The following is a 144,179-nucleotide window of genomic DNA, read 5'->3' as shown; positions in this document are numbered from 1 at the left end:
TTCACATTGGTGATTTTACATTGGTGTCTTGTCTGAAGAAAAAATTTACACACACTAATCCTGGAAAGCTTAGACCTAAGCTCTTAATACAAATTACCAGAGTATATGTGAGGACAGAAAATACCAGGGAATTTTTCTGAAGTCTGCAGAATTATGAATGCAGCTCTGTATTATAATACAGGCTGTAACTCATAAAAATTAGGAAGGGTTGGACTAGGGCTGCAAGCCTGGGGGGAGGCCCTTATGACTGGTTCTGGAAGAAGTGGACAGCCATGAGAAGGAAGAGTTAACGTCAGTGGAAAGTATAGCTTAGTGTGGGAGGGCAGAGTATGGAGGAAAAGGCGATTTGGTTAGCTGCCACATCATAGTGATCCTGCATCTTATTGATCCTTCTTTGGAGTCCCCTTGTTTTTTTGGTGGCAGTTGAGGAGCTGCTTGCCCAGCTTCAGGCTGCAGTGGACCAGCATGGGCCATACTTGCTGAAGGCTCAGGGTCAAGGTCTGCTCTCGGTGTCGGGGAATGCTAGTGCCAAGGTTTCCCTACAACACCACTAGCCACAAGTGGTGAGGTGGCCGGAGAGCGTGCATGAAGCTTACAGGCACTGCAGGAACATGCCCACTGGCATGTCTGCCTGGTGGTGCATGGAAGGGCCCTCAAGTTGAGACCTTGATGCTGACCATCCAGTTCGGGCAGCAATCGGCTGTCCCTGCCCTTTTCCTCAGTGGTGCTCCTTGTAGGGCTCCCAACATGGCCCTTGCTGGGGAGTGGGTGGAGGATGAGTCCAGCAGTTGTGACGCCCATAGTTCAGTAGGCAGAGGAGTCCGGTATGCAGTAACCAAGGGCAGGCTGATGGATTCACAGCATTCATGCAGCCTGGTGAGTTGATCCAGGATTTTCCTTACATGTTCCTTTGTTCCCTGATCGTGCACCCGAATTGGGGAGGAGTCATCAGGGGTGACTGGCAGAGAAGTGTTAAATTTGTTGCTGAGCTTGTGGGACTTTGTGCAGGGTTTCACTGTTCGGGGGCTGGTTGTGGTGGATTGCCCAGTTTTAGTGTGGGGGCAGCAGAGATTGGCATCAGGCAGCAGAGGGTCGGTGCTGCAGGTGATGGTACCACCTGCTGTGGGCTCAGCATAGGGGCAGTCAGAGTTGAGCGAGTTCATCGGGGGCAAGGGGGCAGTTCAGTCATGGTTGGGAGATAAGAATGGGGAGAAAGAAAATAATGAGGAGGCATCATGTTTGGACAGCGTGGCCAAAAGTGATGTTTATGTTTGCTGTGAGGGGCTGTTGGCAGCCCATTTGAAATGGGGATAAAAGAAAAGATTTGGAAGGGAGAGTATGTGGACATTTTTCCCTGCTCCCCTTGGAGCATTTTAATCTTTATAGGGATTGGAAGGAGGATGAGAAAAAGGAAGATGAGGATAAGTTGTGGTATAGGTTGATACCTAGGCTTTTGGGATATTACTGGTTAGAAGACGCCAGTAAATTGTTCCACCCTTTTCTGTTATTTGGATTCTATTGGGGAGGTGTATCGGTTGTATGGGTGCTGAACCTGGCTTAGGTACGACAAATATTTTCATCAGGGTAAGAAATTTCGGCCCAGCATTCGCTGGGATCATAAGGGCGTTGGGTTGTGGCTGCCGGATACAGCCCCAGTCCGTGCAGGTCAATGCTTTACGCGTCAGTGCTGGGAGCTCGGGACAGTATGGGAACTTGGCAGCCTTACAAAAGGCTTTTTAATTAAGGGAATTGCAAACATGGGGCCAAGTGTAAATTTAAGCACAAGTGTTACTCGTGTGGGGGCAGTCACAGTACAAAGAAATATTTAAAGGGAAGAAAAAGTAGTGGAGAGGCAGCTGGAAAAGGGTCTGATGCTAGTATGTCACCCTTTTTAAGAGATGGCACCCTTTTTAAATAGATATCTTGATAGGGTGGCTGCTGAGTTATTGTTTGAGGCTGTTTGTGTTGATTTTCGTACCTTTCGTTCATTTCTGTAAAGGTTACATGGTTGGGGTGCAATTTTAATTTGGTGAGGACATTTCCTAAGGTCATGTGTGAAAAATTGAAGAATAAAGTGAAATTTGGTGGATGGTGTGCCAGCTTGTTGACCCCCTCCCTTGCATAACCTGTGAGCGTCTCTGTTAGGGTGCTGCCTAGGAACCCATCAAATTCCTGTTGATCCACATCTTTTCCCAAAGGGATGTCTGTTAACGATGGCATCGACCCAGAGTTGTGTTCCCTAGTTTACAACTCTTTTCATGTGGCGGTCAATTCTGACTGAAGTATGGGAAGAGGTTTTGTTGGTGAAGGAAGACAGTGAGGTGGTCCTCCACCTTTTGCCATTACACCCTGAAAATATGCATTTGTTAAATTGTTTTTGGGGATCAGGGTATTTTGTTGATCGTTACTTGCCCATGAGATGTTTGATATCATGCGCATAGTTTGAGACATTTAGCACTTATTTGCAGTGGGTAGTGCAGGATACTTCTTGGTTGAAATTCAATCATCCATTGTTTGGATGAGTTTTTGTATATAGGGCCAGTGTAATCAAATAGGTGCTCTGTGATCTTGCACTCTGGAGTTAGTGGTGAAGCTTTTTGGGGTTCCCTTGGCATGGAAAAAACTTAATGGCCAACAACTTTTCTCAGTTTTCTAGTCATTACCATGCAAACTTTATCGAATGTTGACTGCTACAGGATAAACCTAATATTTTTCTTTGGGAAATTGGGGCACAAGCCAGGTTAAAAATTGAATTGAATGAATTTCTAATTTTTTGTTGTCCATTCGATCATGCAATGGCAAGGATTCGGGCCGCACATCATTAGATTTGGTTACACAGTACAGTGGGAAGATCTTGTGGATATCAGACCTTCTTGATTATGAGTTGTTTACGGATGCAGCTGGGGAAATTGGTTTTAGGGCTTATTGTCAGGGTTACTGGTGCATGAGGACTTGGCAGGAGTGGTCCTAAAGACAGGAAAGGCGGGGAGGGGATTACATAACCTGGCTTTGCTCAAACTATTCCCCATCATGGTGGCAGTTACCATATGGGGATGGGTGCAGGGATCGGAAGGTGCATTTCCGCAATTTTGGGGTTGTGGAAGAGATTACTGGCCTTTTGGCTTTCTTTTACCTGAGGTATGTATTTTACAGCATCTTATCCTGTTATGTCTGTCTTTAAATACGAGAACAATGGAGGTTCCCATGCCTGGCATTTGTAACTCAATGGTCAATACTGTGTTTCGTTCACAGTGAAAGCATTTCTGAGGGGTGCTGGCACCAGGAGCTGACAAAAAGGAGTGGATAGCCCCATGGAGTTGTGATATCTGCCATTGGAGAGGATGGGAGGCTGCTCAGAGGTTCCCTATCCTCATGTATTTGGGGGCATATGAGTGACCCTGGTGTACCTGGGGTTGAGCCTTTGTTGGTTTATTAGTTCTTACCTGTCTCTCTGTCAGTTTGTGTCAGTTTTCAAACAGTGTTTAAGGGGCCAGGGATTAGATCCTTCACATTTTAGTGACCATTCCTTTATGATAGAGGCAACTACTGATGCTGCAAGGCATGGTTTGAGGGTGGAGTCTACACGATTTCTGTCATATGTCTGACCTGTTTTTTTAGGTTAATTTTATAGCCCCCCCCCCACACACACAATTTTTTCTTAATTATATTTTTTCTGTTGTCTTCATTTCTTTGTGATTCTGAATATCTAGTCTGGATCCTGGGGCATTCATTTGTTTTTGGGGAGCATTGTGGGCAGCGGTCAGGCAGGAGGAGAGGCATCTTGGTTTTCAGATTAGTGATGCGGTAATTCAGTGACTGGCGCTGAGGTATGTCTTGGAGCCGAGTATTGCCGGAGTTCCACCAAATTACTCAGTTAGACAGGCCCCTGGATATCCTTTTAGAGGCAATGATTTAGGGGTGAGTCTGTTTCAGAAGCTGGTGATTGATATTAAGTTTCCCCTTCTGCTCTTGTGGTCAATGTTTCCAGGTTTGGTGACAGTTTGGTCGAATGTTGTGCTGAGGAAGACTTAGAAGTAGGTGAAGTCAGTTGACAGGTTGAATAAGACCAGGATTAAGGTGAATAGGGAAGTGACCTTTTTTTTTTTTCTGACCTGAAATGGGGGTTTGCAGTTAGGCATGTAAAGTGAGGTGACAGAGATTTTTGGAGATCGGATGGTGTTCACTTAAATGCAGTAGACATTGATTTGTGGTGTTTGGCCTTGCAGGATGGGATTGAACTGGCGTTACAGAAGTGGAGGGTTGTAATAAGGTGAGGTGTCACTTCTTGCAATGGTGGCGATGGGGGGTCCTTGGAGTTGGTGGTAATTGTCAATTTGATGTTGTGGGACTTTGGACTTTCCAAGTGCAGAAATAGGTATGTGATCTGGCGGAGATCTCAACATGCATTGAGCTAGGGCCCATGGCTTGATCGTTCTGCCTCTGAGCAGGCATTCATTGGCTAGAGGTAACTTTTACATGGGGGTTGGGTAGAGCTCCATCAGATTTTGGTATTCCAAGAAGCCTCCCCCGTCTTAATTGTTACTCTGAGGGAATGTTAACTTATTTATATAATTAATGTTTGTTTTCTAATATATTTAATCCACTCACTTGTGTCTGGTCATTATTGGGTCCTGGGAAGGGACTGATTTAGGTGGAGGGAGATAGCTAGAATAGCGGAGAGGAAATAAGTTCACAATACCCTTAGTCATATTGTTACCCACGTTTTTTTTTTTTTGAAGATGTGCTTACTTATAAACCTTAAAATGCTGTTGAAAGACAACAGGATAGGGAATAATGGGGTCATTTATCAAACTAGTTTAAAGTAGAACTGGCTTAGTTGCCCATAGCAAGCAATCAGATTCCACCTTTCATTTTCCAAAGGAGCTGTAAAAAATGAAAGGTGGAGTCTGATTGGTTGCTATGGGCAACTAAGCCAGCTCTACTTTACCCCAGTTTGATAAATGACCCCATAAGTGTCTGATCAGCGGGGGTCTAACACCTTGGGCCCCTGCAGATCACAAGCACCCTTCAAGAACACCACTGACACGGTGACACAGATAGGGAACTAATATGGAAGTTTTTGTACTGCTGAATCCCGGCAGTCATATGAGAAACATGCCAGATCAATGGTGCCTGGCAATGCTCCAGCCATTTCTGGATATGCCATATGCGATCTTTTCCAGAACAGCCTGCTGGATGATTTTAAGGTATATGATTTTAAGCCTGTTGTGTGTTAGACATGTTGGTTTATTTATTAGGGGGGGGGGGGGGGAGGGGAGGGATATCTCTCATAACAACAAAAGGATCAAGCAAGTTGAAATTTAATATGACTTACCTTTCTTTGCTCTAACATCTACCATCAGGAAAAAGTGGAAACATGCCCGTACGTGTTAGATTGTCAGCAGTCCTGACAAAATTGGCCAACGTTCGTATAATGTGTAGAATTACCTCTTTCGTTCAGCAGTACTGATTACAGTACCAATATCTACAAGAAATGCAATTTTAATACCATTTGTGACACACTGCAAAAGGGCCGACTGAGACTCTTTCACCAAAGGCAATCAGATGGTAGTCAGCCGGCACTCTGTTCTAGAGGCGTGGTGCACGAGTCCGAGACAACGATCCCACTTGTATAGACAGAAAAGACCGGCACTCATTTTTTCTTCTGCTGATTAAATCTCTTTATTCGTTACATATAAGATATTCAGTGACGCGCGTTTCGGCTCCAAACAAGCCTTTCTCAAACAGATATAGCATACAAAATGACACAGTATACACAATTTAAATAGACCGCCTAAGCGGAAATGACATCAGGTAACCATAGTAATCAATCAAACAAAAATAAAGCAACAACAGAAACACGTGAGAAGCGACCCAACTGCAGCAGCATTAATCAAAGTAGTAGTATTTGAAGATCATACGGAATTCTTTCAATGATCATGGCGACTTCTAATTCAGATGATGCGGTTGGGGGTTCTTCACGTTTTCTGAAAAAATACATAAAAAGACAAATAAATAAATAAAAATTTGTATATACACACTATATAAAATGGAGCTTGGAGAATTACAGGAAGCTATTCAAATCATACTCCCGGTTTAACCCCATGGGTTCCAATATCTGTAATGTATGAATCCAATAGGATTCGCGTTTTTTTCAACATTTTAATCCGATTACCCCCGCTACGTCCAACCAACCACGAGGATGTCTGCCATATAGCAATTCGAAGGGCGAGAACCCAGTAGAGGCCTGGGGCACCTCTCACACTGCGAACATGAGATAGGGCAGAAGAAGGTCCCAATCCTTTCCATCTTTGCACACCACCCTTTTTAACATGGTTTTTAGAGTTTTGTTAAACCTTTCAACTAGTCCGACCGTTTGTGGATGGTACACAGACGTCCGTAGCTGTTTAATACGCAGTAACTTACAGAGTTCCCTCATGACCTTGGACATAAAAGGGGTCCTGGGCCTACTAGGTCCATAGCGATTCCCTCAAACGGTACCTCGATGATCAGAAGAGGCGCCAAGGTACTGCGAAAAAGGTGCTGGGGGCTAGTTACCTGGCAGGTCGGGCAAGACTTACAGAACTTGTCCACCTCCTTAAACACACTGGGCCAGTAAAACCGTTGTAGTATCCGGACCTGTGTTCTCTGCATTCCCAGATGGCCCCGAGAACATGCTGGTGGGCTAACTCTAACACGAGTTTGCAATAAGCCTGGGCCACCTTCAACTGTTCAATGGATTCACCTCGCAGCTGATTTACCCGATACAACATATCCTGATGAACCACAAAACGGGGGAACACCGACTCTGCCCCTGGTTGTTGTGGTTCACCATCTACTATTAATACATTTTCCAAGGTTCGGGATATGGTTGGGTCCCGATGCTGGGTGGTACCAAAATTATCCCTGGAGACATTGAGGTCTGCCAGCTCAGGACCCGGTAGCAAGTCCTCCATGTCTCCCACCATCACACTTAGCCGGGTTGTCTCCCCCTCTTCCACCGAAGTGGCGGTCACCCCTACTGCTGGCCCTTTGGACTCAGGTTCCCAGGGTTCTGGTCTCCCCCCTGAGCCGGGCCATTCTGCTAGGGTTACGCCTGTCTCATGGGTATCAGTCACTCTCGTAACCAGCCAAAGTGCCGGGAAGCCCAGGAGGTCTCTCCCTATTATAAGTTCATAGTGTAGGTTGGTTGTGACAGCCACCTTGTGGGTCCACCTGCTGGAAACCGTGAACAGAGACACCATAGCAGTAGGGTAGTCTTTTAAGTCCCCATGTATACACATGACTCCGACCTTACGGCCGGTGTACTCACCAAAGCGTACCAGGGAAGTCCTTACCAGGGTCACCAGACTCCCTGAGTCCAACAGAGCCTCTGCTGGAGTGTCTCCCACCTCCACCTGGCACAGGTGGTTCAGAGAGTCCGGAGCACCCACGGCACACAGTTTCCTGGCATATAATGATTGACGGAAGCCATAGTTCGTGTCCATTGATTCCCCCTGCTGTGGGCAGTCCGCTCGAACATGGCCAGGCTCCCGACACAGCCAGCAGACCATTGGAGCGGGGTCCACAGGGGCCACATCCCAGGGTGTAAATTCCGGGTAGCCTCAGAGCGCACCACCAGGTAAACCATCTCCAGCGCATTACCTGGAGAGACCTGGCTAATCCATTGCTGGAGAGGGGGTGGCAGAACCTGTCTGCTAGCAACCGGTCCAGCATAGCAGTGGGAATCAGCACGTCAGGTTGTAGCCACTTTTGAAACAGGTTGAGCAGGTTATAATACTGGGGTCTCACGGGCTCAGCCGGGTTGAACTTCCACTGATGCACCCGCTAGGCCCGGACCAGCACATTCACCCCTAGTCTTGCCAAAATCTCCCCCTTTACCTTTGGGTAGTTGGCCGCTTGATCGTCTGGCAAATCGAAATACACGTGCTGAGACTCTGATGCCAGGAAAGGAGCAACAACCTCAGCCCACTGGTCCGGGGGCAGCCTTTCCGTGGTGGCCACTTTCTCATACATCGCCAGGTATGTTTCGAAGTCATCTGTGGGTGTCATCTTAGGGGTCGCTGGACTGACTGCTTTCCGGGCTTGGGGTTGCTTCTGCTGTTTGCAAAGCCATCACGTGGTGTAGCAGCAACTGGTTGGTCTCTTGCTTCTGCTTATTAGCCTCATGTTGCTGCAGGTTGGTCTGTCACTGCTGAAGATTAGCCTCCATTAGGGCCTTCAAAACAGACTCCATTTTGTCACATGACACAGGTTTAAATCTAACAGGTTTGATAAACGACATACACCTGTATGCAAACCAAAAATGTGCTTGCCCGCTCCAAGCCACCAATTGTAGGAATTTGCTCTGGTAGGCAGGGTAAGTGGATGCAATACAGAGGCAAGACCATGGTTGAAAAAACAAAAGTCCAGTGTTTATTCACACTGAGAATGCAGAAAAGAAAAACAATGCTTTACAGTGTTTTGGTGTTAGTTCACACAGCAAGAGTTCCCAAAATACCATAAATCACCTGGCAGACCACAGCAGGCTTTAGGGCGCCTGACTCCCAGCAGGCGGCTCTCATGCAGCTCTCAGCCTTGCAGTATGGCGGATATCCTCAGCTCTCAAAAACACAGCGCTTCAGTGAGCACTAGTTTCCGCTGACATACAAAATTACCGGTTCTTATCTTCACCGAGGCCAGGAACCTCGGTGACACATACCTTCTGTTAATGACGGACCCTTGCGCCTTCCTACTATATATATATATATATATATATATATACACATATACATACATACAGTACAGACCAAAAGTTTGGACACACCTTCTCATTCAAAGAGTTTTCTTTATTTTCATGACTATGAAAATTGTAGATTCACACTGAAGGCATCAAAACTATGAATTCACACATGTGGAATTATATACATAACAAAAAAGTGTGAAACAACTGAAAATATGTCATATTCTAGGTTCTTCAAAGTAGCCACCTTTTCCTTTGATTACTGCTTTGCACACTCTTGGCATTCTCTTGATGAGCTTCAAGAGGTAGTCACTTGAAATGGTTTTCACTTCACAGGTGTGCCCTGTCAGGTTTAATAAGTGGGATTTATTGCCTTATAAATGGGGTTGGGACCACCAGTTGCAGTTGTGGAGAAGTCAGGTGGATACACAGCTGATAGTCCTACTGAATAGACTGTTAGAATTTGTATTATGGCAAGAAAAAAGCAGCTAAGTAAAGAAAAACGAGTGGCCATCATTACTTTAAGAAATGAAGGTCAGTCAGTCCGAAAAATTGGGAAAACTTTGAAAGTCTCCCCAAGTGCAGTCACAAAAACCATCAAGCGCTACAAAGAAACTGGCTCACATGCGGACCGCCCCAGGAAAGGAAGACCAAGAGTCACCTCTGCTGCGGAGGATAAGTTCATCCGAGTCACCAGCCTCAGAAATTGCAGGTTAACAGCAGCTCAGATTAGAGACCAGGTCAATGCCACACAGAGTTCTAGCAGCAGACACATCTCTAGAACAACTGTTAAGAGGTGACTGTGTGAATCAGGCCTTCATGGTAGAATATCTGCTAGGAAACCACTGCTAAGGACAGGCAACAAGCAGAAGAGACTTGTTTGGGCTAAAGAACACAAGGAATGGACATTAGACCAGTGGAAATCTGTGCTTTGGTCTGATGAGTCCAAACTTGAGATCTTTGGTTCCAACCACCGTGTCTTTGTGCGACGCAGAAAAGGTGAAGCATGGAGGAGGAGGTGTGATGGTGTGGGGGTGCTTTGCTGGTGACACTGTTGGGGATTTATTCAAAATTGAAGGCATACTGAACCAGCATGGCTACCACAGCATCTTGCAGCGGCATGCTATTCCATCCGGTTTGCGTTTAGTTGGACCATCATTTATTTTTCAACAGGACAATGACCCCAAACACACCTCCAGGCTGTGTAAGGGCTATTTGACCATGAAGGAGAGTGATGGGATGCTGCGCCAGCTGACCTGGCCTCCACAGTCACCGGACCTGAACCTAATCGAGGTGGTTTGGGGTGAGCTGGACCGCAGAGTGAAGGCAAAAGGGCCAACAAGTGCTAAGCATCTCTGGGAACTCCTTCAAGACTGTTGGAAGACCATTTCAGGTGACTACCTCTTGAAACTCATCAAGAGAATGCCAAGAGTGTGCAAAGCAGTAATCAAAGCAAAAGGTGGCTACTTTGAAGAACCTAGAATATGACATATTTTCAGTTGTTTCACACTTTTGTGTTATGTATATAATTCCACATGTGTTAATTCATAGTTTTGATGCCTTCAGTGTGAATCTACAATTTTCATAGTCATGAAAATAAAGAAAACTCTTTGAATGAGAAGGTGTGTCCAAACTTTTGGTCTGTACTGTATATATACACACACACATCTATATATTATATTTTTTTTTTTGGGAAGGGATTTGTACGGGCTGTCATGGTGGATTTAAGGGAATGGAATTACCGGTAAGACTAATTTCGGTTTTTCCATGTCATCCACCATGACGGCCACAATGAGAACTAACAAATATTAGTTAGGGTGGGATATGGCCTGTAGAACTTTCTGAACAAACTGTAATTCTGCAGAATCGGACAGACAAATGCGGTAGTGTCTGACAGGTATTAAGACTGGACCAAGTTGCAGCTTTGCAAATTTGATCCAATGAAACGCCTCCCTTCTCAGCCCAAGAGGAACCCGTGGCTCTAGTAGAGTGTGCCTTAATAATCACTGGGCATGCTTTCTTTTGAAGGGAGTAGCACAATATGATAGTGGATCTGATCCACCTGGCTATAGAGTATTTAGAAAGATTCTTTCCTTTATTTTTCCCTGAAAACTGGATCAATAGGTTATCGTCCTTCCTAAAGTCTTTGCAGGCCTGTAAGTACTGCAAGACAGAACATTTTACTTCTACGAGTCTCATCTTATCCTCAATCTCAAAAGTTGAGGATTGAGGGTAAGATAATCTCCTGATCACGATGAAAGTCTGAGACTACCTTAGGCAAAAATCCTGGATCTAATCTAAGTCTTATATGATCGTCAAGAATCTGGAGGTAAGGTTCTCTACAAGAAATTGCCTGGATCTCCCCTATACGTCTTGCGGAAGTGATGGCTATTAAAAAGGGTGTCTTGAAAGAAAGGTGTTTAAAGGGCTTCTGTCACTCCACTAAACTAATTTTTTTTTTCTTTGTCTCCTTAAAATCCTTATGCTGCGATTTCTCAATATATAGGGCTATTACTCCGTTTGGTTCAGTAGTTATATAAAAAAAACTGACTTTTATAATATGCAAATTACCTCTCTAGCAGCAGGTAGGGCGGCTACCTGCTGCTAGCAGCCGCATCCTCCATTCATAATGACGCCCTCTCCTCATGTTGATTGACAGGGCCAGCGGACGCGCTCGTTCTCTGACTGGCCCTGTCTGCGTTTTAAATCTCGCGCCGGTCTTCAGTTGGCGCAGGCACACTCAGTGGAGGACGCTCGCTCGGCCTCTCCATCCTCAGTGCGCCTGCGCCAATGACGTCACATGTACACCCAGCGCAGAGGTAATTTGCATATTATAAAAGTCTGTTTTTTTTATATAACTACTGAACCAAACAGAGTAATAGCCCTAAATATTGAAAAATCGCAGCATAAGGATTTTAAGGAGACAAAAAAAAAAAATGAGTTAAGTGGAGTGACAGAAGCCCTTTAATAGAAATTTCAGATAAGGGAACAAAAGGTGGTTTTGTTAGCCCCTCTAGTACTTTGTTTAGGTCCCACTGAGGAATTCTGGACCTCAACGTTGGTCTTAACCTAACGGCAGCTCTTATGAATCTCCATATCCACCTATGTTCCGCCAAACAAGTGTCGTAAAAGGTGCTTAAAGCTGTTATCTGTTCCCTAAGTGTACTAGGCCTTAAACCTAGCTCTAATCCACTCTGTAAAAAATCAAAGATCTTGTTTATTGAAGGAGAGGAAGTATCTGGATCTTCCTCTCCCAGCCAACTACAAAATCTCTTCCAGACTTTGAGATATATGGCCGATGTTACTCTTTTCCTGCTGGCTTTCAGGGTAAGAATAACTTTTTCTGATAGACCCTTTTTCCTGAGTGTCTCGTCTTCAGGATCCAAACAGCTAGTCTGAATATTTGAGGATCTGGATGTTGTATGGGACCCTGAATCAGCATGTCTTTCTGGAACGGAATATCCCAAGGTTCCTCCAACGCTAATTGTTTTAGAGTGCAAAAAAACCAATTTATTTTTGCCCAAAGTGGGGTCACTAAGATTACTGTTCTTTCCTCCTTTTTATCTTCTGTATGACGCGAGGAATTAGAGGAATCGGAGGGAATGCATAGACTAGAGTCCAATCCCAACTTATTGATAGGGCATCTACTGCCCATGGTCTGTCTTTTGGATTTAGTGAACAAAATAGATCCACCTGAGCATTTTCTCTTGATGAGAATAAATCTATTTCTGTCCGACCCCACCTTGATGTTATCTTTTGGATGATCTCCCGATTTAGGGACCATTCTCCCCCCTCTATCCTTCCCCAGCTTAGAAAATCTGCCTCTATATTTTCGGAACCCTTTAAGTGGACTGCTGATAATGAAAGAGTATTTTCTTCTGCCCAGGAGAAAAATGTTCTTGCACCTCCCCTAATAGGTTTGATCTTGTTCCTCCCTGGTGTTTCAGGTATGCTACCGTCGTGACGTTGTCGGAGAGTATTTTCAGGTGTCGGCCTTTTAAAAGATTCTCCCCTTCCAAGATAGTCCTGAGAACTGCATATAGTTCTCTGTAGTTTGAGGATTTTCTTCTTATACTGCTGGGCCAAATTCCCTGAAGAAACTGACCACCTATCTTTGCGCCCCAGCCGGCGGCACTGGCGTCGGTTATGATCTGTACCTCTGGATGTCTGAGACAGTCTGTACCCTGAAGAAGATTTCTCTTTAACTTGCACCATGTGAGATCTGTCTTTACTCTTAGTGGTATCTGGATCTTTTTGTCTAGAGTTGACTGTCTCCCATTCCATTCTTTTAGAATCCAGGTCTGTGTCACCCTTGTGAGAGCCTGACTCTAAGGAACTGAGATCAAACAGGAAGTTAGATTTCCTAATAGACACATAGCCTCCCTGATGGAAAATCTGTGAGCCTTCTGAAAGTGTGATATCTTCTCTTGGACGGCTTCTGCTTTGTCCCGGGGTAGATATGTCCTCTGAGATCTGGAATCTAACTCTACGCCTAGGAATCTTATTCTTGTAGATGGAGTTAGAGTAGACTTCTTTAGATTTACAACCCATCCTAGATCTGAAAGAGTGTCTCAAACCTTTTGGGTGGTCCACAAACTTTCTTCTTCTGATCTGCCAACTATTAAGAAGTCGTCTAGATAGGAGGTAATGATGAGTCCTTCTTTGCGTATGGATGCAACCATCTCTACTACTAACTTTGTGATTATTCTTGGTGCCGATGAGATGCCGAACGGGAGGGCTACATACTGGAATTGATGAAGGATTCCTTTTTGATCTTTTACCGCGAATCTTAGGAATTTCTGGGATACCTGGTGGATTGGAACATTGTAATAGGCGTCCTTCAAGTCTATTGATGTTATAAACGCCCCTTCTTGGATTAACGGTATTGTTAAGACAATCGACTCCATCTTGAATATTCTGTATGTAATTAATCTGTTTAAAGGTTTCAGATTTATTATCGTGCGGAAGGTTTTTTCGGGCTTTTTTACTAGAAAAAGGTTTGAGTAAAAACCTCCCCCATTCCCTGCATCTGAAACCTTCTGGACTACACCTGACCTGAGTAATTCCTGAACCCCTTGCCAGATTTTTGTTATAACTCTCCTGTTTTGCGTAGTGATTAGAAATCTTTCTGGAGGCATTGAAGAGAATTCTATCTTGTAGCCTTGAGCAATGATGTCTAGTGCCCAGGGGTTTGATGTGATCTGGCTCCACTGAAGAAGAAAACTCTGCAATCTGCCTCCCAGCCTGGCATCATTGCTTGTTCACTTGTCTATTCTGGGGATTAAGGATAAATCCTCTGCCTCTACCCCCTTTGGGATAGCTCCACCGGCCCGATTTCCCCTTTCCCCTATACGATCTTGGTTGAGATTGAAATTGACGAAAGGGCTTCTTCTTTATTTCTTTCTCCTCTGGGAATCGCTTTTTCTTATCGGCTGCTTTCTCTAGTATCTTATCTAAAGTAGGTCCAAACACAAATTCTCCTTTTTACGCCTTATCTCCTGACCAAGCCTTTATCCATAAAGCTCTGCGTTCTGTGTTAGAGGGGGCTGCATCCTTAGCAGAAAACCTGCCAGAAAAGCAGTTGCTGATCTGAGTAAAGGTATATAATTTATATCTTCTCTAGGCGTCTTATTTCTTAGATGATCCTCTAGCTCTGCTAACCAGATGTACATAGCTCTAGCAACCGAAGTCGCTGCTATGTTAGTTTTTACTCCAAACATAGCGGATTCCCAAGATCTTTTTAGTAAACCATCAGCTTTGCGATCCATAGGATCCCCTAGCTGGGAGGAATCTTCAAAGGGTAATGCTGTTCTTTTCACAACCTTGGCTACTTGTATATCTACTTTAGGAATATCATCCGCCGCACCATCCCCCCAGCCGGCTTCATAGAATCCGTAAGACGCTGCACTTCGCACGCGCGTCCCGTTCCGACACCCGGCTGCGGCTGACTGTTTCCAGCAGAGGAAAGAAGCCCGCCATATGGGAAGGACCACAGGCCCCAGCTTGAGCCAGGACGAGGGTCCTTGTTGCTCCCACTGTCCAGCCTTAGCCCCTGCCGCGGGAGAACAGCGGGAGATACCGGTAACTTTCTTATTCTTCAGCTCCCATCAGGGAGGACTCTCTCCATGTGTTAACCCCCATAGGGGCAGGAAAACACTGAGGGGTGAGTGGTGGGGGGAATATTTAAACTCTCTGTGTGTTCTTGCCCCTACAGAGGTCTAGGGTCATCTCTTATTGTGGCCGTCATGGTGGATGAAATGGAAAAATAATATTTTCCCAAAGTTCTCCATATATCAGGCATACATAATTGACTACAGACCCCCCCACTTTATCATAGATTCCAGTTCTAGATTTGACAGGTTACATGGTGTTACCATTTGTCTGTTGTTACAAACTTATTCCATACATGTTGATTGTCTTGGGTCTTTTAAAGGGGTTTTATGGCCTAGGCGCAACTCAGCCCCATTGAAGTGAATGGGGCTGAACTGCGATACCAGACACAGCCGCTGTGCACGGCACTGTGCTTGTTGAGCTGAGAAAAGTCTGCGGTGCCTTCTCAAAGAGCTAATTGGCAGGGGTCCTGGGTGTCGGACCTCCACCAATCAGATACTGATGATCTATCCAGAGGATAGGTAAGCAGTTAAAACAAATCTCAGAACACCCCTTTAATGTTAACCGTTTGACAATAGACATATTTATATCAGTAGTTCTTCACGCCACTTTAGATTTAACAAAACAAGTCACATTTCTATTTATGAAGGGAAGACTGAGTTTTAATGTTGCTTTAGGCTTGTGCAGAATTACTGGTTTATTTATTTATAACGTTGGCCTTTACCCATCCCTCATACATCATGCTTGCAGTTTGGCTGTAAAATAGGTTGTGAAATGTCTCATGGGACTATAAGATAAAGAGGCTAAGAACAGTGCACAAAGCTAAATACTTATTCAGTGTCGGACTGGGGTACTTAGGGCCCACCAGTGTAACTGATTCTGGGGGCCCACCTTAGGGCTCCTGCACACTAACCTATTTTTTCCCATGTCTATACTGTTTACTTCAATGGGGCCGCAAAAAAAATAAAAAATTACGTGTGCATTCCATGTCTGTATGTCCGCATGGCCGTTCTGCAAAATGATAGAACATCTCCTATTATTGTCCACATTACAGACAAGGATAGGACTGTTCTATTAGAGGCTGGCTGTTCTGTTCCGCATAATGTGGAATGCACACACCCGGTATCCATGTTTTGCGGATCTGCAAATTGCAGACTGCAAAACATCCAATGGTCGTGTTCATGAGCACTTACAGTGATAACAGAAATATTAAAGATGAAGTATGATGGCAGACATTCACAGCAAAATGCACAAACATTAGCCTCATAAAACAACTACTTCTACACTGCTTGTGAAAATCACAGGAGCCTCCTGCCTTTCTGTAAGTGTGAGTTATTCATCCTTATCAACTTTCTGAGCTTCCTAGAAGGAAACAAACATAGTATGAAGTAAGGTATGTAAGATCACTGCATACTGTATTGGCAGAAGGGAGACATCCCCTGCTTCTGAGAGAAATGCATCTAGCTGTGCTGCTAAAACAGGGAATAATATGGCTGAAAGACATTTTAGGGAAGCCCAAACATAACGGTTCCTTCATAGTTATGATTGTACAAAAAAGCACAACTATTATGCTTACGGTGTAAGGCTATGGTCACAGTTGTGTTGGAGCATTTCGTTGGGCATCCATCATTTTTGATGGAAAGATTAGTTCAGCAAGCAGTACTATGCCTGCCATCAAAACAAAGGAAACCGTGATGGAATTTAAACAGACCCTATTGTCAGTCAAATAGTGCCTTTTGGAAGCATCATATGCCAGATTTAGCACTGCTTTATGGCTTCACTATAAGGAAGGCTAACAGAATTGCCAGGTTTCATTTATAATCAACTACTGTACATACATTGACAATGTATCAAGATTATTTTAATCAACATTGTTCATATAGTTGGCAAATGTAAAAATCACCATCTTTGTCATATGTAATTATTACAATTTTTGGGGTTTTCACTAAATTTCATGTTTACTCTTTGCATATATATCAGCCTAGTTATGAGTCAACAATAGATGACTTACTCCTATTTATGAATATTAATTATTGATATTAATCCAATATATTAATAATTATTATTCCCTTTTACACACTGCATAATTTTTTTTCCTGTTGCTATCTGGAAACTATCAGTGGCCTGTTATTTTATCTTTATACTGTTCCTGAAAAGGCAACAGTAACTATTCTGCGTTTCGATGGCCATGGGACTTTAAGAGGTAGTCTAGCACAGTGCTCAGCTAATCTCTGTGTAGTGAGTGAATGAAATGGTGGTCACACATTTGCACTACTGCTCCCTACACACAGTGAATCCAAGAACCCCTGTTCTTGAATACCTAAATCAATGTGCACCTTGTGGATTTTGGGGTCTCCACTTTTATTGGACATTTTTCAGGCACCTTTTCAGTTTTGCAGAAGCCTTGGGGTACCAACAGATTTAAAAAAAATCTCCCAATAAAAATCACATTTTGGAAACTGCATCCCGCAAAGGAATTCATCTAGAGGTATGGTGAGCATTTTAACCTCAAAGGTGTTTAATAGACTTTAGTATAACTGGGTTGTTGTGAATATAATACATTTTTTCCTATAATATGTACTTTTAGCAATTTTTATTTTCAAAAGGGTTAGACAATTTCTCCTGAGTACAGCAATGCCCCAAATGTGGCCACAAACAGGTATTTGGGGACATGGCAGGACTTTTAGAGCATGGATTTTTCTGAAATGATTTTCTAAGAGCCATAACTTGTTTATTTCTTTGTGGATGGATCTGTGTGGTGGCTTGTTTGTTTGTGGGACGAGTTGTAGTTTTTTTGTGCCAGTTTGGGGTACATATGGTTTTTGATAACTTTTTATTCAATTTTTAGGAGGCAAGATTGTTAAATAATAGCAGCTCTGACAGTGTTTTTTTCTTTATTTTAATGGGGTTACTTGTATGGGGTAAATGACCTGATAACCTTATTCTGTGGGTTGATATGATTACAATGATACCAAATCGATATAGTTTTTGGTTCCAAGTGGTACCTTGGAACTGAACCAGAGTTCAGTAAAAGGTTTTTTATACAGTACAAATTAATTTCTGAAATTATTACCCGAAGTCCCGCGAGACTTTGCGAAGTAACAACTTCGCCTCATAGGAGCCAATACATTCTGATACTGTATGGAGCACTTGCTCATCCCTAATTAAATTGAATATCTCAGTGGCTATACTAAATTTTAATTACATGCAATTACAAAAATATTAAGATCCAGGGGATGGTTTGAAAAATGTAGAATATTTTTTGTGGGACAACTTTAATAAATGCATTAAAAAAATAATGCCTAATACTGACCCTTGTGGCAACCCACTGGTCACTGTCCCCAAATCTGAGTAGGATTACAGTGATACCACATTTATATTGTTTTTCTTGTCTTTTAATGCTTAAAAAAAATGTAAACTTTTTTATGTTTTTCATATTATATTCTGACCTCAATAACTTTTTATATTTATATCTACAGAGCTGTGTGAGGGCTCATTTTTGTAGATTGATATTTAGTCTTTATTTATACCATTTTGGAGTGTGTCTTTTTGATCACTTATTATTTAATTTTTGGGGGGGGTAAAGCGATGAAAAAATTAGGAACTGCCCATTTAGATTTTTTTTACCATTATGGTGTTAACTGTATGGGACAATTGCTTTTACGGTATATTTTAATAGTTGAGGCATTTTGGGGACGCAGGAATGCTTATGATTAGGGATGAGCGAACTCGAACTGTATAGTTCGGGTTCGTACCGAATTTTGGGGTGTCCGTGACACGGACCCGAACCCGGACATTTTCGTAAAAGTCCGGGTTCGGTGTTCGTCGCTTTCTTGGCGCTTTTTGAAAGGCTGCAAAGCAGCCAATCAACAAGCGTCATACTACTTGCCCCAAGAGGCCGTCACAGCCATGCCTACTATTGGCATGGCTGTGATTGGCCAGAGCACCATGTGACCCAGCCTCTATTTAAGCTGGAGTCACATAGCGCCGCCCGTCACTCTGCTCTGATTAGCGTAGGGAGAGGTTGCGGCTGCGACAGTAGGGCGAGATTAGGCAGATTAACTTCTCCAAAGGACTTGATTAATCGATCGATCTACAGCTGTGCATCATTGAGCTGCTGAAATTCAATTGCTCACTGTTTTTAGGCTGCCCAGACCGTTTGTCAGTCACTTTTTTCTGGGGTGATCGGCGGCCATTTTTTGTCTTGTGGTGCGCCAGCACAAGCTGCGACCAAGTGCATTTAACCCTCAATAGTGTGGTTGTTTTTTGGCTAAAGCCTACATCAGGGTGAAGCTGTCACACCAAGTGCATTTAACCAGCAATAGTCTGTTAATTTTTTGGCCATATACTAAATCAGGGGCAAGCTGCGCCCGTCACCAAGTGCATTTAACCAGCAATAGTCTGTTCATTTTTTGGCCATATACTACATCAGGGGCAAGCTGCGCCCGTCACCAAGTGCATTTAACCCTCAGTAGTGTGGTTGGTCAAGCTGTCACACCAAGTGCATTTAACCAGCAATAGTGTGGTTATTTTTTGGCCATATCCCAGTCTAATTCTGTCACTAAATCCATACCGGTCACCCAGCGCCTAAATACTAGGCCTCAAATTTATATCCCGCTAAATCTCTCGTTACCGCTGTACTGTTGTGGCTGGGCAAGTTATTTAGTGTCCGTTAAAGCACATTTTTTGTTCAGGGTTGAAATACAATTCCCAATTTAGCAATTTCATAATTTAGTGGTTTCTGCTATATCAGAGCTATTTGAAATCTATCCCTAAAAGGGTATATAATATTCAAGGTGCACATAGGGTCATTCAGAATAACTTCACACACACGCTACTGTGCATTTCCAAGTCTAATTCTGTCACTAAATCCATACCGGTCACCCAGCGCCTAAATACTAGGCCTCAAATTTATATCCCGCTAAATCTGTCGTTACCGCTGTCCTGTTGTGGATGGGCAAGTTATTTAGTGTCCGCCAAAGCACATTTTTTGTTCTGGGTTGATATACAATTCCCAATTTAGCAATTTCATAATTTAGTGGTTTCTGCTATATCAGAGCTATTTGAAATCTATCCCTAAAAGGGTATATAATATTCAAGGTGCACATAGGGTCATTCAGAATAACTTCACACACACGCTACTGTGCATTTCCAAGTCTAATTCTGTCACTAAATCCATACCGGTCACCCAGCGCCTAAATACTAGGCCTCAAATTTATATCCCGCTAAATCTGTCGTTACCGCTGTCCTGTTGTGGATGGGCAAGTTATTTAGTGTCCGCCAAAGCACATTTTTTGTTCTGGGTTGAAATACAATTCCCAATTTAGCAATTTCATAATTTAGTGGTTCCTGCTATATCAGAGCTATTTGAAATCTATCCCTAAAAGGGTATATAATATTCAAGGTGCACATAGGGTCATTCAGAATAACTTCACACACACGCTACTGTGCATTTCCAAGTCTAATTCTGTCACTAAATCCATACCGGTCACCCAGCGCCTAAATACTAGGCCTCAAATTTATATCCCGCTGAATTTGAATACAATACATTGGGCCAAATAATATTTTTGTTGTTGTGGTGAACCATAACAATGAGGAAAACATCTAGTAAGGGACGCGGACGTGGACATGGTCGTGGTGGTGTTAGTGGACCCTCTGGTGCTGGGAGAGGACGTGGCCGTTCTGCCACATCCACACATCCTAGTGTACCAACTACCTCAGGTCCCAGTAGCCGCCAGAATTTACAGCGATATATGGTGGGGCCCAATGCCGTTCTAAGGATGGTAAGGCCTGAGCAGGTACAGGCATTAGTCAATTGGGTGGCCGACAGTGGATCCAGCACGTTCACATTATCTCCCACCCAGTCTTCTGCAGAAAGCACACAGATGGCGCCTGAAAACCAACCCCATCAGTCTGTCACATCACCCCCATGCATACCAGGGAAACTGTCTCAGCCTCAAGTTATGCAGCAGTCTCTTATGCTGTTTGAAGACTCCGCTGGCAGGGTTTCCCAAGGGCATCCACCTAGCCCTTCCCCAGCGGTGGAAGACATAGACTGCACTGACGCACAACCACTTATGTTTCCTGATGATGAGGACATGGGAATACCACCTCAGCATGTCTCTGATGATGACGAAACACAGGTGCCAACTGCTGCGTCTTTCTGCAGTGTGCAGACTGAACAGGAGGTCAGGGATCAAGACTGGGTGGAAGACGATGCAGGGGACGATGAGGTCCTAGACCCCACATGGAATGAAGGTCGTGCCACTGACTTTCACAGTTCGGAGGAAGAGGCAGTGGTGAGACCGAGCCAACAGCGTAGCAAAAGAGGGAGCAGTGGGCAAAAGCAGAACACCCGCCGCCAAGAGACTCCGCCTGCTACTGACCGCCGCCATCTGGGACCGAGCACCCCAAAGGCAGCTTCAAGGAGTTCCCTGGCATGGCACTTCTTCAAACAATGTGCTGACGACAAGACCCGAGTGGTTTGCACGCTGTGCCATCAGAGCCTGAAGCGAGGCATTAACGTTCTGAACCTGAGCACAACCTGCATGACCAGGCACCTGCATGCAAAGCATGAACTGCAGTGGAGTAAACACCTTAAAACCAAGAAAGTCACTCAGGCTCCCCCTGCTACCTCTTCTGCTGCTGCCGCCTCGGCCTCTTCCTCTGCCTCTGGAGGAACGTTGGCACCTGCCGCCCAGCAAACAGGGGATGTACCACCAACACCACCACCACCTCCGTCACCAAGCGTCTCAACCATGTCACACGGCAGCGTTCAGCTCTCCATCTCACAAACATTTGAGAGAAAGCGTAAATTCCCACCTAGCCACCCTCGATCCCTGGCCCTGAATGCCAGCATTTCTAAACTACTGGCCTATGAAATGCTGTCATTTAGGCTGGTGGACACAGACAGCTTCAAACAGCTCATGTCGCTTGCTGTCCCACAGTATGTTGTTCCCAGCCGCCACTACTTCTCCAAGAGAGCCGTGCCTTCCCTGCACAACCAAGTATCCGATAAAATCAAGTGTGCACTGCGCAACGCCATCTGTAGCAAGGTCCACCTAACCACAGATACGTGGACCAGTAAGCACGGCCAGGGACGCTATATCTCCCTAACTGCACACTGGGTAAATGTAGTGGCAGCTGGGCCCCAGGCGGAGAGCTGTTTAGCGCACGTCCTTCCGCCGCCAAGGATCGCAGGGCAACATTCTTTGCCTCCTGTTGCCACCTCCACCTTCTCGGCTTCCTCCTCCTCTTCTTCCACCTGCTCATCCAGTCAGCCACACACCTTCACCAACAACTTCAGCACAGCCCGGGGTAAACGTCAGCAGGCCATTCTGAAACTCATATGTTTGGGGGACAGGCCCCACACCGCACAGGAGTTGTGGCGGGGTATAGAACAACAGACCAACGAGTGGTTGCTGCCGGTGAGCCTCAAGCCCGGCCTGGTGGTGTGTGATAATGGGCAAAATCTCGTTGCAGCTCTGGGACTAGCCAATTTGATGCACATCCCTTGCTTGGCGCATGTGCTGAATTTGGTGGTGCAGAAGTTCATTCACAACTACCCCGACATGTCAGAGCTGCTTCATAAAGTGCGGGCCGTCTGTTCGCGCTTCCGGCGTTCACATCCTGCTGCTGCTCGCCTGTCTGCGCTACAGCGTAACTTCGGCCTTCCCGCTCACCGCCTCATATGCGACGTGCCCACCAGGTGGAACTCCACCTTGCACATGCTGGACAGACTGTGCGAGCAGCAGCAGGCCATAGTGGAGTTTCAGCTGCAGCACGCACGGGTCAGTCGCACTACAGAACAGCACCACTTCACCACCAATGACTGGGCCTCCATGCGAGACCTGTGTGCCCTGTTGCGCTGTTTCGAGTACTCCACCAACATGGCCAGTGGCGATGACGCCGTTATCAGCGTTACAATACCACTTCTATGTCTCCTTGAGAAAACACTTAGGGCGATGATGGAAGAGGAGGTGGCCCAGGAGGAGGAGGAGGAGGAAGAGGGGTCATTTTTAGCACTTTCAGGACAGTTTTTGGCAACAGCAGAGGCCAGGTACAAATGTGGCCAGACAGGGCCCACTACTGGAGGACGAGGAGGACGAGGATGAGGAGGAGGTGGAGGAGGATGAGGATGAAGCATGGTCACAGCAGGGTGGCACCCAACGCAGCTCGGGTCCATCACTGGTGCGTGGCTGGGGGGAAAGGCAGGACAATGACGATACGCCTCCCACAGAGGACAGCTTGTCCTTACCCCTGGGCAGCCTGGCACACATGAGCGACTACATGCTGCAGTGCCTGCGCAACGACAGCAGAGTTGCCCACATTTTAACCTGTGCGGACTACTGGGTTGCCACCCTGCTGGATCCACGCTACAAAGACAATGTGCCCACCTTATACTTCCTGCACTGGAGCGTGATAGGAAGATGCGCGAGTACAAGCGCACGTTGGTAGACGCGCTACTGAGAACATTCCCAAATGTCACAGGGGAACAAGTGGAAGCCCAAGGCCAAGGCAGAGGAGGAGCAAGAGGTCGCCAAGGCAGCTGTGTCACGGCCAGCTCCTCTGAGGGCAGGGTTAGCATGGCAGAGATGTGGAAAACTTTTGTCAACACGCCACAGCTAACTGCACCACCACCTGATACGCAACATGTTAGCAGGAGGCAACATTTCACTAACATGGTGGAACAGTACGTGTGCACACCCCTCCACGTACTGACTGATGGTTCGGCCCCATTCAACTTCTGGGTCTCTAAATTGTCCACGTGGCCAGAGCTAGCCTTTTATGCCTTGGAGGTGCTGGCCTGCCCGGCGGCCAGCGTTTTGTCTGAACGTGTATTCAGCACGGCAGGGGGCGTCATTACAGACAAACGCAGCCGCCTGTCTGCAGCCAATGTGGACAAGCTGACGTTCATAAAAATGAACCAGGCATGGATCCCACAGGACCTGTCCGTCCCTTGTCCAGATTAGACATTAACTACCTCCCCTTAACCATATATTATTGTACTCCAGGGCACTTCCTCATTCAATCCTATTTTTATTTTCATTTTACCATTATATTGCGAGGCTACCCAAAGTTGAATGAACCTCTCCTCTGTCTGGGTGCCGGGGCCTAAATATATGCCAATGGACTGTTCCAATGTTGGGTGACGTGAAGCCTGATTCTCTGCTATGACATGCAGACTAATTCTCTGCTGACATGAAGCCAGATCCTCTGTTACGGGACCTCTCTCCTCTGCCTGTGTGCTGGGCCTAAATATATGCCAATGGACTGTTGCAGTGGTGGCTGACGTGAAGCCTCATTCTCTGCTATGACATGCAGACTAATTCTCTGCTGACATGAAGCCAGATTGTCTGTTACGGGACCTCTCTCCTCTGCCTGGGTGCTGGGCCTAAATTTATGAAAATGGACTGTTGCAGTGGTGGGTGACGTGAAGCCTGATTCTCTGCTATGATATGAAGACTGATTCTCTGCTGACATGAAGCCAGATCCTCTGTTACGGGACCTCTCTCCTCTGCCTGGGTGCTGGGCCTAAATATCTGACAATGGACTGTTGCATTGGTGGCGGACGTGAAGCCTGATTCTCTGCTATAACATGCAGACTAATTCTCTGCTGACATGAAGCCAGATTGTCTGTTACGGGACCTCTCTCCTCTGCCTGGGTGCTGGGCCTAAATTTATGAAAATGGACTGTTGCAGTGGTGGGTGACGTGAAGCCTGATTCTCTGCTATGACATGAAGACTGATTCTCTGCTGACATGAAGCCAGATTCTCTGTTACGGGACCTCTCTCCTCTGCCTGGGTGCCGGGGCCTAAATATCTGAGAGTGGACTGTTCCAGTGGTGGGTGACGGGAAGCCAGATTCTCTGCTATGGGACCTCTCTCCAATTGATTTTGGTTAATTTTTATTTATTTAATTTTTATTTTAATTCATTTCCCTATCCACATTTGTTTGCAGGGGATTTACCTACATGTTGCTGCCTTTTGCAGCCCTCTAGCCCTTTCCTGGGCTGTTTTACAGCCGTTTTAGTGCCGAAAAGTTCGGGTCCCCATTGACTTCAATGGGGTTCGGGTTCGGGACGAAGTTCGGATCGGGTTCGGATCCCGAACATTTTCGGGAAGTTCGGCCGAACTTCTCGAACCCGAACATCCAGGTGTTCGCTCAACTCTACTTATGATTAGAGATGAGCGAATTTATTGAAAATTCGATTTGGCTGCTTTGCCGAATTTTACAAAAAAAATTAACTTTGTGACAAATTACTTCGTCACGAAGCAAATTTTTTTGTAAGTAGCAGGTGCAATAAAAGGGAGATGCGATAGCGCCGCCCCCATCATTGTACCCCTCAGATGCCGCGTTCATACATGATTGCGGCATCTGAGTGGGAAATTAACAATAATTCAAACTTACAAAATCAAACTTACCTCCTCCATTTTCTCCCGTCTGGCGCGAGATGCCGGCTGGCGTGGTGACGTATGATGTCATCACGCCGTCCGGCATGCTGATGTAATTCCGGCATGATGATGTAATCTCGTGCCATACGGTATTTCGGCCGAGATCTTCAAGCAAGATGGAGGCTGGCGGCTCGTCGGGAGCAAATGGAGGAGGTAAGTTTAGAATTTTTTTGTTTTTTTAACTATTTCAGGTTAAATCGATTCGCTTACACGAAGCACAAGGAAATTCGGCTTCTGGGTGAATCAAATTTATCCTGAAATTCGGATCGAATTCCACTTCATGGGATTCGATTCGCTCATTTCTACTTATGATCTTAATTTTTTTATTGGTTATTTTTAATATGTGGAAAGGGGGTGATTTGTTCTGTAACTGTACAGTTACTGTGATTTTCATCCTTTGGAAGAGCAAAATGTACAGTATTGGACTAACCTTTATGCGCTGAATCGACAATACCTCTTAAGCAGGGGCGTAGCGGTCGCAGAGGGTGCGACTTCAACCGGGCCCTGCGGGGGGAGTGGGCCCGCTGCGCTCGCATGTAGCAGAGCCCAACACTGTCACTGTACATCATGCAGGGCCCCGGTCAGAGCACTCAACTCACCTGCATCACATGCAGTACAGCATCTATGAGGACCCAGCACTGCCCTACCAGAACTAGTCACAAATGAAATAGGTGGGCGGAGCCTGACTAACATTGGTTAGGCACCTCCCATCCGCTTAAATACATTACATGACGTTACATGTCAGTGAAGACTCGGGGCACTGATTACAGGGGCAGTGGGGGACACTACCGGGAGCAGTTGGGGACATTACCTGGGCACTAGGGGACATTACCGGCGGAAGTGGGGGACATTTATGGGGGCAGTGGAAGGACATTATAAGGATATTACTGCGGGCACTATAGGTATATTAGTGGGGGGATATTATTATTACCAGAGACCAGGGGTGTAATGATCTTGGACCAGGCACGGCTTGGGGGAGGGCCATAGAACTCTAGTTATGCCACTGCTCTTAAGCATAAAGTAGCATTTTGTGGTTGTCCTAAACAATATTAGATGTACATGCTGCATGGATACTCTGCAGTTTAATAATTTGCTTCTTTCTTAATCAGAAATCTAGCTTTATTGTAGCTGTCACTTCTTAGACTTCGGTTTCGATCGTGGCCTAGTATATAAGGGCTGTAACAGTCGAACCATAAAATTATAGTGCTTTACTGTGTAACTCAAGCATTTCTTTTAAGTAGTGCTGGCTGTACTGTAATAGTAAACAGTCAAGTGTAATATTGATGAGGATATCCCATTAACGTAACACAAAGTACAATTCAGTATAAGCAAAAGCTGGAGAAAGCAGAAGTACTCAGACATGGCCACCTGAATACAATGAATATAAATGTTTATATTAGTCTAACATTCCCCATGCCCCCCTCCTGAAGAGCTCATCTTCCAGGATGTATGATTGCCTTTATTTGGAGCTACACAAGACTCATTATTCATATTCCTTACAAACATTGTCACATTAGGATATGTCTATACCTTTACTATACTTCTCAACGTAAAAATTGCAACGCCAAGAAAGAAAACAAGTCGAGGGCTCCAATGAAGTAAAGTCAAATATAACATTTTCCATGCTTGTTAAAATGTGATACATCATGTCCAAGTGCAGAAACAGCAAACCAATCTGACGTGTTTCTGCGGCAAGTATGAATTCAACCATGAGCAGTATTTAAATGTGCCCATGAACCCACCCCCAATTATCAAGTGTAATTAATAAAATACAAAAAATACAAAAGGCAAGAGCAATATAAAATGAATCAGTAATTTAAAATAAGATCAGTTCTATGATTTGGCCCCTTTGGGAATGTCGTATCTAACCTTCCCTGTTTAATAAATACCTCTTTGTATCTCCTCCTCTTTTTGAAGTTTTTACTTTCTCTATACCTGAAAAAAATCAAGCTGGACACATCCCTAGCATGTGCCTGTCTGAAGTGCGTTGACACATTAGAAGGATTTTTTCCACCTTAATGTTGGTGGCACCATCCAAATGTTCCTGGACGAGTGGTGCAACCCACATAGGACAGGTTAGGCTACTTTCACAATTGCGTTTTCCCTTTCCGCTATTGAGATCAATCATAGGATCTCAATAGCGGTGGGAAAACGCTTCAGTTTCGTCCCCATTTATTGTCAATGGGGACAAAACTGAACGAAACAGAATGCATTCCGTCTCATTTGGTTGCGTTCCCATACTGGAGAGCAAACTGCAGCAAGCCGCGGTTTTCTTTCCATCATGGGATGCGGAGCAAAACGGATCCGGCATGACCCACAATGTAATTCAATGGGGAAGAATCCGTTTTCTCGGGCACAATAGAAAACTGATCCGTCCCCCATTGACTTTCAATGGAGTTCATGACGGATCCGTCTTGGCTATGTTAAAGATAATACAACCGGATCCGTTCATAATGGATGCAGATGGTTGTATTATCAGTAACGGAAGCGTTTTTGCTGAACCCTGCCAGATCCAACAAAAACGCTAGTGTGAATGTAGCCGAACATGCTATACAAGTTATCTAATATACGACAATGCTAGTATTGCAATTCATAAATTCAGCAATCTTGTGAGGCTTTCCAAGCATCATTGCTTGTATTTGTTTTGCATATGTGCATGATAGACATCGAAACTTGGGATGTGATGTGCGATTTCACCTTCAGTACAGAATGGATTACAAAAATGTTGGGGTGTATCAAAAGGGGCATAGATGCCCTTGATGAGAACATAGTCCTACCACTTTACAAATCACTAGTCAGACCACACATGTAGTACTGTGTACAGTTCTGGGCTCCTGTGAACAAGGCAGACATAGCAGAGCTGGAGAGGGTTCAGAGGAGGGCAACTAAAGTAATAACTGGTATGGGTGGACTACAGCACCCAGAAAGATTATCAAAATTAGGATTATTTACTTTAGAAAAAAGATGACTGAGGGGAGATCTAATTACTATGTATAAATATATCAGGGGTCAGTACAGAGATCTCTCCCATCATCTGTTTATCCCCAGGACTGTGACTGTGACGAGGGGACATCCTCTGCGTCTGGAGGAAAGAAGGTTTGTACACAAACATAGAAGAGGATTCTTTACGGTAAGAGCAGTGAGACTATGGAACTCTCTGCCTGAGGAGGTGGTGATGGTGAGTACAATAAAGGAATTCAAGAGGGGCCTGGATGTATTTCTGGAGTGTAATAATATTACAGGTTATAGTTACTAGATTTCTGGAGAAGGGTCGTTGATCCAGGGAGTTATTCTGATTGGATGATTGGAGTCAGGAAGCATTTTTTCCCCTAAAATGAGAAAAAATGGCTTTCACCTCACTGGGTTTTTTGCCTTCCTCTGAATCAACTTGCAGGATAACAGGCTAAACTGGATGGACAGATGTCTTTTTTCCGCCTTACAAACTATTGGGGTCATTTATTATCCAGAAATACACCAATATTAGGGCTCTTTCACACTTGCGTTCTTTTGTTCCGGCATAGAGTTCCGTCGTCGGGGCTCTATGCCGGAAGAATCCTGATCAGGATTATCCCCATGCATTCTGAATGGAGAGAAATCCGTTCAGGATGCATCAGGATTTCTTCAGTTCAGGACCGGAACGTTTTTTGGCCGGAGAAAATACCGCAGCATGTTGCGCTTTTTGCTCCGGCCAAAAACTCCTGAACACTTGCCGCAAGGCCGGATCCGGAATTAATGCCCATTGAAAGGCATTAATCCGGATCCGGCCTTAAGCTAAACGTCATTTCGGCGCATTGCCGGATCCAACGTTTAGATTTTTCTGAATGGTTACCATGGCTGCCAGGACGCTAAAGTCCTGGCAGCCATGGTAAAGTGTAGTGGGGAGCGGGGGAGCAGTATACTTACCGTCCGTGCGGCTCCCGGGGCGCTCCAGAGTGACGTCAGGGCGCCCCAACGCGCATGGATGACGTCATTCTGGAGCCCCCCGGGAGCCGCACAGACGGTAAGTATACTGCTCCCCACTACTACTATGGCAACCAGGACTTTAATAGTGTCCTGGCTGCCATAGTAACACTGAACGCATTTTGAAGACTGATCCGTCTTCAAATGCTTTCAGTTCAGTTGCGTTTTTCCGGATCCGGCGTGTAATTCCGGCAAATAGAGTACACGACGGATCCGGACAACGCAAGTGTGAAAGAAGCCTTAGGCATATTTGTGGTGTAGGTTGCAATCTGCAACTTTTCCCCACTCTCGCTAGGTCTAAAAAATAAGGGGGCGGGTAAGGGCTGGAATGCCCGTCTCATTCATCCTTTTTTATGTGCCGGTCTTTAAAATTTGACCCCCAATGTTACTATGTATGTTACTAGGTGCCATTTTTCTATTTAGACGATACATTCATGCAGAGATTCATCTCTGTGCCCCTTTTGCTGTCATTCCAGTTTGTTGTTGTTCTCCCAACCACCGGGACACGCAACATTGAACAATGCTTACATCTCAACAAAGGCCGAGAGTAATAAACCAAGGTCTCTCAGTTCAAGGATTCTGTACTTCTCAGTTTGCAACAAGTGGCTATAAATGGCATGTGGAAGAACAGGAGACATTGCACAATAATTCCAATCGACCTGGTCCGATTTTTTAAGTTTATGTGGCCAAAAAACGTTGCTTTCAATCTGGCTCCCACATGCCACAAATTGGAGCTAGGTGCTTGAAAATGCGATCATTAGCAGATCATATAAATATCTGCTATTTCCTCGATTTGCATAACCTTGTCCTTGTAATAACAAAAAATAAAAAATAAGTTGTTCCCATGAAAAAACTTCTCTAAATAGATTTGAGTTTATAGAAGAGAAATAATGGTTCACATTTGATAAGAAGTTTAGATATATAATGTCATGTGGAAGATCTTGTTGCAGAAATTTATGCGACTGAAAACATGTCTCCAGAAACTGACGGATCCTAAAAATGGTGTATAGGGGGTAAGGAAAGTTGCATACATATTCATTATATAAGTTATAACATGTCTGTTATCCATTGGGCTAGACTACAACTGCACTGCATTATTTAATATAAAAATGATGGAAGATGAAAAAATGACTTATTGCATTTTTGCTCCAAAGCCAAACTTCACAGCAATATATCACAGTGTCAGTATATGAAATTATTAAATGTTCTGTACTTGTAAAGCAGCTAACGTTATTCAATTCTGTCAGCTCCTCATTAACTAAACTGTCCCATCTAAATGCGCCATACAGAATGGGAAATAGCTTTGCTACTCACAGCTTTCCTGCCAGGCGCTCACCTGTCATATTTAATTTAGCAAATATGTAAAAAGGAATTTTTCTGCTTCACGGAACCATAGAATCAATTTACTGGGCACTCACCTTTCATATCTCTTTGATCATATTAGATTTGGAATAAATCATCTGTACATAAAGAAGATCATCCACTATAAAATATTATGCTTAACCAACAAAGCCTATCTTTACCTCATGTGCAACATCCCTCTACTACACTAGTGGTAAACTGCAAAAGGGTTAAAATGTGTTTTATTGTGATATATGTATTTATTGCATGTATGGGATGAAAAGAGTTAATAGAACTTAGCAACCCATCACAAGGTGGGGTTGTTGTCACTCTCTGTGGAGTGGTTAGAGCAAATAATTCAGTTTAGAGACAGTGATTGCCTCGACATTATAATGTGTTGAGGCAGCAAAAAGCTAGTCAGAAAGGTAAGCTTAAAAAGTAAATAAAGTGTAAGAAAAGAACAACAAATAGATCTGAGGAGCATTCCTGGGTTGAGAGGAGGTGCATGCAGAAACTCTGTGGAGATGAATCGCTTATAAGGGAAACTTACAGACTCCGCAGCTAACCTGTTCACTAGATTCAAGTCTTCTGGTCACTGGACAGACTTTTAAAAAGGCACAATCCGGATATGCCCACTATACTACATCACGCAGTGGAAATCTGTAGTAACAATACTGTGTGAGTGTGTGTACAGCAACCTGTGAAAAAGTTGCAGGTACTTGGTACCTTCTTATATTTTTACCTGATTGCATAGTGTCTGTACAGAGCAGTATCTTTGGAACTGTAAGCTTTATACCAGACACTGTAGAGAAAACTAAAATTTCTAGTAGTCAGTATAGCACTGATAATTTGATACCTCCCAACTTTCGAAAAGCCCAAGGAGGGACAACACCAATGGCCCATGGCAATTTTTTTTACACTAATCCACTCCTCTAAGAGTCCATTCACACGTCCGCAAAATGGGTCCACATCCATTCCGCAATTTTGCAAAACGAGTGCGGACCCATTTATTTTCAATGGGGCGGCAAAAGATGCAGACAGCACACTGTGCGATGCCACCTATTCATCAACATGCCAGTTATTGGCACTGAGAGGGACAGAATCCTTGAACTAAGACAACTTGGTTTATCACTCTGGCAGATCAGATCTGGCAAGTCGAGATGTCAGCACTGTTCAACACTGTGCATCCTGGTGGTTGGGATGACTACAGGGGGCATTAAAACTACTGAGGCACTACATGGGGGCAATATAACTACTGAGGCACTATAGGGGGACATTTTAACCAATGGGACACTATATAGGGGCATTTTAACTACTGGGGCACCATTGAGGTCATTAAAACTATTGGTGGCACTACAGGAAGCACTATAGCCATTGGGTAACTATAGAGGATATCTCAACTACTAGGGCACAATAAATAGTCGGGGCGCTAAAGAGGACATTTCTACTGCTAGGGTTATTTAGCGAATTTGGCACATATGCATTGGGGCTGGAGCCCTGGATCTTATGAGACCATAGGACTGACCCTGGTGGGGGAATTTATCACGCCCTGCAGTCCAGAATTCTGGCATCAGAAAGTCTATAGGATTTGCGACTTACTTAGGGCTTAATTGTAATTTGAAAAAATTTTACTTTTTGTGATCTGAAGCTGCTCCTGCCAATTTTGTAAAGTAGAGGTTGTTAGCTATGTCAATGAGATATATGCCAGATGTAGGCCTCTTGCACACGTGTGTCCCGCGTGATCGTATTGGGTCTGAAAATCCGGAGATGTTGTGTAAAACAGAACGGAACCACAGAATGAACTACAGAGTGCTTTCATGGGGTTCTGCTCCGCAAAAATATAGAACTTGTCCTATCTTTTTGCGGAACGGACGGATCGCGGACCCCATTTAAATTAGTAGGGTTGTGATCCGCATGCGGTCGGTGCCCGAGCATTGGGGACCGCAACTTGCGGTCCGCAGCATGGGCACGGTCAGCACATGTTCGTGTGCACGAGGCCTTAAAGGAAATCTGTCAGCACGTTTTCACTAACAGAAGTACCAGCAATGCCCAGCAATGTATGTGAACAGCAATGCAAACATTTATTCTTATTTTTCTTATTGAAAACGGCTGCCTAGTGCCCAGCTGGGTGGCATCTGCACAGTACATTCCCTTCTGTGGGCTATCACATCAGGGAATGTTCTGTTCTGCACAGGCATCTGGGGCGCAGCAGAGAGTGTCTGTGCGACAGTAGTAGAAACATCCCCGTGACATCATGGAGAGGGGAGGAAGCCTGCAAAGGACAGCTTAGGCACTTTGAAAAATCAGAATCCACCCAGCTGAGCACTTGACAGCCTTTTTTTAAATAGTTAATTTTCTGCACATCTACAAATAAATCAAGGACATACAGGTAGGGTTGAGCGAACCCGAACTGTAAAGTTCAAGTTCGTACCGAACTTTAGGATTTTGGGACCCCAGACCCGAACATTTCAGTAAAAGTTTGGGTTCGGTGCTCACCGCTTTTTGAAAGGCTGCACAGCAGCCAATCAACAAGCTACTTGCCCCAAGAGGCCATCACAGCCATGCCTACTAATGGCATGGCTGTGATTGGCCAGAGCAGCATGTGACCCAGGCTCTATATAAGCTGGAGTCACGTAGTGCTGCACGTCACTCTGCTGTTACTAGTGTAGGGAGAGGATGCTGCTGGACTTGTGATTTCAGAGGAGCATAGGAGAGAATCTAACTCAGTGATCTACAGACAAATAGTTGTGTGGGTGCAGGACACAATCGTTTTACCCTGTCCTGAGCTCATTAACCAAAAATACTAACTTTTAGAATTCTGTTAGTTAGGTGGGTGGCGGCGGCAGGCATTTTATGCATGCTCAGTGCACCAGCACTGCATCTGAGCTTTTGGGACATTGCAAATCACCATTTTTTGGGGGCAAACTACAACATCTGGATTAGTCAGTGTGCAATTTAAGGTATAAATACACCCATCATTTTCTGGGGTTTGAAAAACACACTTTTTTCTCTTTAAAAAACAGTATTTTCCAGATCTGCAAGTGTTCAATTCAAGTTTAATATATACAGCTTTCATATTCTGTTAACAAAAAAAGACTTTTTGGGCAATCTACAACATCTGTATTAGTCAGTGTGCAATTTAAGGTAGAAATACACCCATCATTTTCTGGGGTTTGAAAACCACACTCTTTTGACAAAAAACAGTATTTTCAGTCCTTGCAGCATCAGCACGTGTGAAATTACAGGCTTATATACTGCTGTCAAATTCAGTTTTTAAACAAACACTCATTTGGGCACAAAAAATTTAGTTGGCAGCCTTTGATGCAGATGTCATTGTGAGATACACCCTTAATACATTTGGGTTACATTCAGAGATTTTAAATACCGCCATTTGGTGCACCAATATTGAATTCAGGCCTACACTGGTTCAGGGTGTGTGTGATCCCCCCTATACATACAGGGGTTTGAATTAGGCATTTGAAATACAGCCTTTTTGTGCAAAGATATATTTACTGCAGGCCTACACTGGTTCAGGGCGTTTGTTCTCCCCCCCCCTTTACATACAGGGGTTTGAATTAGGCATTTGAAATACAGAGATTTAGGGCAAGATCCTAAATTCTAAAAATATGAGGAGAGCGTCAAATAAGGGACGTGGCCCAGGTCGTGGTGCTGCTGGTGGAGCTCCTGTTGCAGGGAGAGGACGTGGTCGATCTGTGCCAGCTACACGCACAAGTGAAACCCCTTCCTCAGGTGCGAGTAGGCGACAAAACCTGCAGCGGTATTTGGTCGGGCCTAATGCTGCTCTACGAATGGAGAGGCCTGAACAAGTACAGGCGATAGTAGATTGGGCTGCTGACAGTGGATCCAGTTCCTTCACATTGTCTCCCACCCAGTCTCCTGCTGAAAGACCACAGTTGGCACCTGCAGCCCATGTCCATCAGTCTTTCACCTCACCCCCTTTCAAATCAGCCAAGCAGTCTGAGCCCCAAGTCATGCAGCAGTCTCTTCCGCTTTTTGATGACTCTGTTAGCAGGGTTTCCCAGGGCAATCCACCTAGCCCTGCCCCAGAAGTGGAAGAGATTGAGTGTACCGATGCCCAACCACTTATTTTTCAAGATGAGTACATGGGAGGACCATCGCAGCGCGTCTCGGATGATGACGAAACACAGGTGCCAACTGCCAGCACTTTCGAAAGTGTGCAGACCGACAAGGAAGTCAGGGGTGAAGACTGGGTGGAAGATGATGTGGAGGACTATGAGGTCCTCGACCCCACATGGAATCAAGGTCATGCGAGTGACCAATGTAGTTGGGAGGAAGAGGCGGTGGTCGCACAGAGCCACCAGCACAGCAGAAGAGGGAACAGGGTGCAAAAGCAGAGCGGCCGTCCTCTAGACAGTATGCCTGCTACTGCCCACCGCAGCAAGGGACCGAGCACACCAAAGCCAGCTCCAAGGAGTTCCCTGCGTGGCAGTTCTTCAGACAATGTGCTGACGACACAAGTGGTTTGCACGCTGTGCAATCAGAGCCTGAAGTGAGGCATAAACGTTCTCAACCTGAGCATAACCTGCATGACCAGGCATTTAAGTGCAAAGCACGAGCTGCAGTAGAGTAGACACCTCAAAAACCAAGAAAGGTCTCTGGCTCCTCCTGCTTCCTCTTTTGCTGCAGTCGCGGCCTCTTCATCCACCTCTGGAGCGACAGTGCCACCTGGCACCCCACAAACAGAGGATCTGCCAGCAACACCAACACCTGGGTCACCAAGCATCTCCACAATGTCCCACGGAAGCGTTCAGCTCTCCATATCCCAAATGCTGGAGAGGAAGAGGAAGTACCCACCTACCCACCCGCAATCCCTAGCCCTGAATGCCAGCATTTCTAAATTACTTGCCTTTGAAATGCTGTAATTCCGTCTGGTGGAGATGGATAGTTTTAAAGGCCTTATGGCGGTGGCTGTCCCACAGTACGTTGTGCCCAGCCGCCACTACTTTCACAACCAAGTTGGGGACAAAATCAGGTGTGCACTGCTCAACACCATCTGTGGCAAGGTGCCCCTGACTACAGATACGTGGACCAGTAAGCCTGGTCAGGGCCGTTATATCTCCATAACAGCACACTGAGTAAATGCAGTGGCGGCTGGGCCTGAGGCGGATAGCAGTTTGGCGCATGTCCTTCCACCACCGAGGATTGCAGGGCGCTTCAGTTTGCCTCCTGTTGCTTCCTCCTCCTACTCTGCTTCCTCATCCTCTACCAGCTCCTCATCCGGTCAACTTAACACCTTCACCACCAACTTCAGCACAGCCAGGGGTAAACGACAGCAGACAGTTTTAAAACTTATCTGTTTGGGGGACAAACCCCACACTGCGCAGGAGCTGTGGACGGGCCTTGAACAACAGACTGATGAGTGGTTTGTGCCAGTCAACCTCAAGCCCGTCATGGTGGCGATAATGGGCGAAATTTCGTAGCAGCTCTGGGACTAGCCGGTTTGACGCACATCCCTTGTCTGGCGCATGTGCTGAATTTTTTGGTGCAGAGATTCCTTAAAAATTACCCAGACATGTTAGAGCTGCTGCATAAAGTTCGGGCCGTCTGTGTGCGCTTTTGGTGTTCTCACCATGGTGCTGCTCGCCTGTCAGAGCTGCAGCGTAACTTCGCCTTCCTGCTCACCGCCTCATATGCGACATGCCCACAAGGTGGAACTCCACCTTGCACATGCTGGCCAGGCTGCGCGAGCAGCAGCAGGTGATAGTGGAGTTTCAGCTGCAGCATGCACGGGTGAGTCGCTCGGCGGAACAGAACCACTTTACCACCTCCATGCGAGACCTGTGTTCCTTGTTGCACTGTTTTGAGTACTCCACCAACATGGCCAGTGCCGATAATGCCGTTCTCAGAGTTACTATCCCACTTCTATGCCTCCTTTAAAAAACGCTCATTGCGATGATGGACTAGGATGTGGCACAGGAGGAGGAGGAAGAGGGATCATTTCGTAGGGTTTCTGGCCAGTTATTCCCAAGTGGCTCCGAGGGTGGCTCCTGCACCCACAAACCCAAGGTACACAATTGTCCAGCCAGGGCACAGTTCTGGAGGATGAGTAGGAGGAGATGCAGGAGGAGGAACCATGTTCACAGCAGGGTGGCACCCAGACCAGCTCATGGCCATCACTGGTGCGTGGATGGGGGGATACAGAGGACACAGACGATACACCTCCCACAGAGGACAGCTTTTCGTTGCCTCTGGGCAGCCTGGCACACATGAAAGATTACATGCTGCAGTGTCTCCGCAACGACCGCAGAGTTGCCCACATTCTAACTTGTGCTGATTACTGGGTGGCCACGCTGCTGGATCCCCGTTACAAGGACAACGTACCGTCCTTAATTCCGTCACTGGAGCGTGATCGTAAGATGCGCGAGTACCAGCGCACGCTGGTAGACGCGCTGCTGGTGGCATTCCCACCTGACAGCAGGGGCACAGTGGAAGCACAAGGCAAAGGCAGAGGGCGAGGAAGAGGTTGCCAATGCAGCTGGGGCACCGCCAGTGTAACATCCCAGAGTTATGTTACTAAACACTTTTACCCCGCTACAACCTGTTAAGTGTATTTATCTTGTCATCTTGTATAATTTAACATCACATCCTCAATTATGTGCATTTTCTAAGCCTGTTATATATATATTTGCTGTAATTTCCATGTACACCAGCAGGTGGCAGTAATGTTAGCAGGGCCTTAGTGTCAGTTTAGTGTTTCTAAACTGGAATAGTTATTCCAGTTTAGCTCCCCCCTGTCACGAGGGTGTCAAGACCCACGCCTGACTCCGTTATACCCGGGGTCAGGAAGTCGCAGCGGTTGGCTGCGCGCTCTATGTAAGATACGGCTGTTTCCTTATGGTAGCTTTCTGGGGTTGCTTTGCAACCCTTTTTGGTTCACTCAGGGATCTGTAACTCCTTCTCCTCAGCTGTTCCTTGTCCAGCACTCCCAACCTCCTTATATTCCCCTCTCACACTTCTCTGGTTGCCAGATATAGAGCTTCCTGCCTGGACTTCTATACTGACCCACTGGAGCTGTGTTGCTTCGTTCTCTGGTTGTTGGTCCAGAACGTTTCCCTCCGGATCCCTGTTGGGCCTTTGGGGTCTGCTGTGGTTGCCCACCTGGGTTTATGTGTTTGTCTGTATTGTCTGTCCTCTCCCTGGTGTTTCCGTCTTAGTGTCAGTGGTGCGGACTAGCGATCCCACCGGCCCGTTCACTATCTAGGGCTCATTTTAGGGAAAGCCAGGTTTTAGGCACGTGATCGCCGCACGGGTGAGGAACCCGTCTAGGGACGTCAGGGCAGTCAGGTGCCAGCCGCAAGGTGAGTCAGGGGTCACCACCTTTCCCTCTCCCTTGAGCAGGGCTTTCCCTTTTCCCTCCCTGTGCGTGACGCCGGTCATTACACCCCCTCTTTGAGGAGGTGTGGAATGTTCCCACATCCTGCCTCATGGGGAGGAAAGGAAGTTCGTGTTAGTGTGCCAGCCACCCCGGCTAGGGGAAGGCTGTGTTGGTAGGAGCTCCCAGTTCTAGGGATCTCAACCCAGGATCGTGCCTCGGCTGAGGCCAAAGATCTCTATTTCCCAGCCTGAGCCTTCAGCCTCAGCTGGTTGACAAGCAAGCAGCCACCTCCAGTCCTCCAGGAAGAGCCATTCCCTGTAAGCATAACTGTGAGTAACATCCAAAGACCAGGATAAACCAAATTCCTCCTCAGCTAGTCAGGCCCATAGCTAGCAGAAGATAGATAAAGCAGAAGATAGATTCCTACCACATATTACAGAGCCATAAGCAGACGACTAATGCCAATCTGGACAAGCTCACGTTCATTAAAATGAACCAGGCATGGATCCCTCAGGACTTGTCCGTACCTTGTGCAGAATAGACATGTATACCGGCACTAAGCAGCCATTGTTATACTGCAGCGCAATTGCTCATGTTTGTATTTTGGATATTTCACAAGCTTTTGGAGTGTACCTTAATTTTACAAAATGTTATTAAAACCAAAAACCTGTGTTGGCTCTCTCGTCCTCCTCCACCGCCGCTTCCACCTACTCCGCTACGTCCACCGCCTCCTCAAACTCCTACTCCATATGGAACTTCACCTTCTAAATCCACATTATTTTTTTTGTACGTGTTTTATTTTATATCATTTCACTACTTTGTCATTTACTTTTTCGGGTTAAATTAACCAATTTTTGGGTGTACAGTACCACTGCTATACCTAGTAGGCCAGTTAAAAAATAAATAAATTGTAATTTACATTTTAGGGTGAAATTCACCAATTTTGGTATGTATAGTACCACTGCTATACCTTGCGGAACGGTAAAAAAAATTGTCAGTTGTATTTTCTGGTGAAATAAACAAATTTTTGGGTGTATATTACCACTGCTATACCTAGTAGAGAGGTTAAAAAAAAAATATGTCAGTTATCAATTCTGGTGAAATTCACCAATTTATAGGTGTGATGTACCACTCCTATACCTAGTAGACCGAAAAAATAAATAAAATTGTCAGTTACATTTGTGGGTGAAATTCACCAATTTTTGGGTGTAATATACCCCTCCTCTACCTAGTTGACAGCCTAATAAATTTCAATAATTTTTCTGTTACATTCTTGGGGTGACATTGTTATGCATAGGTGACAGGGAATAAAATTTTATAAATTATTCAGTAATTAATGTGCACCACATCCTTTCATTCAATGCTTAAACTTTGAAAAGTTGTCACACTTTTATGCTTTAATAATTTCTCCCATATTTCAACTCTAATTTTAAATTTGAAAAAATGAATCCTCACTTGGATGTGGTCTCTCTTCCTCACGCTCCCTCTCTGGCCTGGAACCCTGATTTCCTGCCACCCGTGATCACCATGGTAGGCGCAGAAAAGAACATCGAAAGTTGATAGAGCAGATATTAAATTGGATCGTGAACATCACGGGGACGTGCGACATGGTGGGGCAGTAAGTGTGCACACGCCTACACGAACTGACTGACAGGGGTCAGCCCCTGCAACTTCTGGGTCTCCAAATTGGGCACATGGCCTGAGCTTGTCCTTTACCCCTTGGAGGTGCTGGCCTGCCCTGCAGCCATTGTATTGTCTGAACGTGTGTTTAGCACGGCAGGAGGGGGTTATCACAGGTTATATTTCCCAATGTTTTGGGGTGTACCCAAATTTTGAAAATAAAATTCAAAACCAAAAACCAGTGTAGGCTACCTCCTCCTCCACCGCCACTTACACCTACACCGCCACATCCACCGCCTCCTCAACCTCCTACTCCATATGGACCTCGTCCTCCTAGATCAGGATTATAATTTTTTATTTTTACGTATTTTATGTTATTTAAAGTCATTTCCCTATCCACATTTGTTTGCAGAGCACTTGCCATGCTCTTAACCACACTTTGACGCCATTTGCAGCCCTCTAGCCCTTTGCATGACATTTTTACAGCCATTTTAGTGCTCAAAGTTCGGGTCCCCATTGACTTCAATGGGGTTCGGGGTCAAGTTCGGTTCGAGTTTGGGTCCCAAACTCGAACTTTTTTCTGAAGTTCGGCCAAACCCGTCGAACCCGAACATCCAGGTGTCCGCTCAACTCTACATACAGGTATGTTTGCAATGCTGTCAACATGTATTGTTGGACATTACTGGGACTTCTATTAGTGAACACATGCTGACAGACTCTGTGACGAACCAAACCTCGCAGACCCGCCTGACGTCACTACTACGTCGTGATCAGGCGGTACAGTCTCTTCACTTTCACCATGACGTGACGTTCTGCACCCCCTAGGGGTACATATGGTCAGCTTGGCACATGGGCACAGGGAGGCATGAGGAGTAAGAGAGGGTGTTACACACAACCTCCGGCGTGGCACAACACTCACTCGCTCATAACCCTGACAGGCTGAGAGAGCCCTTTCACTGACCCAGTGAAACAAAGCCCTGCCAGCCCGATAGACTGCCACTAGTTCCTCGTTAGATATAATGTTACCGGGATTATATCAGACCAGAAACCAGTCCAGGTAGCATGTAACGTTAAACCGAGACACGGACATGTAGATTCGTGGCTTGAGATAAAATAACAACCCAAGATTAAATTGTATATTTAATTGCCTTAAGGGCACACTAAACAACACTATATACACAAAGGATATATACAATGGTCAGAGATGCTAATACAGGTGGTAGTACAATCAGAATTAGCAGATGACGCAAAAGTCAGTTACTGGATAGATGTGTAGGCCTTGGTACTGCAGTCACATGGGAGGCAGTGATGTCAGCGGGGTTCCTGGTCTCTTCCAACACGATACATGCCGTAACCTCCCTTCTGAAGAAAGACAATAGATTCTGCCTCGCATGTGCAATTAAAACCTTGGTCGGTCACTCCCCTCTCACCCCCTGGAAGAGTCACACTCCCCCTCACTTTATAGTCGCTAAAATTCTAAAAACCCAATATGGATAATGACTTCTCACGGTCATTAGGAGGCGGTTTTGGTACCAATGGATTCGGCCGGGTCCCTGGTACATTTCGTGACCAAACACGGCATTGCTACTTGGCTTCTACTATGAGTTCTCCATATCTCCCCTTCCCTGGGTCCTATAAGGGAATGAGGCCCAGGGGAATGTTCGACTCTTCCCGGGATCTCAAAGATATAACCAGATTGTCTGGGGAATTTCTTTGAAGCAGTTAACCAGCTTGGACCCCCAGCAGGGGGTCGTCCTGTGAGAGCAGCTTGCTTCCAGTCCGGCCGCTGGAGCTGTGAAATGTTATCACTTTGAGGCCGGGCCACCTGTGAAGCCTATTTCCTATGCAAGATGCCTATCACCCCTGGCATAAAATTGGCAGGCATCAAATTATATTTTCCCATAATTGTCCCAGACTGTCTTTAAGAAATTCAAAAGCAGCACAGATGTTGCAGTTTCTAGACATACAGGGGAACATTTATTAACTGATATACTCCACAATATTGGCGTATTAAAGTCGCAGATTTTGTCGCATGCCATTTTGCGGCAAAATCTGTGACTTTTCCCCACCCTGAGGGGCATGGCATGGCTCACCTATCATTTTGCAAGCCGATTTTTGGTGTGAAAAATGGCTTAAATCTATGCCAGCAAGAGACTTAAAGGGGTATTCCCATCACAGACAATGAGGCACATCAGTTGGACATGCCCCCATTGTCTGATAGGTATGGGTCCTACCTCTGGGACCTGCACCTACAAAGAGAACAGAGCAGGGAGATTTGTGGCCACCACCAAGCGCTGCTTTCCACTGCTCCCATACAAGTGAATGAGGGCGCATCCCGCATGCGCAGCCCCCACTCCCATTCATTTCTATAGAAATGAATGGAGGGAGGCTGCGCATGCACAGTGCGCCGTCCACTACTTTCCCCACTTAGTTCTCCGTGTAGTTGCGGCTCCGCATGGCTTGCTGGAAGAAGCTCCAAACTTATGTTGATACCAGGCATTTACATAAATTTTGTACTTCTTCCAGCAGCACAGAGAAACTTTAGACCAGCGTGGAAAATGCCGGTCTTAATAAATGTCCCTACAGTATTTAAAGATAGTGGTAGAATATACTGCCATGGAATCCAAGCAAATAATTGGGTCCCTAAAGATCAGGAGTATCCCTGTTGAACACAAGCGGTTGTCTGAAAATCCTGAAGGGGTGAACATACCGCTGGTGTTGCTTGTTCAGCTGCACAAGAGCGTAGGAAGGGTGCTTCCCAGCTATAGAGCAGTAGCAGAAATGCCCAGACTGGGCTTACTGGGCCGATGGGTGTGAAGCTTAGCAGTGCGATTGGGTGGAGCTTGTTCATTAGCTGCCATTTTTTGTCTTTTCAAAAGCATATATGCTTTTGCCATTTTTTCAAGTGTTTTCACATCAGCTGGTCTAAAGTAGAAAAATGTCATGAAGAAAACGTTAGTGGGCAGACACAGTAGCCCAGATTTACTAATATGTCTGCGCCAATAATCTGACAAAAAAGTGACACTTTGTCATTCCCGACAATCTGACCATGTAAATGTGCTGCCGATCACCCGATGAACAAGCAAAACGTTTGTTCATCAGATGATCCTGTCATTCAAGTAGGCACCACCGATCATGGCTTCTGGGCAGCAGATCGTGCTGTCTAAACAGTGATCTGCTACTCAGAAACCATGATTCTGTATGAGGACGAGGGATCGCAATAGTGCGGTCTCCTCCACTGAACAAGCAGCCGACCATTGGATGTTCAGTCGGCCCATGTAAATCCAGCTTTAGTAATCAGTGTGTAGCAGGAGGTTGGCTGCCCTGAGGCGTGTGGTGTGACCTGGTAGGTTTCGTTTTAAATTAACTCCACCGAAGAATAGCAATGTAGCGGGGGCGCAGACCTAGCGGAATGCGTATTGACTTGGGGGGAGACTGCAGGCAAAGGAAGGGTTAAGAGTTTGGGAACGTGTAAGAGGGAAGGTAGTTAAGGGGTGGAGCTGGAGGACGGTTTGGCGGGCATTATAAAAGGAAAGTGAGGGGAGGGGCTCGGGGTAGTTGCAGAGAGCGAGGAAGTTATGGCGGACCTGGAGGCTTTGATGGCGGCGGTGCGAGACGCGGCGCGGCAGCACGGTACGGCGTGGCTGCAGGATCACCTGACGGGGGCTTTGAGTGCGGTTCCTGGCCCGAGTGGAGCGGGGGAGGTGCGGACCAGGACGCGCCGTTCGGTCCCCCCGGAGCGGCTTAGCCCGGAGGCGACCCCTCGTGTCAGGAGGCGGGTGCGGAGTCCTTCCCGCGGCCCACAGAGGAGAGAGGCGGTGCCGGCGTCCCGATCGGCACCTCGGCGCAGCGGGAGGTCAGTGGCGGCTTGGGCCGGGGCGGCGGGGGGGGCTCCGGCATCTACTGGGTCTGCCCCCAGGTCCGGTAATGCAGCGCGCGGCGGTTCTGGGCCCCGGAACGGGGGACTGCGGTCGACGGACTCACCTGCGGCCGCAGGGGGAGTCCTGCTGGAGGGAAGTGATGCGGCCGGGCGGGGACCCGCCGCGGCCTTGCGTGCATCTGAGAGTGAGGAGAGACCGCGTCTGGAGGCCGCAGCCGGGAGGAGGGGTCAGGCGCTGGGGGCCGCGGCAGGATACAGTCGAGGTGGTGGTGTGTCGCGGCCCCTGGTGGAGGGCCGGCGACAGGACGATGGAGCGCTGACTGGGGGTCCGGTGGTGCTTCCGCCCCCGGTGCGGCGGTGTGGCGGGAGAGCAGAAAATGAGGGGGGGACAGCGGTGGCCGGGGCCAGGAGGTCCTTAGGCGCAGCGGTTCGGCATGGAGGCAGGGACCAGGAATCGGGTTCCCACACCCTCGCTAGGAGCCATAGCGGTGGGTCTTCATCCGGACGGAGTATGGAGGAAGGAGAGCTTGAAGCGGATCCTCCACAGGCGGCGGGTGTCTTGGCGGTGGAAGAGGTGCCGGATGCTGTGCCATCATCGAGTGGGGGCCCATAGGGGACGTCTGGTGGAGGAGCGACGGCTGCTGGGTCTTCTTCCCAGGGACGGCCAGGTGAGAGGACATCTGGGCATGTTGCGGTGGGGGCGGGGATTGGGGATGCTGTGCCTAGTCAGGTGGGGGGAGGGGGTCCTGCGTTGTTAGCGCAGGAACTTTTATCTGGTATGTTGGCTCTGTTGACGAAGTTGGGGCAGGGAGCAGCGGTGTCGCCGGCGGCGGTTTGGGATCCTTTGCAGGGTGCCGGTGGTACAGGAGTTGCTGGGGCGGAGTGCTTGGGTTCTCAACCTGGGTTGTCTGCAGGGGAGTCAGCAAAACAAGGGAGTGTGCTGGGTGATGGTGTGCGGTTGGCGGATGCGGCTAAGGCCTCATGCACACGGACGTTTTTTTTCACGGTCCGCAAAACGGGGTTCCGTTGGTCCGTGATCCGTGACCGTTTTTCCGTCCGTGGGTCTTCCTTGATTTTTGGAGGATCCACGGACATGAAAAAAAAAGTCATTTTGGTGTCCGCCTGGCCATGCGGAGCCAAACGGATCCGTCCTGAATTACAATGCAAGTCAATGGGGACGGATCCGTTTGATGTTGACACAATATGGTGCCATTTCAAACGGATCCGTCCCCATTGACTTTCAATGTAAAGTCTGGAGTTCTGTTATACCATCGGATTGGAGTTTTCTCCAATCCGATGGTATATTTTAACTTGTAGCGTCCCCATCACCATGGGAACGCCTCTATGTTAGAATATACTGTCGGATATGAGCTACATCGTGAAACTCATTTCCGACAGTATATTCTAACACAGAGGCGTTCCCATGGTGATGGAGACGCTTCAGGTTAGAATATACAAAAAAACTGTGTACATGACTGTCCCCTGCTGCCTGGCAGCAGGGGGCAGACCCCCCCCCCCTGTTTTTAACTCATTGGTGGCCAGTGGGCCCCCCCTCCCCTGTTGTTAACTCGTTGGTGGCCAGTGTGCGCACCCCCCTCCCTCCCTCCCTCTATTGTAATAATAGCATTGGGGCCAGTGTGCGCGCCCCCCCAACCCCCCCCCTCCCTCCCTCTATTGTAATAATAGCATTGGGGCCAGTGTGCGCGCCCCCCCAACCCCCCCCCCCTCCCTCCCTCTATTGTAATAATAGCATTGGGGCCAGTGTGCCCCCCCCCCCCCCCCCGATCATCGGTGGCAGCGGAGTAGAAGATTCATACTTACCTGGCTGCTGGCTGCTGCGATCTCTGTGTCCGGCCGGGAGCTCCTCCTACTGGTAAGTGACAGGTCTGTGCGGCGCATTGCTGTCACTTACCAGTAGGAGGAGCTCCCGGCCGGACGCAGACATCGCAGCAGCCAGCAGCCAGGTAAGTATGAAAATCTTCTACTCCGCTGCCACCGAGATGATCGGGGGGGGGGGGGGGGTGCGCACACTGGCCCCAATGCTATTATTACAATAGAGGGAGGGAGGGGGGGGGGGGGGTGCGCACACTGGCCCCAATGTATTAAAACAATAGAGGGAGGGAGGGGGGGGTTGGGGGGGCGCGCGCACACTGGCCCCAATGTATTAAAACAATAGAGGGAGGGAGGGAGGGGGGTGCGCACACTGGCCACCAACGAGTTAACAACAGGGGAGGGGGGGGCCGCACAATGATATTCAAACTGGGGAGGGGGGGGGGGTCTGCCCCCTGCTGCCTGGCAGCCCTGATCTCTTACAGGGGGATATGATAGTACAATTAACCCCTTCAGGTGCCGCACCTGATGGGGTTAATTGTACTATCATATCCCCCTGTAAGAGATCGGGTGCTGCCAGGCAGCAGGGGGCAGTCTTGTACACAGTTTGTAGTGTATTCTAACTAGAAGCGTCCCATCACCATGGGAACGCCTCTGTGTTAGAATATACTGTCGGATCTGAGTTTTCACGAAGTGAAAACTCAGCTCTGAAAAAGCTTTTATGCAGACGGATCTTCGGATCCGTCTGTATGAAACTAAAACCTACGGCCACGGATCACGGACACGGATGCCAATCTTGTGTACATCCGTGTTCTTTCACGGACCCATTGACTTGAATGGGCCCGTGAACCGTTGGCCGTGAAAAAAATAGGACAGGTCATATTTTTTTCACGGCCAGGAAACACGGCTCACGGATGCGGCTGCCAAACGGTGCATTTTCCGATTTTTCCACGGACCCATTGAAAGTCAATGGGTCCGTGAAAAAAAACGGAAAACGGCACAACGGCCACGGATGCACACAACGGTCGTGTGCATGAGGCCTAAGGGTGAGGTTTATGTTTGCTTCGAGGGTCCGTTGGGAGCGCACCTGAAGCAGGAGGTTAAGGACAAGATATGGCGGGATGAATATGTGGAAATATTCTCCCTGCTTCCGTTAGAGAAGTTCAATTTGGATAGGGGTAAGCCTGACGAAAGTAAGCGGGAGGAGGAGGAAAAACGGAGGTATAGGCTCATTCCGCGTACGTTTCAGAATTGGCTCCAGGCGTTTGCCATATTTGCTAGTGTGGTGGGGGAAAAGGCTCCGGAACATTGCTCAGCGTTGTTCGGTTATATGGATGCCATCGGTGAGGCGCATCGGGTTTATGGGGGTGTGGCGTGGCTCAGATACGATGAGCAGTTTCGGCAGAGGAAGGCGGTTAGACCGAGCATTAGATGGGATCATAAGGACATTAGTCTTTGGATGAAATTGATGACGGCTCCGAAGGCGGGGTCTATGCCCTTTCGAGGGGGGGCCGGGGGTTCCTCGGCCGGTGAGGGGCAAGGCGTTGGGAGGAAGGGCTGTTGCTGGCAGTACAACGAGGGCCATTGTCGGTTCATGGCCGAGTGCCGGTTCAGACACGAGTGCTCCGGTTGCGGAGGCGCCCATAGTCTGTCCAAATGCTTCAGGAGGGGGAGAGGTAAGGGACCCGAGGTTGGGCAAAAGAGGGGTGACGCCGGTGAAGGTGGGAGAGATGGTGCCTTATTTAGAGAAGTACCCAAATAGAGAGGCGGCTGCTTTGTTGCGGGATGGTTTTCAGTGGGGTTTCAAAATTCCGTGTCAATCGGTTGGTGATGGTACAGTACCGCGGAACCTGGCTTCGGCGTTGCGTTGTCCGGGGGTGGTGGCTGAGAAGATTGAGAAGGAGGTTGCTGCGGGACGGGTTGTTGGTCCTTTTGTTTGTCAGCCGTTGCCGGATTTTTGGGTATCACCATTGGGGCTAGTGCCCAAAAAGGAGCCCAAAAAGTTTCGTTTGATACATCACCTGTCCTTTCCGCCGGGTGGGGCGGTGAATGATGGTATAGCGGAGGAGCTGTGTTCAGTTTCATATACGTCTTTTGACGCGGCAGTGCGGTGGGTACGGCGTTTTGGTCAGGGGGCCTTGTTGGCCAAGACCGATATTGAGGTCGGAGTTGGTGTCCGCTACTCGGAAGGGGTCTGGGGGTCTGTTGAGGGAAGATGTTAGTATTCAGGACGGTGTATTGCGATGCAAGTTGCGTAGGTCCAAAACGGATCAGGTTGGTAAGGGGGCAGTGTTGTGGTTGCGGCCTTTGCTGGGGTCTGTACTCTGTCCGGTGCGCTGTGTGGAGGAATTTTTGGCGGTGCGGCCACGTGGTTCAGGTCCTTTACTGGTGCATCAAGACGGATCTAGTTTGTCGGTTTTTCAGTTTGTGGCTGTGTTTCGGTCTTGTTTGAGGGCGGCTGGGTTGCCGGCCCAGGAATATGCGTCGCATTCGTTTCGGATTGGCGCAGCGACCGAAGCGGCCCGGTGGGGCCTGGGGGATACTGTCATCAAGAGGATTGGCCGGTGGGAGTCGTCATGTTTTCGGTCATACGTTCGGCCACATTTGTTGTAGGGAAGTTCTATGTAGATGTGGCCTTAAAAAGAAAATTTTCGTTTGCTGGGTTTAATGTTGGTGGTGTGTTGTTTTGTTTTGTTTTACAGAACCGGAGTCTGGATTGGCGTGGATTTTCAGACACTCGTATGTCTACTGGGGTGCATTGCGGGCGGACGTGCGGCGGAACGGTCGGCTTTTGGGGTTTTCCCCTGAGGAGTTGCAAGTACGGTGGATCGGGCTGCGGGGCCTCATGTGGGGGTCGTGTGTTGCCGGAGTTTCAGGCGTACGTAGCCTTGGATCGGGCTCCTGATATTGTGGTGCTGCATGTGGGGGGTAATGACCTGGGCGTCCGCAGGTCCCGTGATGTTATCAGGGACATTAAGCTTGATCTGCTCCGCTTGTTGTCACAATTCCCGGACCTGATCGTGGTGTGGTCGGAGGTAGTCGCCAGGAGATCTTGGCGATTTGCACGGTCAGTGGACCGTATTAATAAGGCCCGGGCGAAATTAAATAAGGAGGTAGGGCGTTTTGTGCGTCGCCAAGGGGGATTGGTGGTTCGGCATCAGGAGTTGGAGGCGGCTTCTCCTCAATTTCTGAGGTAGGATGGTGTACATCTGAATGATCTGGGGATGGATATGTGGGCTTTGGGGATTCGTGATGGTCTGGAGATGGCTTTCAAGGTGTGGCGTGACTCCCACAGGTGAGGTGTCACCGGTGGTCGTTGGTGGCAGTTTCTGATGGGGGATCCTGGGGGGCAATTCATGGTTAAGAGATGCGCTAGATGGTGGAATGCGCGTCTATTGGAGTTAAAATAAGCTGGTTAATGCGCTTCCTGTTCGGCCTAAGTTGGCCTAGGGGAGTTGTATACTTGGAATTGGTGGATCTGGTGTCCTTGGGTCGGTGAACGCGGCCAAGGGCAAGGAAAGTCAGGAAAAAGGAGATCGGGAAAAGACGTGTTTTGGGGTTGCCTCCCAGGATCTCTTGGAGGGTTAACAGCGGAAAATGTTAAGATAATGTGTTGATATTATGGTTAAATAATATGCATGTTTGGAAAAGTTGTAAGTTATATGTTAATTTAATAAAGGTGGCCTGGTACGGCCATATTTTACCAACAAGATTGTGGTTGAGTATTATTACCGAAGGAGGGGGGTCGTGGTAAGGGGTACGGGGTAGCCGGAAAGGTTCTTCCATCCCATTAAGTCATTGGCAGTAGGAGTTTTTGTAGAGGAGTTCCTAGGAATAGGACTGGGAGAAGTAGTGGTCATCCTCCTGTTGTGTACAGAAGATGTGCTGTAAAGCTGCACTGTGATTTGACACTAAACTGAGACAAGTTGTAGAGCGCGGTGCGAAGTCAACACTTGTCCAGAGGTTTTTGTGAAGGCAACACTAACTGGAGGCCCAAGTGAAGCTAATTGTGTGCACACAAAGCTATAACTGTTGTATGCTAAAGCTACTCTCACACCTGCGGCTGGGTGTACCGGCTGGCAGGTCAGGTCAGGTCCGGCAGACATGCAGCTTTTTTTTGTCCAGCTGATTCTGTTCATATTTGCCGAGTAGCATCCGGATCTCCGTTGGACCCCATTATAACAATGTATAAAGACCCCAAACTTACAATGTAAAGGAATAGATACTGTGCAAAAGGTCAACTGCATAGTAAGTTCTAAGTAGTCACCACATGCTCATTCAGGATTTATTCACACTTAGCAGTTGAGGTTACAACTACATCAAAACCATATATAAAAATGCATACGGTTTTTTAGATGTGGTTTTGATTTAGTTCTTAACGGCATCTCATTCATTACACATGAATACACCATTAGGTCTTGTTCACATTTCCGTGTCAGTATCATTTCATGTCCGTGAGAATAAGAGTACGTGTTTCATCCGTTAAGATGTCCGTGAAGGATCCGTGGTTGGTCCGCGTGTCCGTTTTTACCATCCGTGTGTCATCCATAATTCACGGAAGTTGCTCGGCTGAAAATTAATTTCCAAAGAATCTCCTGTTAGTCTTCAGTGAAAAACAGACGCAACACAGACCCAAGATGGATGCCATCTGTGTTGTGTCAATGATTTTCACGGACCCATAGACTTTAATGGGCATGCTTTGTCCACATAACGGATAAAAGTAGTGCATGTCCCCGTGATTTTTTTTTTACTGACCCACAGTCAGTAAAAAAAAATACTGAAATGTAAACAGACACATTTAAATCAATTGGTACGTGTGCTGTCTCCAGAAAATGTGAACAGCACATGTCAGTGAAAAACGGAAATGTGAATTAGGCCTCGGGCCTCATTCACATGTCAATGAATAATAGATGAGTACTATTTGTGCTTTCACACATTCTCACACATCAGAAGACAAGCACTACTTTGGTCCATGATATGGACCAAAGAGACCCATTGATGTCCAAGGATCCGTGTTCTGTTTGTGGTTTTCGCTAACCATTTGTAGAAGATCCTCTGGAGATCCCTTTTCAGCCTAGCAGTGCACATGGGAAATGGATGACAAAAAAAAAAAACTGACATACAGACCAAACACAGACCATTAGCAGATGGACGCTGCCAGAACTGAAAAACTGGACATCGTCATTGAAGTGTTTGTGAAGCTTTAAGCCTCGTTCACACGTCAGTGATTTTACATCAGTGATTGTGGGCCAAAACCAGTAGTGAAGCCTACACAGACATAAAGTATAAGGCCTCATGCACACAGCCATTGTGCGGCCGTTCCGTGCATTGGGGGCCGCAATTTGCGGTTTCCAATGCACGGGCAACGTCCGTGCGGTGGCCGGGACGGATCGAGACCCATTCAACTTGAATGGGCCCGTGATCCGTCCGCACTGCCAAAAAAATAGAGTTCTATTTTTTTGTGGTGCGGAGGCACGGACAGAAACGCCACGGAAGAATTCCGTGGGGTTCCGTGCCTCCGTTCTGCACCACAGCTCAATTGAATGGGTCCACATCCATGATGCAGGGAGTACACGGCCGATGCCGGCAAATTGCGGACACACTGTAAGGCCTCATGCACACGACCGTTGTGTGCATCCGTGGCCGTTGTGCCGTTTTCCGTTTTTTTTTTTGCGGACCCATTGACTTTCAATGGGTCCGTGGAAAAATCGGAAACTGCACCGTTTGGCAGCCGCATCCGTGATCCGTTTTTCCTGGCCGTGAAAAAAATATGACCTGTCCTATTTTTTTCACGGCCAACGGTTCACGGACCCATTCAAGTCAATGGGTCCGTGAAAAATCACGGATGCACACAAGATTGGCATCCGTGTCCGTGATCCGTGTCCGTTTTTTCCTATCATTTCAATGGCAAACTTGACTTAGATATTTTTTTCATTTTTCATGTCCGTGGATCCTCCAAAAAACAAGGAAGACCCACGGACGAAAAAACGGTCACGGATCACGGACCTACGGACGCTGTTTTTGCGGACCTTAAAAAAAAACGGTCGTGTGCATGAGGCCTTAGCGGGCCACAATACAGCCACAGCCTGGCAACAGCCGCGCGCATGAGGCCTAAGGGCTCATGCACACGACCGTGCAATTTTTTGCGGTCCGCAAATTGCGGATCCGTAAAAAACAGATGCCGCCCGTGTGCCTTCCGCAATTTGCGGAACGGAACAGGAGGCCCATTATAGAAATACCTATTCTTGTCGGCAAAACGGACAAGAATAGGACAAGCCTCATAATTTTTGCGGGGCCACGGAACGGAGCAATGGATGCGGACAGCACATAGAGTGCTCTCTGCATCTTTTGCGAACCCATTGAAATGAATGGTTCCGTATACGGAACGCAAAAAACGTTTGTGTGCATGAGCCCTAAGGGAAAGATCTGCATCTGTTCTGTGTTTAGAGGCGCACCTGGTTTTGGCTCACAGTCACTGACGGAAATTACTGACCAAACACTGACGTGGGAATGAGGCATTACATTGTGGGTGAAAATATGATGGAGGTTCTAGCTAAGGGTCGTTGCATTTATTTTTTGAGTGTTTTTTTTATTTATTATGATGGATCCTGTTAGTTTCCATGGGTATGTGACTCCAAACAAGCTCCGAGTTGTATGGAGGTACAGTATGACACCCACAGAATTATATGGGGAGCTACTGTGCTTCTTTATGGATAGGTATACGCAGGGAGATTTATGAAAACTGGAGTATAGGAAAACCGGTTTACTAGCCCATAGCCACCAATCAGATTCCACCTTTCATTTCATTTTCAGAGCTGTTTGGAAAATGAAAGGTGGAATCTGATTGGTTGCTATGGGAAACTAAGCCAGTTTTCCTCCACACCAGTTTTGATAAATTTCCCCCACAGAGTTTTTTCTCAGTGGGCTTTCTGTAGGATTCTTTGTCAATCTGACAGAATAAAAATCATGACTATGAATGCAGCATACGGGTAGGCTACCCGACACTGCTAGATTTGAGTGTGTAGTTCCCTTTAAGCCAGTCAGGCCGGTTACCGGTAATTCTTGTCACAGCCAGCAGAGGGAGCCCCCAGTTCAGTATAAATAGGCTAGGGCCTAGTTCAGGAAGGGTAGAAGTTTCCAGACTCAGTGCAGAGAGGTTTCCTCCTGAGTCACCATCCGTTTAGCTGAAGCAGCATAAGCAAGCCACAAGCCAAGACACAGATTACCACAGAGGCCGATCAGAGAAAGCAAGAGGTACTCAAGATAACAGAGGAGGTACTAGATAAGGACAGATTCAAGGGTACGCCAGATAAAGGGCATTAGACCTTGGAGAGAACGGCACATGTAGCAGGACCAGACAGGAATATTGAGCAATCCGCCTGTACTGCATCTTCTGTAATCAACACTCTGTATAATGCCTTGCTAAGACCGGCCATTCTGTAACTCCCAAGAACCACCTGTATTGTTATAAGAAACCAACCGTCTTTCATGGAACTGTGCTGTACCTGTGTCCATGTATTATCCTGACTGATATTCAGTAAAAGTTCCAGTTTTTGTTGGCTATCCTGTGCTTGCTTCATGCGTCCACCATACTTTACACGGCGTGTCACCGTTTAATTGACACTGGCGTCACGAACTGTTAAATACCTGCCTGTTCCAGTATTTGCCCCAATTGAAGACGACAGTGGATCCCAGGTTAGTGGTCAATCTGCACTACAAAGCCCAGCACACACTACTGACCCCCTGGGACACTGCATCGCTCTTTTTGGCGTCACGAACAGGATCCGCATACTTCTACAGTGCAGAGAAGTGTGAACTGTGTGCTTTAACTATTTCACCACCGTATGGCAAAGACTGTAACCCTTTATTTCCAAGCCGGTGGATTAAAATTGTGCCTGGGAGGAATCAGAGGCGCTGTACTGTGTTGCGCTACCCCCAGAGGGAAAATCGTATTTGTGGACTGTGATTTATTGGACTTTGCAACACCCTGCTTGCTGTCAGGGAATCGTGATCAAGATGGCCACCGGCCGCCTGGAGTAAAGTTTCCCGCGCTGCTGAGGACCTCCATGGGCGGATCCCTTCAAAGACACAGAGAATCCCGCCCCTCTTCATCATCGCACCGCCGCGGCCCTGCTTTTCCTGCGTCAGCAACGTCACCGCGTTCACAGGACGTCCGGAGTCTCACAAGATTTGGCCTGCGCGAACCCGCCGATACCGGTAAGAACTTGGATCCGGAGGGAAGGGGATTGTTCCGGCCCCTTTAGTCACCAGCGGCCACCTCGTAATAAGTTAACATGTCAGATCCGGGAGTTGCCGAGCGGCCGGACCCGGGAGAGCTTGCGGCTCCTAATCATCCTATAGCCCCCAGCATGATGCCCTTTACCATGCCTTACTATTTTGGGGCCCCATGGTTTCCCCGCTATAACGGAGAGGCCCATACCCTAAGAGACTTTAAAGAAAAGTTGCTGGCCTTATTCAAACTGTACCCCATAAATGCCGATCAGCAAATGGAAATCTTGCTAGCGCAACTGGAGGGGGCTGCCCGCAGAGAGGTATTATCCTGGCCTGTTGCTGAAAGGAGTACTCTGGAGCAGATATTCACCCGCCTCAGGGCCACTTTTGAAACGAGGACTGCCTCAGAGATAAAGATGCACTTCTTTGGCAAGAAACAGAAGTCCGGTGAGTCCCTCCGTGACTATGCCCTATCACTTCAGGAGGCTTTGGGGGCTGTAATTCAGATAGATCCCAAGGAAGCTGATAACCAGGATCAGACCCTGAGGGAACAATTTATTACCGGAGTGTCTAGTGAGCAAATAAGGACCCAATTAAAGATGCTGTCCGCCCAACACCCTAACAGTACCTTTCTGGACTTTAAAGAGCTGGCTATAAAAATTCTGGGGTCAGCAGTATCTACAGAGCTGAGCACGCCACCTGAGTTATCAGCCTGCAGGTCAAAACCGCTTATCATTAACCGAGCTGAGGCCGGTCAAGCTGTTCAAGCTACAGCTACCGATACTATCGCCATGCTGACAGAGCAAGTAAATCACCTCACTAAAAGCCTAGAGAGAGTGTGCAGAAAAATGGAGGAATGGGAAAAACCTATGATGTCAGAAGAGGAGTTCCTGTCACCCTCTAAGCCGTTCCCACCTCCATACCAAGAGACTCACCCCAGGGATCCGGGGAGGCGCAATAGGGGTCGCCAGCGGCCCGTGTGTACATACTGCAAAAAGATGGGACACACAGAATCCACTTGCTGGCAGTTAAACGGGCAACCCCTGATGCTGAGGACCACCCCTCGGGAGGTAGAACACTAGGTCCAAAAGATCCAAATTGGATGCCACGGTATGTAGGATCCCATCCTAAAATCAATGTGGAGATTAACGGGGTCCCCTTTGAAGCCCTATTAGATACTGGGTCTCAGGTCACTACTATTCAGCTGCCCGCCTTTGAAAGATTCTGGGACACCAATCAATTGACCCAGCCGCCCGAATCCTGGGTAGAGATTATCGCCAGCAATGGCAAACCGGTAAAGATCCATGGATACTGGGAACCCACCCTGCAGGTGGGAGAAGTCACCTTGCCTCAACAGGGGGTGATAGTAGTACAGGCCGGCGACAGAGGAGGACATCCTGTCATTCTAGGCACCAATGTCTTCAAAAACTGTTATGCTGAAATACTTGCCGTATTACATCAGACTCTGCCCACCGCTTCCTCTGCGTCCAAGAGGGTGATTCAAAAGACTATCACTGTGTTAAGTGCCCAGCAGAGGTTTGCTAACGGGAAAGGAGAAATTTGTACTGCCAAGATTCGTGATAATAAGCCTGTGACTTTGCCTCCTAATTCCCAAACTCTCTTATGGTGTCGTGCTGTCCTGGGAGTCCAAGGCCAAGATTATCCAGCCCTGGTGGAGCCAATCCAGATGGAGAACTACCCTTATGTGAGAGCTGCCAAGTGCCTGGTGAACGTCTCCCAAGGTAAAGTACCTGTCCGTCTGATTAACCTGAGTGATCATCCTGTGGCGCTTACTAAGCATTACCCTGTTGCCCAGCTTTCTCAGGTGTTCTTCCAAGACATCATCCGTCTTCCAGTGACAGAAAAGCCGCCAGCTGCAGTCAGCGGATGTCCGCCGGTGCCCCAGTCACAAGTACCCTGGTGGGAAGAGCTACATGTCGGGGACGAGACTACCCCCCAACATCAACAAGAAGGGATACTACGGCTTGTCAAAGAGCACCACCAGGCCTTCAGTAAACATGCTGCTGATTATGGAGAGGTTAGTGCCATACAACACACCATACCTACTGGCTCTCATCCTCCTATCAAGGAGAGATACCGACCCTTACCGCCTACTTCTTATCAGACTGTAAAAGAAATGATCCAAGAGATGAAAGACTCTAATGTAATCCGGGACAGTCGTAGCCCGTGGGCGGCACCCCTGGTCCTTGTAAAGAAGAAGGATGGTGGTATCCGTTTCTGCGTGGACTATAGAAAAATTAACCAAATAACCCACAAAGACGCGTACCCACTGCCCCGCATTGAAGAGTCACTAACTGCTCTGGGCTCCGCTGCCTATTTCTCCACATTGGACTTGACCAGTGGCTACTGGCAAGTACCCATGGCCCCGGCAGATAGGGAAAAGACTGCTTTCACCACTCCCATGGGCCTGTTTGAATTTAATTGTATGCCGTTCGGGTTATGTAATGCCCCAGGAACTTTCCAGAGACTAATGGAGCGGTGTTTGGGTCACAAAAACTTCGAAACAGTGCTGCTGTATCTAGATGACGTCATTGTGTACTCAAAAACATATGAAGACCACCTGAAACACTTAGCAGAGGTCTTTGAAATCCTTGTCAAATATGGCCTGAAGGTAAAGCCATCTAAATGCCACTTGCTCAAACCTGCGGTAAAATACCTGGGGCATGTGGTAAGCGGAGAGGGCGTACAACCTGACCCTGATAAGTTAGCGGCTGTCCGTAACTGGCCGGTACCCACTACCGTCAAAGAGGTGAGGGGTTTCCTTGGTTTTGCCGGCTACTATAGACGTTTCATCCCCCATTTTGCTCAAATAGCCGATCCTCTCCAGGAACTCTTGAGGGGGCAGCCCAAGAAAAGTCCTAGAACTCCCGTGCTCATTGAGTGGAATGAAGAGAGAGAGATAGCGTTCCAGTTGTTAAAAAAGAAACTGACCGAGCCTCCCGTGTTAGGTTATCCCGACTACAGCAAGCCCTTCCATCTGTATACTGATGCTAGCAAGCGAGGCCTGGGGGCTGTGTTAGCCCAGATTCAAGAGGGAAAAGAAAGAGTGATAGCTTATGCAAGCCGCTCCCTGAAAGGAGCTGAGAAAAATGACCAGAATTATAGTTCCTTCAAACTAGAATTCCTGGCATTAGTGTGGGCAGTGACGGAAAAATTCAAAGATTATCTAGCCGCTACCCCATTCATTGCATTCACTGATAATAACCCTCTGGCACATCTAAATACAGCTAAATTGGGGGCTCTGGAGCAAAGATGGGCCTCTCGTCTCGCCAACTATGATTTCTCTGTAAAATATCGCGCTGGACGTACTAACGACAATGCTGATGCTTTATCCAGACTCCCCACAGAGACAGCTCCTGATGATGTGCGAGATGCTTGGGAAGATGTAGAAATGCCGGCCTTCTACCATAAATTTGCTCAACAGGATCAGGCTCGGGCTACCAGTAACAGAGCTGCAGTTCCTTCACCCTCCAGTAGGCCGGAACTCAAAGAAGAAAGGTGGGTGAAACTACAGTCTGAAAGTAGAGTGATGGGTGAATTGTTGGACTTCATTACCAGTGGCAGAACCCCTGAGAGGATTCGGCGTAAGAGTACAGATCCTGAGCTCATCAAACTGTGGAGACAACGCAATCAACTCTTCATACAAAAGGGCCTGTTGCTACGGAGAAGCCTAGACCCAGTGTCCAACGAAAGAGTGCATCAAATTCTCATACCCCGACGAGATGCAGGTATGGTGTTGGAGATGTACCACAATCAATCCGGTCACTTTGGGGTCCAAAAGACTGAGGCAAATATCCGCCAGCGGTTTTACTGGGTGGGCATGAGAGAAGACATGGAGAAGTGGTGTCGGGAGTGCGTAGCCTGTGCCTTGAAACGAGGTGAACACCATGATCAGAGGGCACCACTGAGACCCATTGTAAGTACTCGTCCTCTTGAACTTGTCGCCATCGACCATGTGAAACTGGAGCCTAGTCGCTCAGGGTATGTGTACGCTATGACTATTATTGACCATTTCACTAAGTTTGTTGTAGCGGTGCCTGTGAGAGACCAGACGGCCAAGACTACAGCCGAACTGTTCTGGAAACACTTCCTCCTGCCCTACGGTTGTCCAGAAAAGATCCTCACTGATCAAGGTCCTGCTTTTGAGTCCCATCTGTTCCATGAACTGTGCCGCCTGCACAACTGTAAGAAGATCCGGACGACGGCCTACCATCCGCAAGGTAATGGATTATGTGAAAAAATGAATCAGACCTTGATAGAGATGCTGAGGACCGTGCCTCCTGAAACCCGGGGAGATTGGCCTAATCTGTTGCCACAACTCATGTTCACATACAATCATACCATACACTGTTCCACCGGGTATACCCCCTTTTATTTGATGTTTGGGCGCCAAGGATTATTGCCTGCTGACCACTCCTTAGATGTACTCGTACCTGATTGCATCAACCCATTCCCTAATACCGACTGGGTTGCTGAACACCAAAGGCGATTGAATACAGCCCAAGCTATTGTCCAGGAACGTATGGACTATGCTAGAGACCGGCAGCAGAGAGACTATGACCAAGCAGCCCATGCAGAACCCTTGACAATAGGGGCTGTGGTATGGTTAAAAAATAACCGCCGTACCAGTAAACTGGACAGTAAATGGGAGCAAAGTCCTTATGTTGTCACTGCAATCCCAAATGTTGGAACTCACACTTATGAGATCACCCGGGAGGGCAGGGGATCCCAAATTGTACACCGAAACCGGTTAAAGCTCTGCCTGACACCAGGACCCAGTGCCGAGAGTGCTATATCTGAACCCCCTGTGTCAGAGTCATCGATACAGCCCGAGGATCCTATGCAGGCTGTCCGAAATCTAAGGTATGACGCCGATCCCATGCATTGGCTTCTGACACCATGGTTGAACTTGTTGGTGCCCGCTCCGGCACCTACTGTACCTTTACTTCCAGAAGAGCCGGTTCAAGATGCCCCGGATCCAGTTCCCCCTCCAGTGGATCCTGTTGTTCCTGTTGCTCCTGTTGTTCCCGTTGTTCCTGACCAAGGTCTCACGGATGGAGATCCTCCTGTTGCTACTCCCTCTTCTACCTCGGTGCTAAGGGAAGAGGAAACCCCTGTGTTGAGAAGGTCCACCCGGATGACCAGGGGACGTCCGCCAGTCCATTTAAGAGACTTTGACTATGCTGGTGGTGTCTCCTCCCGAACAGTTGTTACTAGAAATAGCCTGCTTGACGTGTGTGCGCAAGAATGGACTCCTCCACGTGAGCCCTTGCCTGTTCTACACCCACGGGGAAACCCTGTGTAGTTCCTTATTATACCTCAGTCAAGAAAAATAGACTAACCTGGTTCACCTTAAGTCCGCTGTGCCAGGTCAGCGGCCGTGCCTAAGAAGAAAGAAGACGCCCCTTTTTCTTGCGTCAGTTATTGCAAATGTTATATTTTTATGTGAAATAGTTGTTTATTATATTTATAATGCAATGTTTAAATTATGCAGCAGCTTATGTTGGTTCAGGCATGTGTGTGAGTACGAGGCCTTACTCACGTTAAAGTCTGGGGGTGTGCAGCATACGGGTAGGCTACCCGACACTGCTAGATTTGAGTGTGTAGTTCCCTTTAAGCCAGTCAGGCCGGTTACCGGTAATTCTTGTCACAGCCAGCAGAGGGAGCCCCCAGTTCAGTATAAATAGGCTAGGGCCTAGTTCAGGAAGGGTAGAAGTTTCCAGACTCAGTGCAGAGAGGTTTCCTCCTGAGTCACCATCCGTTTAGCTGAAGCAGCATAAGCAAGCCACAAGCCAAGACACAGATTACCACAGAGGCCGATCAGAGAAAGCAAGAGGTACTCAAGATAACAGAGGAGGTACTAGATAAGGACAGATTCAAGGGTACGCCAGATAAAGGGCATTAGACCTTGGAGAGAACGGCACATGTAGCAGGACCAGACAGGAATATTGAGCAATCCGCCTGTACTGCATCTTCTGTAATCAACACTCTGTATAATGCCTTGCTAAGACCGGCCATTCTGTAACTCCCAAGAACCACCTGTATTGTTATAAGAAACCAACCGTCTTTCATGGAACTGTGCTGTACCTGTGTCCATGTATTATCCTGACTGATATTCAGTAAAAGTTCCAGTTTTTGTTGGCTATCCTGTGCTTGCTTCATGCGTCCACCATACTTTACACGGCGTGTCACCGTTTAATTGACACTGGCGTCACGAACTGTTAAATACCTGCCTGTTCCAGTATTTGCCCCAATTGAAGACGACAGTGGATCCCAGGTTAGTGGTCAATCTGCACTACAAAGCCCAGCACACACTACTGACCCCCTGGGACACTGCATGAAGACACCATATAGCAGGACATGGAGTACTAGTGGCTTGGTAGTATGAAGCCATAAGGAATCTGTCTGCCTCCACAAAGCCTTAGGCCCCTTTCCACACAGGTGCAATGCGTGCGGTGAACGTATTGCACCCGCACTGAATCCGGACCCATTCATTTCAATGGGGCTGTGTACATGAGCGTTGTTTTTCACGCATCACTTGTGCATTGTGTGAAAATCGTAGCAGGTTCTATATTCTGCGTTTTTCACGCAACGCAGGCCCCATAGAAATGAATAGGGCTGCGTAAAAATTTGCATAGCATCCGCAAGCAAGTGCGGATGCGGTGCGATTTTCACACATGGTTGCTAGGAGATGATGTTAGTAAATAGGGATGAGCAACCCCAGACCCCATTAAAGTCAATACACGGTATTATTTTCCCTTCTAACATGGTTATAAGGGAAAGTAATATCATTCTTAATACAGAATGCTAACTAAAATGTCCATTGAGGGGTTAAAAAAATAAACTCACCTCGTCCACTTGATCACGCAGCCGGTATTACCTTGTTTCTTCAGGACCTGCGCTGACGTCATCAGGCTCACCACGTGGTGAGCGCAATAAGGTCATCAAAGGTCCTTTTGCAGGTCCTGCAGGAAGAAGAATATACCAGCTGGGCGATCAAGTGGACGAGGTGAGTTTATTTTTTTATGTTTTAACCCCTCAATGGACATTTTAGTTAGCATTCTGTATTACCATGTTAGAAGGGAAAATAATAAAATCAACGGAACACCTAACCCAAACCCAAACTTCAGTGAAAATGTCCGGCTTCGGGTCTGGGTACCACATTCAGTTTTTTATCACGTGCGTGCAAAACGCATTGCACTCGCGAAGAACTGAACAACGGAACACAATTGCAGACAAAACTGACTGAAATTGCGTGCATACTCGCACGAGTTTGCCACAACGCATCCGGACAAAATCTGTGACGCCCATGTGAAAGAGGCCTAAGCGATGTTGTTTGTATCACACGCATGAAAAACGCATCAAAACACATTGCACCCGCACGGAAAAAACTGAACGCATTCGCAGACAAAACTGACTGAACTTGCTTGCAAAATGGTGCGAGTTTCCCTGAACGCACCCTGAATGCATCCGGACCTAATCCGTCACGATCATGTGAAAGAGGCCTTAGGGCTTATGCCTCATTCATGTACCATAAGGCTATCCTTCATATAAGATAGGGCCAGGGACTATTCATAGGATTCAGATATATTGGGCAGACTAGATGGGCCAAATGGTTCTTATCTGCCGACACATTCTATGTTTCTATGTTTCTATGTACCAGTGTTTTGGTCAGTGATTTCCATCAGTGATTGTGAGCCAAAACCAGGGTTGGAGCCTCCACAGACATAAGGTATAAGGGAAAGATCTGCACCTGTTCTGATTTTGACTCACAGTCACTGATGGAAATCACTGACCGAACACTGATGTGTGAATGAGGCTTCCATTCACTTGGGGACTCCCATTCTTCTGATCCTTGGGGCTCCAGTGGCTGGGTGGTCAGTGATCACACATTTACTACTTATCCTGTACATGGCTGATAAGTGTTAATGGGAAACTCGGTTTAAGGCCTCATGCACACAACCGTAGCAGGTCTGTGCCCGTATTGTGGCCTGCAAACAGCGGGTCTGCAACATACGGGCACCGGCCGTGTGCACACTGTTCACTTGAATGGGTCCGCAATCCGGAAGATACCGTGCAGAACGGAGGCATGGAAATGGAGCCCACGGAAGCACTACGATATCTGAAAATATCCTTAAAATTTGAAGTCCAACCGGCTGCACCAGTTGAAAAAAACATATTCACCGACTGCGTGATGCTCTGTTCCAGCCAGGTCCCTGGCTCTCTTCTAGGGTTGTCCAGTCCCATCCTGTAAAGTTTCAGACAGGATCCAAAGTGGCACATCAGTTCTAGGTCATGTGCCGCTTGGTGACACGTCACTGCTGAGGTCAGTCATTGGCAGCTGTGGTGCATATGACTCCATGATGAGCTTTACATGTCAGGGATCAGAAGAGTAGAGCCATGAACCCAGGAAATCAAAATGGAGCAGTATAGGTGAGTTTACTTTAGTTTTTTTTAAGGTGCAGCTGGCTGGGCTTCGAATTTAACAAAGTGCAAAAATCTGGAAAACCCCTTTAAGGGGCTCATATAGGTGATCTATAGTGCAAAACATAAAGTCAGCTGCAGTGTGTATTCCCTGCAGGATCCACACAGTACCTGACAGATCCTCAGTCTGCCCCAGGTTTATGACATCTAGAGTACTTCAGAGTTATGAGGCTTCCTCTGCCTGCAGTGGGGAGTGACCACAATAATAGGTTGTGTGAAGTCTGCTGCTCCCTCCCTCTGCTTGTACACAGTACAGACAGTGTCAGTGCAAGCATTGCCTCCCAGGCTCTGAGGATGTGTCAGCTCCTGCACACCCAGCAGCACCACGACTGAGGCACCTTGCACCTCACACCTCCTCCAGCTTCTTATACTGCAATGCTAGGATGGGCTGCCTCTCTAGGCGCTCTCCTCCTGCTCCTGGTTCTCTGGTATTATAAGAAACGCTCCAGTAGTAGCTTCTCAGCAGTTGTGGGTGAGAAGGTTGAAGAAGACTATAAACTGATCTGCAAACCATCAACTTTGGCTAACTACCTTGTGAAGCAGTGCAGGAGCTTTGGGAGTTACGCTCATGTCAGCTGGCTGTGGAGGACCTTTCCCACCCTGCAGACTTTGGTTGGGGTGCTGGGACCTGTGGATTATGGGGTGCACTTTGTTAGAGAGTACCTACAACTGAGTGATGAGGGGTTGGTGGCTCTGGACTGGGCTGTGAAACCAGGACAACTACAGAGGAGGAGGAGGGCATCCAGTAACTCCACTGTGCCCATTCTGCTGGTCATCCCAAACTCTTTTGGCAAGATCACTAGAAACACCAGTAAGGTAATAATAACAGGGGATATTTCAGACGCACATACAGGGAAGTTTTTTTGTTTTTGTTTTTTTAAATGCCCATGTTTCTGTAAACTGTAGAATTAAACTATGTTCTACTGGCCATAAAGTAAGCTAGAAGTGGGTCAGTTTAAGGGCTCATGTACACAACCGTATGTATTTTGCGGTCTGCAAAAAAAAAAAAACGGATGACATCCCTGTGACGTCCATGTTCCCTCTGTTTTTTTTTTTTGTTTTTTTTTTGCGGATTGTAACAATGCCTGTCCTTGTCCGCAAAATGGACAAGAATAGGACATGTTCTATTCCTTTTTGCGGAACGGACATACGAATATGAAATGCACACACTGTTTCCATGTTTTGGCTGCCCCGTTGAAATGAATGGTTCCGCAGACGAGCCATAAAAAAATCTGTATGGACACAGACAAAATATATGTTCGTGTGCATGAGCCCTTATATTGCAGCAGTGGGGCGGAGGGCAAAATCATTTAAGCTACTTTCACACTTGCAGCAGAGTGATCAGGCAATCTGTATGCAAACGGACAGCATTTGTAGACTGATCCGGATGTGGATCCGTCTCACTCATTCATTGCAAGAACGGATCCATCTCTCCAGTTGTCATACAGACAAACTGATCCGGTTCAATTTTTCTTTTTCACATTTTTACCGGTTTGCACATTCGCGCAGACCGGAAGGACGTATCCGGCATTGCAGTATTTTTAATGCCGGGTCCGGCACTAATACATGTGAATGTAAATTAATGCCGGATCCGGCTTTCTGGCAACTGATCCGGAATTTTGGACGGAGATAATTCCGCAGCATGCTTCAGTATTTCCTCCGTCCAAAACGCCGTTCAGTGACTGAACTGATGACATCCTGGTTAGTGTTGAGCGAACTTGTGTTTTAAGTTCTGCGTCTAAAGTTGAAGTTCGGGTTATTGAAGAATCGCGTTATGGATTCTAAATTCCGTTATGGTCCGTGGTAGCGGAATCCATAACGCAATTCTTCAATAACCCGAACTTTAGACGCCGAACTTAAAACACAAGTTCGCTCAACACTAATCCTGATTAGAGATGAGCGAACCTCTGTTTTAAGTTCGGCGTCTAAAGTTCGGGTTTAGATTAGCGGAGAATCCCGATCTGGAACCGGATATGGATTCCGACTTCCGTTGTGGTCCGTGGTAGCGGAATCAATAATGGCCGATTATTGATTCCGCTACCACGGACCACAACGGAAGTCGGAATCCATATCCGGTTCCAGATCGGGATTCTCCGCTAATCCAAACCCGAACTTAAAACAGAAGTTCGCTCATCTCTAATCCTGATGCATCCTGAATGGATTTCTCTCCATTCAGAATGCATGGGATGATCAGTTCTTTTCCGGTGTTGAGCTCCTGTGATGGAACCCAGTGTCGGAAAAGAAAACCGCTAGTGTGAAAGTACCCTTACCCAGGAGAATTATAGTGCTGTCACACATGCAGGTTTTATTCAGATTTTTTTGATGTGGTTTAAAGCCAAGATCTGGAGTGGCCTTAAAAAGTAATATCTGCCCTGGAAGAGTTGTATATCTTTACGGAATAGTACTTTTGGGGGTCATTTATCAAGGGACTTAGTAAAAAAGTTGCAAGTACCTTTTTGACCAGCCATATTTAGTTGCACAGTCAGTTTGGGAGCGTGTCAGGTGCCATGCTAGCCTGGCAAATTTACTCATATTTATGCCTGGAAATTTACCTAAATGTTGGTGAAAAACGGATTCTGCCAGATGCTGGAGTTGTTTTTACATCAGGTGCATGGACTTTTATAGATGCGCTTAATTTATGCCGACTCTTACGGTATTGTAGGGGGGGATCTAAGACCAACGTAAAAAGCCGGTCTTAGTAAATCATTCCCTGTGTCTTTCGATTTTCTTCCTGATTTGAGTTTACAAATACCGATGCAAAATACGCCGGTGTGACAGGGGTTGTAGGATGTTTTTGTTTATTTTTTGCCTACATTACTTCACCAGTGGTTTGGATAATAAACAGTTGTTGTCAGGATAAGTGTTGTCGAGCGAATCGAAGTATCCGAAGTGGACTTCGATCCGAATTTCAGGGAAATTTTGATTCAAAGCAAAGTCAAATGTTTTTGTGCTTTGTGGAAACTAATCAATTTTCCTTGAAATGGCAGTAAAAAAATAAATAAATCATACTCTCCTCATCCATTTGAGCACAAAGAGGCTACCACAGCCATCTTGATTGAAGATCCCACCCAGTGACATACGATGTCGCCACGCGGGATCTTTAATCAAGATGGCCGCGGTGGCCTATTTGCACTCAAATGGATAAGGTGAGTACATTTTTTTTTCCACCAATTAACCCCTTGAAGCCCTATATTTTTTCATCTCAGATGCCACGATCAGGTATGAACGCGGCATCTGAGGCGTTCAATGCCGGGGGAGGGGGGCAGCACAATCGCCGTTCTCCATCATTGTGCGCGCTACTCACAAAGAAATGCGCATCATGGCAAAGTAATTTGTCACAAAGCAAAGTTTTCTAAACTACGCTCATCTCTAATCAAGATCACTGGTTTTACAGCAAGCTGGACCACATTGACCAGGGTCTTATGATATTTCTTATTAAAGGGATTTTCTGAGTATTTTTTTTTTTTACTGATGACTTATCGGCTCTCTGAAGGCTGAAGCGACTTCCTCGCAGCCTACAAGCACATTACTGCCCATAGTATAGCGGCTGTGCTTGATATCGCAGCTTAGCCTCATTCACTTGAATAGGACTGAGCTGCACTTAGGCCATGTGATCGATTAACGTAACGTCTCTGATCTAGGAAGATGCTGAAGCACTGCAGCCTCTTCAAACAGCTGATTGGCGGGCGTGTCAGGAGTCGGACCCCCACCATCAGATACTGATGACCTGCCCTGAGAATAGGTCATCTGTATAAAAATACTTAGAAAAACCCTTTTAATAGGTCCTAAAACTGTATGTTAGAAGAAAAATAACAATTTAAAGGGGAATTCCCATCTTAGACAATCGGGGCATATCGCTAGGATATGCCCCCATTGTCTGATAGGTGCGGGTCCCACTGCTGGGACCCGCACCTATATCGAGAACAGAGCGGGGAGCGCTGTGGCTGGAGGACCCCAGATTTCCCGGGGTCCGTCCACCACCAAGCGCTAATTCTAATCCCTGCCTCTCCCATAGAAGTGCATGCGCGGCCCATTATCCCATTCATTTCTATGGGGCAGACAGCAGTAGCTGAGCCAGCGCTCGGCTATTTTCGGCAGCTCCATAGAAATGAATGGAGGGCGGCTGCGCATGCGCAGTGCGCTCTCTTTCACTTTCGGGGCTCTGTTCTCGATATAGGTGCGGGTCCCCTATAAGACAATGGGGGCATATCCTAGCAATATGCCCCCATTGTCTGAGATGAGAAAACCCCTTTAAGGGGATGGACCGACATTGGCTTTTTAAAAGTTTTAAAAAGAATTTTTTTTACGCCTGTCTTTGTTTCTACCTAGGGCTGCAGGAGGATTTACCTAATCTATGTTGAGGTGTGTGCATCATTCTGCACCATTTATAGTGATTTAATGCAGATGAATGGGGTTGCGTGAAAATCGCACGCACTGTTGCTAGGAGACAATCGGGATGGAGACCCGATCTTTATTATTTTCCCTTATAACATGGTTATAAGGGAAAATAATAGCATTCTGAATACAGAATGCATTGTACAATAGCGCTGGAGGGGTTAAAAAAATAAAAAATAATTTAACTCACCTTAGTCCACTTGATCGCGTATCCCGGCATCTCTTCTGTCTGTCTTCTGTGCTGAGTGCAGCAACAGGACCTGTGGTGACGTCACTCTGGTCATCACATGATCTTTTATCATGGTGATGGATCATGTGATGACCGGAGTGACATCACCACAGGTCCTGTTGCTGCACACAGCACAGAAGACAGACAGAAGAGATGCCGGGATACGCGATCAAGTGGACTAAGGTGAGTTAAATTAAAATTATTATTTTTTTAACCCCTCCAGCGCTATTTTACTATGCATTCTGTATTCAGAATGCTATTATTTTCCCTTATAACCATGTTATAAGGGAAAATAATACAATCTACAGAACACCGATCCCAAGAAGTTCGGGTTTGGGTACCAAACATGCGCGATTTTTCTCACGCGCGTGCAAAAGGCATTACAATGTTTTGCACTCGCACAGAAAAATTGCGCGTGTTCCCGCAACGCACCCGCACATTTTTCCGCAACGGCCGTGTGAAAGAGGCCTTACGGCAGGTCTGGTTTAAGCCGTGTACCGGGTTGGGCTCCCCAGGATACAGTGAAGTCACTTACTAGGAAGGCAACCCCAACACCAGCTTTTGCCAAAACAGAATTTTACTTAGATGTGGCAATAAACACAACCACAAATGCTAGGAACATACAATCAATTGGCATACACCCAGCCCGAAGGCTTGAGACCCTTGTGCTGCACATCATGGTGCCCTCTGATGGATGCAGGGAGAAAGTGCAGTAATTTACCTACTGGCGGGCACAACTAAACTGCCACACCTTACCTGTTATTACCCTAAAAGAACAAGAATCTCTGAACGGGTGTGTGGTACTGGCTAGCCTGCGGTGCAGCACAACAGCTTACAATCTTACACAGATCTACAGTATTCCAACTCCCATAACTGGTCCTGTAGCACGTGCCTGAGTATTCCTTCTGAGCAAAAACCCCCAGCCTGGCTTGAGTTTGTGAGAATTTTATCAGCTCTCCAATGTAAAATGTCACTTTAAGTTATAGCGTTCTTGCAATGAACAGTATTAACACTTGTGGCCTGACACAAACAGAAACCCTAACTAACTAACTACAGGCCTAGTCTCAGTCTCTAGACGCCAACACTGTAATAAGGTGCATGCACGATCTTACTGACCCGGGTCAGCTCTGCATCCACTGGTGACTCTGAACAGAACAAATGTCTCTCCAACAAACATGCGGGAACCATGTTATAAGGGAAAATAATACAATCTTCAGAACATCAATCCCAAGCCCGAACTTCTGTGAAGAAGTTCGGGTTTGGGTACCAAACATGCACGATTTTTTTCACGCGCATGCAAAACGCATTACAATGTTTTGCACTTGCGCTGAAAAATCGTGCGTGTTCCTGCAACGCACCCGCCGCTTATCCGGGCCAAAAATATGACGCCCGTGTGAAAAAGGCCTAACTAACTAACTACAGGCCTGGTCTCAGTCTCTAGGCACCAACACTGTAATAAGGTGCGTACACGATCTTACCGACCCGGGTCAGCTCTGCATCCGCTGGTGACTCTGAACAGAACAAATGTCTCTCCAACAAGCATGCGGGACCGCAGTGTATGTTGCTTTGTTCCTCTGCTCTCATCAGCATTCCTGGCAGCGATATTACTTCCTCTGGACAGGATCAGCGTCTTGGACACGATCAGCTTCACTTGGCTTCAGCTCTGGTCATAGAAGGGTGCTCCCACACCTGGATGTTGAGGGATTCTCTCTTCACACAGGTCCTCAGTGTCTCTCTAAGATGGTGGATTCTTCACTTCCTTTTCAGGCTCTGTGTAAACCCCACCTCTCCCATGAATATGAAGATATACAAACCGGATTCCAAAAAAGTTGGAACACTATACAAATCGTGAATAAAAACTGAATGCAATGATGTGGAGGTGCCAACTTCTAATATTTTATTCAGAATAGAACATAAATCACGGAACAAAAGTTTAAACTGAGAAAATGTACCATTTGAAGGGAAAAATATGTTGAATCAGAATTTCATGGTGTCAACAAATCCCCAAAAAGTTGGGACAAGGCCATTTTCACCACTGTGTGGCATCTCCCCTTCTTCTTACAGCACTCAACAGACATCTGGGACCGAGGAGACCAGTTTCTCAAGTTTAGAAATAGGAATGCTCTCCCATTCTTGTCTAATACAGGCCTCTAACTGTTCAATCGTCTTGGGCCTTCTTTGTTGCACCTTCCTCTTTATGATGCGCCAAATGTTCTCTATAGGTGAAAGATCTGGACTGCAGACTGGCCATTTCAGTACCCGGATCCTTCTCCTATGCAGCCATGATGTTGTGATTGATGCAGAATGTGGTCTGGCATTATCTTGTTGAAAAATGCAGGGTCTTCCCTGAAAGAAATGACGTCTGGATGGGAGCATATGTTGTTCTAGAACCTGAATATATTTTTCTGCATTGATGGTGCCTTTCCAGACATGCAAGCTGCCCATGCCACACGCACTCATACAACCCCATACCATCAGAGATGCAGGCTTCTGAACTGAGCGTTGATAACAACTTGGGTTGTCCTTGTCCTCTTTGGTCCGGATAACATGGCGTCCCAGATTTCCAAAAAGAACTTCAAATCGTGACTCGTCTGACCACAGAACAGTCTTCCATTTTGCCACACTCCATTTTAAATGATCCCTGGCCCAGTGAAAACGCCTGAGCTTGTGGATCTTGCTTAGAAATGGCTTCTTCTTTGCACTGTAGAGTTTCAGCTGGCAACGGCGGATGGCACGGTGGATTGTGTTCACTGACAATGGTTTCTGGAAGTATTCCTGAGCCCATTCTGTGATTTCCTTTACAGTAGCATTCCTGTTTGTGGTGCAGTGTCGTTTAAGGGCCCGGAGATCACGGGCATCCAGTATGGTTTTACGGCCTTGACCCTTACGCACAGAGATTGTTCCAGATTCTCTGAATCTTCGGATTATGTTATGCACAGTTGATGATGATAGATGCAAAGTCTTTGCAATTTTTCGCTGGGTAACACCTTTCTGATATTGCTCCACTATCTTTCTGCACAACATTGTGGGAATTGGTGATCCTCTACCCATCTTGGCTTCTGAGAGACACTGCCACTCTGAGAAGCTCTTTTTATACCCAATCATGTTGCCAATTGACCTAATTAGTGTTAATTGGTCTTCCAGCTCTTCGTTATGCTCAAATTGACTTTTTCCAGCCTCTTATTGCTACTTGCCCCAACTTTTTGGGGATTTGTTGACACCGTGAAAATTTGAATCAACGTATTTTTCCTTTAAAATGATACATTTACTCGGATTAAACGTTTGATCTGTCATCTATGTTCTATTACAAATAAAATATTGACATTTGCCATCTCCACATCATTGCATCCAGTTTTTATTCACAATTTGTTTAGTGTCCCAACTTTTTGGGAATCCGGTTTGTATGTGCAATCTGTAACTGTCTTAGGAAACAGCGGCATCTTGTGGCTAAACAACAGAATGTCAGTCCAGAACAATTAATTTAATTCACACAAACAGTGTTCAAACAATGAGAGCTCTTTCCCCATCTCACACGGGCACAGACTGTGTAATTCACAGATGCGCCCCTCGGCTTGAATGGGTCTGCAATCCGCAAAATGCAGTGCACTATGAAGCGCTTCCGTGGGCTTTCAGATCCTGCAAAAGATAGGACATGTCTAGGCATTTGAAACATACTGCGGGACCTCCAGAAAGGAAAATACGGGATGCACAGAACTGGTATCCGTATTTTGAAGACTGCAAAAATGGATACGGTTGTCTGCACGAAGCCACTGGCATAATGCTGACAATACAATAGATCCCAGGACTCACAGGGTCACACAGCATTATAAATTATTGTACTGCTGTGCGATCCTGTCAGAGGAGTGGAGGTCAGAACGGAATCTCACACTGACACACTGAGTTTCTTGTACTGAATTTGCTCGCGTGTGTCTGGCCTTAGGGTACCTGCACATGATGATGTGGATTAAGTGCAGATTTTCGAGCAGAAAAAATGCAGCGTAATACAGTACCAGCAAAGTGAATGAGATCTGACAAATCTCATGTATACTTGTGGGGTCATTTATCAAACTGGTAAAAAGTAGAACTGGCTTAGTTCCCCATAGCAACCAAAACTTTAAAAAATGAAAGTGGAATCTGATTGGTTGCTATGGGCAATTAAGCCAGTTCTACTTTAAGCCAGTTTGATAAATGACCTGATTAGTTTTTTTTCTTCCCTGTGCAAATTTTTAAGTCTACAGTGTGAGGAATATGGATTAATATTTACTGTCAGCCATGTCCTCACACCCCCCATTTGCTGACAGGATTTCCCTGCTTCAAAGCCCCCCAGCCCTGATTGTAATTTATGCATCTCTTGGCATGACTCAGGGTACATGCAAAATAAGTTTACACCCCCCATGTGCTGACAGATTGCAGAGGTAAGGAACTCCACAGGAGGGCCCTGCTTCAAGGAAAAGTTCACACCTCCATGCACCAGTTTGGAGCCAGCTGAATCTTGCAGGAAACTCCCCCCAGCAGGGGGTATCTGCTTTTGCCTGGTTCAATGAGATTTCCTAGACATATTGGCACCTACCTCTCATAAGGAATTATGAATCACCTGGCCACCGCAGACGCAAACCGGATACATATTTGTGTCCCGGTGGCCACGAGGTACGGTCCCATGGTCTTTGTTTACTCGTACCCAGTCGGGGTAGGGAGATACCCATATCTCCCCATAGAAGCCACCTACCGGTACCAGGTTTGGGCTCTAATTGTAGCCGGAACCCAGGCAGGTCCATTAGTCCCAGAACCATCTCCCTGTGACCCTCTGGTCTGGAGCTATGACCCCTAAAGGGTTTTGTGGGTCATTCACCGTCAGCCCAGAAGAGGGGGAGTTGACCCCTCCCTGAGGCAGGGAGGGGGTGGGCCAGCTCCAGGTTAAAAGCCTGGTGCCAGCAAGTAGGGGGCGTCTTTTTCTGAAGAGGGGTCGCATGCTACACATGTGTTTAGAGGGACCCAGGAAATAGCAGGAGAACACAGCCCCTCGGGTGGCCTCCTGCTCAGGACATCGCCAAGGAACTCTCATCATACTTGGTAACTTACTTTCACACTGCTTAATCCTATTGTAACCATATACCCTGTAATCTGTAACCTCAGACCACTGTATATATATTGTCTGTGTATAGTGTGTTATATCTAGTGTGCTCTTATAGCGATTAAATCTATAATTTAATCTTGTGCTATCTTGTATCTCGATCACGAATCCCCACGTCCGTGTTTTGGCCTAGTTATAAGCTACCGCGGGTTGGTTTCTGACCCTATATAATCCCGTTAGCGGACCGGGCTTATATCAAACGAGAAACTGGTGGCAGTTACCCGGGCTGAGTGTGGGCTGTTTTCACTGCGGCAGTGAAAAGGCCCTTCCAGCTTGTTGCCTCTCTGTGCCCGCGTGGACAGGAGGTGTATGTGTAAACTATACCAGCCTGACCTTACGTGCTCCTCTGGAGGGCGTAACTTCACGTTTTTGGTAAACCCCGTGATCATACCAGGTCTCGTGAGCTCGACGTGGTTGACGTCAGCGGACACGAGGGGTGGTATTCATCACATATTGGTGGCAGCAAAGTGGGATCGAGATACTAGTGTGTGTGAGTGTGAGACCCATACTCCCAGACACTAAAGACGACCAGCAGTAGCTCTTGCTGCTGGAGTCTTAAGATCAGTTCGACACTAGACTGTCTGAGGGCAGATACAATAAGGTGTGTGTGCATCAGGTTGCAGTGGTGTCAGTGACCACCCGTTGCAATGACGGCCAGTATCACAAGGAGCAAATCGAAGGAGATGGCCGATGCTTTAAATGGGGGCGGAGAGGAGGTGGAAGGCGAGGGGGAGCACAGCCAAAACTCCCCAAGGAGCCAGTCGCCAGAGATGAGGTCCGCGGCGGGCCTCAATCCACCTGCCCATCCCCCCAGCCAAGCTGGCTCAGCTGCTCTCCTACAAGCTGCCATGGACCGTCTCCAGGCTGGAGACCAGGTAGCCTCGGAGCTCCTCCTGGCGGCTGCAGAGCGTCGCGAGCAAGCAGAGGCTGCAGAGCGTCGCGAGCGAGCAGAGGCTGCAGAGCGTCGCGAGCGGGCCGAGCGTGAGCACCAGCTACAGATGCTCCAGCTGAAGCTTCAATTCCAGCAGCCCTCCCCAGCCCAATGTGAGTCTCCAGAGGTCCGGATTCCCAAACTGCGGGCGGAGGACTTTCCCCTACTGGACAAAGATGGGGACCTGGACACCTTTTTGTTGGCATTTGAGACAGCCTGCCATCAGTACCAACTGCCAGAGGACCAGTGGGTCAGATTCCTCACGCCACGGCTCAGGGGAAAAGCCCTTGAAATCTTCGGGTACCTGCCCAGCGAGACCATCCTGAGCTATGAGGACATCAAACAGGCTCTGGTCAGGCAGTATAACTTAACCCCTGAGTCGTACCGGAAAAGGCTCAGGAATTTGCACCGGGGTTCTACCCAGAGCTGGGCCGATCACATGCGGGCCTTGCTGAGAGCGGTCGACCAATGGACCACAGGATTGGAGCTCTCCACCGTCCAGCAGCTGAAGGAGCTCATCGCCACAGAACAGTTCTTGTGGAACTGCCCAGAGGATCTCCAGCAGTACCTCCGTGACCGGAAGCCAAAGGGGGCCTCCGCAACAGCAGCCCTGGCCGATGAATACACCAACAACAGGACTTCAGAGGCCCGGAAACCTGTCGGCTGGAGAGGGGGTAAGACGCACGCTGCACCTGCTACCCCTGCCCCTAGGCCCAAGTGGGCACCGGCCCCTGCTGCACTTTCCACGTCGGTGGGGGAACCCCGACTTTGTCACCTGTGTAAGCAGCCAGGACACTTCCAAGCCATGTGTCCCCAGCGCCCGAGGGATCCGTCCCAGTCATCAACCCGGAAACCGTCCACTGTGTTGTGTGTGGGTGGGGGTGGTGGGAGGTCCCTTGACAATGTTCAACCGGTCACCGTGGGCCAGGCCGTGGCCATGGGACTTAGAGACACCGGCGCTGAAATGACACTGGTACGGCCTGAACTGGTGACACCCCTATGATTTACTGCCCGGGAGATCCCTCACTGTCTCCGGGATTGGAGGAGTGGACCCGGCGCTGCCCGTCGCCAAGGTTTATCTGGACTGGGGTGCCGGTCGAGGAGTAAGGGAGGTGGGGGTATCCGCAAATATCCCTGCCAGTGTTTTGCTGGGGACGGACCTGGGGCGGCTTGTGTCTAAGTATGTGGCCGCTGACGCCCCAGGGTCCGATTCCCCAGAATGTGATGCAATGTCCCCCCCTGATAATACTGTGAATGTACCTATTATGCATGTTGATGGGGATGTGGGGGATGTAATGTGTGCCTCTCCCCTCAGTGGGGAGGGGGTCATTCCTGTCAGCTGGGCTGAAGCCCCAGGATGTAGCCAGCAAGCATGCTGGGACCTGTTGTCCTCCAGTGTGGTGACTGGGGGGACAAGCAGGGGGCAGACAGCTGCAGGGGGGGAGGATGCAAATGAGGTCAGGGCTGTCCCAGGAGAAGTGGGACTGCCAGGTGAAGCCTCAGTGCAGTGTTCCTCCACCACTGGGATGTCAGGGGGCCAGGTTAGTCCGCCTGGACTGGCGACTTGGTCGGGAGTTGAGGGGAAGCAGGCACTACCAGCGGTGGCAGCGGCTGTCACGCGCAGTGGGAGTGCTGGGGCCCTAGGGGCCCCTCAGGGGTCTGATGGCTTTCCCCCTTCCGACCAAGTGTCTGCCAAGTCAGATGGAGGCCCAGAGACAGGTCCCAGGGACCTGACAGAGGACGTGGCAGTCTCATCTATTCTGACCACGTCCAGTCAGGGGTTTCAGGTGGCGTTAGTGGCTGACGCCAGCCTGAACGCTCTCAGGGAGCAAGCGGCGCTGCCTCCCTCGGACTCAGACCTCAAGCAGGTGGTCTGGGACCAAGGAAGGCTGTGCCGGGTCACGGTCCAGCAGGGCTCACCGGAGGAGTGGCCTAGGGACCAGCAGTTAGTAGAACTGGCAGGGGACGTGGCAGTCTCATCCATTCTGACCACGTCCCACCAGGGGTTTCAGGGGGCGTTAGGGGCTAGCGCCAGCTTGAAAGCTCTCACAGAGCATATGGCACGGCCTCCCTTGGATTCAGACCTCCAGAGGGCGGTCTGGGACCAAGGTCGGTTGTGCCAGGAAACGGTCCCACAGGGCTCACCAGGGGCGTGGCCTAGGGACCGACCATTTGTGGTATCCTATCCGTACAGGGCAGAATTTCTGTGGACTGTGCATGAGACTCCGGTAACCAGATACCCAGGGGCCGCTAAGGCAGAGGCTTGGAGTGGAGACCTAGCCACCCCTGGGGCAGTCGGTCATCGAGTGTGTCATGCGCTTCCAGGAAAAAGCGCCGGCCTTGTCGCGGTTGGTGCACGACAGTATGGGGCAGGCCCAGACCGTCCAGAAGCAGGGGTACGACCAGTTAGCTTGTGAGAGGACCCATCACGTGGGTCCGCAAGCATGGATACTGGTTTCGGTACCTCAGACTAAGCTTCAGGCGGCCTGGGAGGGACCGTACCTCGCACACCAGCAGCTCAATGCCAGGATGCACCTGGTCACCCTGGACCACGCCCGGGGAAGGCAGAAGGCACGGGAGGCAGGTGCCCTCCCAGAAGGCCACCCCTTCCGGGAAATGTTAGCAAACAAGCATGGAAGGACTGCGTCCACCAAGATGCCCTTGGGCATGGAGTATGCCCCTGCCACTTCTCAGCGGATGGTCAAGCTGCTTAAGGGACTTGAAGGGTACGCGGCTGTGTACCTGGAGGTCATTGCCGTCTTCGGTCCTACATGGGAGGATCCCCGAGAGCATCTGGCGCAGATGCTCGGGCAGATCGGCCAGGCAGGCTTGACCCTTACGCCAGGAAAGTGCCAGCTGGGCATAAGTGAGGGGCCCCGGGTAGGCAGGGAAGCCTCGGAACCGGAACCTGGGAGAGGGGATGCCAGCTCATCCTGGATCACACTCCGGGACAAGCACCAGGCGATATCCTTCCTGGGCTCCGCCGGGTACTATAGGGAGTTCGCACCCCACTATAGTAGCCTGGCGAGGCCCCTGACGGACCGCACCAGGAAGAAGCTGCCCTCCGCAGTCGATTTGACCAACGACTGTGAGACGGCCTTCCAGGCGCTGGAGCATGCCCTTTCTAGCTTCCCGGTACTACAGGCAGCCGACTGCACGCGGCCGTTTATGGTACCGTCTGATGCCAGCCATTGTGGCCTCAGGGTCAGGCTCAATCCAGGTGACCACCTGGGTCAGGAACGAATGGGAGGTTGGTACGCAGGAGCCTGGCTCTCCGGCCGTACCACTTTGCCATTAACCACCAGGGAGGGCGCGGATGGGCGCACGGGGGAACACAGGAATGTGCTGCCCCCTGGCGCCCTCTAAAAGGGGGAGGTGTGAGGAATATGGATTAATATTTACTGTCAGCCATGTCCTCACACCCCCCATTTGCTGACAGGATTTCCCTGCTTCAAAGCCCCCAGCCCTGATTGTAATTTATGCATCTCTTGGCATGACTCAGGGTACATGCAAAATAAGTTTACACCCCCCATGTGCTGACAGATTGCAGAGGTAAGGAACTCCACAGGAGGGCCCTGCTTCAAGGAAAAGTTCACACCTCCATGCACCAGTTTGGAGCCAGCTGAATCTTGCAGGAAACTCCCCCCAGCAGGGGGTATCTGCTTTTGCCTGGTTCAATGAGATTTCCTAGACATATTGGCACCTACCTCTCATAAGGAATTATGAATCACCTGGCCACCGCAGACGCAAACCGGATACATATTTGTGTCCCGGTGGCCACGAGGTACGGTCCCATGGTCTTTGTTTACTCGTACCCAGTCGGGGTAGGGAGATACCCATATCTCCCCATAGAAGCCACCTACCGGTACCAGGTTTGGGCTCTAATTGTAGCCGGAACCCAGGCAGGTCCATTAGTCCCAGAACCATCTCCCTGTGACCCTCTGGTCTGGAGCTATGACCCCTAAAGGGTTTTGTGGGTCATTCACCGTCAGCCCAGAAGAGGGGGAGTTGACCCCTCCCTGAGGCAGGGAGGGGGTGGGCCAGCTCCAGGTTAAAAGCCTGGTGCCAGCAAGTAGGGGGCGTCTTTTTTCTGAAGGGGGGTCGCATGCTACACATGTGTTTAGAGGGACCCAGGAAATAGCAGGAGAACACAGCCCCTCGGGTGGCCTCCTGCTCAGGACATCGCCAAGGAACTCTCATCATACTTGGTAACTTACTTTCACACTGCTTAATCCTATTGTAACCATATACCCTGTAATCTGTAACCTCAGACCACCGTATATATATTGTCTGTGTATAGTGTGTTATATCTAGTGTGCTCTTATAGCGATTAAATCTATAATTTAATCTTGTGCTATCTTGTATCTCGATCACGAATCCCCACGTCCGTGTTTTGGCCTAGTTATAAGCTACCGCGGGTTGGTTTCTGACCCTATATAATCCCGTTAGCGGACCGGGCTTATATCAAACGAGAAACTGGTGGCAGTTACCCGGGCTGAGTGTGGGCTGTTTTCACTGCGGCAGTGAAAAGGCCCTTCCAGCTTGTTGCCTCTCTGTGCCCGCGTGGACAGGAGGTGTATGTGTAAACTATACCAGCCTGACCTTACGTGCTCCTCTGGAGGGCGTAACTTCACGTTTTTGGTAAACCCCGTGATCATACCAGGTCTCGTGAGCTCGACGTGGTTGACGTCAGCGGACACGAGGGGTGGTATTCATCACATACAGCATGTCAATTGTTTATGCGATTCCGCACCTTCTGTATGGGGTTGCGGGCATAAACAGAAAATCTGCAACAAAAACCACATAAACCTGCACAAAAATGCATCAAAACTGCAACAAATAGTGCTGATTTATGTGCGGATTTCATGTGAATCTGCACACAAATCTGCCCCACGTGCAGGTACCCTAAAGGGTTAAAGGGGTTGTCCCATGAAAAATTATTCTACAGTTTTCAAACTAGTACATGCTTCTGAAATTTTTGGGAATTGCATGCAACAAAAAATTTTGCATAGCCACTGAGTTATTCAATAAAATGTATCTGTACAGCGCCACCTGCTGTTTGTTCTTTTTCTCATTTCTTTGTCCTGCTCACTGAGAAGGCCGCACATGCTCCGTTTCATCCTTCAACTGCCTCCTGAGCTGTGATAGGGAGAGCATGGACACGCCCCCTGTCACAGAAAAGACACTCCCCCTGAGCGGTCAGCTTGATATAAATCTAGCAGAGCAATGAATGGGGAGATCTCTAGATCCATGTGAGGTACAGGGCTGGTGCTAGCTTTTTTAGAAAGAGGTTGTTATGTACTATATGATGTCTGATTTTCATTTTTTGCATTAGTCATGGGATAACCCCTTTAATTATAGGGAGGAATTCATCGTCATGTATCAAAATGATTATTAGTGGTGGCTGGTCCTTTGTGCCGTTGGGTAAGGCTTTTCCGCAGTAATGAGAGGAGAGCTGCAGTTTAGGGATTGGCTTCTAAACCTGAAGAAATATTACAGACAGGTTCTTCTGCCATCATGGAATTCACATTGAGGATCTGCTTCACCGTTTGATGGAGTATGAGCAGAAAACGTATGAACTCGTCCTCTCCACGACATCTGTCAGCAGCATACCACAGGCAAAGTAGAGCTGTCAGCAGCGTGTAAACCCCACACACGACCGTCAAACATATGAACTACAACGTAGTCAACTAAAATGAATTTGCAATAAAGGCGTCGAGGATGGAAGAAATACTTCTAATTCTCCGTGAACTTCTGCATTACATATTCAGGCGCTATCTGACACTTAGACAAAATTATACAACCTCCTGCGGGGCGGGGGAGGGGGTCTGAGTTGCAGCTATTAAAAATAAACCTGCAGTTATGTGAGTAGGCACGGTCCTGATTTTGTTTTGTACATTAAACATCAGCTTCAAGAATAATATAGGCTATATATGGTATCCGCGGGACCCCTTAGGATCTCTAGAATGAGGGTCTTGATGTCCCCATTCCAAAGTAGTTGAATGGGGATAGCACCCTGTCCCTTCATTCTATGGAGGTCGGTTTGCTACACTGTATTACTGTACGTATACTGGTCCCCGACAGTTCACTATAATGTATTACTGTATGCATGGGGGGGGGGTCACTGACAGTTTGCTACACTGTATTACTGTAGGTATATGGGCCCCTGACAGTTTGGTACAATGTATTACTGTAGGTTAAGGGGGTAAAGAACTGAAACACTGTTGGAAGATTTACTAATCAGAATGCACCAGAATTCTGCCTTAGACCACTTTGTTTTAGACACTTTGGGTCACTTTTATTAAGACCGGTGTTTTAGACGCCGTTATTAATAAAGCCCTAAACTGGCGGTTGGTCCGCCAAATGTTATGAAGAGGTTCCGGCCTCTCCATAACTTCAGCGTATCCTCGACCAGTTCAAAATGTAAGACCGCGTCCTAGCTTTTTCTACACCTAAGGCCTCATGCACACGGCCGTTGTTTTGGCGGCTCGGATGCGGACCCATTCACTTCCAATGCTCCGTTCCGTGGCCCCGCCCAAAAAAATATAACATGTCCTATTTTTGTCCGCGCTTTGCGTTATATGCCATCCGTGTTTTGCGGACCGCAAAACACACCACGGTCGTGTGCATGCTGCCTAAAACAGGTGTAGAAAATGGTAAATGAGACGGGCCTCCCAGCAGCCCCCTTTCCCGCCCACACCTTGGCCACAATTTTAGACATGCCATGTGCGGGGAGAAGTCGCAGATTAGTTGCAATCTGCACCTGAAATAAGTCTAATTTGGGTGTATTTCAGATTGATGAATGACCCCCTTTTTTCCAGCTCCTCCACCAACAAAGTGTGGCTTAGCATGTAAGGAGCATAGCCTCACGGAAAGGAAGGTGTCTTAAGATGCAGTAATAACTGTCTACCTTTTCCAGGAACAAATGTCACCCCTCCCCAGTGGCATTACCACTCCTATGCTCGGCTTCTATCAGTGAATGCTAATATACAGGTGAAACTCGAAAAATGTATATATCGTGCAAAAGTCCATTTATTTAAGAAATGCAAATTAAATGGAATTGCATTAATGCAGCCTGAAATCAGAATTTTGTGAAAAGGTTCAATATTCTAGGCTCAAAGTGTCATACTCTAGTCAGCTAATTAATCCATACCCCCTGAGCAAAGGGTACCTCAAAATTGAGACTTTGGGGTTTCATAAGCTGTAAGCCATAATCATCCAAATTATACCAAATAAAGGCCTGAAATATCTCGCTTTGCATGTAATGAGTCTCATATATTAGTTTCAAATGAACTTTGTACAATATTCTAATTTTTCAAGTTTCACCTGTAATGTTATCTTATGCATTTATTTCCAGGTCCCTAGACACTGTGCATTTATAGTAATGTTACGTAGTTGTTCATGTAATGGGCCTGGTTCACCAGCAGGTGGCAGTAACTATGGCAAAGCTACACTTAGAGACAATGGAACTCACCATTCCATTCTCCCCTCCTTTCTTGGTCAGAAGTGGATGAGTCCGGTTTGCTACCAGAAGGAGGTAGGGAGTTCTGGTGTGTTCTGGTTGAAACTCCATGTTGGAGCTGCCAGGATTCTAACCTATTCCCTGGCATAATCCAGAGTCAGACTACAGAGAGAAGTTGCAGCATCCTGCAGTAGCAGAGATTACATTTAAGTCTGTTAGTACAGCAGAGCCAAAGAAAAAACCGATGCAGTAAAGTTGAGATTGTTTGCCTTCCAGAGTTTATGCTAACGTCTGCTGGAACCAAGATAAAGTCTGTAAACCATTTGGGAGAAACGTTTATGCAAAGTTAAAGCTTCAAATTCCTCAATTGTTCACCCTATTTGTCTGCTTCAGAGCCAAGGCCTGGGGTTCCAGCGTATCCAGGTAGGAGCACCGTGACACGTCCACAAAACATTAAGGGACATTATAGGCCACTAAGGGACATTTATTTCAGTCTCCAGATTCCCCTTCTTTTGGAATTGAATTCAACAAAAAAATTTGCATAGCCACTGAGTTATTCAATAAAATGTATTTGTACAGCGCCACCTGCTGTTTGTTCTTTTTCTCATTTCTTTGTCCTGCTCACTGAGAAGGCCGCACATGCTCCGTTTCATCCTTCAACTGCCTCCTGAGCTGTGATAAGGAGAGCATGGACACGCCCCCTGAGCTGCAGCAGAAAAGACACTCCCCCTGAGCTGTCAGCCTAATATAAATCTAGCAGAGCAATAAATGGGGAGATCTCTGGATCCATGCGAGGTACAGGGCTGGTGCTAGCTTTATTAGAAAGAGGTTGTTATGTACTATATGATGTCTGATTTAAATTTTTTACATTAGTCATGGGATAACCCCTTTAATTATAGGGAGGAATTCATCGTCGTGTATCATAATGATGACAGGCTAATTGCATGCCAATGTGCCATAAATGTATTATTAGTGGTGGCTGGTCCTTTGTGCCGTTGGGTAAGGCTTTTCCACAGTAATGAGAGGAGAGCTGCAGTTTAGGGATTGGCTTCTAAACCTGAAGAAATATTACAGACAGGTTCTTCTGCCATCATGGAATTCACATTGAGGATCTGCTTCACCGTTTGATGGAGTATGAGCAGAAAACGTATGAACTCATCCTCTCCACGACATCTGTCAGCAGCATACCACATGCAAAGTAGAGCTGTCAGCAGCATGTAAACACCACACACGACCGTCAAACATGTGAACTACCACGTAGTCAACTAAAATGAATTTGCAATAAAGCCGTCGAGGATGGAAGAAATACTTCTAATTCTCAGTGAACTGCTGCATTACATATTAAGGCGCCATCTGACACTTAGACAAAATTATACAACCTCCTGCGGGGCGGGGGAGGGTGTCTGAATTGCAGCCAGAGTTTATGCTAAAGCCTGCTGGAACCAAGATAAAGTCTGTAAACCGTTTGGGAGAAACGTTTTATGCAAAGTAAAGCTGCCTGTGAACTTCGTCACAAGGTCTGGACTCAAATATTTCTTCAAATTCCTCAATAGTTCACCCTATTTGTCTGCTTCAGAGCCAAGGCCTGGGGTTCCAGCATATCCAGGTAGAAGCACCGTGACATGTGCACAAAACATCAAGGGACATGCCTACATCTGGGTACCAACACCATTTCTTAAAGGGACTTCGTCCCGTTGTTGCTTCATTGCAACTGGCGTTACAAAATACTTATCTCATCTTAAAGGGACCCCTTGCAGACCGCTGTTGTTGCACAAGATTCTCCATTAGGCTTCTTTCACAGGAGTAAGTTTTCTGTCCTTAACAGACAGCATCCGGACTGAATCCATTCATTTCAGCGGGTTATGTGCACATGAGCGTTGTTTACCACTGATCATCTCTGCCTTCAGGGAAAATACTGTAGCAGCATGTTCTATATTCTGCATTGTCCACGTAGCCCTGGCATCATAGAAAACAATGGGAAAGGCATCCAGATGCAATACATTTTTTTTACTGATGATTCCTGGAGATGTTGGGTGCTATTCTTCAGTTTTTCTTCACAAGTGAAAAATGCATCAAACCCTGCATCCGCCCAGAAAAAACTGAAATACTGAACCCAATCAAAAACAAAACTGATTCAACTTGTGTGCAAAACCATAGGTTTTTTTCCCTGAACAGACCCCCGGCTCATTCTGTATCTCTCGTGTGAAAGAGGCCTTAGACATCAAGTGCTGGTGGCTCTATGCGATTAGGGCAGGGGTGGACTGGCCAGAGACCCCACAGGGCCACCCTCCTCACTGCCACTGGCTGGGTACAAAGAACTGAGGTAACTATAGGGGTTATTATTAGAGGAAGTCCAGGCAGCATGCTGAAGTTAGGGCTTGCTTGGTGTTGTGGTCCACATCTTAAACTCCTAATCCCGTTCTCCATATCCATATTAGAGACAATTGGAGGAGAAGGAGGACATAACGTGTCAGCTATTCATGTTCACCACAGAGGGACAGCTTCTGGGGAGGTATTTGGTGCTGCACTATGGTATTACTGACCCAACCAACTTGTATTGGCCCCATCTCCTTGTGTTGGCCCACCTTATGTCAATTTGGACTCTTCTACAAAATTGGGAGTTTTAATTATTATTTTTTTTTTCCAGAGCCACTTTAAGTTACCAGTCTGTCCCTGTATTATACCTATAACTATAGTACTGTACAGGATTCTGAGGAAGCTCTTGTCCTCCAAATGAAAGCCGATCTCTCAACTTCCAACAGCTCCTTCCGACTTATCTGTTTATTTCAGTCTCCAGATTCCCCATCTTTCTTAATTTGAGTTGACGTTTTGGTGGATGTATTACTGTTCCATATAACTCAGTCTTTCTTACAGTAGTGTGGATGAGCTCTACTTGTTCCTCATCTTCTTAGGCCTGCTCCTGCCATAAGAGGATTTTTGCAACAAATGGACTTTCTCCAGACGATACATATAATCTGGCAGTTCAAGTTTATGCACTGGTCCCCATTTCTGTTGTTGTAACCCGAGCTGCGACATACATAGTAAATTATCAAAACGGCGAGGGGAAGATGTTTTTCTATGTCATTGTGAAAAATAATCCAGCCACTGCCTTGTGTGGTTTGTGACTTGTGGTTGTATTGATGCTCATCGTAGATTAAGTCGCTTCCTTTCTATACTTTGAACATGCTTGCTCTGTTTTCTCAGAATGGAGGACATTTGACATTTTAAGATACTTATTTTATGTTAAAAGATTTTTTTTTTTTATTGAAAACAAAAGATCTAAAAATATTATTCAAGTCTCAATTGTCCAGAATTCACAACCAGTACCGTGGATAGGCATGAATGCACAAAATATGAACACTAGTACCCAGCGGCTAATTCCATTAAAAGCTCCCTAAAAAAAAGTGGATTCACGCAATTGGGGCAAACAAGAATGATGATTGTTCAAGTACTACATGAGAAAATAATTTCTACAGTGACCAAAGAAACTGTACCCACCGCGCTGAGAGAGAACCCAGCCACTGCTTCCTGTAGTGGTCTCTTTTAGCAGAGAGCAATACAGAAAGTAAGTACAGATGTAGCATTTCCAAACTTTTTACTTTGATTGTTGGAGATGTTGGATGCTATTCTTCAGTTTTTCTTCAGAAGTGAAAATTGCATCCTTTGCTATCATGTCTCACTATATCACGGCACAGAAGCCATTAAAAAGTCAACGAAAAGTTTTAAGCCATTGTTTAGTAAAAAGGGGTTATCCAATGAATAATCCTATGGCATGAATTGCCATTTAAACCTGTTCTAGAATGTGAGCAGGACTTTTTTGCAGGTCTGTCAAGTGGGTGAGAAGTAGAGGCCTCACTACACACTACACTGCTCTGCAATAGAAGGTAATGATGTGATCCTGCCTACGATATGGCATCATGGCTGAGCAGCCTGACAGAAACGCTCACCAATGTGTAGTATACGCAAGTGCCAGAGCATAGTGTGTAGTAAAGACCCTCATCCTCACCCTTCTTTAAGTAGCTTTGCAAGTGGAGGCCACCAGTCATACTCGCATTCTAGGACAGGTTGCTTGGAGACATTTTAAATCCTTTGCAGAGAAACCCTTCAATTAATGGCCAGTTAAAGTGAATCTGTCTTCTCCTCCAAGTGCAGTAATGTATGAACACATCTGCTGCTGCTTCTCCAGGTCAGTTATTTCTACTTATCCCTGTTCCTTTGCTGTGTGCCCCAAAACTGGCCTTGAAATTAATTCAATGAATGTCTCCTTGAGTTGTCTCCATTATGTGCTCAAGCTCAGGATTCTTCTCAGTGTATGTTAGTGCCAGCTTGTGGGCACAGAGTGGAGAAATGGGTGCAAGTATCCACATACAAGTTAGCTATTTGGCGCCAGCAGCCGCAGTTCTATCCATGTAGTACTGTAATTAATAGGGCTTGGAGGGGTTGACAGATTGATTTTAATTTTTTGTGTGGAATATGCGCTGCAATCTGCAGAAAAAAAACTTGTGTGAACATACTGCAAAAACATTATAAACTTTCTAGTCAATAAAGGCTATCCAGATTGGCATTGCAAGAAATATATAGATTTACTCATTTTATTGCTGCAAAATGTAACAGTGCTATCTATTTTATCGACAGATGTGTCACTTGGCCCTCACCCACGGGTACCAGGCTGTGATCTTTAACCGCCGATGCCAAAATGGCTGCCCTCTGAGCACAACCAAGTTACAACCATATGGTGATCCTAATGACCTGCGAGAAGCCATTCGATACATCCGCCATTGTCAACCTTCATCTCGACTGTTTGCAGCAGGTGAAGGCACTGGAGCTGGCCTTCTCCTGTCCTATCTTGGGGAATGTGGCTCATCTAGCTACATCACAGCGGCTGGCTGCATCTCTCCTCTCTTTCGCCTTCAAGACTGGTATGAAACTGGGTGTCCATGGCTGTGGCAGGCAGCTTTACTCTTGTACCAAAAAATGTATTTGAGCAGGTGAGTGCGTGTTTCATACAAGAAGATGTATTTTCAGTTTTAAGAGTGGGCTCTGCCTTTCTCTTGTCTGGTACTGTAGTTTAAAAAATGTGCTTAATTATTATAGTCAATCATTTCATATACAACAAAAGCTTTAGGGTTATTTGCATTGTTTTAAAAAGTTGATGTTTTTGTGCCAAATATAATGCATCTCATCTCTCTGTATGGACTGTTCTAGTAAATTTGCTGTACATACAAATTGTATTTAATGCAGCAGATTTATCAAAAATGTCTAAAAGACTTTACTTTGAAGTCTGAGATTTGGGAATAAGATATGCTTTTACAGGCTAGGTGAAATGAAAAGTTTACTAGGTGTGATTAGGGCTGCAGTAAACGATTATTTTAGTAATCGAGTATTCTACCGATGTATTTTTTTAATGATTAATTGAGTAATCTAATAAGAAAAAATGAATTAATAGACTGTTTTCCTTAATACAAACTCATCAGACCACCTGCCATCATTACCCAACACCCTTTGTTCCCCCCTGTATGATCAACCCAAGTGCATCAGTATGCCCCCCATGCCATCAACTTCTCCCCCGTGCCTTCAGCTCTCTCCCACCCCAGTGCCATCAGCTCTCCCCCACCCCCAGTGCCATCATCTCCACTGAACCCCAGTGCCATCAGCTTTCCCCCACCCCAGTGCCATCAACTTCCCCCCACCCAGTGCCATCAGCTTTCCCCCACCCCAGTGCCTTCAGCTCTCTCCCACTCCAGCGCCTTCAGCTCTCTCCCACTCCAGCGCCTTCAGCTCTCCCCCACCCCAGTGCCATTAGCTCTCCCCCACCCCAGTGCCATCAGCTCTTCCCAACCCCAGTGCCATCAGCTTTCCCCCACCCCAGTGCCATCAGCTCTTCCCAACCCCAGTGCCATCAGCTCTTCCCAACCCCAGTGCATTCAGCTTTGTGCATTGATCCAAGGGAGGAATTCTAGGTAGCTGGGCAGCTAATCTGTAGCTTGCAGGGTGCATAGTACTACAAGTCCCAGCAAGCTGACATGTTCTAATACAGCTAGGACATGCTGCCACTTGTAGTTCCACACTCAGTCTGCTGCCTCTGCTCTATAGGAATGTTAGTGGTAACTAATGGAGTAGGTGTAATGGAGGTAACAAGATATAGAGGGGCTCAGACGACCACTTGGATGGAGCAGGGCACAGAACCATACATGCAGAAGGATTACTTATGCAAGTCCGACGGCCTGCTCTATCTATAGCGCCGCCACCATGATCCTAGAGTGCTCGCTGCCATGACAACCGTGATCTGCCAGCGCAGGACGCAATACAGGCCACCTGACGATTCTTCTACCAATAGGGAAGGGCTTTGGACGGTGTGATGTTTCAGAAGGAAGACAGACATTTTTGATACTGGCAGTCCTTGCACTACTGTAGTGTCTAATATTCCAGCGGTAACTGATGACGTACAAGTCACGTGAGGTTAATTTACTCTTGACCGAGAACAAGAGGAAAGGAGAGCAGTGTATGAGGGAGGAGGGGACTCTGGGAGTATTCTCTGAGAGAAGAGGACAGCGCATTGCAGGCTAGCGGGAAACCAAGGAGCGGGAGTAATAGCAAGCGCTTCACTCCCGCTCCGTGGGAAAATTTGCATTAAGGATTTTTTGTGTCGAATTACTCGATTGAATCGAGTATTCGTTGTAGCCCTAGGTGTGATTAAGTATATAAAAAAATAAAACAATCACTCTAAAATGTGTTCACTGGATAAGTTCATCTCCAGAATCCTGACAGGATGCCGTCTCATAGCTGACACTCTTATCGACCGTCCTAGCAGTGCACAGGCCCATAGCCGACACCCAGTCATGGTAGGATATCAGAGAGGGAGTCTTCTGACCTCCTTCCTTACAGATGTTCCATCGAAGCCTAGAGCTTTGTGTCAGATACATAGACGTTTATACCTCTTAGAGCCTCCTCCTGAGGGATGTCCAGTGTGCAGACTGCATGTCTCTAGGATAATCGCTCAGGAATGCGGCCTGTACTTGAATGCCGAACAATAGCTTTGTTTGTATATGTTAACTAACCATCCCTAACTCACTACCTGACAAGGAATATCATTACATTAAAAGGTAATATAATAATTAAAGGAGAAAGAACCAGATTTGTTTGTGTCATGTGACCACGGTGAAGCGCTTGCTATTACTCACTCTCCGTGGTCCCCCGCTGGCCCGCACCGCGCTGCACTGTATCCTGACACATCGTCCTGTACTGTATCCTGACAGGACCTGTCGCTATGTAACATCAGGACGACAGAAGAGGCTAAGGAGCTGAGGAGTGTTGCCGGCGCCCCTACAGGAAAGGTAAGTACTGGCGCTGAAGACTGATGGCTAGAAGTGGAGGGCATGGAGGACTGATGGCATGGGGGGAGATGGGACAGAGTTATGATGGTATGAGGGGGTGATGGCACAGAGAACTAACGTCATGGGGGTGATGGCACAGTACTGATGGCATGGGGGGTGATGGCACAGAGTACTGATGGCACTGGGGGAAGCTAATAACACTGGGGGGAGCAGATGGCATGGACGGGGCTGATGGCGCTGAGGACTGATGGCAGGGGCGGTCTGATGATGGCACGGGGGAGCTGATGTGTTTATAAAGGAAAACGTTCTTTTAATTCGTTTTTTTCTTATTAGAGTACTCTATTAATCGTTGGATTAATCGATACTTACTAAGGTAAAGTTACTATAATAGATAGCTGCAGCCCTACAACCAATCAGTAATTAAAAATAGCCCTACAACACAGTTGCCCATAGCAGTCAATCATGAAACAGCTTTTATTTTACAAGAGCGTTTTAAGAGATGTAAGCCAAACTCTGATTGGTTGTCATGGTCAACAAACAGGATTATTTTTTTTGACAGGAGTCCACTGCTCATTACCACTCTTCCGCCTCCACTCCTCCACTACAGAAAGAGGCATGCGGAGTAGTGGACTATGCTAGCTCAGGTGTGTGGCAGGTTACATTGGACCAGTAGAAGGGTATTGAGTACTGGACACTCCTGGCATAGGGGAAGAGTGGGTTGCCTTGCGCCTCCCTCTTTAAGAGGGGAGTTGTGAGTGGGAGGTCTATCAGTTTCTGGAGGTGAGTGTGTGAATACAGTCAGTATAATAGATATGGAGTGAGCAAGAAATATAAAACAAAAAAACAAAAAAAAACTATGAAGCAAAATGCATATGGAGGTCCACATCTCCTGCCCTGGGAGGATTATCCTCTTCCTCATTTTGTATTTTCATTTTCAAGACAAATGAATGAAGTGACGAACAAGAGTTTTCTAGTGTCCATTGTATTTTTTGCAAAATAAGCATACGGGGGTACAGAGTGGTGACACAAACTGGACAGTGATGGCATACAGGGGTCAGAGTGGGGACACACGGGACAGTGGCATACAGGGCAGAGTGGTGTCACACCTGGGATAGTGATGTCATACAGGGGACAGAGTGGTAACACACGGGACAGTGGTATACAGGGGACAGAGTGCTGACACAGCTGGAATAGTGAATGCATACAGAGGACAGAGTGGTGACACACAGAAGATGGTGATTGCATACAGAGGCAGAGTGGTGACACAGAGGGGATATTGATGGCATATAGGTGCAGAGCAGTGACACAGGGGACAGTGGTTTACAGGGGACAGAGTGCTGACACAGCTGGAATAGTGATGGCATACAGGGGACAGAGTGCTGACACAGCTGGAATAGTGAATGGATACAGGGGACAGAGTGGTGACACACGGGACACTGATGGCATACAGGGGACAGAGTGGTGACACACAGAAGATAGTGATTGCATACAGAGGCAGAGTGGTGACACAGAGGGGACAATGATGGCATATAGGTGCAGAGCGGTGACACAGGGGACAGTGGTTTACAGGGGACAGAGTGCTGACACAGCTGGAATAGTGATGGTATACAGGGGACAGAGTGCTGACACAGCTGGAATAGTGAATGGATACAGGGGACAGAGTGGTGACACACGGGACACTGATGGCATACAGGGGACAGAGTGGTGACACACAGAAGATAGTGATTGCATACAGAGGCAGAGTGGTGACACAGAGGGGACAATAATGGCATATAGGTGCAGAGTGGTGACACAGGGGACAGTGGTTTACAGGGGACAGAGTGCTGACACAGCTGGAATAGTGATGGTATACAGGGGACAGAGTGCTGACACAGCTGGAATAGTGATGGCATACACGGGACAGAGTGGTGACACACAGGACACTGATGGCATACAGGGGATGGAGATGTTACATGGGACAAAAATGGCATACATAGGGCGCAGTAGTGACACACAAGGGACAGTGATGGCATATGGCGGATGGAAATGACACACTGGACGGTAAAGGCATACATGAGGCAGAGTGGTGACACACAAGGGACAGTGATGGCATACAGGTGCCAGAGCGATGGCATAGTTCTAGAGCCCATTGTATTTTTTTTAAATATTGGGCTATATTGCTAGTCCGCTTATAGTATAACACGTAGTGTTCGGCTGCATTTTGAAGTGTAGTGTGTCAATATTATTGCAGATATCTATCGTGGATTTCTCCATTTTGAAACACCGTTTGATGCAGATTTTGCCACTGTGAACTATCAGCAGATCGGGGGAAATCCGCAGCCGACTTGCTACGCATAGTTGTACTCTGTTCAGTAAGAGGTTCTGTAGCCAATATACATTTTAAAGAAAGTTAGTAGATGCCCCGAGCACATAAATATCTTGGTCTGTGACCTCGAGCTTTTATATGGTAATGGAACTAGTTTTCACACAAAAGACAAGTGGCCAGAAAACAAGGTCTTCACATTTGTTTGCTTTTTTTAATGCATATATTCCATTAAAGAGCAGAAACAGGATATGAATTTCTTATCACAGAATGTATTCATTGCTGCAGAGGATGGACGGATGTGTTAGTCAGTTTGATAATGGTTACAAAAAAGAGGCCTCCAGCGACCCTTCATAGTTGAACCGGAGCTGATTTCAACTGCTTATAGCTGTCAGCCATCCTTTTTTCCTTGATGCAAAAGACCATGTTAGACATTGAGAACAAGTGAGAACACAGACTGGAGGCGAGGAGCGGAGCAGCTGCGCTGGAAACAGCCCAGGCCTGAGTGGTGGGTATATGTTCTTTTATTATTTTAACACAGAGGCTTTGGAGTATTTTGGAGATGTCGGACAACTCCTTTAAAAAGCAAAGATTCCCTACTGTGTCCCTACAGTAACTGCAAGTGTTACCAGTCCTCAGCCCTCTACCCCCCCCCCCCCCTCCATAGTCTTTATATATGACCTTTTTTAAATCCTGACCAAGGGTGGACTAGTCATAGACCCTACAGGGAAATGTCCTGGTTGGCCGATGCATGGGGCGGCAGTATTTTGTGCTGCACTGTGGTATTTGCTTCTGCTGGGGCAGTATTCTGTGCTGCACAGTGGTATTTGGTTCTGCCGGGGTGGTATTGTGTGCTGCACTGTGGTGTTTGGTTGTGGGGTGGTATTGTGTGCTGCACTGTAGTATTGGGTTCTGCTGGGGTGTTATTGTGTGCAGCACTGTGGTATTTGGTTCTGCTGTGGTGGTATTGTGTGCTGCACTGTGGTATTTGGTTCTGTTGGGGTGGTATTGTGTGCTGCATTGTGGTATTTGGTTCTCTTGGGGTAGTATTGTGTGCTGCACTGTGGTATTTGGTTCTGTTGGGGTGGTATTGTGTGCTGCACTGTGGTATTTGGTTCTCTTGGGGTAGTATTGTGTGCTGCACTGTAGTATTTGGTTCTGTTGGGGTGGTATTGTGTGCTGCACTGTGGTGTTTGGTTCTGCTGGGGTGGTATTGTGTGCTGCACTGTAGTATTTGGTTCTGTTGGGGTAGTATTGTGTGCTGCACTGTGGTGTTTGGTTCTGCTGGGGTGGTATTGTGTGCTGCACTGTAGAATTGGGTTCTGCTAGGGTAGTATTGTGTGCTGCACTGTGGTATTTGGTTCTGCTGGGGTGGTATTGTGTGCTGCACTGTGGTGTTGGGGTGGTATTGTGTGCTGCACTGTGATATTGGGTTCTGCTGGGGAGATATTTTGTGCTGCATTATGGTATTGCTGCCCCCGACTACTTCTAGTGTCCCAGCCTACTTGTTTTACCACACCTTCTTTCGGTTTGGATTGGCCTACAACACGGGGCTACTTTTAGTTTTTTCCAGGTCCACTTTAAGGGAACCCTGTCATCATGGAAATACAGATTAATCCACAGGTAGTGTGTTATGGAGCATGAGGGGCAGATTGATATATAGTTTTATAGGAAAAGATTCCGTAAAACCTGTAATTTTATTAATTTAAATTCCTGCTCATTCTGGGCTTTGAGGTCAAGGAGGCGGTCCTATCAGTGATTGACAGCTCTTTCTGTATACACAGTCACAGGGAAGGCTGTCAATCACTGATAGGACCACCTCCTTGACTTCCAGAATGAACAGGAATATAAATGTATACAGTACAGACCAAAAGTTTGGACACACCTTCTCATTCAAAGAGTTTTCTTTATTTTCATGACTATGAAAATTGTAGATTCACACTGAAGGCATCAAAACTATGAATTAACACATGTGGAATTATATACATAACAAAAAAGTGTGAAACAACTGAAAATATGTCATATTCTAGGTTCTTCAAAGTAGCCACCTTTTTGCTTTGATTACTGCTTTGCACACTCTTGGCATTCTCTTGATGAGCTTCAAGAGGTAGTCACCTGAAATGTTTTTCACTTCACAGGTGTGCCCTGTCAGGTTTAATAAGTGGGATTTCTTGCCTTATAAATGGGGTTGGGACCATCAGTTGCGTTGTGGAGAAGTCAGGTGGATACACAGCTGATAGTCCTACTGAATAGACTGTTAGAATTTGTATTATGGCAAGAAAAAAAGGCAGCTAAGTAAAGAAAAACGAGTGGCCATCATTACTTTAAGAAATGAAGGTCAGTCAGTCCGAAAAATTGGGGAAACTTTGAAAGTGTTCCCAAGTGCAGTCACAAAAACCATCATGCGCTACAAAGAAACTGGCTCACATGCGGACCGCCCCAGGAAAGGAAGACCAAGAGTCACCTCTGCTGCGGAGGATAAGTTCATCCGAGTCACCAGCCTCAGAAATCGCAGGTTAACAGCAGCTCAGATTAGAGACCAGGTCAATGCCACACAGAGTTCTAGCAGCAGACACATCTCTAGAACAACTGTTAAGAGGAGACTGTGTGAATATGGCCTTCATGGTAGAATATCTGCTAGGAAACCACTGCTAAGGACAGGCAACAAGCAGAAGAGACTTGTTTGGGCTAAAGAACACAAGGAATGGACATTAGACCAGTGGAAATCTGTGCTTTGGTCTGATGAGTCTAAATTTGAGATCTTTGGTTCCAAACACCGTGTCTTTGTGCGACGCAGAAAAGGTGAACGGATGGACTCTACATGCCTGGTTCCCACCGTGAAGCATGGAGGAGGAGGTGTGATGGTGTGGGGGTGCTTTGCTGGTGACACTGTTGGGGATTTATTCAAAATTGAAGGCATACTGAACCAGCATGGCTACCACAGCATCTTGCAGCGGCATGCTATTCCATCCGGTTTGCGTTTAGTTGGACCATTATTTATTTTTCAACAGGACAATGACCCCAAACACACCTCCAGGCTGTGTAAGGGCTATTTGATCATGAAGGAGAGTGATGGGCTGCTGCGCCAGATGACCTGGCCTCCACAGTCACCGGACCTGAACCCAATCGAGATGGTTTGGGGTGAGCTGGACCGCAGAGTGAAGGCAAAAGGGCCAACAAGTGCTAAGCATCTCTGGGAACTCCTTCAAGACTGTTGGAAGACCATTTCAGGTGACTACCTCTTGAAGCTCATCAAGAGAATGCCAAGAGTGTGCAAAGCAGTAATCAAAGCAAAAGGTGGCTACTTTGAAGAACCTAGAATATGACATATTTTCAGTTGTTTCACACTTTTTTGTTATGTATATAATTCCACATGTGTTAATTCATAGTTTTGATGCCTTCAGTGTGAATCTACAATTTTCATAGTCATGAAAATAAAGAAAACTCTTTGAATGAGAAGGTGTGTCCAAACTTTTGGTCTGTACTGTATATTACCAGTTATACTGAATCGTTTGCCAAAAGTCTATATATTAATCTGTTCAGCTCCTGCTCTACAACCTGCTGCCTGCAGATCAGACAGACACCATGTGTGACTTCAAAGCCCAAAATGAGGAGGAACATAACTGAATGAGATACAAATTTGACTGCATCTTTTCCCATAAAACTACATCTCAGTCTGCTCAGCTCCTCCTGCTCTATAACATGCTGCCTGCAGCTCGGACAGCGTGCCAGGTTCCCTTTCAGTTCCTAGTCCACCCCTCATCATCACAGTTGACAGTATACATAAAAGCTTTACTGAAATAGCCTGGTTTTCAGCTATTGCACAAACCACAGCCGCTGATCCTGCTCGCAGCGCTCCACCACAGACCAGGCCACAACTCGCTGGTTGACTCTGACAGTACAGATATAGCACAGCTGCTATGACATATACATAGTTCAGTCTATGAAAGATTGTGTTCTCAGCTCCAGATAGTCTTCGTATGTGTTTGGCCACCTTCCAAAAAGATTATACATTTTGTACATTTTGCAAAGTAGAATAAAATGTGCATAGCACAGTGTCTGTTTTGTTCTGAAGAAGTGTCAATGCCAAACTAGTGATGCATAGAAAAGTCAGAGTATGTGGTAAGAGGATGGAAGTGCCTTCTTGGCTTATTTCCTAGAACAGTGGTATCCAGCAGGCGGTTTCACAACAGCTGGTATGGCAACCCCTGAGCTATAATATTTTTTGGTCAAAGGTGTCCAGTATTAAAGGGGTTTTCTGAAATTCTCATATTGATGGCTCATCCCCCTGTGGATCAGCAGTTTGAGGAGGCTGCGGCACTCCTCCTAGGCCAGTGACGTCACCTACATTCGTCACATGGCCTAGGCGCTTCATTTAAGTGAATGGGGCAGAGCTACGATACCACGCACAACCACTATTGAATAGACCGCACTGTACTTGGTAAGTCGCGAGCTAGAGCGCTGCAGCCTCCTCAAACAGCTGATAGGCGGGGGTGCTGGGAGTCGGCTCCCCTCCAATCAGATATTGATGACCTATCCTGATGATAGGTCATTAATCTAAAGAAAACAAAAAAAAAACTTAAAGTGCACACTAAGTATAGAGGAATACAATTGCCATTCCAGTGTAAGCATAGCGTAAGGCTATGTCCACACATAACTTAAATGCTGTGGATTTGTCATTGCAGACTTTTGTGCAGCAAATCCACCAGCAAAGTGGATGAGATTGTTATAAATCTCATACACACGATGAGTAAAAAAAAAAAAAACGGGAATTGACCTGCGGTGCAGATTTAAAATCTTCGCATTAAATCTATGCTGCTGATCTCCACCGTAGATTTCACCCTTTTCAATGGTGCTTTTTACATGTGCTTTTAGCTAAGGAACTGAGGCCAAAAATGACTTTCCTGCTGTATTTTCAGGCATGTGTGGGCATACCTTTACTGTGTCATGGAACCAGAACTATAATTTCGGATGATTCTTCACCTGGGGCAAAAGTTCAGCTTGCTGCTCTAGGCCTATATCTACATTCCCTGGATAGGTTACAGTTCCCTTGGCACCTATCCCAATATGCCGATGCATGGAACATCAATGGTTTCCAGTGTGGACCAAAATACAGTTTGACAAATTGCAGAGATGGCAGTCTTGTGGCACTCCATGAGTTGCTGTATATACGGTACTTTGTATACAAACATGTTCTTTAGAAAACTAGGATTTTGCCTCTGTGCAAATACTATCTCAAGTCCATAAATCACTTTCCCTGCCATCAGCCAGTTTCTATACAGAGATGTTCAGTCAAGTTACACTAAGCAGCTCTGAACCACAAGCCAGGAAGTCCTGTCTCTGCTTTAAGCACCTATTAATTACTGTCAGTCCTAGGATTCTTTATAGGGGAAGAAACTGCCTGCCAGGGAATGAGCAATATTCTCAAGACATGTTGCTCTGTCCGGGAAAATCAGGTTTTAATATAATCTCATTCTTTTCCTGTGTGTATATGGCATAACAAAGGCCTCCAGGCCTGCCATGACTATACGCCTATTAGGCAATGCCACGGGCACAGCCTAAAGCACAGCCAGTCACTGTCACTGTTTTGTGGTCCGCAAAATACGGATGTGGTCTCTGTGCATCCCACACTTATCGTGGGCCCCATTGAAAAAAATGTTTGCATTTTTCTGCAGCCTCATTGAAATAAACGGGTCCGCTTGCGATCTCGAATGAAAGTGGATCAGACATGAAGCGAAAATATGGTCATGAATGAACCCTTACAGTGATGGGCTCCAATGCAAAAAAATATTTTCTAGAAAATGTGGTTTTACTTTGTAAAAGTTCTAAAAGAAACCCTCCATGCACACATATGGTATTTCCGCATTTATAATGTTATAGAAATATTTGTCGTTGAAATCCGCTTGCATCAGACTTTTTGTAAGGAAAGGTAAATTCCTCAACCGCAGTCAGACAAAGGTGTTACCATCTTGAATTCTTGCTGAGCACTTCTCCTCCCCCACAGTCTGCTCACCTTTTATTTAGTCACAGTAACAATAGAAAAGGGGCTGGCCAGTCACCCAACCACTTACTTCATGTAACAAGGATACAGGAAGTGATGACACAGGAAGATGAGAAAGTTCAGGTACATGTCAAAGGACAGGGGAGGGCATCAACATGGACGAACAGTGCAATGCACACACCCCACCCCTGTATAAGGAAGGATGAGTCATGTCCATTGTCTGATCAGCCAGGTGGCCGCCCATCCCCCATCACTGTCAGCATGGACCCCATTCAATACTGCTCAAAGTGACCAGTATCTAGTGAAGATCATTCTACTGGTTCTTATAGGTTTGAGATTATCTGTGAGACATTGCTACGGCTATTGTCAGTATACGGTACGAGTATACCGACAAGGCAGATATGCATGTCTTAAAAGCAGATATGTATCCAGAAAGGGATAGCAAAGCCGCAGCAGAGGTATAATATGTATCTCTCGTCATGCAGACTTCACTTCTCTAATGTGTATAGACATTTGAAGGGAAGAAGCCCAGTGCATTGCACTTAGTGCTCACAAACCGGCAAACGTCCCCCCTACACACTGAGAACACGTCTCCAAGCCCATGAGAAAGTTTTCATACTGACTGTTTTACCACTGATCCTGATTTAACCCAAGTACCCTCTGCTAGAGCGTTCTTCGGTTAAATCTGACACAGGGAGACAGATGACAATCTATAAAAACACACACACATCCTAAGATAAAATGTCTGCATAATAAAATTTACACAACAGTCCCTCCTCTTTGTCATATGCTCCCCATATGAATCTCAATCTTCTTCTTTGAAAAAAACAGTCTTGTCTACGAAAAGTCCTGAATCCCTAAAACAAAACAGATGATGGAAAACAGAAAGTTAATCTTGACACGTAGCTTCTTTTCTTTGGGAGGTGACTCAGGAGGTGGCGTTTCGCATTGGTCGCCGGCTGGTTTGGAATCCTCTGCATCTGGTCCATGGTTTGGTCTTCAGGGTGTCTTGTCTGTTCGGGCTTCGGTAACTCGGTCGATTAGACATCAGGAACATCTCACTCCAGTGTATAGAAGGAATGGAAACAAAAAAACATAAGTACATGTCCTATTTCCTTTCTCCCGGATCCAATGGAAAACCAGTGAGCCCCAAGACCTCCCAAAGCTTTAAAAAGGATTCCGACCCTCACTAGTCATAGCTCCGCCTCTGCCCTGCTCCTGTCAGTATGGGCCTGTCTCTTGTCAATGGTGTCTGCTAGCCAGGCATAACCATACCACATCTACGGGTCGCCTAGCTGCCTGGACACCCATACAGAATTAACAAGCGAGAAGCAGGAGCCAGAGCTAATATTAAACCTATAGCTGATATTACCCTCTAGGAATGTATCGTTATGTGCTATCAACAAATGTCTCCTTGTGGCCCTGGCTAGTTTGAGGTGCGTTTCCCTCCATAAAAATAAAACTAAACAAATGTGATACTATTCATTCTTTGACTTAGTTCAGCAGCTTCTTGCAATGACTGGTGTGGATCCAGTTGTCTCGTCCCTCGAACTTCAGAGAGGTTGGCGTCATCATCAGCACCTGGAATGGCCCAAGATATCTCGGCTCTAGTCCCGTCCTCGGATGTTTCTTTAGCATGACCCAATCGCCTGGTTGACTAGAATGAAAACTGGTTATTGAGTCTGGGTCCGGGAGAAACACCCGAACCCGGTGGTGGACATCGGGTGATATTCCGTGGGGCTGCCTGGGGGCATACCTGATGGAATAAAAGGGTTACAGCGGAACATTCAGGCCATGGATCGGCCGTGATGTCAAAGAAAAGGCAGTCGTGATGGTTCTCAACGTAATTCCATACTAGGTTAGAAAATTGATTGACAGTTGAGAGGTTAGAATGGTTAGTAAAAAGTTTGAAGATTGTTGTTTTCTGCACCACTTCCCCCCTTCTCATCGTCCTTAAGACCAGGATGAAGAGAAGCTGGATTCTACATGGTGCATCTTCTCAAGGTTAGATGCAGAGATGAGGGAGGGATGAGAGAGAGAGAGATAGATAGAGAAAGAGAAAAGCGCTTCTATTGGACTTCATAGTTTTAGTTGGACAGGAGTACATGACAGTGTTAGTTCGCACTGTCTGGGACTTTTGAATGCCCTGTTGCTGGAGATCGATGGATTCGTGCAGCCACAGTTCTGCTTTCTGGAGGGAACCATGGCTTTGGAGTCTAGTGGGGAATTCATGGGCAAACTTTTTCCCAATCCAGACCACACAGGTCCCTTCTTTGGGGATGGTCCACTCTGTACCTACAGTCCATTGGGGCCAATCTTTGAGGGGCTTAATAACTCCTCCTCCATAGATGGATTTCATGTACTGCTTGGCTGTCCTATACTCAGAAGTGGTATGCTTCTGTTCCCTAGATTTCCCTACATCCACGCTCGAGCCTTCTAAAAGTAGGTGCGTCATCCTACAGTGTCCCATGACACACGCCTGGATGGCTGCTACTCCCCTTTGTTCGCCTCTGAGTTGCCCTAGGATTTCTGGCACCGACACATGGACTCCGTTCTACCTAGTTAGACCTCAGGAAAAGGAGTAGCAGCGTGAGGAAAAGGGCTCTCGCCGACACACAGCGGCCCCCTTTGTCTCCTAATGAGATATACCAGCCTCGGTTTTGGCTCTGAATTGTGACCTGACCACAGGATAGGGCTTCCAATTGACCTGGATTGGAAAAAGGGGCGCACAGAGAACACACAGTACCTTCTGTGGGGACGAGGGGCGCACAGTAAACAAACACACAGTACTCCTGTGGGGAAAGGGGTTACTCACATAGCTATTGGTATGCCCGGGTGATATATACCACCTTGTCTCCTTAAAAAAAGCTCATCAGCTCACTTTCCTTCGCCTATATGATTCTATATAGTCAAGCTGAACAGCACATGAAGCCCTTTTTGCAGTGACTGTTCCAAAACCTCTTGCTCAGCAGCAACCCTTGAATTCAGACAGTAGTTCCCACACAATATCACGAGACCCCCAGTACTCCTAAACAAATCTACAGAGAAAAGGTTAGTAAAAAGGAAAAACTGAAAAAGACAAACTTGATTACATCAATAAAAACCTAAAAAATGAGTTAGTAAAAGAAATTGTAGAAAACTTCAGTTACAGGAGGTCTTGCTATTTACATTTAGATTCAGTAAATGTTAACTTTAAAACCAAACCTCACATACAAAAAACCCTTTGGAAAACAAACATTTGTATAGGAAAACATACAACTGTATAGGACTGAATTAACAAATCAATGTCTTGGGGGGTGACCTGAAACCGTGAGCAGCCCCAAACCAGCTTCAGATTCATTTTACCAAAGAAACAGGATTAAACAGTACAAGGTCCCAAAACCATTTTTTTTTTTTAGGGGAAGGGAAAAATCTATTTAAATTAGGTCTTAGAGTTAAAATGGTTTATACAGACCTTAATTTACCCTTCTCTGGCACACAAAAATTGGAAACTCTACTGTATCCCAGGAACCGATCTCTTTCCTCTCTGAGCTTCACATTTTCACATTTTAACCGTTCATATTGGGATTTAAAATCTGCTTCCTTGATCAAAACACTGGTTCCGATCTCTAGGAGTTGTTCAAATACTTTTGGCACAGAACTACAAGCGCCTCCTTTCACTGTAGTACCCGTATTAATTATGCCAAACAAGTCTACAATTCAGTGTAACAGCCACAGATATACAAACATTAAGCAGAATCATCAACTATAGGACAATTTCACCGCTAAACTGCCACTAATGCTCACACAATGATTCCTGTATCAGACTGGTCACTGAGCTATACCATAACTGAACACTCAACTGATATCCAGCACAAAACTTATCAAAACAAAATCAAACTGTACATAGAAAGGTTACAAAAAGACAAGATAACTATTCTGGACAAAACTGACATTTGAGGCAAAAACAACCAAATCGCTTTCCATAGAATAAAACTAAATTAATTCCTTGTTAAAACCTGCAGCACCAAACTCACCAAGATGTCTGCCAAAGCACATGATCTTTACACCACACAAAGGAAATTAAAGATGGCCGACAAAAGCACATGGCTTGACACACACAAAGGAAAATAAAATGGCCGACAAAACCACATGGCCTTCACACAAAGGAAGACAAGATAGTATATACAATATCCAGCAATAGGAAAACCAAACTAAACAAAACAGTTTCTATATTCCCTGTTCCCCACCCCTGAAACCAGAGCAAACCTCCACTCTGCGGGAGATTTACAGGCTAACAATATAAAAAATACTCTTTAAATGTTTTCTCTAATGTACAAACACTAAAACCAATTGCTGCCTCTACAAAATCACAGTAATATAAAAGTTAAGAAGTTACAACAAAAACACAATACTCTGTACTGCTCAGCACACACATCACAATCTCTGTACAATCAACTCAGATCCACCAAAAACTACACAATGGAAAAACACTTACCTCGTCCTTACACAAATAGAGCGAAAACTTTATTTTAACAAGCAGAATTTTTTTCGGACGCAGCAGACAAAATTACAGTTTACTTTTATCTCCCCTTTTACCTGCTGTGCAGAGAAAAAACCTGTTGGATCCTTCTAGCTTGCCATCTGTTATAGAAATATTTCTAGTTGAAATCTGCTCGCATCAGACTTTTTGTAAGGAAAGGTAAATCTCTCAACCGCAGTCTGACAAAGGTGTTACCATCTTGAATTTTTGCTGAGCACTTCTCCTCCTCCACAGTCTGCTCACCTTTTATTTAGTCACAGTAACAATAGAAAAGGGGCTGGCCCATCACCCGACCACTTACTTCATGTAACAAGGATACAGGAAGTGATGACACAGGAAGCTGAGAGAGTTCAGGTACATGTTAAAGGACAGGGGAGGGTATCAACATGGCCGAACAGTGCAATGCACACACCCCATACCTGTGTAAGGAAGGGTGAGTCATGTCCATTGTCTGATCAGCCAGATGGCCGCCCATCCCCCATCACTGTCAGCATGGATCCCATTCAGTACTGCTCAAAGTGACCAGTATCTAGTGAAGATCATTCTACTCTTCTTATAGGTTTGAGATTATCTGCGAGACATTGCTACGGCTATTGTCAGTATACAGTACGAGTATACCGACAAGGCAGATATGCATGTCTTAAAAGAAGATATGTATCCAGAAAGGGATAGCAAAGCCGCAGCAGAGGTATAATATGTATCTCTCATTATGCAGACTTCACTTCTCTAATGTGTATAGACATTTGAAGGGAAGAAGCCCAGTGCATTGCACTTAGTGCTCACAAACCGGCAAACGCCCCCCTACACACTGAGAACACGTCTCCAAGCCCATGAGAAGGTTTTCATACTGACTGTTTTACCACTGGTCCCGATTCAACCCAAGTACTCTCTGCTAGAGCGTTCTTTGGCTAAATCCGACACAGAGAGACAGATGACAATCTATAAAGACACACACACATCCTAAGATGAAATGTCCGCATAATAAAATTTACACAACAATAACAACCAGTATTGTGCCTGTTAGTATAACCACCTGGTTAACAACTTTAAAAAATGAACGAATAATAGAAATTGCTTCCCCCCAAAAAATAAATAAATAAATGTTCATCATTATGCCTCATGTATACAGTGTAAAAGTAGTAAGAAAAAACAAAAAACAAAAGTATAGATATTTGGTATAGTTGTAATCATATTGACACAGAATAAAAGTAACATGTTAGTTAGGCCTCATGCACACGACCGTTGTGTGTTTTGCGGTCCGCAAATTGCGTATCCTCAAAACACGGATGGCGTCCGTGTGCGTTCCGCAATTTGCGAAACGGCACGTACAGCCATTAATATAACTGCCTATTCTTGTCCGCAAAATGGACAAGAGTAGGACAGGTTATATTTTTTTTTGCGGACCACATAACGGAGTAACGGATGCGGACAGCACACCGAGTGCTGTCAGCGACTTTTACGGCCCCATCAAAGTGAATGGGTCCACATCCAAGCCGCAAAACTGCGGCTTGGATGCGGACAAAAGCAACGTTCGTGTGCATGAGGCCTTATGCTGCGCAACAATTGGAACACACATTCAATGGCAGAAGGTCTGTTATTTTCAATCCACCCCTCATAGAAAGAGTTAATAAAATGTAATAGTCAAGTTACATGTGCCCCAAGGTAGCACCATTAAAAAGTACAACTCATCCCTCAAAAAAACAAGCCCTCGTATGAAAAAGTTGTGGCTCCTGAGAATGCAGTGATGCAAAAACAGAAAAATTCTTGGGGGCCCTATTGCTAAAATACGCTTGGTACTTAAGGGGTTAAAAGGTATGTTACACAAATCTACTATTCTAATTAAACGCTACATTATAGCAGCTTTATTGATTGAAACCCTATTAAAAAACGTTTCTCTACTGCCACCTATTGTCATGTCTGACCCAGTCTGTACATCCACCTTTATAGGACCCCAGCAGTGGCTGGGCCTGTGATGTGTCTCTTTTTATGGCCCCCCTCAGTGTGATGAGCAGGAAATAGTAAGTAATCTTCTGTTTGTTCTTGGTCTGTTAGGCCTCTTGCACACAAATGTTGTGCATCCGCTCCGTGCATTGGGGACTGCAATTTGCGGTCCCCAATGCACGGGCAACGTCTGTGCGGCGGCCGGGACGGATCGAGACCCATTCAACTTGAATGGGTCCGTGATCCGTCCGCGCCGCAAAAATAGATCTTGAAGCATTCCATAATGCTTCCGTTGGATTCCGCCCCTCCGTTCCGCATCTCCGTCATTGCGTACCCATTCAAGTGAATAGGTCAGCATCCGTGATGCGGAGTGCACGCGGGCCGGTGCCCGTGTATTGCGGACCCGCCGTATGCGGGCCACAATAGGGCCAGGGGCACACAACGTTTGTGTGCAAAAGGCCTTAGTGATGAAGGCAAGTATGCACAGTTGCTACCATAGAATAGAGTATTAAAAATTGAAATAGAGGATCCAAAAAGGACCAGAATCTGGTTAAATGTAAACTATACATAGAATCAATGGGTGCAGCAGGGGGATGAACACTGGATATTGCAACTGGCTCTTCTGGTACCCTCTTCCCTAGATAGCTCTCATGTTACAGGGCACCCCGCAAAGCGTGCAACACTGAAATCTACCCTTAGTTGCACCCTACACATTCCCTGTACTGACCAAAAGCGTTTCCCCCCAGAGTGCAGGTTCATCAGGGGACTCTACTTAAGGGAAAGTGATATTGGTCCAAAAAGTCAGTATAATCACAAAAAATACTGTTGAAATATTTTTTATTTATTTAATAAATAAATAAATATTGCAACAACATGGTTCCAAAAAAGTGTATTCCAAAAATACTGGATCACAGATCATGGCATATAGTATCACCAAGATTCCAATATATAAAAACCTGGGACAAAAAGACAAAAATAGATCTCAGAAATATGGTAAAGCAGAGATCTTTAGAAGCTTACTCCATAAACCTGCCGGGATATACAGTAGAGATATGCACAGTTCTATCCTCCGCAAGTGAAAAGGTCTGCTTGTCAGTCAAAGGGAGGGTACTCATGATTAAAGTAAAAAATTAAAATCCAACATATAGTACATGAAAACCTCTAACAAAGCTAGAACTTCACATGGATCCAGAGCTCCCCATTCATTGCTCCAATTTCTCTGCTATTTATTTTTATTTTTTTCAAGCTGGCAGCTCATGTCCTGTCTACTGCAGCTGATGACAATTTTAGGATGGAACTGAGCATATGCCACCATCTCAGTGAGGTGGCCGGAGAAATTAGAAAAAACAAACAGCAGGTGGCGCTACACAGATGGAGTTCATTGAATAACTCAATAGCTATACAACATTTTTAATTGCATGCAATTACAAAAGTATATTTAGGTGCTGGTTTGAAAACTGTACTTTTTGAGGGACACAAAGTGGTGCTCACAAAGTGTTTAGCTCATGCTGCTTGACAATTAATGCTTGTATATGAACACAGAAGTGTTGTGTAGTACTTAGCTGTTATAGTAGACCCCTTAAAGTTGTCCACAAGCAGTATTCCATCTTTCTCCCAGAAGACCCTTGGATGACAACTTCTGCACAGTCTTTTGACATTTTTTTTTTAATTCTGAATCTCACATAATTATCCACATCTCATACATTGTCACTAGTCAAGACAGGAATGCATCAGTATCCTGATGACAGCGCTGCATAAATCCCCGGGAGGCTTTTATTTGGGCACGCTTTTGATTTTCTGACAAACATTTCGGGACCCACTTGGCAGACACTTTCCTCATGTCCAGATGATCATGAATTATGAAACCAACTCTTTCTCTGGAACTGTTCAGAGCCTTGACTTTCATCAAAGTAGAAATTTGTTGGTCTTTCAGAATCAAGTAATGGATGGTGTCTGTGGTTTCTGGAACGGTCACCCTTGGAAATTCGCTGGAACAGTCTTTATTATTGTGTTGAAATGGCTGATTTTAAATTTGGCAACCCAATTTTTCACAATGGAGTACAAAGGGCACTTGTTGCCCAATGTTTGCACCATGACACTGTGAATGACTTTGGTTGACATCCCTTTCAGAAACAGAAACTTTATCACTGCCCTGCTCTCCTTTGCAGTAAAATCTGTTGCCGACTCCACCATGTTGTCTTCAAACCTTCAAAGTTGAGATTATGCCAAAATTTGTTCACAAAGTATTGCAAAGATTTAGCTTTTAAGTCATTGTAAAAGAAATGTAAGATGTTGTCTCACTTCAGTAAGTGGCTTTTATCATGTAGAGAAAGTTAGTACAAGGCACTTACTAATGTACTGTGATTGTCCATATTGCTTCCTTTGCTGGCTGGATTAATTTTTCTATCACATTATACACTGCTCATTTCCATGGTTACAGACCACCTTGCAATCCATCAGGGGTGGCCGTGCTTGCACACTTTAGTAAAAAGCACTAGCCTATGTGCGCTCCCATGGTCCCGGCCACTAGAGAGGCTGACGCTTTTTCCTATAGTATGCAAGCACGACCACCACTGCTGGATTGTAGGGTGGTCTGTAACCATGGAAACGAGCAGTGTATAATGTGATGGAAAAATGAATCCAGCCAGCAAAGGAAGCAATATGGATAATAACAATACATTAGTAAGTAGCTTATATTAACTTTCTCTACATGATAAATGCCACTTACTGAAATAAGACAACCCCTTTAAGATCACAATTCCAAGGACTTATCAGCACCCTCTCGTATTTGCATGTAGCCGTACAGTGGGCCTCCATGTTGTATTTTACTGCCGGGCCTGGACACCCCAGTCTGACATAGGCCTGTCATTGTGCAGCAAAATACAGTACCTCCTTATGCAGCTGTAAGAAAGTAATGTATGTCCTGTCCCTAAAGAAGTAAGACCTCAGCTAAACAAAAAATAAGTAAAGTAAAAATTATTTGTCCTCATTATAAAATATTCTTAAAGTTTTTGCCTAGTATTTTCCTGTTATGTAACCTGGCAACCGATAAACATTCATTTCTATCCTTTCGGAAGTGCGTCTGATGGAGCGGTAAACAAACCAAAGGAAAGTTATGAAATGTGCAGTTGTACAGTTAAAGTTCACACAGTTGTTTGACACCTCAGGAGAAAAGCTGACGGAGAACTGATGATTCCTGTTCCCTATCACATTGCTGCACTCCTGCTTTCACTGACAGGAGCAGAGTAAAATAGCATGCCTCTGCCCTACCCAATGTTGCAGACTTAGGGCTCATTCACATGACCGTATGAATGGGTCCTCATCCGTTCCGCAATTCATTTCAATGGGGCCGCAAAAGATTCGGACAGCACAGTGTGCTTGTTTGAGAGATTCTATGGCACACCAAAAAAGTTTTATAATGATTTTAATCCATCATGTAAGTTTTATTTGATACAATCAATTCATGTCCAGAAATTCCACATATATACAAAGCTTTTACAAGGTCATATATTGTCCCGACCTTACAGTCCGACAAAGAACCTTTGTCAAGGGATCTGTCAAGAAATATAAGCAACAGATATAGAAGTCCATATATTGTCAAAAATAGAAGTACCGTACTGTATATATAAGAAGTCAAGTAAAATAAGATAATATACGCCAATAATAAAAAGTGAAACTAATAATAATTGTAAAAGAACGATGCAAACAACATCAAATGTGATCGCTACAGTTCCATAATAATGGCAATGAAATACATTAGTATATGATTGACTACATAGAAGTACTATTATGAGGCATGTCGGGGTATATAGAAAGAGGTAAGAGAGCATCTAATGTAGCTAAATATTAGGGAGATAGAGGGCAGTGAAGCAAGGAGATATGATTATCAAAGTAAAAATGTGTGTAGACAATAATGAATGAAAACTAAGAAATTAGAAAATAAGAGGGGTCGGGGGTCTAGGGAGTGAGAAGGAAAAACATTGGTGGTGAAGTTGAGAGATGCAACTGTTACCTGAGGCCAGGAATGGAAGAACTTGTGCATGCTATAAATAGAGGGATAAAGTGTACGGTGTCCTGGGAGTAAGCGTGCCCCACAGCTGACGTCACTACGTCAGAGTGCACACACATGTGCGCGACGCTATGTGAGGTTGTACTGGAAAGGGAACCGCTAGTATAGTGGTTACTATGGAGGAGTCACACTGAAAGAGGGGGAGGGAGACCAAGACTAATACCTTCTGCATAATTATACAAGAGGGCAAAAATCTAATGCATGATATATGAAATAAATCAATTTTATGAAGTATATATGTATAATGAAATGAGAAGGAGGGTAATAGAAAAAGATAATGCGGAAGAAGAACATAAAATCATGCAAGAATGGCAATTGAGAAAAAGATAGGAAAAAAGGGGGGGCAGGGGAAGGGAAGAAGGAAGGGGAAAAGAGAAGGATAATCATGGTCAATTGGTAAGGCATACATGGTGTTGAGGGAATAAAGGGAAGGGGGACGGGTTGGGGTGTGGGGTGGTTAAGGGAAGGGTTATGAACAGGGAAGGGTGGGAAGGAAAAAGTATGGGGAGGGGAAGGGAATCTCGCCCATGTTGTCTGCTAATTGGGGATAATGACCCAGACTAACTAATCTGTAAAAGAATGGAGAAGAAAAAAAAATCTGATATATGCATAGTTTTTGCAAATTAGAGAAAAAAAATATCACATTCTATATTCAGTCCTTTTGCGGACAAAGTATCCAGTGGAATCGATACTTGCTCCAGGACTTGAAAACGCAGTGATGAAACGTGATGATTGTACTCCTTAAAATGGTCCGGAATTGGTAATAGCCATTGTTGAGTTCTAATGATGGACTTGTTCTTGGAGATTTGGTCTCTTATATGCTGTGTAGTCTCACTAACATAAATCAGGCCACAAGGGCATTTAATAAGATAAACCACATAGGTGGTATCACAGGTGAAGCTTCCCTAATTGGGTCTTTTTTGCCCGAATGTGGATGTGTGACCACATTGCCTTTTATGACACTTAAACATTGGGCACAGTGGGGACAAGGGAAGGTACCTGATTTAGGGTTCTTAAGGATACTTTGATGGGGTATCTTGGAAAGGGGTCGAATGTCTGCCTGGACTAGCTTTATCTCTAATAGTGCTCGAGCATTTGTAGCATGTTAGCGGTGGAGCTTGAAATTGGTGGGGTATGGCTGAGATAATATGCGCCATTGTTGTCAGATTGTATGTAGAATTTTTGGTGTGAGGGGATGGTACATCATGATACATGGTATCCATTTGGTTGTATTGGATAAACCATTCTGTGTAGTGCCAGAACGTGGGGTAGCAGGTGTGAATGCTTGTGTAATTTTACTTATCATTGGCGTATATTATCTAATTTTACTTGACTTCTGCTTCTTCTCATATATACTTCAATTTTTGACAATATATGGAATGCTATATCTGTTGCTTATATTTCTTGACAGATCCCTTGACAAAGGTCCTTTGTTGGACCAAAACGTTGGGACAATATATGACCTTTGTAAAAGCTTGGTATATATGTGGAATTTCTGGATTTTTTGGTGTGCCATAGATTCTCTCAAACAATTGCCTCGACATATGTCCTCTATGAGCACCCTTCCTTGTCACGGTGTGCAGACCTCATCCATCAATTTGTTAGCACACAGTGTGCTGTCCGCATCCGTAGTTCCGTTCCGCGGCCCCACAAAAAATATAGAGCATGTCCTATTCTTGTCCGCAAACCGGATAAGAATAAGCATTTTCTATAAAGCGCAGGTCCTGCACACAGCAATTTACGGTCGTGTGAATATACCCTTAAAGGTACCCATCACATTGAACGTGCTGGTTAGACATATTATAGAGCAGGAGGATCTGAACAGATTGATGTATAGCTTTATGGGAAAAGATTCAGTATAACTCAATTCATACATTGAAATTCCAGCTTACTGAGCATAAGAGTCAAATGGGCGGTCTTATTAGTGATTGACAACCTTTCTTGTATAATTGTGCATACAAGGGTGACTGTCAGTCACTGATTAGGACCACCCACTGGACTCCTAAGCCCAGAATGAGCAGAAATCAAATGGAAAATTTTACAAGTTGTACGAAATCTCTTCACAAGACTATATATCAATCTGCTCAGCTCTTCCTGCTCTATAACCTGCTGCCTGCAGATTGCACTGCATTTTCAATGTGATAAGTTTACTTTAAGCTGTTCACATTGTCAATCTGACTATCTAAAGCATCACTAACTCTTCACACAACTTTTAATATGTCATAGAGACATATCAGAGTTGTGATCGGTGGGGGTCTGAGTGCTGAGACCCCTGCTATTCTCTAGAACAAGGGGAGAAACGCGCTAATGTATTGCTCTCTCCCCGTTGCATGAGACGGGCTTCATAGAAGTCTATCGGCCTCTCGATTCTGTCCTCTGCAGCTAGGAGAGAGAAAACCATATGCGCATGCTTCTTTAACCTCATTTGCAGCAATGTCGAAAAAATGCTGTGTATTTGACCATCTAAAAAATTTATGCCGAGTAATATGCTTCAAAACCCAAGAAAATAGCTTCCTATCATTTTCAAAGTAAATACACGCTAGTACACATGGCAATGTATTTTTACGCAGTTGTTTTAAGAAATGCTTTAGGGGTGACCTTTTACTTACTGAAGTGCATTTGGGGCTGCTTAGCACTGATGAAGTCAGTAGGAAAGGAGTAGAATACATCATATTTGCCAACCCTCCTGGAATGTCTGGGATGCTCCTTAAAAAAGGAGATACCTCACAGTTGGGATATCCCCCAAGTTCCACATAAAGGGCTGAGTTCTCCTGGAAAGCAGCTCTCTATACATTTTAACTGTATGTGGCACTGGGATGCTGTGTCCTAAAACTCAGCCACAACCCCCACCTGGATTGAGGGGGCATGGTGCATCACAAAAAGAGGTGTGAGGCATCATAAGAAGTTGTATGATATATGGCAAAGGGATATGGCCATATGAAAGGGGAGTGGCAAAGGTCAGTAAAACTGTTGTGTATCGCACACTGAAACTTTCCAGATGGCAGCATTTAAATGTTGGTAAGTATAAGATACATTGATGAGTAAGAGGCATATCCAGGGTTGTGCCCTAGGCACCAATTCAGAATACTCCCTATTACGGCCAGGATGAGGGGAGTGGTAGATGAAGTAGTGGATTAGATTGACTGACAGACGGTGGGGGGTCAACATGAGTAGGCAGGGTCAACTCAAGTAGGTGGTATTTGGGGTGCCTCACCTCAGACAATAAGGGCATATTGCTAGGATATGCCCCCATTGACTGATGGGTATGGGTCTCACCAAACTAATAAATGGTAGCCACAAAAAAATCCTGGGCTCTGTAGTTTATAAAGTACAGATGACCTGAGGGTAGACATGAAGCCTTGATATAACTGACATATATATGACTTTTACAGTTCATATTGATAATTTTTACTTCTAGTAAAGTCTGCCATGTCTCATTTCATCACTCTTTCTTTGCAGATATGCCACAGCTCTGGGACAGCTTATAAATACTGAAAGACTTTTGGGGAGTCAGACTTTAAAGGAACTTGAAGAAGCTTTGTTTTGCCAGACCAAGGTTCCCAATGCTTTGACCTGGGATACTTATTGGGAAAGGAATGACCCTTTAAGAGACATTGATGAAGTGGCTGTTCCAGTCCTTTGTATTTGTAGCCAGGATGATCCCATCCGTGGGGAGGCCCAAAACACTGTACCCTTTGAGCTTTTTGAGGCAAACCCCCACTTTTTCTTGTTGCTGAGCAAGTATGGTGGTCACTGTGGCTTCATCAAGGATAATATGTCGGGTACAATGTGGAGTCACAGTGCACTGTTGGACTTTTTCAAGTCCTCTGTAGACTTCTTTGCAATGGAAGAAAGGCTGAAAGGACTCTCCAGGAGAAAAGGAACCATCTCAAATGCCATGAAGAGGTCACTTCAGGATAGAGTCTCCTGCAGAAAAGAACAAAGTTGTCCTCACAACATCCATGAAATTTATAACTGGCAGCGGTCTTACACAAGATGACACAAGAAGTAAAATTAGGACTTTAAAATTGAATTTGTTTTGTATACTTGTATTTCCATCAAATATGGACATTTTATAGACGGGTAATTGTTTGGGTGCATAATCTTTGACTTTCATCTAGGTTTTCAGATTTTAAGGGAACTGATCCCTCTTAAAAATGCTATATAAGATTAAAGGTCTGGACACAGGGTGGCATCAGACAACTTTTTCTGGCAGTTTTTGATGCAGCTTTTTAAGCCAAAGCCAGAAGTAGATCTAACAGGAAGGAGAAGTATGAGACCTTATGCACACAGTTAGACCTAGTTCACACTTCAATAATTTGGTCATTGATTTTCATAAGCAATTGTGAGCCAAAACTAGAAGTGGAACCTACACAGAAATGAGGTATAATGGAAAGACCTGCTTTTGTTCTGTGTTTTTGACCTGCTCCTAGTTTTGGCTCACAATGAGCAATCACTGACCAAATACTAAGTTTGTAAATATGGCCTTAGTCCTTCCTTATTTCTTATTCCCTTCCATCTCACTTCTGGCTTTGCCTTGAAAAGCACATCAAAAGCTGCCACAAAAAGCTGTCTCTGACATTCAATATTCCCTGTTTCTGAGATTTCTTGCCCATTTTATCTAAGTAAGGCTACTTTCACACTAGCGTTCATGGGTCCGTTCGTGAGCTCCGTTTGAAGGAGCTCACGAGCGGACCCAAACGCCTCCGTCCAGCCCTGATGCAGTCTGAATGGAGCGGATCCGCTCAGACTGCATCAGTCTGGCGGCGTTCAGCCTCCGCTCCGCTCGCCTCCGCACGGACAGGCGGACAGCTGAACGCTGCTTGCAGCGTTCAGCTGTCCGCCTGGCCGTGCGGAGGCGAGCGGATCCGTTCAGACTTACAATGTAAGTCAATGGGAACGGATCCGCTTGAAGATGTCACCCTATGGCTCAATCTTCAAGCTGATCTGTCCCCCATTGACTTTACATTGAAAGTCTGAACGGATCCGCTCAGGCTGCTTTCACACTTAGAATTTTTTCTAAGTTATTAATGCAGACGGATCCGTACTGAACGGAGCCTCCGTCTGCATTAATATGATCGGATCCGTTCAGAACGGATCCGATCAAGCGCAAGTGTGAAAGTAGCCTAACATTGTAGGACACTAAACCAAAGATCAGCAAATAAGGCTGGGTTCACATCACGTTTTTGCCCTATCTTTATCATAAATACATTTTTTTACAATGGAACTCTATGGTGAATGGATGTCACTTAAAGTCATCCTTTTGAGGCTTCCGTTTAATGTATACTTTTTTTTTTTTTATATATTTTTTTTTTACGAAGGAACTATATGGTGAAGGATGCCCCTGTACATTTTTTTTTAATGTAAAACTTAAGAAGAAAACGTGATGTGAACCCAACCTAAGCTGTTATGAGTAGCAGCTCAGTTAGATAGTGTAGTATACTGTTTAGCCCACAGATAATATACGCAGTTGACTATCCCAATTATGTATCACAATGACCACAATTATGCTGCCACACATAGCAACTAGGTCGGTATTGTCTGTTTTTAAACCTGTTACAGAGATAAATGTCTTTAAAGGGATTATTCATGAATTTCATATTGATAGCCTATCCTCAGGATAGGTTATCAATATCTGATCGATGGATGTCCGATCCCAGCACCCTTGCTGATCAGCTGTTGGAAGATGCCGCAGCACTCCATGAGCCCTTGGGTTTCTTCCTAAGCCAGTGACATCACTGTATATCGGTCACGTGGTCTATGTGCAATACCAAGCACAACCTCTATATAGTATACTTCACTGTGCTTGGTAATCTGTGAGGAGACTGCAGTGTTCACTGGAGCTCTGATGAGCACTGTGGCCTCCTCAAACAGCTGATCTTTGGGATGCCTGGAGTCGGACCCCTGCTGATCTTAGGATAGGTCATAAATATCAAAATTGTGGCTAACCCCTTTAATGGTGTGGGATCTGACAGGATGTTGTCTTGAATTTCTATATACCAACAGTGTTGGTTTGATGGAATGAGTCCAGGTCAATGTATAAAATTTTATAGTGATGTTCAGTACCAGTGATTTGAATTGAATACGTTTACACAGAAATGCTGCCACACCGTTTGTAAATCCCCACTTCTCACTCACCCATTCACATAGTGTCTTTTAAGATGAATTAATAAAATTTTCCATAGTGGGGTTACTCGTGGGGCTTTATCCCTTTTAGAAATTTTTATTTTATTTTAATAATACAAACATTTTTATTGCATTTATGAAGATACAAGGATCGGGACAAATATGTTTTCCTTTAGTCCCAGCAACAGAAAAATGTAGGGGAATTCTTTGCCCTGATCAACTTTTTAGTGACAGATATACTATGTTGGGCCCATAAACTTCATGCCCTTGTGTATGGAATCCCAGATGCCTCTGAAATTGCAGCTATTAAATTTTTAAAATATTGAACTTCCTATTTACATTTGTAGTAAGTGACCATTTGTTTTATTGGCCATATAGCATACTTTTTGGACTATAAGACGCACTTTGCCCCCTCAAAAAAGGGGGAAAAGTAGTACTGTGTCTCATAGTCTGAATTCCTATAACCGTTACCATTATGGATATAGATGCACACAGCGTCTCCTACATCTGCAGTGCCGTTCGGAACAGCAAGTGGTTTTTTTTTTTTTTTTTAAATGTCTGAGGCTGATAGGGTTTGATTGGGGGTCTAATCTGATTCTGATGGGGCTGGGAGGTCTGATGGGGAGATAATTTGAGGCTAATTGAGGCTTGGGGGGGTCTGATATGAGGCTGACAGAGGTTGTTGGGTCTTATCTGAGGCAGGGGGGTCTGATGGGAGGCTGATCTCAGGAAGATTGGGGTTGGCGGGTCTGATCTGAGGCTGATGGGAGGCTGGGGGTCTGATATGAGGCTGATGAAACTTGGGGATCTGATCTGAGGTCTGATGAAGAATGGGGGTGGTCTTACAAGAGTCCGATGAAGAATGGAGGTCTGATTTGGGAGTTTTCTTTGAGGTCTGATGGAAAATATTTTTTTTCTTATTTTCCTCCTCCAAATCCTGGGTGCGTTTTATAGAGTGAAAAATACTGTACATATTATCCTGTAACGTTTACTGTATAACATTTAGACAGTCTAAAGAAGAACCAAATTTATCACAGTGGCTCTGGCTGGATTGAGACCAGTTCACTTGCAGTACTGCCCTTCCAGCATTTCCCATTTAGTAGAGTATGTGACCTTATCTGAACTTACATTGACAACTAACGTAACAAAGTATAACCCCATGGAAAACTGCTCGTAAAACTCATTTATCAGCTCCTGTTAGGAATTTCTATACGGTAAGACTGTCATTTTACAGTCATATGAAAAACAGTCTTTGCTTGTTTACTGCAGCTCCCTGAGGACTAAATGTTATTTTTAATGCTCTGTGCTCCAGAAATTGCTTTTCTTTTAGTACACAGCTCCCTCTGCACGTTTTGAAAGAACATATTTATAAACCAACCTAATTACTTCAGCGGTTGACTTGCTTTGCTGAATTCCTTTGTAATGGCTGGCATACATAGACACTTTATCAGCTCAATAAATCACAACTAACATCTTCTCCTTACTCCTGTGGGAGAGATCACATGTAGACAGTCTGCTCAGCTACATTTTTCTAACACAGTAAGAGATCAGAAGGAGCCTATGACTAGTAATGTTGATGCCAAAAGAAACTCCCTCTGATAGCCATCTACCCTAATACTCTGATTAATAAATCTAAGCCCAGATTCACACATACAGTGGGATGCGAAAGTTTGGGCAACCTTGTTAATCGTCATGATTTTCCTGTATAAATCGTTGGTTGTTACGATAAAAAATGTCAGTTAAATATGTCATATAGGAGACACACACAGTGATATTTGAGAAGTGAAATAAAGTTTATTGGATTTACAGAAAGTGTGCTATAATTGTTTAAACAAAATCAGGCAGGTGCATAAATGTGGGCACCACAAAAAAGAAATGAAATCAATATTTAGTAGATCCTCCTTTTGCAGAAATTACAGCCTCTAAACGCTTCCTGTAGGTTCCAATGAGAGTCTGGAATCTGGTTGAAGGTATTTTGGACCATTCCTCTTTACAAAACATCTTTAGTTCATTCAGGTTTGATGGCTTCCGAGCATGGACAGCTCTTTTTAAGTCACACCACAGATTTTCAATTATATTCAAGTCTGGGGACTGAGATGGCCATTCCAGAACGTTGTACTTGTTCCTCTGCATAAATGCCTTAGTGGATTTTGAGCAGTGTTTAGGGTCGTTGTCTTGTTGAAAGATCCAGCCCCGACAGCAGCTTCAGCTTTGTCACTGATTCCTGGACATTGGTCTCCTAGAATCTGCTGATACTGAGTGGAATCCATGCGTCCCTCAACTTTGACAAGATTCCCAGTCCCTGCACTGGCCACACAGCCCCACAGCATGATGGAACCACCACCATATTTTACTGTAGGTAGCCGGTGTTTTCTTGGAATGCTGTGTTCTTTTTCCTCCATGCATAACGCCCCTTGTTATGACCAAATAACTCAATTTTAGTTTCATCAGTCCACAGCAACTCATTCCAAAATGAAGCTGGTTTGTCCAAATGTGCTTTAGCCCACCTCAAGCGGCACTTTTTGTGCTGTGGGCGGAGAAAAGGCTTCCTCTGCATCACTCTTGCATACAGCATCTCCTTGTGTAAAGTGCGCCGAATGGTTGAACGATGCACAGTGACTCCATCTGCAGCAAGATGATGTTGTAGGTCTTTGGTGCTGGTCTGTGGGTTGACTCTGACTGTTCTCACCATTCATCGCTTCTGTCTAGCCGAGATTTTTCTTGGTCTGCCACTTCGAGCCTTAACTTGAACTGAGCCTGTGGTCTTCCAGTTCCTCAATATGTTCCTAACTGTGGAAACAGACAGCTGAAATCTCTGAGACAGCTTTCTGTATCCTTCCCCTAAACCATGATAGTGAACAATCTTTGTCTTCAGGTCATTTGAGAGTTGTTTTGAGACCCCCATTTTGCTACTCTTCAGAGAAAATTAAAAGAGGGAAACTTACAATTGACCCCCTTAAATACTCTTTCTCATAATTGGATTCACCTGTGTATGTAGGTCAGGGGTCACTGAGCTTACCAAGCCAATTTGAGTTCCAATAATTAGTTCTAAAGGTTTTGGAATGAATAAAATGACAACAGTGCCCAAATTTATGCACCTGCCTAATTTAGTTTAAACAATTATAGCACACTTTCTGTAAATCCAATAAACTTAATTTCACTTCTCAAATATCACTGTGTGTGTCTCCTATATGATATACCTAACTGACAATTTTTATCGTAACAACCAACGATTTATACAGGAAAATCATGACGATTAACAAGGTTGCCCAAACTTTTGCATCCCACTGTACATGTGCCATCCATAATACAGATCTGTATTATGTCATGGCCTGACTGTGGGTTTAACTTGCCTAAACTCACAGCATCATAAATCCCTATGATGCTGTGTGTTTGGGTCAGTTATCCCATGGGCCTTTACAGATCCGAGTAATACAGACCTATAAGAACACAAAGTTGCGAATATGGCCTAAAGGAGCACTAAGACTGGCAGATTATGGCCTTTTTCACACATCTGTGTCTGTGATGACATCCATGACAAGATGATGATTGTTTTATCCATGAAGATGTCGGTGAAAGGTCCATGCGTTAGTTTTTTGCCCTGCATTTGTCATCCATTTTCCACATGCACCGATAGGCTGAAAAGGAGATTTCCTGAGCATCTCCTAAGAATGGTAAGTGAAAAACCACTGGCAGAATACAGATACCATCAGGGGCGGACTGGGAACTTAAAGTGGCCCTGGAAAAAAAACTAAAAGTGCCCTCATGTTGTAGGAGGGTTTAAATTGACAGAAGGTTGGGACAGCAGAAGAAAGCGGGGCCAGCAATACGAACAAATACAAATACCAGCCCAACAGAACCAACTACCACAGTGCAGCTCATAATACTGCCTCTCGGAAACCAAATACCACAGTGCAACACAAAATTCTGTCCCACAGTATGAAGCTGTATCATTGTCCTGAGAACGGCAATCCAATTGAATTCAGGAGGGCACCTGCGGCCACTGGCCAGGTGCATAAGTGCCTGATGCGCTTATGCTGAGAGCATCAGATCGTTATGAACCTTGCTAACAGACAGGATGAGGGAATAAGTGGCCCCCTAGGCATCGCGCCACAGAGAAATTTTTCCCCGTAGGATCTATGGCCAATCTGCCATGAATGCCATCCATGTTCTGTGTGGTTCACCGACTCATGAACTTCAATGAACGTGTTTGTTCCACATCAAGGACCAAAGTAGTTAATGCCTCCGTTGTTTTTCCACTGATCCACAGTCAGTGGAAAATCACTGATGTGTGAACAAACACATTTAAACCAGTAGATTCGTGTGCTGTCCGTGAAGAACATAATTTGATGTTAGTAGCAGTTTATTCATCAGATGGCTTCTGCTGTAATTCACACATAGAATAATATAAGGAAGGTAAAAAAAATATCTTGGTTTCAAAATTAGGTAAATAGAACTTCCGATAAACAACATCTGAATTACACTGTGTCATTATTTAACAAAAACTAGGCCAAAATGTAGAATCTCTATGTGAACAATTTAGTACACCCTTACTGCTTCTATTGAAATTAAGAGGGTAAGTAGCAGCCAGGTGCCCATTCAAAAGCCCTTGATTAATTGATCATCAGTAACTGTGACGACCCCTCTAAAAGCCGAAGTTTTGTCAGTTTGCTGATCTGGAGCATTCAGGAATACAGTTACACCGTGCCAAGGACCAACATCCGCAGTGACCTTTGAGAAGCAATTTTTGCTCACTATCAGTCTGGGAAGGGTTATAAGGCCATTTATAAACAATTTGAAGTCCATCATTTTACAGTGAGTAAGATTTTTCACAGGTGAAGAATATTCAAGACAGTATACAACCCCAGGAGTGGACGTTCCAGCAAATTGATCCCAATTTCAGACTGTGCAATGTTCAGAGAAATTGCCAAAAAAAACAACAAGTACTACATCTAAGCTTCTACAGGCCTCAGATAGCATGTTAAAAGGTCATGTTTAATTAGAAAAAGACCGAACAAGTATGGCTGGTTTGGAAGGGTTACCAGAAAAAAGCATAATTTTTTCCTGAAAAATAACATGGCAGCATGGCTTCAGATGCAACTTTGCAAACTTAACAAACCACAAGACTTCTGGAACAATGTTCTTTGGACAGACAAGACCAAAGTTTGGCAAAAACCAATCACAGCATATCACAAATACCTCATACCAACTGTTAAGCACGGTGAACTGGGCTTGTTTGCAGCCACAAGACCTGGGCACCTTGCAGTCGTTGAGTCTACCATGTACGTATTCTAGAGTCAAATGTGAGGCCATCTATTCATCAGCTAAAGTTGGTTCATACAGCAGGACAATAATCCCAAGTACACCAGTAAATTACAACAGAATGGTGGAAAAGAATCAAGGTGTTGCAATGGCCCAGTTAAAGTCCAGACCTCAGCCCAATTGAAATTCTGTGGCAGGACCTTAGGAGAACTATACATAAATGAAAGACCACAAACTTCAATGAACTGAACCAACACTTTAAAGAAGAGTGAACCAAAGAATGATATGAGAGATGGATAATTCATATAGAAAACAATTACTTTAAAGAGGACCTTTCACTTGTATACAAACTAAAAACTAACTATATCTGTGGGCAGAGCGGCGCCCAGGGGTCCCCCTGCACTTACTAGTATGCCTGGGCGCCGCTCCGTTCGCCCGGTATAGGCTCCGGTGTCTCAGCTCCATCTGTTGTATTGGACTGATTTTTTGTAGGAGGCGTGTCCCTTGCTGCAGTGCTGGCCAATCGCAGCGCACAGCTCATAGCCAGTCTATGAGCTGTGTGCTGCGATTGACCAGCACTGCAGCAAGGGACACGCCTCCTACAAAAAATCAGTCCAATACAACAGATGGAGCTGAGACACCGGAGCCTATACCGGGCGAACGGAGCGGCGCCCAGGCATACTAGTAAGTGCAGGGGGACCCCTGGGCGCCGCTCTGCCCACAGATATAGTTAGTTTTTAGTTTGTATACGAGTGAAAGGTCCTCTTTAAGTTATTGCTGCATTTCGACCTAGTTTTTGTTAAATAGATAATGACACGGTGGAATTTGTCACATGTTGTTTATCTGAGGTTTTTATTTTATGACCTTCTAAGGACAAGATGTTTTTTTTTCTTATTATGGTGCATTCAGAAAGTCTTCAGATCCCTTTAACTCTTTTCAGATTTTATGTTGTGGCCCTGCGCTAAAATAAAAAAATTCTAGTTTTTCCCCTTCAATCTGTATTTAGCCCCTTTAATAAAACAATGAAAACAAAATTTTAGAAATGTTTGCAAATTTATAACAAAGGATAAACTAAAATTTTCCATGGAATTCGTATTCTGATCATTTGCTGTGACATTTGAAATTTAGCTTTGGGGGCCTTCTAATTTTTCTTGGTCATCTTTGAGATGTTTCTACACATTGGAGTCCACCTGTCCTAAATTCTATTGATTGGACATGATTTGGAAAGACACACACACAAGTCTGTACAAGGTCTCACAGCTGACAATACATATCAGAGCAAAAACCAAGCCATGAGGAGAAAATAACTGCCTGTAGAGCCCAGAGACATGATTACTGATAATACAACCATCTGCATCCTTTATGAACGGATCCGGTTGTATTATATTTAACATGGCCAAGACGGATCCGTCATGAACTCCATTGAAAGTCAATGGGGGGACAGATCCATTTTCTATTGTGTCAGAGAAAATGATCCGTCCCCATTGACTTGCATCCCAGGACAGAAAGCAAACCGCATCATGCTGGGGTTTGCTCTCTGGTGTGAGAACGGAACGGAATGCATTTTGGAGCTCTCCATTCTGTTCAGTTACGTTTTGTCCCCATTGACAATGACTGATCTCAATACGGGAAAATATTAACGCTAGGGTGAAAGTAGCCCCACCAAACTAAGTAATCAGGGAGAATATTTCATAAGTGACCAAGAATCCAATGGTCACACTAGATGAACTCTAAGGCTACATGCACACGACTGTTGTGTGTTTTGCGGTCCTCAAATTGCGGATCCGCAAAACACAGGATGGCGTCCGTGTGTGTTCCACAATTTGCGGAACGGCACGGACAGCCATTGATATAACTGCCTATTCTTGTCCGTTTTGCGGACAAGAATAGGACAGGTTATATTTTTTAAGCAGACCACGGAACGGAACAACGGATGCGGACAGCACACGGAGTGCTGTCTGCATCTTTTGCGGCCCCATTGAAGTGAATGGGTCCGCATCCAAGCCGCAAAACTGCGGCTCGGATGCGGACCAAAACACCGGTCGTGTGCATGAGGCCTAAGAAGAATCGAATTGGCTGTTTGCCATTGAATATCAGTAGAGGAGGCATTATGTTGCTATGGCAACTGCTGTCACCACTGAAATTCTTCTAGCGTTTGCCTTATATTACTATGACACTTCCAAGGCATGTTATATCTAGATTTTATTTTTATTTTTGAATGTATGGCTACAATATATCTAAGTTTATGGGCAAATGGCAAATAAAAGTAAAATTTGTAGCACCACTACTAATCTGGAATCGAAGTAAGGTAACAATGTTTTCTTCCTGTTTGAAAATATCCCACACTACTCTTTCCCATACAGTCCTAAAAAAAAACATATATGTTAACATATACTTTTTTTTACAATGGAACTCTATGGTGACGGATGCCAGTGTACGGCATCTGTCTAAGACATACGTTAACATATACGTTTTTTGTGTACATTAGACTTATTATAAAAATATGATGTGAACCCAGCCTAAGACCGATCCATGGTCCTACAAACCAAAAGTCAGTGATTCACAAATGTATTACCCCAGGGGAACTCCAAAAATAGTTTTACTCCTGTGAACCGCTCTTTCCAGCCTCACAGCAGTTAGGTGTAGTGGGGAGTATCGTTCTAGTCCAGTGCTACAATTTGGCTCAGACATGATTATTGCTTTCCCAAACGGCTACATTCACCTTTTTAACAGCAGTTTTAAGAACAATGGTAGTCTGTGGGGTTATTCACACTGCTGTTTTCTTTTATAGCCCATCGGCAGTGATCGTCAAAAAAAGGACATGTCCTATTTTGTCCGTTTTCATGGACAAACAGCCAGGGCCGGTACAAGGATTTTTGCCAACACAAGTGAAGCTACATTTTGGCGCCCCCCCCCTTGCAGCTTACCTGGCCCTGGTCCCGTCTGCAGCAGCTGGCCTCTCCTCTGTGTGGTCCTGGTATCTTCTCTCTGCTTCAGACAATCGCTGGTTTGAGGACCGTATTTTTCACCCTCTAAGACGCATCTAGGTTCCAAGTAATCAGACCCCCAATGTTAATCAGACCTCAGATCAGACCCCCAGGTCAGCCATAAGCCCCCATGTCACATTTCTCCCCCTCCATGTCAAATCACCCCCCTATGTCACATCAGGCCTCCATGTCACATTTCTCCCCCTCCATGTCACATTTTTCCGCCCTCCCCCAGGGAGCGCCCTAAGGCAGCCGCTTGGTCTGCCTTATGGTAGCACCGGCCCTGCAAACAGCACCCAAACAATTGAAGGGGACCATTTTTAACGTCCGTTTCTCAGAAAGGCATCAGTGAAAAACGGACGTTAAAAATGGTCCGTTTTGCTGTTATTTTGTGTGAACTTGTACATGGTACAGTCTGACTGCAGAATCAAAATGTGGATTATCACAAATTTTTGGGGCTGCCCCAGTACTTGCTCTTTGAAACAATAGTGGGAAAAGTTCGGCAAGTACAGGTGGGTGCAGGGAATTAGCAGTGATCCCTTGGCCAGACCGCACCATGTATGGGCACCTTAATTTTCCCTGAAGGATGAGCACTCATTGGCCATTTCCTGTTTATTAATGTAACCCTTCTGAAAAAAAATCTTAAAGTGGTTATCTCATATTTAATTAAAAAAATGAATATAGAAATGAACATGACAATCTCTTTCTAGCAAAGCTAGCACCAGCCCTGTACCTCACATGGATCCAGAGATCTCCCCATTCATTGCTCTGCTAGATTTATATCAAACTGACAGCTCAAGGGGAATGTCCTTTCTGTTGCAGCTGAGGGATGAAACTGATCATGTGCATACATGTCAGTGAGGTGAACAGAGAAATAAGAAAAAGACCAAACAGCAGGTGGCGCTATACAAATCCATTTGGCAAGCACCCGACAGCATAGGGAGGGTGATTAGAGACTGGGGGTCCTCCCCTACCCCTTGTGCCCCCAGATGTGTAAGGGTCAGGGCGAATATGGCAGTAGGGACAGGTTGGAGGTTATGGTGTGGAAGGGGTTAAGTCTGAAACCTTTCCTGGGTTTCATCAGAGGAAGGGGCGGTTCTGGGGGGTTATATATATGCCTGTTCTTCCCCCTCTACTTCCTCTTGGCGGTGGACGAGCTGGTTCCCTCCCGCCCTCCCTGTGAAGTGGGGGTGGTGGTTGGACAGTGTCCAATGTTCCTTGTTGTAAGAAAACATTACAGAAGAAAAAAAATTTTTTTTTATAAGAATGAGAAATGTCATACAAAGTTGATGGATATTGGAGACTACGTTGATTATGTAAGAGTGTGATAAATAAAGATTGGTATTGTAATGTCGAAAGTATACAAGTCACAGCTGGCGGTATATAATTCAGTTGGAAGTGGTTATGGCACATGGCAGACTTGCCCGCTGGGAGGCCAGCGGCCGGCATACTGCGCCATTGACAGTTATGTTGTTATGGTTAAATAAAGAAAGCTGTGGCCGATCATCACCCAGCATTAAAAGGAATACGTTTGTCAGTCTCTTATTTAAAGGTTGATGGTTTTAGGAGGCCTGACTGTGTGCCCTTCCCCCATGGGGGTTAATCCCTAGATACCTACAGTCTTATTGAATAACTCAGTGGCTGTACTACATTTTTAATTACATGCAATTCCAAAAGTATTTTAGTCCAGGTGCTGGTTTGAAAACTGCAGAATATTTTTTGTGGGACAACCCCCTTTTAACCATTGTGATGTGTGTAGTAGATTTTAACCTTAATGCCCTTTTACACAGGCTGTTTTTGGGCTGAATCAGCGTTTATAGGTTCAAGATCATTCCTGATCACTGGCCTGTGTAAACATGGCATCAGTCAGCTGACCAATGCTCGTTTATTGGTTAATTGCATCTTTTATGCGGGCCTAAAAATCATCATTGTCGGCAGCTGGTCTTCCAGCCAACAATATGCAAATTGTATGGGGACGGAACAAGCGCTAATTGTCTTGTTGTATCGTTGATCACTCATTATGGCCAAGCATTGGGCTTTGTAAAAAGACCTATCCACCTGAAGATTATGAGAGATCTACTATTCCAGTAATTAATGGAGGCAGCTTTTCTAAGATACTCTCTAGACCGATGACCCTAACAATCCTGGCTTCCAAGCTACTTGTAAAATGCCGACATAACTCACATTTCCCCGTCAACTCATTTTTGTATGAAGTAATGGTGTACTGAGTAAGGTAATCCTAGTGTGAAATGTGCCGACTCTTCACATTCATGTCATTCCTGTTAAGCTTTGTGAGGGACACATGCCTGCATGGTAATTTATCAAATTCAATCTAAATCAAAACTCAGGCATAGATTGAAATTAATATCAAATATATCCCTTCTAGGATGGATACATATCCTTTGAATGAATATCATATTTATACTGGATTATGAATGGTGACAACAACATTTTAACCCCTTAATGGTGTGTTCCAGGTAAGGCCTCTTTCACACTTGCGTTGTCCGGATCCGTCGTGTACTCCACTTGCCAGAATTACACGCCGGATCCGGAAAAACGCAAGTGAACTGAAAGCATTTGAAGACGGATCCGTCTTCAGAATGCGTTCAGTGTTACTATGGCAGCCAGGACGCTATTAAAGTCTTGGTTGCCATAGTAGTAGTGGGGAGCGGGGGAGCGGTATACTTACAGTGGCTCCCGGGGCGCTCCAGAATGACGTCAGAGCGCCCCATGCGCATGGATGAAGTCATCCATGCGCGTGGGGCGCCCTGACGTCACTCTGAAGCGCCCCGGGAGCCGCACGGACGGTAAGTATACTGCTCCCCCGCTCCCCACTACACTTTACCATGGCTGCCAGGACTTTAGCGTCCCGGCAGCCATGGTAACCATTCAGAAAAAGCTAAACGTCGCATCCGGCAATGCGCCGAAACGACGTTTAGCTTAAGGCCAGATCCGGATCAATGCCTTTCAATGGGCATTCGTTCCGGATCCGGCCTTGCGTCAAGTCTTCAGGATTTTTGGCCGGAGCAAAAAGCGCAGCATGCTGCGGTATTTTCTCCGGCCCAAAAACGTTTCGGTCCGGAACTGAGGACATCCTGATGCATCCTGAACGGATTTCTCTCCATTCAGAATGCATTAGGATAAAACTGATCAGGATTATTCCGGCATAGAGCCCCGACGACGGAACTCTTTGCCGGAAGAAAAGAACGCAAGTGTGAAAGAGCCCTAAACTTTGTTTTCAGATAGGTCTGCAGTACTTCCAGGAGACTCCAGGAATCACCCGCACCATTCCGTTCTTCTCCGCATAGGCATGTGACCGCATCAGGACCACCTCTTGTTTGGTCATCATGGGTAACAATTACTATTCATCTACATCCACCCCATTAGACATGCCCACCGTGATTGTCACATCACAACTGCCAGGGAAATAAATCACTTCTCCTTCCTGGATTTTTTTTCTCCTCTCCATCCGAGGTCCAGGACGCATGTGCTATTCAGTCTATACAAATACAGCACATACAGTACAATAGAAGGTAGGACAGCTGTAAGGGTACTTTCACACTTGCGGCAGGATGGATCCGACAGGCTGTTCACCCTGTCGGTTCCGTCCTTCCGCTATTTCGCCTTGCCGCTGGACCGCCGCAATGGGGACGGGGGCGGAGCTCCAATGCAGCACGACAGTGCACGGGCGAAAGGCCGCCGGACTAAAAGTCCTGCATGTCTGACTTTTTAGTCTGGCGGCCTCTCACCGCGAACTGCCGTACTGCGTCGGAGCTCCGACCCATCCCTATTATAGAGCGGCGGCACGGCGAAATAGCGGAAGGACGGATCCGACAGGGTGAACAGCCTGTCGGATCCTTCCTGCCGCAAGTGTGAAAGTAGCCTAATAAGGACAGTACCTAATACTGAGAAGTGGGAGGAACTGAGAGGGAGTAGGAACTGATTGCCCCAATCCCTGTGCAGCAATAACTGCAATTAAACGTTTCCAATAACTGTAGATTAGAGGAATTTGGGCCCATTCTTCCGTATAAAACAACTTCAACTCTGCTATTCTGGTGCGTTTTCGCCAATGAATTGCTTGCTTCAGGTCCTTCTGCAATATTTCTATTGGGTTCAAGTCAGGACTTGATTTGGTGATTCCAAAACTTCAACTTTATTTTTCTTGAATCATTCTTTGGTAGAATGTCTTTTGTGCTTAGGGTTATTGTCTTGCTGCATGACCCACGTTATCTTGAGATTCAGCTCACAGATAAATCTGACATTTTCCTTTATAATTTGCTGGTATAATTTAGAATTTATTGTTCCATCAATGACGGCAAGCTGACCTGGCCCAGATGCACCAAAACAGGCCCAAACCATGATACTACCACCACAGTGTTTCACAGATGAGATAAAGTTTTAATGGAATGCAGTGCTTTCCTTTCTCTAACATAACATAACGCATCTAATTTATAACCAAGTTCTACCAATCCACAAAACATTGTTCCAATAGCCTTTTGGCTTGACCAGCTGATCTTTAGCAAACGGCAGACAGGAGCAACGTGCCGCCCCCCAGGGCCGATCGTATCCCAGGTTCTAGGAATGCCGAGTGGCCTGTTAGTTTTGTGTGTGTCACGGTACTCCTACCTGGTTACCATCGCTCCCCTAGGCTCTGTAGCAATAAAGAGGAGAATGATAGGTTGTGGAGTAAGGCTACTTTCATACTAGTGTTTTGGCTTTCCGTTAGTGAGATCCGTTCAGGGCTCTCAAAAGCGGTCCAAAACGGATCAGTTTTGCCCTAATGCATTCAAAATGGAAAAGGATCCGCTCAGAATGCATCAGTTTTGCGTCCGTTCCGTCTCCATTCCGCTCAGGAGGCAGACACCAAAACGCTGCCTGCAGTGTCTTGCTGTCTGCCTGACGAAGTGGAGCCAAATGGATCCGTCCTGGCACACAATGTAACTCAATGGGGACGGATCCCCCTTCGCTGACACAGTACACAATAGAAAATGTATCTGTCCCCCATTGACCCTCAATGGTGTTCAAGACGGATCCGTCATGGCTATAGAAGACATAATACAACCGGATCCTTTCATGATGGTTGTATTATTGTAATGGAAGCGTTTTTGCAGATCCATAATGGATCCGCAAAAAACGCTAGTGTGAAAGTAGCCTAAGGCCTCTTTCACACGGGCGTGAGTTTTTTTGCCTGGATAAGAGCCGGGTGCGTTGCGGGAAAATGCGCGATTTTTTCTGCGCAAGTGCAAAACATTGTCATGCGTTGCACTCGCGTGAGAAAAATCGCACATGTTTGGTACCCAAACCCGAACTTCTTCATAGAAGTTCGGGCTTGGGATTGATGTTCTGAAGATTGTATTATTTTCCCTTATAACATGGTTATAAGGGAAAATAATAGCATTCTGAAAACAGACTGCATAGTAAACCAGCGCTACAGGGGTTAAAAAAAAATAAAAAAAAATTTAACTCACCTTAGTCCACTTGATCGCGAAGCCCGGCATCTCCTTGTGTCTCCGCTGCTGATGAACAGGACCTGGGGTGAGCTGCTCCATTAAATACAGGTTAAGGACCTTCGATGACGTCACTCCGGTCATCACATGGTATGTCACATGATCTTTTACCATGGTGATTCACCATGGTAAAAGATCATGTGATGACCGGAGTGACGTCATCGAAGGTCCTTAAGCTCTAAGACACAAGGAGATGCCAGCTTCGCGAGCAAGTGGACTAAGGTGAGTTAAATTTTTTTTATTTTTTTTAACCCCTCTAGCGCTGGTTTACTATGCATTCTGTATTCAGAATGCTATTATTTTCCCTTATAACCATGTTATAAGGGAAAATAATAATGATCGGGTCTCCATCCCGATAGTCTCCTAGCAACCATGCGTGCAAATCGCACGGCATCCGTACTTGCTTGCGGATGCCATCCGATTTTCACACGCCCCATTCACTTCTATGGGGCCTGCGTCACGTCAAAATCGGAAAATATAGAGCATGCTGCGATTTCAACTGAACGCACAAGTAATGCGTTAAAAACATCGCTCATGTGCACAGCCCCATAGAAATGAATGGGTCAGGATTTAGTGCGGGTGCCATACGTTCGCCGCACGGATCGCACCCGCACGGAAAACTCGCCCGTGTGAAAGGGGCCTAAGAGTTCAAACTTTATAAAGGTCAACAGCTTTTTTTTAAAATAAACTTGCATCCAGACAATAAGTAGTCTTTCTCTTGGCTCCAGCAGGTTTTGGGATAAACTGGCAGGCAATCTTGGATACCTTGCTTTCTCTTTCGCTGCGGTGCTAGACTCTGGCTTCAGTCTGGTAGCTAGACTCTATGACAGTTCTGGTATCGTTTGAGTGGGGTGCCTTTGTCTGTTGACCCCCTCGTTATACTCTGTCTATCTGTATCTGTAAGGAGTAACGGAGCTCTAGGAGCTGTTTACCTTTGGAGACTCCTGCTGCAGGAGGGCGGCCATTCCGCTCACTGAGCCATCTCTTGTGTCTTCTCAGATTGACTATCAAATCTAAACTCACTGTAGCTTCTTGCAGTCACCTGCTGATGAACCAGGCACAGTAGACGAACATAACAGTTTCATAGCAATCCTATTAATGCACAGTGTAAGAGGACCTGGAATAAATACACAGATGATATTATAGGTTAGCCATTAAAGACAGTAGCAGGGTGAAGGAATGGTAGTGCCCGCTTTGGGCCACTACACAGGCAGCAATGTTTTTAGAGAGCAGTGTCTTTTTCCTTGCAATCCTGCCATGCACATCTTTGTTTTTCATTGTCCTCCTGAAGGTGGATATTATTATTTTCTAATGTGAGAAAGGCCTTTAGTTGCGTTGAGCTTACAGATTGCTCTTGACATGATCTTGACCACACTCTTGGGGAGGATAATAATGGTCTTGAATTTCCTCAATTTGTACACAATCTGTCTAACTGTGGATTGGTGGAGTCCAAACTCTTTAGAGATGGTATTGTAACTTTTTCCAGCAAAATGAGCATCAACAACTTTTCAACTGAGGTCCCCAGAAATCTCATTTGTTCAAGCCATGAAACACTTCCACAAATGTGTTGTGAAGATCATACTTTGATAGATCTCTTTTCTTTAAATAAAACAGGTCCCCACTCACACCTGACCGAAAGCACCTGAATCTAGTATCACCTTTAAATTATTTTCTAATCCCAAACTTTCACATCATTTTACCACTGACAAACATATGATATTGAATAATTTTACTCAATAAATAAATGGCCCAGTCTAATATTTTGACTCATTTGTTTGAATTGGTTATCTTTATGTACTTTTAGGACCAAATGTAGTTTTAGGTCAAATTTATGCAAAAAATATAGAAAATTCTGAAGGATTCATAAACTTTCAAGCACTACTGCTGGTCAATCTGACAACTTTTCACTGCACCAACCTGTAAGGGGTCAATGGTTTCCCCATTTCCTGTTTGCCTACTGCCTTCTCTGTCTTTCTGCACAGTTCCCATGTAGCTTTATATGTGTTCCTCTTACTTTGCAACATATATCCGCTATCTCCATCAGCCCCATAGCCTATGCTTGCAGTGTGCATGCATGACAGTCAGTCCATTCAAACAAGAAGAACAGGATCCCCTGCAATCAGACAATAATCATTCACCTGTGGATAGGTGATATGTTGATTATTAGACAACCCCTTTAATTCTCTATACTGTGGCATTTTCTACCAGGTGTTTTCACTTAAAAATGCGCACATTTTAGCACATGCCTTATTTGTGTTGCTACTCATAATTTTTAAAGACAGAAAATGGCACAAACTTACAATTAAAACACCAGTCTTAATAAATCTCTTCATATGGATCTTTTGGTTATTATCTTTCTAGTTCTTATTTTAATCCTCATATTCATAGTTTTTCTCTTTTTTCCTCTTCTTTTTCTGCTACTCCACCTTCATCTTCGTCTACTAGTCCATTTCTTTATTTTATTTCTCGGCTCCATCTTATATTCGTTCTACTTTTTCCTTTGTTTTCTCTATATCCTTCATGTTTTCTTCTCCTCTGTCTCCTCCTTCTTTCTTTGTCGCTTTTAGAATTACTTTATAATTTGTCCTCATATTCTCTTTTCTTTTTCTCTGTATCCTTATTTTTTTTAATCTATGCCTTATTTTTTTTTCCTTCTCCTTATATCTGTTTCTTCGATTTAAATCTTTTTATTTCCATTTCGTACAATAAATACTTCCGTAACACAACATTATCCCAATAATACATATGAAAAAGTTATTAACAAATGGTGGTTACTGTTCATCTTTCATTTCTATTCTATTTCTTTCTTTCACCCCATTCCCAACCACCTCCCGGCACCCACCCTCCCGTTACCCCCCGCGTGGAGAGAAAAAAAAAACAAAAAACCTAAAGTACCCAGTTTTTCCAGATCTGGTCGAGATTTGAAAACTTTTTAATATAATTCTTCATCCCACGTTCTTCTTTAATTAACTTGTCTATTGTTTTCCTCCACTGTTCCACCGTCGGTGGATCTACCTTTATCCATTTTCTAAGTATCAGGATTCTAGCCTGGAATAATACTTTATTTAAAACCAATCGTATATTTTTATTTAATTTCAAGTGTTCAGTTGCCCCTAAAATACAAATTACTGGGTCATTTGGTACTCGGACCTTCAGTAACAAAAACACGGTTTCCATAATTTCTGTCCTGTATCTATGAAGCTTGGGACACCTCCAAAAACAGTGTATCAAATCAGCTCTCTCTTCCCGACATTTTAAACATTTGTCTGTTGGTCTCACCCCCATTCTTTTTAACATCCATGGAGACCGATGCAGTCTGTGTATTATAAAAAATTGTGAGATCTTATGCGAACCCCTATCTGAAATTGTCGCGTAATTTCTAAGGGCATCGCTCCATTTTTCCTCTGTAAAGGATACTAAGTCTTTCTGCCATTTCTTCGCGGCAAGCATTGTAATTGTTTTTCTTTTTTCCTCCATCAAGATCTTATATCTTCTTGCAGTTATCCCAACTCCTTCCCCTGCTGCAATAAACTTATCTAACGTATCTGATGTTTCCCTTCGGTATCTATCCCCCTGTACCGCTATCCGCAATGCATTCCTAAGCTGGAAATATTTATACAAGTCCCTATGGGGGATCCCAAATTCCGATACCATTATATTAAAGTCCTTCAGCTTATCTCCCACAAAAATCTGTGCTAGGTATTTCACTCCTTTTTTTTCCCAATCTATATAATCCCTTATTGTTTCCAATTCCTTTAAATTAAGATTTTTCCATATCGGTGTAAATTTCAAAAACCCTTTAATCTCCAATAGTCTCTTAATTTCCCCCCATACATATTCTAAGTGATTGAATATCCTATTACTAGTATTTTTTTTCCCCAAAAAACCTGACTCCAACACCTCTAAGTGATTAAATTTTTCTTTCCATCCCCATCTATTTATTTCTTGTCTACCCACCTCACTATTTAAACTATCCTTTATATTCCCATATTGTGTTATTAAATAGTAGAAAAATAGATTAGGAAGCGCTAATCCTCCTTCTTTCACTGGGAGCTGAAGGACTTCCTTCTTTATCCGAGGGACCGCACCCTTCCACATAAAATCCCCCATTAATCTATCAAGTAGTTTAAAACTATTCTGTGATATTCTTACTGGGGCATTTTGCAATACATAAAGTATCTTTGGGAGGAAGACCATTTTTATTAAATTTACCCTGCCCTGCATTGACAGTGGTAATCTTTTCCATATGTGTATTTTAGTTCTTAGTTCTTTTATTAGAGGGAGAAAATTTAATTTTTCATATTCATCTATGTTCCCGGAGATTTGTATACCGAGATATTTGAAATTTTCGTGTCTTTTTAAAACCTGCACCCGTGTATCTCTCTGTAGTTGCCCCTCTCCTAATAGTAACATGTGTGATTTACCCCAATTAATGTTTAAACCGGAATAAAACCCAAACTTATCTATTATCTCTACTATTTTGTTAAACTGTTCCCCGGTGTTTTGCAAAAAAAGTAAAATATCATCTGCATACATCAACAATTTTTCTTCTCCACCCACATATGTAAAACTTTTAATCTCCCTGTCATTTCTTATTATATTTGCCAGGGGTTCAATTGCAATTGCAAATAACAATGGGGAGAGAGGGCATCCCTGCCTTGTACCACGTGATAGGGCAAACGAAGGGGATAGGCTCCCATCCACAACCACTCTAGCCCTGGGGTTACAATAAATTAGCTGAATCCAGCCTATAAATCCTTCCCCTATGCCAAATCTCCTTAATACTGCCCATAGATACTCCCATTCAATGCAATCAAAAGCCTTTTGAGCATCCAATGAGAGTATCGCTTTTTCCCCTGCATCTGATCTATTAGCTTCAATATTAAGGAATAGTCTTCTTATATTGGAGTATATTGTTCTTCCCGGTATAAAACCTGTTTGATCTTTATTTATTATTTCTTTAATAACCTTAGAGAGCCTATCTGCTAGAACTTTTGCCAAAATTTTTGCATCTGTATTCAAGAGGGATATAGGCCTATATGAGCCAGGGTCTGTATGTTCCTTCCCCTTTTTTAGAATTAATGTAATAACTTGCTTCCTTCATAGAGCTCGGTAGATCACTTAATTTTCGGGCCTCATCCAATGTTATTTTTAATTCTGGAACTAATACCTGTGCAAAAGTTTTATATATTTCAAAGGGCAATCCATCTCCACCTGGTGCTTTCTCGGATTTTACCTTGCCCAGAACTGAATTTATATCTGCCACAGTTATTTCTTTTTCCAGAAATTCTTTTTGAACCTCAGAAATCCTATTAAAAGCAATCTTATCTAAATAGGAATCTAACTCTTGTTTTGAGTATTGTACCCTGGACTTATATAGCTCTTGGAAGTAGTCCCCAAACACTTTTTTTATATCTTCAGGTACCGTGAGTAATTTTCCCATTTTATCTTTAATCACTCCAATCCATGATTTCCCTTTTTGATTTCTGACTATATTTGCTAATATTTTTCCGACCTTTTCACCCTCCGAGGCCAACTTAATCCCCTGAAGGAGCAATTCTTTCCTGCTTTTTTCTAATTGATATAGCCTCAACTTTTCTTGTTCTTCCTCCCAAACTCTCTTATTAAGTACAGTAGGGTGTCTCATACATACCATTCCAGCCTCTTGTAATTTTTTTTCCAATGCCTTCCCATTCTCTCTAGTATTTTTTTTCCAATAGTTTACTTTTTTAAACAATATTCCCCTCAAAAAAGCCTTAAAGGTGTCCCAAACCACAAGTCTACCGGCAGAACCATTATTTTCCATAAAAAAGAGTTTCAACTCTTCTATTATACTCTCTTTATCTGAGATTAATAATAACCAATGGGGATTGAACTTAAACGACGGCAAAATATTATTTTTATTCAGATCTAGCTCCATTACCATTGCACTATGGTCCGATAAAGCCATGGGTATATACTTTATCCTAATCCTATTTTGAGATATTAAATTTTTATTTCCCAGAATCATATCTATTCTCGACCAGGTTTGGTGTGTTTTTGAGTAACAAGAATAATTAATTTCATCCGGGTTCTGCACCCGCCAAACATCTACCCAATTAAATTCGTACACTAGTTTGCGTAACTCTACATTTTGTGCTCCTCCCCTTCCACTAGACATCCTATCCTTGAGTGGATCCATAACCGCATTATAATCTCCGACCGCAATCAGCATACATTCCTGTTTATTCAACATAAATCTATACAGTTGGTACAAAACATCTGATTTATAAGGAGGTGGAATATATATATTTGCAAGTACAGTTTTTTTCCCTTCTACATAGCAATATAGAAAGAGGTACCTGCCGTGATCATCAACCTCACATGCCAGGGCCTCAAACTTAATTTTATTATGTATCAAAATCGAGACCCCTCTAGAGTAGGTAGTATATACCGAATGATATCCCGCCACCATCCATCTCCTCTCCAACCACCTGACTGATTCTTTGTCTAAATGTGTCTCCTGGAGGCAGATGACGGCTGGCAGGAACCTCTTGATCCACTCAAGGATAGCAAACCTTTTAACCCTCTCGCGGAGCCCTCTCACATTCAATGAAAGAACCCTAACCATCTATCCAGATAGACAGAGAAGAAAAAAAAAAATAAAAAAAAATAAAAAAAAAATTAAATAAATAATAATATTGCTTCTCTCCACGCCCCACCCCCCCAACCCCTCCATAATAGTCCCCCCTTCTGCTGGTCGGCAGTCCGGGCGACTCCATATCTTAGCATATTAGCGCCTATCGCCTCCTCCCCCCCAACCTCAGAAACCCTCCCCGTCTACCCACTCGCTAGCTTCCTCCGGAGTCTGAAAAAAAATAAACTTGCCATTGTGTTCCACCCTTAATTTTGCTGGAAAAAAAAGGCTATACTTTTTACCTGCTTCCCTTAATCTTTTTTTTACCGATATAAACTCTCTTCTTTGTGCATTAGTACTGGATGAGTAATCTGGAAAAAATTTAATCTTTACCCCCTGTATGTGATATCTTTCCGAGGTTCCAGCGTCGGCTAATATTCCATCTCGGTCCTTAGATAGTAGACATTTCACTAATATCGGTCTGGGAAAATCTCCTGGTACCCTATTTTTTGTGGGGATCCTATGTGCTCTTTCAATGGAGAACAGGGGAGAGAGAGTACCTTCTCTACTGTTTTCCCTTAACCATCCCTCCATAAAATCGGTACAGTTATCTCCCTCCGCTCGCTCTGGAATCCCCACACATCTTATATTTGACCTTCTTGATCTATCCTCCTGGTCTACCAGTTTTTTTTCCATCTTAGCGTTTGTCTGTTTTAAAGCAATCACTTCCTTCTCTAATTTCTGAACAGATTTCTCAAGGGGGGGAATCTTTTTTTCCATCTCCTGCAACCGCTGTCTAACTTTTTCCATCTCTGCTCGTATAACCATAACATCTGTCTGTACTGCCCCAAGCTGGGTTACTAGATTGCCCATTAAATTTTCCATCCGTGAGACAGTACAGAGTATATCCTGCACCATTTTTACATCCGTTTCTGTATATGTCACTGGGGGTCCCCTCTCTGCCTCTCCCCCTTCGACTGATGTCTCGTGCGTTAAGCCCTGCGGTCTCAAGTCTACAATTTTTTCTTTTTGTGGGGATCTTATCCCCGGTGAATTCGGGACCAGATATTTGTTTAGGCCCGATTGTTTAGACCCACTTTCCAAACCTGCGGCTGATCTCCTAGCGGTGTTTCCCGCGGGAGCACGCGGTTCCTCCCTTTTCTTGGACGGCATTTCAGTTCTCACAAGTTTTTTTTTTTTTTTTTTTCCCTTCCCTCCTCCCTTCCTTTTCCCTCCCTTTTCCCTCCCCCTCCCTCTCTTAATACCAACACGGTTTATAAGCCCGAAGGAACAACTGCAGATATAACCCCCCCTTCTAAATTAATCACAATCAAAATGTAAACAGTAAATCTTTTTCAAACAATAAAAAAGGAGATATCTGTTTCTTACATTTCACCTTCTTTCTTCTTCTTCGTCTTATTGCAGGGTGGCTCTTTTAACAAAAATAGATTTCTAATATTAACAACCTCTTTACTTTCTTGAAGACGCAAGATGAGTATGTTCATCCTGGGCAGCAGCCAGGTGCTGCATTAGGATGAGCATAATCACCCTGCTTCAAGCCCTCACACAGCTCAGTCAACAAAAGCAAAAAATCATGGCTCTTAAAAAATAATTTCAGATGGTGCTCCTTCCTCTCTGGTCCCTGCCAGGTTCCCAAACAGCAGTTTGAAACTACATAAAGGGTGTTAGCATACTTGGGTGAAATTGCGTAACAAATTGGCGAGACCTTTTTTGAAAATGAGGCTGAAGCAACATACTGTTGGAAAGAAATGTAAGTTTTCCTTTTTCATGGTCCAATGTTAATAAACTCTGTGAAACACCTGTGGGGTGAAAACCATCACTCCATCCTTAGTGGAATTCCTTGTGGGTATAGTTGCCAAAATTAGGTAATTTCCCGGGTGTTTCCACTATACTCAGAGGCTTAGAAAATGCAACAAATTCCAACATTGTGTCCAAACTGAAAAAGTCAAAAGGTGCTCCTTCCCTTTTGAGCCCCAACAGCAGTCTAAAAACCACATATGGAGTATTGCTGTACTCGGGAGAAATTGTGTAAAAAATTATGTGGCACTTTTAGCCCCTGTAAAAATTAAACATTTGGCGTTAAAGCAATGTATTATTGGAAAAATTGTATGTTTTCATTTTCACACCTAGTATTAATAAATTCTATAAAAAAAAAACTACCTGTGGGGTCAAATTGGTCAGTACACCCCTAGATGAATTCCTTGAGGGATGTAGTATACAAAATGGGTCTTTTGTGGGTTGCTTATGTAATTGGCACCTAAATGACTCTGCAAATCTGAAATAGTGCCTAAAATATTTTAGTAAAGGTCTCGGAATCCATATGGTGCTTCCCTATTTCTGAGGCCTGTTTTGGGGTAATTTAGTACTCTAGGGCCACAAATGGGATATTTAGAGAAAAATGCAGGATCAGGGCAATAAAATAAGTTTTGTTTCTCTGTTAACACCTGCTGTGGTATAAAAAAAATATATTAACCCCTTTGCGCATAATTACGTATATCTATGCCATTATATCAAAGGAAAAAGTCTGGTACCGTGTTAGCCAATAGAAAACTAGTTTAGTGCTCTCATTAAGAGAAACAAAATAAGAGTATTACAGGTTTGATACCTTTTAATAGCTAACAAAAATAGAAGTAATGATTTATGACACACTACAAGATCTAAAGAGTCTTCTATAGACATAGTCGGGGCACCTGGTCTCTGAGATAACATCAATTTAGAGACTATAAAACTTTCACACCACTTATCTGTAAGATAATTAAGGACTCATTCTCAAGATCTTTGATATGTTGTTCTGTTATTTTTTAAATGTCCATTCATTCCCCCATGTCTCTGTTCTTATTGTATATATATTGCTGTTTCTTCATATATTTTTGTAGTACGCCTGATGAAGGGACTGGTGATGTCTTGAAAGCTCGCTATGTAACATCATTACTTCTATTTTTGTTAGCCATTAAAAGGTATCAAACTGCAATACTCTTATTTTATTTCTCTTGATGAGAGCACTAAACTAGTTTTCTATTGGATAACACAGTACCAGACTTTTTCCTTTTATATAATCATATAGATATACGTGATTATGCGCATAGGGTTTAATCAAATTTTTTTATACTACAGCAGGTGTTAACAGAGAAATAAAACTTAATTTATTACGCTCATCCTGCATTTTTTTCTAAATATCCCATTTGTGGCACTAGAGTACTAAATGACCCCAAAACAGGCCTCAGAAAAAAGGGAGCACCTTATGGATTCCGAGACCTTTACTAAAATCTTTTAGGCACCTTTTACACTTTGTTGATGAGATTCCTGCAATGGACATGAGTTCTCAAATCTTGGTACTGCTTGCAAGGGACATTCTCAGAGTACATAGAGTACGCGACCAGTGCGATGGACCCGATGATGCCCCTTATACACAAAGACTTGACTTAGGCTGGGTAATAGATGCATACGTCATGTGAGATCCACTCTTTCAAGACTTATGTGTTGGGAAACGGACGTGCATCCCACTTTAAACAGCGCCCTCACCATTATGAAGTAAAGGAGAAGTCTATTGACATCATCCAAGTACCTGATGTTACTCCTGTCCTTTGTGATGACAACCTAGTTACCACAGTGCTTTGTACTACAAGTGATGACAACAAAATAGCCTTGTCAGTTGAAGACAGAGACTTCATCAAATTAATGGACAAAGAGTTCTTCCAGGATGAGTCGAACAGCTGGGTTGCACCATTACCTCTTTGTGCTACAAGGGCCAAACTCCCAACCAATCATGAACAGGCTTTATCCAGATTCAACTAACACTAAATAACAGGCCTAAAATGAAGGGCCATTTTATCGCCTTTATGAAAAGGATCTTTGACAATGATCACGCCAAACCAGCGCCACCACTTCAAAGACACGAAGAGTGCTGGTACCTGCCCTTCTTCGGAGTGTATCATCCACGTAAGTCAAAACAAATCAGGGTAGTATTTAACTCCAGCGCCAAGCATCAAGGCGTATTCCTAAACGATGTTCTTCTCACCAGCCTGAATCTAACCAACAACCTTGTAGGTGTACTTATGAGGTTTAGAAGAAAACCAGTTGCCATAGCTGTTGATATTGAGCAAATTTTTCATTGCTTCATTGTACGTGCAGACCATAGGAACTTCCTAAGGTTTCTGCGGCATTGTAACAACAACATGGACAATGAGATTATTGAATACCACATGATGGTACATGTTTTCAGAAATAGTCCCACACCCGCTGTTGCAATATACGGTTTACGAAGGACTGCCCTTCATGGAGAAAAGGAGTATGGCGTGGATGCTCGACACTTCGTTGAAAGAGACTTTTATGTTGACGAAGGACTTAAATCTTTACCTACAGACGAAGCAGCCATAGACCTGCTCCAAAGGAAACAATGTATGCTTTCTGAGGCTAACCTCAGACTACACAAGATTGCCTCAAATAGTGTTGCTGTTATGAAAGCCTTTCAACCTGCCACAGGTTTTAAAGACTTAAATCTGGGAATGGACATGCCACCTGTACAGAGAAGTCTGGGCCTACGGTGGGACTTAGTCCATTAAAGATTGGGATGCTCTACTGCCATCAGACAAGCTTTCAAAGTGGGAGTCCTGGAAGCGATCTCTACATGCCATAGATGGAATCTGTATACCACGCTGCTACTCTTGAGCTTCCCTTGCTACAAGTCAGGGAAAAGAGCTTCACATCCTCTCAGATGCATCTACTGAGGCCATAGCGGCTGTTGCCTACCTCAATGTGAGAGACTCCTCTAATCAAACCCACAAGATTCTAACCACCTTACTGGCAGAAGCATCTGCCGTAATCAATTCAAGACCACTTGTTCCAGTGTCTACAGATCTAGATACCCCAACTATCCTTACCACAGCTACCCATCTTACCCAGAAGCTTGGGTCTGTTCCTGTTCCACCTGGATACTTTAAAGCAGGAAACCTGTGCTATGACCAGTGGAAGCAAGTACAACACCTCACCGACTGCTTCTGGAATCGTTGGAAGATGGAGTATCTTTCTACTTTGCAAGGACCCAGGAAATGGCAATGCCTGAACCCTAACATACAAGTTGGAGATCTCGTTCTGCTCAAGGACCAGCAAGCCAAAGAATCGAGTGGCCTATGGGACTTATTGTAAAGAGCGTTCCTAGTGATGACGGTAAGGTACACAAGGTGGAGGTGAAAGTTGCAAGACAAGGAACTGTAAATACTTTCATCAGACCTATCACGGAAATTATTCTGCTGTTGGAGAATAACTTGCTTGTGTATGCTGCTGGTTCCTACCTGTGACTTCAAGAAGGAAGTGTCTTGAACTTTAATTGATACAACTTTGAGCCTTACATTATAGTTGTTGCATTATATGCATATTCTCTTTTTATGTCTTTCAGGTCTTCAGACATCAAAGCAAATTGCACTGTTGTTTATTTGCATTTGTATAACTACCGTTATGGTATAAATAGTGACATTTACAATGCCAGACGGGGAGTATGCTGTTACACAGTTAATATTTACATTAATGTAGATGGGAATTGGCATAGTTTATTCTTTTGTACCATTTTCTATGGATATTTCTATGGTTAGCTATATGCTGCCATCTAGTGGCCTCTTTTGGTAATGCACTTGTTTTTCATGTTCCTTTTCCTGAGATCTTTGACTCATTTCCTTTTCAATGCTCCAACCTTCTTCTGGAGTAAAGCACTTCCTGTATCATAAATGCAGCTAACAGACCACATGTAACAGGGACACATGTATTCTTCATGGTACGCTAAAGAAAGTATCATCTTTTGACCGCATAATACTGATATCCATTTATTCTGCTGTATCCTGTTGTTTGATGTACAGAATAAAACAACTTGTGGATGAACACGGTATTGGTGAGTTCAGCTATCTGATGAGGATTGTCCGCAGTGATTATATCTGCTTATACAGGCCAGGAGTAGAGGTCTTACAAGGGATAGATCGCTATCACAACAATCGGAGTCAGAATACAGTATTTTGATATTGATGGCCCATCCGAGGGATAGGCATCAATATCAAATCAGTATAGCAGGGGTCCGACGCTCTGCCCCCTGTCATTCAGCTGTTGGGGAGTAGCTCCGATGCCATAACTATGTAGTGGACAGAGCTGGTTACTGCAGCACTGCTCCCATTCAGCTCCGTCCACTACAGTTCTGGCTCCTTCTTCCGACAGTAAAACTACTCCTAAGCAGCTGATTGGCAGGGGTGCCAATCTGATACTGAGGACCTATCCTACGGATAGGTTGTCAGTTTTTAAATACTCAAGAACCTCTTTAATTGTACCCCATAGCACATGGTAATCGTCTGATACTGTGTGCTTAGACATGGCCATGTGTGTGAATTCCACACTTAAAATCTTCTCCAAGGTATAGTATAATGTGGTTGAAAAAGCTGGCACAAATATGGCATGGCATTGCTGGATATTTACAAATCAGCTGTATAATAATAATAATAATAATAATAATAATAATAAAGCTGTATGTTGCAGATTTACCATAGATAATGTATAGGCCACATGATTTGTATGTCCAAGGTGAAATCTGCTTGAAATTCATAGCAACGAGCTGTTGTGAAATTTTGCCAAGTATATCCATGTTCTTTGGTGACTTATGTATACAATGTATTATGGGCATAAAAGACATATTCATAAACTTTACCTTTTTATATTTACAGACACTTGTTGATAAGGAGGAAGATAAAAAAAAACAGCATAAGAAGCAGTTCACATGGTGACAGCTGACTTTTGTTTGTATTCTGTGCCAAAAATCTCCAAATGGAGGTGGGCACTATGCAGTTCAATGGAACAGATCTTTACTGAGACTGCGGCACAAAGCGTTATGGACATTGGCACCTGGTTTAGCATTCACAGACTCAAACGGGTACACAGCTTGACGATTACAAAGAATGGCACATAGCTTGGTGGTTACCAGCTCAGATGTGTACAAAGCTCAACAGTAACAGTCTCTGTTGAGCTGACAGAGCCCAACAGAGTATTTAGTAAATGCATGGCCACCATTCACAGCTACAGGTAGGTGGAGTCAACCTCCCAGCCCCAGTGCTAAAGGTATATTTCAAGCGACATTATATTCAGGGCTATCACATACAGGAGAATACTATATACCTATTACAGGCAGTGACATCTCCGCTGATTATACACATTTTTCATCTCCATTCAGCCGAGACAGCCATGATGACTTCTTTCAGCCACATCTCGTCTCTGCAGAGTTTGCCGCATAGACATCTTAGATTCCTCACTTTTCTATCACCCTCCTCCTCCTGGTGCTCCAACAGTGTTGTACTGTACCCTCTGTGCTCCGCAATGCCCCCAAGTTCTATGGGTAAGAAATAACAGTTCCATACATAGTCTCCAAAATGCTCCCAAAAATCCCACCAGTAGTAATATTTATTTCTCAGAGTGCCATCATTAGTAAGTGTGGCCCCTATAGTGATAATGCTACCTAAAAGTGCCCCCATTAGTAGTAGTGCCCTCCCAATAATAATAATGCCGCCACAGAACCCCTAGTAGTGATAAAGGCCCATAGTATCTCCAGTAGTAATAAAGCTTCTAAACGTGTAGTAATAAGGCCCCTAAAGTGCTCCCAGTAGTAATATGGCCAATCTGTAGAGCCTCCAATATTTATAACGCCTCATTTAGTGCTCCCATTATTTATAATGCCTCCTCTAGTACACCCAGTTTGTATAATTCCCCCTATAGTGTCCCAGTAATTATAATGCCCCCTGAAGTGTCCCAGTAGTTATAGTGGCCCCTGCACTGCCTCCAGCAGTTATTATGGCCTCTGTAGTGCCCTAGTAGTGTAGTGTCCCACTAGGTAGGAGTGGGCACTACACAAGGGTCAATTGGGTCACGTGTTACTTCTGCTCATAAGGGACAGCGATATTATATTTAACTATGCATTTAATGTATTTTTCTGGGTTTTACATATGTTGTTTTCCCCTGTTATATGCTCAATATGCCTATTGGGGTGCAGTTAGACATCCTAGACACTAGAGGGAGATAGGGAGCCCCTAGTATAAATGTCCGTTTCCAGACAGGGAGGGGTTAGGTCATAGTCAGGAGTCTGTGGAGACAGAAGTGAGAAGGCACCAGCCAGAGATATGCTGAGGGCCTCCTCCTGACATGCAGCTAGATAGTCCTGGCTTCTAGTTGCCACCAGGAGGCTAGTGAAGGAGTACAGCCTGCCTGGAGACCAGTAACCCAGCAACCACAGAAGAAGTAACCCCAGTAGTAGGGATGAACCTCCTGGGAGAAACCTGCAGCTTCCCTCACAACAGGAACAATACAACCAGCTCAGATAAGTAAGCTGATGGGCAGAGGTACTATAAGATAGAAGCAAGGGTCAATACGGGAGGAAGATTTAATACCAAGGATTAAAGCCAGCATTTAGGCATCCGGGCCTTGGGATCCAGCCAGCTAAAATAGCTGAGGGGATAGAGCAGCCTTGACTGTGAAGCATTAACTGTTTACCCTCCAAGTATCTTGCAAGATTATTACCTGCCATATAGTGAAGTAAACCTGCTTGTGAATTATATGATTCAAGGGACTGCATCATAATCAACTGTCTGTATAAAGTTTGGACTGTTTTCCAAGTAAAGCAACGTTTGGTTCACCATACCATCTGTGTACCTGAACTACTACTGCTATAAATCGGTGTGCCACCGTTACAGGCACTGGCATCACGATCCTTGAAGGAACCTTGCCTCAGGCACTCAAAATACCTGCAACATCCAGGACACCTCATACACCATCAGGCCTGGTCTCTACATCCAGAGTGTGCCCCAGAGGAACTTGTGTCTACCTCTCCTTCACTGCCGCATGCCTGCCCAGGGTTCCCCTCTAAAAAGTGAGTAACCCTCGATTGCCCATAACCGTGACCTCACTATCGCAATACCCTGCAGACTGCTGGTATTTAGGATAGGGCAAAGGAGAGCTAAGAACCGGGCCGGCACCTCTGCCTACCTGTAGCTCCCCTTACTTAAAACTGACCCATATAACAAACACGCGGGACAACAGGTAACCTTTTAGCTGGGTGATGATCGGCCACAGCTTATTTATTTTATACGGCAAAACCAAAGAACATCTTGGAGCGGTATGCCAACCGCCGGACTCCCGGCGGGCAAGTACGCCATCAGCCATCTCCAACACTCCGCTGTATCAATTGCCGCCAGCTGTGACTTCGTATCTCAAATCATACCGCCCTTCTTAAAAGAAGAAGACAATGTAAATAACTTAAAACAACGGTAAAAGGTCCAACACCTTCTTTTAACTATTTCTTATATCATTGTCATGCCTTTAACTTTCCTTTATTTTATCCATTTTTTTTTTTAAAACAGAGACCAAAGAAAACTCCCCGCTGAAATACCCATTCAAGGGCGGGAGGGTGGGCAACTCAGCTTCCGCTGCAAAGAGGAAGTGCAGCAGCAGGGGAGGGGGGTATATACCCTGCTAGAGGGAGGAGACATCTCCTACTCGTCCCCTAGTGACGTGCCACCATAACTCGATTAACCCCTCAGGCACCTAAAAGAAACCGGCAAGGTGCTACATATGACCCACGGCTAGGAAGGGGAAGGGGGGACCACCAGTCCCTAAGCACCCTCTCTAGAAGTCGGGCGCTTGCCAGGTCTGGCGTGCTGCAGTAGTTGTAATACCCTGCTGTACTGCCCCAGAAGTTAAAATGCTCCCAATTGTGCCTTCAGTAGTTATAATCCCCCTGTACTGCTCCCAGTATGTATAATACCCCCTATAGGGCCCCCAGTACGTCTAATGAACCCTATAGTGGCCCAGTGGATATAATGGTCCCCAGTAATCCCTGCAGTAATTATAGTGTCCCCGGTACTTATACTGCCCCCCTGTAGTGCTCCCAGTAGATATAATGCCCCTAGTAGTTATTGTTCCCCCTGTAGTGTCCACAGTGCTTATAGTGCCAACCTGTAGTTATAATACTTCCCCCTATAGTCCCCCAGTACTATATCCCCCAAAGTCTGGAAGAAGAAAAAATATTCACCTCACTCCCGCTTCATAACATTTGCAGTTCAGGTCTCTCCGCGTTTTTGCCCTGAGTTGCCTGCATTCTAAGCTCAGGTTGTCCCGATGATGATGATGACGACATCATCACGTCGCCTGAGACCCGGCACAGTCAGTCGCAATGGAATAATAGGTTTGAATCCGCCTGTGCCATTGTGCTGCCTCATAGGCTTCGGGCCTAGTGGCTTGTGGTCTATGACATAGTTGCCAACCGTCCCAAATTTGCAGGGACTGTCCCTGGTTTACAGAGACAGTCCAGACAAATTCAGTCCCATAAATGGGCACAGTTGGGCTATAAAAATGAACTGCAGGGAACCATCATATCCCCTTCCTTGCTGCAGTAGTCAATTGTTTTGCTGTTCTGAGAATGGTGACACTGGTATGATCAGCCCAAGGCCCGGATGTCTGATCTAATGATGCCCCTGGTTGTCACTCAACGCCTCGTTACAGATCTCCTGAGATCTCAGCTGCAGTGTCAGTCCTGTCCATACTTGTCTCGTACCTGGTTCTCTGTACACTCTCTGTACATACACTACCACCTCGAGGCACGACAATACACTGCGCATGTGGCGCCACACTGGGGTGCCACACTCATGACCAGAGACCTTAGCAGACCACATTGGCGAAAATATGGCCTCTTTCACACGGGCGTCAGTTTTTTTGCCCGGATAAGAGGCGGGTGCGTTGCGGGAAAATGCGCGATTTTTCCACGCGAGTGCAAAACATTGTCATGCGTTTTGCACTCGCGTGAGAAAAATCATGGATGTTTGGTACCCAAACCTGAACTTCTTCACAGAAGTTCGGGCTTGGGATTGATGTTGTGAAGATTGTATTATTTTCCCTTATAACATGGTTATAAGGGAAAATAATAGCATTCTGAATACAGAAAGCATAGTATAATAGTGCTGGAAGGGTTAAAAAAAATAAAATAAATGTTAACTCACCTTCTCCTCTTGATCGCGTAGTTCCCGGTCTCTTTACTTCTTGAATGAGCTGTGGGCTAAATGACCTGTGGTGATGTCAGATCACATGCTCCAATCACATGGTCCATCACTGTGGTGATGGAGCATGTGATCTGACGTCACCACAGGTCCTTTAGCTCACCCCACAGCCCATTCAAGAAGTAAAGAGACCGGGAACTACGCGATCAAGAGGAGAAGGTGTTAACTTTTTTTTTTAACCCTTCCAGCACTATTATACTATGCATTCTGTATTCAGAATGCTATTATTTTACCTTATAACCATGTTATAAGGGAAAATAA

The 144,179-nt window shown here is 45.3% G+C and overlaps 1 protein-coding gene across 1 annotated transcript; it reads left to right on the top strand.

Annotated features, from left to right (window-relative positions):
• The first annotated feature begins 62,301 nt into the window (after nt 1-62,301).
• Nucleotides 62,302-111,043, top strand: LOC122932531 (protein ABHD15-like). Its single transcript, XM_044287004.1, has 3 exons — nt 62,302-62,829; nt 84,797-85,149; nt 109,790-111,043. Exons 1-3 carry the CDS (start codon nt 62,389-62,391, stop codon nt 110,328-110,330), a joined length of 1,335 nt encoding a protein of 444 aa, XP_044142939.1. The 5' UTR covers nt 62,302-62,388; the 3' UTR covers nt 110,331-111,043.
• Nucleotides 111,044-144,179: the final 33,136 nt, after the last annotated feature.

Source organism: Bufo gargarizans, chromosome 3 (genome assembly GCF_014858855.1).
Source record: "Bufo gargarizans isolate SCDJY-AF-19 chromosome 3, ASM1485885v1, whole genome shotgun sequence".
Lineage (NCBI taxonomy): Eukaryota > Metazoa > Chordata > Amphibia > Anura > Bufonidae > Bufo > Bufo gargarizans.
This window is presented reverse-complemented; position numbering and strand designations above follow the sequence as displayed.

What these genes read in the sequence shown, in the direction of transcription:
- LOC122932531 (XM_044287004.1), top strand. Translation starts at nt 62,389, where the DNA reads ATGCTAGGATGGGCTGCCTCTCTAGGCGCTCTCCTCCTGCTCCTGGTT. An exon ending in TCACTAGAAACACCAGTAAG is followed by an intron (nt 62,830 to 84,796) that starts GTAATAATAACA and finishes TTTTATCGACAG; the next exon opens with ATGTGTCACTTGGCCCTCAC. An exon ending in CAAAAAATGTATTTGAGCAG is followed by an intron (nt 85,150 to 109,789) that starts GTGAGTGCGTGT and finishes CTTTCTTTGCAG; the next exon opens with ATATGCCACAGCTCTGGGAC.